The sequence below is a fragment of the Gordionus sp. m RMFG-2023 genome, chromosome 3, assembly GCF_954871325.1.
Source record: "Gordionus sp. m RMFG-2023 chromosome 3, tfGorSpeb1-WG-v2, whole genome shotgun sequence".
In the NCBI taxonomy this organism is placed as follows: domain Eukaryota; kingdom Metazoa; phylum Nematomorpha; class Gordioida; order Chordodea; family Parachordodidae; genus Gordionus; species Gordionus sp. m RMFG-2023.
Window position 1 is genome coordinate 25,095,884 of NC_088777.1, and position 144,179 is coordinate 25,240,062.

Here is a 144,179-nt window from a genome sequence, read left to right on the forward strand (position 1 = left end):
ATGGTAATTTTTATTTTTAAATCTATTATATTGATTCCTGTTATAATAAATGTCTGTATCACGAAAATAATTATTATTATAATCATTTTTATAAATTTGATAGTGAGAATTATTATTAAAAATTTTTTTTATATTTTTATACGACGTATTTCTATCCATATTTTTACCCTTCTATTATTTCTTACGTGTTTTAGAATTTAAAAAAAAACATAACATTGCAGAATCCTCTTTCATCCAGTTTGACCATGTTCCAATAGCAAAAGTAGCTGAAAAATCTCTGTAAAAGTAGTAAAAAAAAGTCGTTGCCAACATATTAAATTATAGAAGGCAGAAGATAATATAAAAAATGTTATATCTTTATTTTTTTTAAAATTCTTTATTATAAAAATATATCATCAAAACATTTTATCAAAACATATTATATCTTCAAAGTTAAAAAATTTACTAAATACATATCGCTTTAATTATATGTACAAAATTTTATTATAGGTAAAACAAAAATTAAATTATTTACAAGTAAGAAAAGAACAATATTTTAAGGTTATTTTCTTTACAAAATTTATATTCAAGTCAGAAAATAAAAAATAACCTTTAAAACATTTTTTGCAAAACTAAATTTGTAAGTTAAAAGAAAATGACTTTAATATAAAAATATAAAAGTTTTTTTATATTTAACACCATTCGATAATAGAATATGCACCCGTCGTTTTAAATAATATTGAGAAAAACAACACTTGTCTCTCCAAAAGGTGGACGCGGGCCATGAAATAACCCATGACACGATAGGTCACGACAGGTCACGACGTGAGTGCGAATAAAATTTAAATTATTAGGCGTAACTGGGCATGACGGACCTTCCGAAATTTTACCGGCCGTGATTGGGAGAGAATATAAATTTCCCGTGAATCACGGAAATTTCAATTTTAAAATTGTTTTTTATGAATATAAATTTGCAATTTTAAAATTATAAAATATATTTTTTAATTTAATTTGGTACTTTTTTAAAAAAAAAATTTTTTTACATAAAGAAACTTCCTTATTTTTTAAACAACATTTTTTCAAAAAATTATAATGTAATGAAATATAGAAAATCTCTCACCTCTTGTTTAGCAATGGAAATTTGGTAATAAATGTATTTAATTTAAATGTGTTTTATTTTCATTAACATTACTAAAATATTTTATCAATATTCAAAGAATGCCCTGATAATCTGAAAAAGAGGTTTATCTATGGAAACAAAGATTAGTAAAATTTTTTTAACCTTCTAAATATGAAATAATATTAATTAAAACCCTAAAAAACAAGACATCATTTAAATAAAAAATATATTATGCAGCTACTACATAGGCTTAATTCTAAATCTGAATTTAAGTCTTAAGTTTTTAATAGATGAAGAAAAGGTAGATATATATAAAAGACCTTAAAAATGCGAAATAATATAGAATTAGATGATATGCTTAAGTCAATGCCAACTATCATTTATAACTTTTCTCATTCATATTGCACCCATAAAAAGCTATATATTCTAAATAAAACATTTAGAGAATATCTAGATAATTCTGATGAAGAATCAACACCTACTGATGAAAGTTGTGTGGATGAACTTAAAAGATTTATTGTTCATAAAATAAATAACAATGAGAAGAATATTTTTTGGAAGCTGAAAAATTATTTTTCTTTTTTTGAGAAAATTAGCTAGTAAAATTTTATCAACCCCAGCTAGGTCGGATTTAGTGAAAGGTTGTTTTCTATAGTCAATCGCTTATTAAAGGAATAGCGAACACAATTGAAATAAAAAACATGGACATTCTTTTATAAAGATTGATATTCTTTATTTTTTCGAAATAAAAATTTTTATTTATAAATTGTAATATTTTGTGTTATTAATATGGAATTAGAGAAATAAAAACTATGGTAGAATAAATTTAAAAAAAGCATAAAATTATAGCAATGAAATTTTGAAAATTTAACACCGTGAATTTTAGGGCGTAATTATTTTTATTGGCATTATGAGTGGTCGGACCCTGAATAAAAAATAAGATACGCGGCCACCTCCACTTTCAAACATCTATACAATGTAGTAATGCTCCCCCTACATATTTATTCTGTGCGCCACCAGCAACACTTAAAGATCGTTATTGAAACATATCAAAATAGTTTCTTTCCTATTTATATTTCAACACTTCAAAACCAAAAGTCTTCTTGTGCCCATTTTCCCATTTTCTCACCTTTCTTTAATAATTTATACTAGTGCCACTATTTGGGCAAAGTCCTCTCCCAAGCCGGTAATAATAATGTACCATTACTAAAAACCCTACATTTCTACTTTATTATTTAGTTATAATAGACTCGCCTCTCTTCCTCTAAATCTGTGTTCTAAAAATGCATCACCATCACTTCTAACATACTCTTCGACCTCGCCCGCAACCCATTTTCTTTAATCAAACACCTCTTTCAATATCTGTTTATGTTTATGTCACTCCAGTAACCAACATATCATCCATATAATAAAATACCCCTTCCAACCCTTAAATAAGAAATCTCACTTGACACTAAAAAACTGGGGCTGATGTTAATCTATGAAACTATGCAACTCTTTCCGAGTTGGAATTGTTAAAAATTTTCATTTCTTCAGGCGTAGCCCCCAACTGCAATTAGGCATTTAAAATATATTCCTTGAAATAATGTTGTATCAAGTTCATAAAAATGATGAACGACGTTACTTTTATCTCTAACAAACTTCTAATGTGAATGTATTTCTTTTTTTGATGAACGCGTTCGTTTTTACGATATTTTTAAAAATTATTAAAATATTTTGGAAAGGGAGCTCAGTCTCATTTCCAAATTTCTAAAGATGGCTAAAAATAAAAAATATTAGATGAGAAGTTTATCTACCCCCCCCCCCCCCCCCAACCTCCCACCGCAATACGCCACTTATCATAAGACAAGTTAAAATATTTTCCAGCACTTTAAAATATATTATAAGACATGTTAAAATATATTATTAAAGTATAATTATGTTATTTAAATTAAATATACAAGTAATAAAACTATTAGTACTTATTTATTTTTGAAAATAATTTAATAAAGTTCTACCTCAGATATCTAATTTGATTTCCCAAAAAACATTAAAAAAATTAAAAATTTTACTTAAAGAGGAAAAATGTAATGTTATAATAAAGAATTTACCTGATTTCCAATAATTCATTTTAAGATATTTAATGAAAAAGAATAAATTTAAATAAATAATTAAACCTTGAAAATAAAATGTAATAAAATATAATTGTTGTGAAATGACATTTAAACTTTCTAAAAATAAAATTATATATAAAAATGTAATTACATTATTGATCAATAAAATATGAATAAAAATCTCGCCTCAAACCTAAACAAAACTGCCAAAATCATGTCAAGAATATTCACATGTCTAATAGCCATATAGTCTGATATGATAGGTTTTCGGTAATATTTTTTGATGGAATTTCAATCGAATTTATATCACAAAATAATTGAAAGGGATGAACGCGAATTTTTGCCATTTATTGATATAATAGATTCACGTTTATTATTAATAATTATATATATCATATTATATTATTAGATAACAAAGTTCTCACTAATTTTGTACTTTTGAAAAATTATGTATTAGATTTAGAATGTGATATAGGCAAACTTAAGGATGAGAATACTAAACTTCATTTATTTGCTACAAAAAATATGTACATAAACTTAATTATATTAAATATTAATTAAATTTAGATTTCAAAAAGTAGACAATTTAAATGATGATAATGAGAAAGTTGATGGAATTAAAAATGATTATATGTTATCACTCCACACAAAACTATTATTGTTGCAAGAAGAATTGACATATATGTTAAATTATAAAAGAGAGGTTACAGTTTGTATCTCATATTGTTTAATTTATTATACCTTGTATTTTAAGGAGGATAATTATTTAAGTTATTGAATTTCATATTAAGATAACTATTTTAATATTCATATTAAAGTGGTATAGAAAATCTGAAGTTTTTAGAAAATCTTTCAATAAATAATTTATAGCATATGATTTTTAATTTTGAAAGATTTGATTTTGTCAGAATTATATTTAAGCATGTATATAAAGTAACTATTAATTTTAGAAAATTTTTCATTAAATTTTACCTTAATTTTTTAAATATAGATTTATTATTTTAATTTTAAATGTTTACTATTCTAAATTACATGAAATTTAATGTGATTTAGCAAGAGATGCAATAATTGCTCCATTCAAGCTGACAAAAATGGCTTGGTCAAATTTATAGCCAAAAAAATTGGATCAGTTTTGGAGCATGAGCTGAAAAAAAAAATTGGCTCAACCTTGGATTGCCAGCTGAAAATTGGTTCAGCCTTGAACTCGAAATCTCTGTATTATCACTCAAAATTGAAACTTAATAAATAATTATACTTTTATATTATATTTGACTATTGATAAATAAGGATTGATATATTTAATTTATTTGGTCATAAAATTATAACCCAATTTGGTGCTCAGAATATACTTATAAAAACTTTCGCTCATTTCATAATTTATTAAAAATAAATAAAAATTATTATTCAATAAATATAAAAATTTATACCTTCCCTCAATTTTATTAAATAAAAATATTATAAATTCTCCTATTTTAATTTGTTCTATTTTTCTGTTTTGCTTTTGTTTTAAATTTCTATGGAAAATACTAATGTTGTTAAAGTAACTACCTTTTACCAAAAATGTAAGTTACAAATGTAACTGTAAGTAGTTATATTTTAAAAGTTACAAAAGTAACTGTAACTAGTTATATTTTTTGAAATGTAACTGCCAAAAGTAACTAGTTACTTTTAAAAATATATATGTATATATAAATCAAAATAATATATTCCAATAATTAATTTTATTTTAATATGTTTTTTTAAAATAATATAACTATTTATTAAAATTATAATACTATATCTATACTCTATGTAAAAATATATAATTAAAAGAAGAGATATAAAATAAAATAATGTATTGAGGTTTGGTCTGTGGGGCTTAATGACCCATGTATAGATATATATATTTGGATCAAAAAATTTGTTTAATATTCTTTATCGTGGGTATAAGCCCTTTTTGGATCACCTGTGATTAAACTTAACCTTTGCCCTATTGTTTTGAATAATTTTAGGGTTTGGGGTCCAAATGATTCACAGGTGTCTGTACCGGAACACTAAAATGATTATTAAGGTGGCTATATTTATTTGTTTTTGTATTTTCAGCTTTCATGATAGAGTTGAAATAAAAAGATTTGGCAAAATGATCTAGACATGTATAATTCCAAGCGAGGGGTATACCTTGGTTCCAAGGCACTACCGTCATTCCATCAGGGCTGAAGCCAGAGGGTTTCAGTGTAGAAGGAATATTTGCGAATTTCAAGATTCTATTGATAATCGAATTGTTTCACAAAACGAAGACCTTGAGTTTCACAAGGGACACATGATGTTGACGTTACGATTTCACAAAACGAAGACCTATAGCCAGGGATCCGAACCTGAACCGAACCTAAACCGCTAAAAAAATACTAGCCGAACCTGAAGCGAACCGCTATTATGTCTCTGAACCGGTTCGAGCCTTATGATTTTATGCTTATAAAACAATATGTAAGTTATTATTAATATATTGAAAAAATTTCAATTACATTCAAATTATTTTAAAGATTATCATCAATCACATTTGATTGGTAAGTGTCGGTCATATTTTTATAAACTTTAGTATATTGTCATTTTACAACATTTTTTTAAAATATTTTAAGCTTGTAAATTATAATGCTTAGAGAAAAATTAAATACAAAATATTATTATAAATGACACATCAAATCTGATATCATATTGGCAGTGCCGGCTACCCAAGTCAATGTAGAAAGATGCTTTTCAACAATTAAATTTAAACTATCTCCTTATAGTGTAATTTGTGAGAGACGAATTTTGAAAATATATTAATTGTGCGGCTTAATAAAAAAAATTGTAAAATAAATAAAATATTGTTCATATTAAAATTAATCATTGATAAATATTCTTATTTTTATATTTATAAATTAAATATTATTTTATAATGTGCAATTAATTAATAAAAATGAAGGTTTTATACATATGTTTTTTAAATTAATGATAAAATAAAAAAAAAATTTTCCCTATACATAATTCGAATGTAGGTTTGGATACAAAAGTGTTCAAACCGGTTCTTAGAGGTTGGAACCGTACCGATATTTTAATTTTTTACAAACCAAACCTGAACCTTGAACCGTTATTTATATCCGTACCTGAACCCGAACCGAACCTATATTCGTTTCAGTTTGGGTCCCTGCATAGCTATTCTTAGTTCTTCCTCGGTTAATAAACACGCCTAAATTAGAACTAGGTATTGTTTCTAACCATTCATAGCCAGGTTGGCATATGGCTGAGGCTGGTATTATTTGATCCAGCAAAAGAATCGTATTGTTATCATTCTGTATATTAATACTAGGGGTTGGGTTTAAGGGAAGAAAGAGTGATGGAGATTTTCTTTGAACATCTTTGAAGTGTAAGTATTCAACGCAATGCATGTATCAATGGTAAATTCCAGTCTCAGTCTTAAATTTAGATATGATCAGCTTGGAGAATCTTTGCTCCAGAGGTTTAATGCTGCCATATGATGTGGATTCGATAGTATCCAAGTCTCCAAGTGCGTATGGAAATTTAACAATTGGGGATAAAATGGTTGAAATTAAGGATATGGTGGAATGGATACATATACCACCTAGCTTTGATGAAAGGGCAGCTTGCATATTGAAGAGGGAAGAGAATTTGATATTTAAGATAGATTCGAGAGTATTTTTATAATGAACCTCAAGGTCTAATAATATTTCAAGGGACATGAAAATTGTTTGTGAACAAAAGGCATGTATAATTTTAGAAATGAATAAAAAATATTTAAATATATAAAAAGCCTGACGAGCAGGTAAATGTTTTAAATTATTTTTCATTCTATTGAATTTGACAATAAATACATCTCTAAAATGAAATATTTGCCCTCTCAGTTGCTGGTAATATTTATGGAATTTCATATAAATGTATTTTTTTTAAATTTTACTAAATTAGATCATAGAAGAACGACAAAGACTTAGATTATTTTAAATTAAATAATTTTTGAATAAACTACTAAATTAGTAATTACTTTCTAATAAGAAAATTTTTAGGCCCAGCCCGGATTTTTTAAAAATATATTATATTTATTTTTGAGTTTTATAGCTAATAATGGCGATTTCAAATATTTGGTTTTAAAATATACGGTCTGGCCCGGATATTTTAAAAAAAATTTAAGGTTCGGGTTGACTATTTAAAAAAAAATTAAGATACGTCCCGGCCTGTGTACCCTGGCTTAGGGCCAGGCCTGCAGGTCTCTAATAAATATATTCTATTTTCCGATTTTTTTTCGCTTTAAATATTTTTTTATATAAATAAATTGTTAATTTTTTCAAATAATTGTATATAATTATTATATCTTAATTTTTTTTATATTAAATAAATGCGTTCAGTAAATAAATAATGCGTTTATGAATGATGTATAAAGTAAATTATTATGTAACTAGTTACTTTTGAAATATAACGGTAACTAGTTATATTTCAAAGTAACTTTTAACAACACTAGAATATACCAACCCTTATAAACATATTTTTGCCTTTTTATAAATTGGTTCTAATTTTCTGTTTTGTTTTAAATTTCTATAGAAAATACCGTTACATATAAACATATTTTTTACATAATTTTTTTGAGAATTATAATTAATAAAAATTTACAATTACTTCCTTCTTTTTAATTTCATGTTCTTAAATTTGTTATGTTTTAATATTGGAAAATTAGCCCCATATCACATTAACTAATTTATATAAATTTTAAAATGATAAAAACAATCATAAATATTTGTTTTCGTTGACATATTTAAATTACAGTATAAATATGATTTGTTGTAAATCATTTGCATATTTGTAATAACTTTCTTAAAAAATTGTTTAATTTGCTGTTTTTTATTTTTAAATGTTATCAATATGTTATTTTTACAATAATTACAGAAAGTTAAACAATTTTATAAATAAGTCGTTACAAATATATGGAAATTGTATAACAATTCATATTCACACTGTATAAGATTTCAGTAGAAAAAGAATAAACATGTTATCATTAATAATTTTAAGTTGAAAAGGATGTAATGAAATAAAATTAACACCCCCATATGAATTTTATCTATTTAAACAAAAACGGAAAAAAAATTTATTTATCTTGGATGGGGAGGAAAAAAACATAATATTATATCAATTCCTTAATAAAAAATAAACATGATTTTTTATAATTTCTTTTTTAAAACGGAAGTTAAGCAAGATTTTAGAACATTTAGGGAGAAAAATTTGAATTTATAGTGATAGGATATTTTAATTAGCTTTTATTTGATACCCATTGATATATTGTGTTAGTAAAAATTTTCAAGCCTCCAAAGGCCAAGACCCTCTCACTTGGAATAATAATTATGATTATAATCAAAATATAATTAAATTTTCTTTTATTTTGAAACCCATATCAATATTTTGAGTTGATAAAAATATTCCTGACCCCTCAAGACCTAGATCTGCTCATTTAGAGTAATAATTATGACTACAATCAAAATCTAATTAAATAACCTTTTATTTGTCGCCCATATCAATAATTTGCGCTGAACCCTGGGTCTGTGCTTCGGGTTCCTGGAGCAGACCTGAGCACTGGGTCATAAATTTTACGACCAAGCAAATTAAAATCACTATACTCATCCTTATTTTTCATTAGTCAAATATAATATAAAAGTATAATTATTTATTAAGTTCCAATTTAGAATGATTACACAGCAAGCTTCAAGGCTAGCCGATTTTTTCTGTTTGAGCCAAGATGGAGCCGATTTTTAGGCTTACGCTCTAAGGTTGAGCCGGCTTTAGTGGAGTGATTTTGCATCACTAAGCAAGGCAATATTTAGAAAGACCATTATATTTTGGAATAATTCTTAGAGTTTTTATGTCATTTTTTAAAATATATTTACTTGGATGTAAATCCAGGGTTGCCAAACCTCCCAATTTTGTCATAAACCTCCCAAATTTTAATTCTTGCTTACGCCCAAATTTGCTGTCTATTAATTTACTTTCTCCTGTTTTTTTGTAAAATAAATGTAGGCCTTCTTGGGATTTCGTTATAAAATTCTAAAACATAAAATATTTGAAATAAAAACTCAGAGTAGATACTTAAAGTCAACGGTGTGGCCATGATTTATCCATAGGGGGGGGGAATTTTTTTTGGGGAGGGGGCTTTTGCTCCAAACCTCATTTTGTCCGATCTTTGACCAAGTCACTTGTAAAAAAATGTTATATTGTTGATTTTTCTATCTTATATTTATATCATCTACATTAAAGTTGGCTGAACAATTTGAAGTACTAATTCTAAAATATGCAAATGATTTGTTTTATAAGAGTCTGACTTTCACCAGTAAAGCCAGCATAAATAAAAAAATTATAGCAAACCTTACGATTAATAAACAGTTGAAAGCATTATTCTTAAAATTTTAAGTGCTCAATTTTAAATTAATTTAATCCATTTGATAGATAGAAGAGAAAAAATTGGCATTATGCTGGAATGGAAAATATAAAAACTATATATCTAGCATACTTCAATGATGAAGCGTCAAGTTAATACTAGGGAAGCAATTGAAAAATATTTTTTATTAGTCAAACCATTCATAAAATTAAGATTTATAAATAAGCGGAAATCTTCTTTGCTTTTGAGTTTTCAATTCGATTTTCGTCAAATGATTTTAATTGAATCATCAACTGCAAATGAACTGTTTTCTTCATGCCACTAAACTACATACAAAAATTATTCATATCCAAAAATCCTTTATCATTACACATTCCAAACAATTTTCCTTTGGGAATAATAGCCATGACTAACAATATAGAGAATTAGAAAATCAAAATTCTTTTCCAGTTAGCCACTCATATTTTTCTTATTTATTGTTTGAAAATTACAATGCATGTTTTTATTTCTTTTTTTCAAGTTTTATAAAATTGGTTTTGGTCTAAATTTCTTCACATCAAAATTTCTTGAGCTTAATTATATTTTAAAGTAATTTTTAATAATCAAATTGCAATTATTAGACATTTAAATTAATTAATTCTTTTAAAAAAGAAGGATTTTTTTTATTTAAAAAAGAAGAGATAAAAATATAATATAAAAAATTTTTCTTCCTCTTTTATTTAGTAAAAAAATAAGCAGTTTATTTTTTAAACGTAAAATTACACAATTCATTCGCATAATTTTCTCTTTATTTGTTAAAAAACTGGTGAATCAGATATTTTACTTTCGTTTGATGATGGATAAATCAGAAATTAACTTTTCGTCTACAATACTTTTATATTTTATAACCTAAAAATTTTAATTTGATTTTGCCTACCTTATTTTTTATTGTATATCTTATTGACGATTTATTATTTCCCTACAAAACCTGCATTAATAGAATATAAATTACCCTTTTATATATTAAAACTATAAGACCAAGGAGTTGATAAATAGCAGGGCTGCCAGATGGTTTAGTTTAGTAGGGACATCCCACTTGAGTCATTTTTATATTGTGTATACAGGGCAGCAATCCACTTTGCTTCGAGATATAAGGTATAAAAAAAATTCATACAATAATTCCCGTTGTACTTACACTGAAACAGGAGCTAGTTTCCATCCCATATTTTCATATTTATAAGAAAGTACACGAAACAAAATCATATTTTTTTTTTTATCTAAAAAGTATTATTTATATTAAATGATATATCAAAATATTTATAATCTTTAATTCAATAAGATGACTCAATAATGTGATGATAAATTTACTTAAATTGTAAAAATGTTTAAAGATGATTATATTATAGTGAATCTTTATTTTTTAGAATTATATATAAATAATCTTCAAGTTAAGGATAAAATAAAAAATAACGTGAGTGGTCTCTGGTACAGTTATTGTGGATGTTGAACATAAATTAGATAAATTTTTACATTATATAATTCTTCACTATATTATTAATATATATCGAATTTTTTCGCTATATTTGTTTGCCATTATTTTAGTGTACATTATTACTTTTGATGAGGTTTAATATTTTGTGAATTTGTTTTTTGAAATAGAAGCGCTAATACCATAACCATAAAGGCAAAGGTACTCGCTAGGAATTCTCTATTTTCCCTATCGGGCGCAAGCCTTGTCTTACCTATATTGAAGGAAATCGATTATAATCAAAGTCAACGATACCCGAAAGATGCCGAGATTTGATGATATCGTTGAAAATTCCATATAAGTTAGATGGAACGACCGAGCCCGATAAGGGCGCGCCAACTTTATATACAGAGTCACATACCAATAATACGATGGACATAGTTTCCTGTCCGAGGTCTTGGTAGGTAAACAATTCGGGATTTTAAGGCTTTGGGGACCATTGCACGTCGGCTAGTTATTTTTGGATGTCATAGTATTCAGTCATAAAACTAGGTTACATCTGATATTTATGATTCTGGGTTTCGACTGGTATCCGGTGAGGCGATGAGGAGAGTGATCATCATTGTTATTTTTGGATGTCATTTTTGCTGGTTGTTCAGAAGAGAAGATCAAGCCCCTAAGTTCCCTGATTGATGTTTTCTAAGCAGATTGGGAATACGATATTCTTCTTCGGACAGGTAAACTGATCCGGTCACGGAGTTTTCTCAGATCCTCGTTTTTGGCCCTGAAAAGGGAGTATGATTAAAGGTTAGTGAGATATGCGATAAATATTTACTCGGTAAAAATGTGTTAAATAGTGAATATTCAAGGATTAAAAATATATAGTAACTAACGATTAGATCAAAATAAAAATTTAACTCTCATTAGTGATTGGACAAATATAAGAAGATAATGCATTGGATATTGGTTAGCTCTAAAATGGGGGCATCAGGTATAGAAGATAATTTCTTTTCTTACCTTTTGAGGCGGACGATTTCTTGATGCCTTTCTTATGGTGTATGAAGTCTGTTATAGTGCGGGCTGCTGGGAATTTACGAAAGGGTTGATCTTCGGCACTTTTTATCTCTCCATTCAAGTACGCGGAGTAACAAGTGTCATAAGTCATGGCTGTAGAGAATATATCTACAATTTTTTATAATTTAAATTTAGGAATTTTGTTCTATCGCCATATCTAAATAATTTTGAATAAAGTACTCTGGAAAATTATATTTGCATTTTATATAAACTTCCTCCACTTATTTTCATTTTCTAAAATCATTCATGTCTGGAAAACCATAAATACGGGAACTTTATTTTCTCATTATTTTTTAATCATATTAAGGCTTAAGGCAATTTTTTTAAAAATCCAATTGTTTTCATTTAAATTTTTAACCCATTCTCTCTCCATATTCAAAAATTCTAATGCCTATATAATACTCATTTAATAACTTTAGAATATCCTAATTATAGCTGATATGACCAAAAAATTACGCGAAAAAGATGACTATTTGTTAATTAAAGAAGACGAGTAATTAAATTTTATATTGAAAATTACCCAAATTATTTTAGAACAAAAAATAAAGATTCAGATATATTGAAGCTAAAACAAAATAAATTTCAACTGAGTCAATCGTTAAAAGAGTTAGAAGCAACTAATCAGGTTATACATTGCATAATATATTATGAATAGTTAAAAATTTTTTATAACTTTCTTATTTCCTTTCACATGACGACTGTGCTGCAGCGTCCCCAGTTAAAATTTAAAAATATAAAAAATGGCTTAGGATTCTATTTTTCAAAGATAACATCCTATTTTTTAATAATTGTCACCCATTTAGAAAATTATATATTAACTAGTAGATAGCCCGTCAAAAATGACGGGGAATGAAAATCTTCTTACTTTATGTATGTTACCTGTTATTTGAAAATAATATCCAATTTTTATTCTTCTTACTCCCTCATCCATTCAGGCCAGGTTTAATCCATTAAAACCAAGTGCTATGGTTTGAGTAAAAATAAAAAAGCATTTACTTGATAATAACAATATTATTTGTTAAATATTACTGATTACTTACACCTAATATTTAATATTAAAAAAAATTCCCAGGCAAAGTCTAAAGCTATATTAATTATGAAAAATTCTCCCAAGTCCAATGAAAGATCATAATAATTTTGTTAGTTAAGAACTGAAATAAAGTATTTAAATAATCATAATGAATTTAAAATACAATCAAAATTCAGATTTTCATGGGCCTTGGTTTTTTGATCAGGTTAAGCCCAGGCCTGCAAAAAAAATTGTTTTGAGCCATGACCTATAATTAATAATAAAAAAATTCTCAAGCGTCCAAGCTTATAATAATTTTGAAAAATTTTCCCCAAGCCCAGCCCAATATAATTTATAAAAAAAATTTCCAAGCCCAGCCCAACCCATAATAATTTTATAAAAGAATTTTCTCAAACCTGGCCAACCGATATTAATTTAAATTTTTTTCCAAGCCTGGAGATAGGTAAATCTCTAAAAACCATATCTATTTTTTAGTCTATTTTAACCCAGCTCACCCCAACCAAGGCCAACCCATTAAGACTAAGAATGAATACTAATTTTTTGAATAAAAATATATTTAAATTAGATTTTACCTGAGGGCCATATAAATATTCTGTGTTAAATATTACACCTATGCCTAATATTAAAAAAATTCCCAAGCCAGGTCCTCGCACTTGGTTTTCTCAAACCAGCAAAAGACCATAATAATTTTGATAGTTGAGGACTGAAATAAAATATAATAAAAAGTCACAATGCATTTAAAAATACAATCAGAATATGAAAGTTGCATGGGCCTTGGTTGATCAGGCCTTGCCATGTCTTCAAAAGAAATTTTCAGGCCAATTTATAGCCCATATTTAAATTTAAAAATTTACATGAATCTTAGACTATAATAATTATAAAAAATGTTTCTCAAGCTATGTCCAAGTCCATATTAATGGTGAAAAATATTTTCTAAGCCCAGGAAAACCCAAATAATTTATTTTGATCCAGAAAAATAGGTCTGGTGTAAGGGGTTTATAAGAATTAAATGTGTCTAATTTCAAAATTATTATCAAATGAAGGGTAAATATCTGATTTACCTATGATTCTACTGGTGAGCTCCTGGTATTTATATGAAATTCATGAATACATATTAAAGTACCATTCTGAAAATATGTTCATCCTAATTTAAATTTTAAACAAACCAAATGATTTATTACTTATTTACAAAATATAAAATTAAATTTAAGAAATTGTTATTAAATTACAATAGAAAAAATAAAAAGATATGTCTAAGTTAACAACAATCATAGTTAAATTATATATAAGTAAAACAAAAAGTTTATACATTTAATCAAAAATGCTATAATAAGTTATGAATAACATACATTCTACAATTATGAAGTTATAAGTAAATGTATAAAATATTCCTATCTTATGAGGTTTTATGTTAAAAGTTACTTTTGAAACATAACTAGTTACAGTTACTAGTTACATTGGCAAATACATAACTAGTTACAGTTACTAGTTACATTTTTACAAAAGTAACTAGTTATTAGTTACAGTTAATTTCAAAAGTAACTTGTTACACTTTATACATCCTTCATATGCGTATTATTTATTTATTGAATGCATTTATTTAATATAAAAAAAATTAGGATAAACAAAGTATAATTAGTTATTTAAAATAATATACAATTTATTTATATAAAAAAATATCGCAAAATTGAATATTTACATCGAATATAAAAATATATATTTGCATTGAAAAAAAAAACATTTATTTTTCATAAAAATTAGAATCTATGTTTATTTGCTTTTAACAACAAATTAATTTCAAAGTTATTATCTAGGAGACGTGCTCGTTTATCTCCAAAAATGAGCTTACCTAGACTGAATAAGCGCTCTACGGGAGCACTTGATGTTAGAACAACATTATATTTAATAAAGAGTAATTTTAACTTTGGAAAATCGTTATATAAAGAAAAAATGTTGTTATTAGATTTGATAAAGTTTTCTATAAGTTCATTATCCAGAATATTTTAGCACTTTAGGTCAAAAAATCCAACTACATCAAGTGATGTTGGTTTTGAGCATGATTTATTCGTCTGGGATTCACTTTGAGGTATTAAGGTATTTATTAAATTTAAAATTTCCTCCTTTTTTGCTTTATTCCTTTCTTGCCTAATCCAAGGCCAGTCAGTTTTAAATAAAGGGTGAAGAATTGCAGCAATGATGTTGTCATTATCATAAAGATTATTAAATCTATAACATGATATTATTAATTTATAAATAATTATTTGATTTTAGTTACATTTTTTCAATACTAGCTAATATAGTATCCTTTAGAGGTTGACAATATTTTAATCCCTGCACATCTGCCATACATATAAGTATTTGTGTTATTGTTGGGAACAATCAAACATTTTCACAAAATTTTAAATTAATAAATTTAATTTAAAGAATAAATTTAATTTAAAATTAATTTATCACAACATATTAAAAATAAAATTAATTATTTGAATATATCTTTAAAAGTAACTAGTTACTTTTGGCAGTTACATTTCAAAATTTTTAACTAGTTACAGTTACTAGTTACAATTTTAAAAATATAACTAGTTACAGTTATTTTTTAGCCAAAATGTAACTAGTTACAGGTATATAAAAATTTATATTTATTTTGGGGTTATTCTAAAATTTTCCATTATTTTTTATAAAATATGTTAATGATATATTTAGTAAATTTATTTATGTTATTTATTTGTATTTGTAATTTATAATCTAAAAATTTATTCTTGCTAGATAAGTGTTTTATGTTACCAAAGTGTGCTTTGTCCCTTCCATATCTCTCTTATCTTTTCTGAAACCCCAATATAATGGTATAAAATTCTAAATTATACATAAATTCAAGAATTAAAATAGTATTTAAATAAATCTCTTATTACTATTGAATAGGTACTTGCCATTTAAAGTTCTACCTTATTCCTATTGAATTGGTACTTGATGCATTTAAAGTTCTATTTACCCCTAAATATTCAGAAATATGTATAATATTTGGTGTGTATTCAGTGCATTCAATACAGGCAAAATTTTAAAAATGTCAACTATTAATTAATTTATGAAAGTTGCATGGGACATGGTTTTTTGATCAGGCCTGGCTATGTCTGCAATTTTAGACCAATCTATAACCCATATTTAAAATTCAAAAATCTTAAAGCACCTCTATTTTAAATTTTATCCAATATGATTTCCATCACATTTTTAAATTTTGATATTTCTAATACATGCTCACAGTTAGTGTTTTTAATCGTCAAGTCTAGTCGACTTAACCGAAAACTGGAGTCAAGCTCGAGTTGTGAACTCAGGTCTATCAACTTGAGTCGACTAGAGGACAAATAGTTCTATGAACTTAGTCGACTAGAGGACGACTTAGTCGACTAGAGGACGATTACTTCTATGAACTTGAGTCGCCTACTAGAGGACGAATAGTTCTATGAATTTGACTCGTTGACTAGTGGACAATAGTTCCATGAACTTGAATACTAAAGGACGAAGATTTTAAATGAATTATTATTAATAAAACATTTGTTTTTTATTTTTAACTTTAGATTTCCAACTTGAGTCGTTATACGAAATATAATATACTAGAGTCGATTAGAAGACGAATAGTTCTATGAACTTGAGTCGTCGACCAGAGGACGAAGATTTGAAATTAGTTATTATTAATTAATAAAACATTTGTTGTTTTTTTTATTTTTTACTTTAGACTTCCAACTTGAGTCGTGATCGTTAACACGAGTTATATACTTATGCCGACTAGAGAACGAATAAATTATTGGGAATGGGGAAGATCGTGATTTAAAACAATTTAATTTAATATAGCGATACACTTTATACCAACAAGATGTTTATTATAAAAATCGTGAGGGGGGGGATACTGCTTAAAACCTATTCATACTGTGATTTATATTGCCGACTTTTTTTTTAGATGAACCAGAGCTATGTCAAGACAAACAACATTTGTTTTATTGTAGACCTTTTTATTATCGGGATAATTTTTTATCTCACGAAAATAATTTATGCCTGAAATTTTTTTTTCAATAATTAATATAATTTGAATTTATTTTTTGTTTCTTCGAAACACTCCCTTTTTCCTCTTTTTATAAATATATTATTTGTTTTCATGGTACTTTTAAAATAAGATTTGTATTTTATTTTATATTTTTATAATAAAGAAAGTAACATATTTTATTGTTTTATTATGTTATCATATAAAATAATTTTAAATATGATTGTGCAAAAAAAAATTATTAATAAAATATAAGAAATAAATAATTAAATATTATTATTAACCCCCCACACCTCAATAATAACCAATCCCCTCCCCTTGTTTCTTTCTCCCAAAATAAATCTATCTCTTTCAAAATAAATTTTCTTGTTTTTTTCACCATTAACAATATTTATTTAAAAAAAATTTTTTTTTATTTATAAATAAATTTTTGATATGTTCAAACGATTTATATTTTTTAATAAAAAAAGAATAGTAAATAAATCATATATTATAATTGCACATATACAGTAATAATATGATTTGTTATTGTTGTAACACATTTCCATAATGTGAAAAAACATTCTTATATAGTAGTTAAATAACTTTCCATAATTATTGTAAAAACATTTTGATAAAATTTTAAAAAAAATATTTTTGATATAATTTTTTAAAATATTTTTGATATAATTTTTTTTAATAATAAGAGTATTTTTACTTTAATGAAGATTAACGTCAAAGTTATGAATCGAATATAATTTTTTTATGTTTTGGACCCAAGTTCAAGTGGGAAAATGAGAATTTAAAAAAAAATTTTCTAAGATTTTTATTACAATAACATTATTTTAAATGCATTATAAATTTTTTTAAATTTTAATTAAAAACGCGTCTAATTTTTCTTCGTCTATATTAGCACAGCCTATTTTTTATAATTTTTTAATTTACTAAATGTTCTCTTGCAATTACCTCCTCAAATGACAAAATTAAAATGTATTCATATGTCAAAAATAAATTAATGTATGCATTTTGTGCATATTGTAACTTGTAATGATTTCATACACGCCTATTAAACACCTATTACATTTATTATCAAATCATATTGTGATATTCCATCTTCTTCATTTACCTCCTCACTTGTACATATGATATCATCATCCATTTCATTTAATTCTGCTATTAAATTTTGGAATATACTGGTAAATGAACACAATTCGTTATGTAATTTAACTCTCAATATATTTGCGAATTGTGCCAGTTTTTCCAAGGCATTTTCAGAAACCTTTACTATTTATTTCATTAAAATGCCTCATTTAAATTTTTTAACAGGTCCACTCGCACTTTTTAAAATCAAATCTTTCTACGGTACATATTCACTGAAATTTTAATTTGACATGTTTACAATATCTATTTTTACCCAATTGTTTTAAAAAAATTCAAAAATAATTTTGATAATTGTCATTATTCTATGGTACACCTTCACTGAATTTTAATTTAAAATGTTTACTATGTATATTTTTACCCATTTGCCTTAAAAATTCAAAAATAACGATTATGACAATTGTCACTTTTTTATGGTACATAATCACTATTTAAAAAATAACGATGACAAATGCCAGTGCATTAATAATAGTAAAGTTATAAATAACTTACCCTCCCATAGTTTTAATATCTACTAAATGTTATTATTATATTTATTTGAGTCAACACTAGAAGTTTTGGTCGAAAAAAATGATTAGGATAATGGGTGAGAAAAAAAGCAACCCAAACCTTAGATCGTCCTTTAAAAAACGACCCATATTTTGGATCGGATCGAATAAAACGACCAAAACTTTGGGTTGAAGTCGTAAAAAACGACCCGTTTGAGTCTGAGTCGAAAAACGACACAACTATTCGTCTTCTAGTCGATTTAAGTATATAACTCGTATAACGACTCAAGTTGGAAGTTTAAAGTTAAAGAAAAATGTTTTATAAATTAATAATGACTAATTTAAAATCTCCGTCCTTAATTCGACTCAAGTTCATAGAACTATTCATCCTCTAGTCGACTCAACTATATAATTTATATTTACGACTTAAGTTGGAAGTCTAAAGTAAAAAGTAAATAACAGAACAGATATCTTAATTAAAATAACTAATTTGAAATATTCGTCCTCTAGTCGACTCAAGTTGACAGCTCAAGTTAGAAATATTCGTGCTCTAGTCGGCTCAACTATATAATTTGTATTCACGACTCAAATTGGATGTCTAAAGTAATAAAAATGTAAATAACAGAACAAATATCTTAAATAATAATAACTAATTTAAAATATTCGTCCTCTAGTCAACTCAAATTGACGACTCAAGTTCATAGAACTATTCGTCCTCTAGTCGACTCAAGTTCATAGAACTATTCGTCCTCTAGTCGACTCAACTATATAATTATATTTGTATTCACGACTTATGAAAGTCTAAAAAAAGGTGTAAAATACAAAAAATATCTTAATTAATAATAATAAATCTGAAAATGAACTTGAGTTTAAGACTTGAGTTCATAACTCGAGTTCACGACTTGAGTTTGAGTTAGCCGACATATTCGACTAACAACTCAAGACTCTGAGTCCGAGTCGGATGAACTCGACTTTTTAACAACACTATACATTGTACCAATTTTACCTCTTTTACTCTTAAATTTTAATATTTATATAAAATTTATTAATAAGGTATATTTATTACCATACACACAAACTAAATAATTACCCTTCAACATCTATATAATTAATATTTTAAATTTAATTATATTCAAGTTGGTTATATAATTAATATTTTAAATTTATTTATATTCAAGTTGGTGTATGAGCATATGCCTTTGAAACGGGAGGCTCGAGTTCGATTCTCGTAGAGAGAAAAAAATTAACATTACACTATATAGTCTCCTTAAATTTAAAATACATTGGGGAGATACGAAATCGATCGTGTTTTGATTATGGAGATAAAATTAACATTACACTATATAGTCTCCTTAAATTTAAAATACATTAGGGAGATACGAAAACGATCGTGTTATGTTATGATTATGTAGATTATATATATTAGATTAAATTTCTTTCTCCTTTCTTCATATAGTAAAAACTATCAAAACGAACCGGCTTTACAAATCTTCGTGTTTTGGAATATATATACTATTGTTTGACCGAGGTTAGAATAGAATATTGTTTGAATGTGGAATAAATTTATAATTTTAATAATATTTTATAAATAATTTTAATTTAGGGTTTGTCCAAAATATTTATAAATTCGAAAATTTTAAAACTAATAAATAAACATTTTTTAATAAATAAAAATATTGCGTAAATATATTTGTTAAATTTTCATAACTTCATTATTAGGTTTTCTTTAGGTTTTATTAATTTTGAAATATTTGGGACACAACCTTACTTAAAAACCAAGTTGTAATAAATTAATAATAACATCGTAATATTGTACAACCGCTAAAAATAAGTCTAACATGAACTTGGCAGTCGTCAACCGACTTTTAACATGCCTTTATCACCACATTTTCCTCCTTACTTGAGTTAAGACGCTCATCGTAAGAGAGAGACCAATGTCATGAAAACACAAAACAAAAATTTTATTTTTAAGCGCGTTTCAGCTTTATTTATTTTAATAATATTTATTTATTTTCATTGTTATTTATTCATGACCTTATGAAAGTATATACGTGTCCATTAGGTATCAGTCTATAAATGGTTAAAGATTAGGTGTATACCGATACCACTTTTTGGAGGCCGATCCGATATTCAAGATATTGAATTGATATCGGCCGATAACCGATCCGATATCATATCTTCTGTAAAGATACCAATGGTTTTAATTTGTAATATACTTTTTATTAGTATAACATCTATAATTTAATTATACCATAACTTATGTCATTTAAATATATTATAATGATCAGTTATATTTTATATTCAATTCTATTGCCTAAAAGTATATAAAATATTTTTATTATAAATCACTTTTATATAATAAGTAACAACATTAATCTATATACATAATAATTAATAAACAAATATATTATGAAATTTAAATAAATATTTAAAATAATATTTAACATTAATATATCGAAGATTTCTTTTTTAGAAATATTAAAATTTCCAATTTATCAGAAATCAGCCTGCGGCGATGGTAACTTTCAATATCACCAGCTTCACTAAAAACAGATTCTGAAGAGATTATCGCACACTTTTACAGTGAAACGATACACATGTTTAAATATACTATAAAAGGGGGTAAACAAAATAAGATTTTATTTTTAATAGAATAAAGATTGAAATTAAATATGGACAAGCAATTAATTAAGAAGATTTATAGTTGATTAATCATTATAAAAAAAATGTGTTAAAATTTAATTCAAAATAAAAAATTAAAATACTTACATATTAATTATTTTTAATTTTTCTTAAATAATAAAAAAAAATGTTTAATATAGAATCTTTATTATCCAATAGTAATACTAATTTTTCCAATTTAAATGAAAACTCCCAATCTTCGTCGAGAATTCAAAGACCAAAAAGAATACACAAATATTGGAATAAAGAAAAATTAGATATATTTACCAAAATGTTATCAATGCCGGAAGAACAACAAATGTTTGATAAATTTTAAATATAATTTTTATGTATTAATTATTTTATCGAAATTATTATAAAAGTTTATAGTGTTATCATATTTTTATCGAAATAAATGGATATACAAAATAGATTACATTTAAGAAATTCTAAAATATTTTCAAATATTAAAAAGACTTTTTACAAAAAATGATTTAGAATTTTAAATGAAATTTAATCAAATATCTTACTTGAGCATTCTCAAAGAAAATAAGAAAAAAATTCATTTTTCATCACAAATTATATATATGTAACACATTTCTTTTTATAATGATTAATCAACTATTAATCTTCTTAATTAATTGCTTGTCCATATTTAATTTCAATCTTTATTCTATTAAAAATAAAATCTTATTTTGTTTACCCCCTTTTATAGTATATTTAAACATGTGTATCGTTTCACTGTATAAACAGAATGCGCAAAAAATAACAATATGGCAGAATGTTTATTAATTAATTATTATTATTAAAAAATTATGGATTTCGATTTTATTTATAAAAATAAATGATTTTAGATATAACTTTTTTAAAAATTTTATAACATTTTATTTTTGTTATAGACGCCATTTTATATCGGATCGGATCGTCAAATTTTATAATATTGGCCGATAACCGATATTTTAAAATGGGTGAAATATCGGTCCGACCCGATCCGATAAATAATATAGGTGCATCATCCCTACTAAAGATATTTTCTTTTTTCAATATAAATAAAAGTAAATAAAAATCTTCGAGACCAAAAAATATATTTTTTTATAAAATAAAAAATAAAGAATTTTTTTAACAAAGGAACGACAGGTTCAAGCTCTCATCTCAGAATTATAATAAAATACATGGAATTAAAAAGAAATTTTGGTCGACTAAAACGACTAATTTAGTCGACTAAAACGACTAATATTCAACTAAAAAGACTAATATAGTCAACTAAAACAACTAATTTAGTCGACTAAGTTGATCTATGTAGTCAGCATATAGGTAAAAATATATATTGTAATTAAGTTAAAATTTACGTGAAGGTTTACCATAGAAAAGTGACAATTGTCATAATCGTTATTTTTGAACTTTTTTGAATTTTTTTAAAGTAAATAGGTAAAAATATATATTGTAAAGATGTTAAAATAAAATTTCAGTGAAGATGTACCATTGAAAAGTGACAATTGTCAAAATCGTTATTTTTTTACTTTTTTGAATTTTTTCAAAGCAAATAGGTAAAAATATATATTGTAAAGATGTTAAAATATAATTTCAGTGAAGATGTACCATAGAAAAGTGACAATTGTCATAATCGTTATTTTTTAACTTTTTTGAATTTTTTTAAAGTAAATAGGCAAAAATATATATTGTAAAGATGTTAAAATAAAATTTCAGTGAAGATGTACCATAGAAAAGTGACAATTGTCATAATCGTTATTTTTTAACTTTTTTAATTTTTTTATAGTAAATAGGTAAAAATATATATTTGTAAAGATGTTAAAATAAAATTTCAGTGAAGATGTACCATAGAAAAGACACAATTGTCATAATCATTATTTTTGAACTTTTTTGAATTTTTTCAAAGCAAATAGGTAAAAATATATATTGTATAATGATGTTAAAATAAAATTTCAGTGAAGATTTACCATAGAAAAGTGACAATTGTCATAATCGTTATTTTTGAACTTTTTTGAATTTTTTCAAAGCAAATAGGTAAAAATATATATTGTATAAAAATGTTAAAATAAAATTTCAGTGAAGATTTACCATAGAAAAGTGACAATTGTCATAATCGTTATTTTTTAACTTTTTTGAATTTTTTTAAAGTAAATAGATAAAAATATTTATTTTAAAGATGTTAAAATAAAATTTCAATGTACCATAGAAAAGTGACAATTGTCATAATCGTTATTTTTTAACTTTTTTTAAAGTAAATAGGTAAAAATATATATTGTAAAGATGTTAAAATAAAATTTCAGTGAAGATGTACCATAGAAAAGTGACAATTGTCATAATCGTTATTTTTTAACTTTTTTAATTTTTTTTAAAGTAAATAGGTAAAAATATATATTGTAAAGATGTTAAAATAAAATTTCAGTGAAGATGTACCATAGAAAAGTGACAACTGTCATAATCGTTTTTTTTAACTTTTTTGAATTTTTTTAAAGTAAATAGGTAAAAATATATATTGTAAAGATGTTAAAATAATTTCAGTAAAGGTATACCATAGAAAAGTGACAATTGCCATAATCGTTATTTTTTAACTTTTAAAGTAAATAGGTAAAAATATATATTGTAAAGATGTTAAAATAAAATTTCAGTGAAGATGTACCATAGAAAAGTGATAATTGTCATAATCGTTATTTTTTAATTTTTTGGATTTTTTTAAAGTAAATAGGTAAAAATATATATTGTAAAGATGTTAAAATAAAATTTCAGTGAAGATGTACCATTGAAAAGTGACAATTGTCAAAATCGTTATTTTTTAACTTTTTTGAATTTTTTCAAAGCAAATAGGTAAAAATATATATTTTAAAGATGTTAAAATATAATTTCAGTGAAGATTTACCATAGAAAAGTGTCAATTGTCATAATCGTTATTTTTTAACTTTTTTGAATTTTTTTAAAGTAAATAGGCAAAAATATATATTGTAAAGATGTTAAAATAAAATTTCAGTGAAGATGTACCATAGAAAAGTGACAATTGTCATAATCGTTATTTTTTAACTTTTTTAATTTTTTTATAGTAAATAGGTAAAAATATATATTGTAAAGATGTTAAAATAAAATTTCAGTGAAGATGTACCATAGAAAAGTGTCAATTGTCATAATCGTTATTTTTTAACTTTTTTAATTTTTTTATAGTAAATAGGTAAAAATATATATTGTAAAGATGTTAAAATATAATTTCAGTGAAGATGTACCATAGAAAAGTGACAATTGTCATAATCGTTATTTTTTAACTTTTTTAATTTTTTTATAGTAAATAGGTAAAAATATATATTGTAAAGATGTTAAAATATAATTTCAGTGAAGATTTACCATAGAAAAGTGTCAATTGTCATAATCGTTATTTTTTAACTTTTTTGATTTTCTTTAAAGTAAATAGGCAAAAATATATATTGTAAAGATGTTAAAATAAAATTTCAGTGAAGATGTACCATAGAAAAGTGACAATTGTCATAATCGTTATTTTTTAACTTTTTTAATTTTTTTAAAGTAAATAGGTAAAAATATATATTGTAAAGATGTTAAAATAAAATTTCAGTGAAGATGTACCATTGAAAAGTGACAATTGTCAAAATCGTTATTTTTTAACTTTTTTGAATTTTTTCAAAGCAAATAGGTAAAAATATATATTGTAAAGATGTTAAAATAAAATTTCAGTGAAGATGTACCATTGAAAAGTGACAATTATCAAAATCGTTATTTTTTAACTTTTTTGAATTTTTTCAAAGCAAATAGGTAAAAATATATATTGTATAAAGATGTTAAAATAAAATTTCATAGAAAGGTGACAATTGTCATAATCGTTATTTTTTAACTTTTTTAATTTTTTTAAAGTAAATAGGTAAAAATATATATTGTAAAGATGTTAAAATAAAATTTCAGTGAAGATGTACCATTGAAAAGTGACAATTGTCAAAATCGTTATTTTTTAACTTTTTTGAATTTTTTCAAAGCAAATAGGTAAAAATATATATTGTAAAGATGTTAAAATAAAATTTCAGTGAAGATGTACCATTGAAAAGTGACAATTGTCAAAATCGTTATTTTTTAACTTTTTTGAATTTTTTCAAAGCAAATAGGTAAAAATATATATTGTATAAAGATGTTAAAATAAAATTTCAGTGAAGATTTACCATAGAAAAGTGACAATTGTCATAATCGTTATTTTTTAACTTTTTTAATTTTTTTAAAGTAAATAGGTAAAAATATATATTGTAAAGATGTTAAAATAAAATTTCAGTGAACATTTACCATAGAAAAATGACAATTGTCATAATATTTATTTTTCAACTTTTTTGCTGAAACGAGCTGACTTTAGCTTACGCCCGTTATTATTAACTGCTATAATTGACGTGATGGTTTCGCAAACCTCGCTTGCTCTAGATTGACAAATCAAGATTGAAATAATATCTAGATTTCATAAATACTCATAAAACTTATTCAATTTATAGAAGAGTTTATAAACTTTTCAATAAAATTTAAAATATATAAATTATTATATATTTTAATAAAAATTAAAATTCTGTCATGTAAAAATCTTTAATTTTCACAAAATTTTATTTCTAAATAAAAATTTTAGCAATCATTTATTAATGAAAACTATGTTAGGATAAAATTTTAACCTTCTGGTTTATTTAATTTTAAAATGAGATTAAATGGTTTTCCAAGCCCCGGGGTTTACCTAAATTAAGTCTCCCCTACACTATTTTATAGTTATGTAATTTAACTTCTAATATTTTGCAATTATATTGAATTCAATATAATTGCTATAAGAAGGTTATAATATTATAAAACAAAATATTCAAATAATAGCTTTGAATTAGTGATCTGCATCGGGCCTAATTTTTCAGGCCCGCCCGAAATATTTTTAAAAAAGTTTACCCCGGACGGAACGAAATTTTTTTTAAAAAAATTTACCGGCCCGGCTGGAATTAATTTAAATACAGAAATTGATTTATATAATTTCTCTAATTAAACGATATTTATTATAAGGTATCTAGTCTCTATAAATAAAATAAAATATTTTACATAAAAAATTAATCATAAAATTGATAAATTTATATTAAAAAATTTCTAAGACCCACCCGACCCGGCCCGAATTTTCTTAAAATATATTCGGCCCCACCCAGCCCAAATCCAATTTTTTTTTAAAAAACCCGGCAGGACCTTCCAAATGGTACCTCTAAAGGTCTCTGATTTAAATCATGATTTAAAATTTTACAATTACAATACTATTCTTAAAATTAATCTTTTTATTATATCAGTATATTCTAAAAATTAATATCTTTTCTTAGATTAAAATAAAAATACCACCCCCCCCTCCCCCGCCTTGGTAAAAAAAAAATTATTTAAAAAACAATGAATTTTATATCCAAAAAATAAAATTATTCCCCTTCCCTTTGGTGCCAGCTTGACGATAATTATAAGAATAAAAATATTTTAAGTTATTTATTTTTTTTATCTTGTAGAAAAATTATTATTAAAAATATAAACAATTAAATTAATATTAAAAAAATAAAAATTATAAAAAAAGAACAAAATAAATAAAATATAATATTATCCCGAAACTTTTTTTTTTATCAACACTTTTTTCATATGAACATTTTTAACTTATTTCTTCATTGTTTATTTTATTTTCTATCAAATTTACCTTTCTTATATTAAAGTTTCGAAAATGACTTGTGTAATCTTTATTTAATGTATATTTTATTTACATAATAAAAGATCAAAAAATATTTATTTTACTATATGTATTGCACATAATATAACGAAAAAATATATCTATATTATATAATAATCTAGTGTAATAATTTATTAAATTAATTGTTCAAAGGAATAGATCGGATTCCCTCTTCGATATATCGTATCGTATGTGAATAAAAAAGAAAGGAAAGAATAGGGGAGGGGGGGGGAGAATCAAAAAAAGGAAACAATATATTAATCTAAACATTTCATTTGGCGACGAATTTATTTTTCAAGTCATTTTTGACGATGACGAATTATTTAAAATAAAAAGATTAAAATTATACCATGCCTCTGAAGAAGATTGGAACATACTCAATTTCATATTCCAGAATTTGTCAAAGAAAAAGTTAATATTCAGGATTACCTATATAATATAGAACTCATTTTCAAGGTAAAAAATATTTTCGATGAAAATAAAAAAAAGGATCTTTTATTGGCCTATATAGGCACCGAAAATTTAATTAAAATTAAAAATTTTTATTTTACAAATATTTTAAATAATATAAATTATTTAACTTTAATAGAGAATCTTGAAAAAATTTTCAAGTCTCTAGCATTTTTCTTCATAGGAATAATTTTTTTACATTAAAAAGAAATAACGAAAGTATAATTGACTTTTCAATTAAATTAAAAAGCATTTGCGCTTTATGTAACTTTAAATCGCCGGTTGATGAACTCTTAAGGGATATTTTCATCTTAGGAGTAGGGTTACCCGAGCTTGACAAAGAACTTCGGTCAAAATATGCCGAAGGAAATATTACTTTTGAAGATACTGTGCGTCTAGCTATCGCGCTGTCTTCATTGGAGAAGGAAACCCTGACAGAAGTTAATAAAATAATTAAACATAAGCCTATGCAAGTTTCCAAAAATACTTATCCTAGGAATAATTATAACAACGTAAACAAATTCAATAATAATAATTATAATGCTAACAAATTCAACAATAATTTTTATAAACCAAGTTTTAAACCTAATTTCAGTCAAAAAAAAGTAATATGCTTTAGATGCGGAAAAGCAAACCACATAGCGAAAGAATGTAGAACGCATGCTATACAAATGATTTTACCACGGACACCTCGCCTGTCTTTTGCTAATAAAGCTACAATCGATGCGAAGATAAATGGACTGCAGCTTACTGGCTGTGAAATTGAAATTAATGAAATTAAGTAATAGGCTAGTAATAGCCTCAATTATTGTTATAGGGTTTGGGATATATAGAACGATACTGATTTTTCAAAACGCCAAAAAAATTCTCAAGGGGATTAATTGAGGGGAATAGGATGGAAGATATACTATATTTTGATAGTTTTCTGTTATTATAAGAGCTCGGTAAATCGGCGCATTATCCATTATTATTAGAGAATTCAACGGTAAAATGTATGATAATTCATCCAGGTAAGTTTTGAATTTTATTGATGTAAATCCCCCGTCTATAATCATGTATTTTTTGAAACCATTAATTCCTATGGTGCATAAAACCGATACGTTTTTCCCCTTTGAAGGAGGGAGTTTGACGGATGGCCTCTTAAGGTGCCCATCCATAGTGGGAAATGACGTGGGAATTGAAGCCTGTTTCATCTAAATAGAATATATTTTGAAATGGCACGTTCATCATATTTAGGCAATATTCTTAGCGAATTTCCAACCCTGTGTTATAACATACAAACTCGACAAGTATTAAATGAAAGGTAATTAATTAATACTCTAAATGGGTAGGTCTAGGTCTTGAGGGGTCAAAAATTTATAAAATTTATATACAATAGGTTTGCAATGGGCAGATTTAACCTGAAAGTTTACCTGCTTAGTGTTTTAAGATTTTTTTAATCCGCTCGCCCTCCTGAGATTTTCCTTAACAAAATTTATTTATCTACCCGCCTATTTTATTTATAACATCCAAACAATTTTAATTAAACTCTTTCAGGCCTCATGATTATTTAGGCCAGGAATAACAATTAAACATTAGTTGGTAATAATCATCTAGTAAGTATTAACGGTATTCTAAACATTAGCCATGAGCGTATACAACATTAACCTGTACTAAAATTGTATCTATGAATGATTGAGAAATAATTACCTACTTATAAATTAAATTTTCTTATATATTTTTATCTTTAATCTACAAATAATATTATAATTTTTTAATTATTTTACATAAATCATATTGATTAAAAGCAAATATATTGAATATAAAACACAGTAAAAATAATTTTACATAAACATAACAAAAGATTATTCGGGCAGTTTTTTTTATTAAGAAAGGGGCAGTAATATAAATCAAAATGTGTAGTTTTTTAATTAAATGGGCAGTAGAAAGAATATTTGGTTGGTATTTTAAATTTTTGGCCAGTTAATAAATAATAAATAATTTTCTAATTTTTATATTTACTTGGGCAGTTTTCATTTTTTGCACTAACTTTTAAAATGGATTTAATGAAACTAATTAATGAATATTTTTCATATTCATTTAATTACTATGAAGAACCTAGTAATAGGAAGGATGGAAAAATAAATATCAAAGATATTGCTAGTTTAAGGAAAAGAGTTTCAAAAATTCTTAAGTTCAGGAATATCTAAATAGTAATTCCTGTGGACAAGCGTATACAATTTACAGAAGAGGGTGAGAAAAAATACTTTAGATGTAATTTAGTATAAAAAATAAAAGAGAAAATGTGCTACAATCCTTTATAATTTTAATGATGATAATGTAACATACATTTCAATATCATACTCATGAACTTATAGAAACTAAAATTCTCAAAATATCTATAAATTAGTGATAGATACTTTATTTAAAATGGGTATCAGAATGTTTATGGAAAATTTACAAAAAAATTTAATATTCTTATTCTTCTCCGTTTTATGGCGATTTCCAGATTTACACAGGTAGGCCAGTTATCCCTCTGATTTTTCTCTTCCATTTTTGACGGTCCTGAGCATCAATATTTGTAAGATTCATACTTCTCATATCCATCGCTATCACATTTGTCCACGTCATCTTGGGCCTTCCTTTAGATCTTGATTCTCCTACTTCCATTAAGGTGCATCTCATTACCCATTCATCTTTTGTCATACGTTCCACATGCCCAAACCATCGTAGTCTATTTCGTTGCATTACCACTCCAATCATTTCTATATCCAATCTTGCTCGCAATTCCTTGTTAGTTTTTCTTTATCTCAGAGATACCCCACATATCCCTCTAATCATCCTCATCTCTGTTCTTTTTAATTTGGCTTCGTGAGTCGCTTTCATTGCCCTTTCGCTGCCATAAACTAAACAACTTCTCACATAGCTGTAACTTTCCCCTTTAACTTCAGAGAGACTTTTATATTTGTTAGAATAGACGACATCTCGTTGAACTTCTTCCATGTTATCTGACCCTTGCAACAACAGCAGAATCTACACCACCATCTGCATTTAGCATATCACCCAAATAACAAAACTTATCAACTTTTCCTAAGGTTAACCCATTGCCAATATCCAGACCACCATTTTCTACGTTATCATTATTATTATGTACCCCTTATGCACGTTCTACAATTAAAGGTCATTCTTGCTAACATCAGACTTCTCTTTTCGCGCTACATCTATTATGTACACATTTCTGGTATCTGGTGCATTGGATTGAATTTCTAACAACTCCTTTCCCACATACACCACAAGGCCACCCACCACAATCATCACCTTTGTCTTTGCTGCATTCATTTTCAGGCCCTTTGCTTCCATAGCCATCTTCCATTGACTAATTTTATCCCTCAATTCCCCTCACTGTTGATGAGGAGAGAGTAACTTAGAGTTGTTTTTGAAATTTTGGAAAGGCCCGTTTCGCCTAATAATTTAATTTTTATTCACACTCACGCCGTGACCCATCGTGTCACGCGTAATATCATGGACTGTGCCAACCTCTAGTAGGAATTATCATATTAACGCTTGCAGGTTTAACCTATTCTTTAGTAAAAATTTCTCCATCTGGGTTAATATTCTTATAAAGAACCGAAATTAATTAAAAACTTTGACTACAGGGAAATTAGTTAGCATTATAATTTCCAATTAATTTAAAACATAAAAATTTTTTATTCAATTGAACAAGAAAACAACTATGCCATAGAAAGTGAAAACGAAACAATATTTCATGAATTAATCAAAATATTAACAAATTTAATGTGCATTTATTTATGATTATATTTTGTAAATATACTATACCAAATAAAGTGATATTGCCAAAATAACCTATAATTGAATTTGTTCATTTAGACTTATTTGAATATCCCAAGTTGTTGCAGATTTTGATTAATAATATCTAAAAATGGTCTAACCTTCGCTAACTTAATAGTTTTATCGATATCAAAATTGTTGACCAGATGTAAATATCATTTTATTTTTTGAAAACGATTTCTAATTTTTTTTGGGATAAAATATGAACTTACATTGTAATCTTGACTAATAATGTGTCTAAAGCTGTTTTTAAATGAGAGAATTTCATACTGGCTATAAAAAAATATACATGAAATTTACACTTTTATTTACAAATGTTTTAAAAATGGAACATAAAAATAGATTTTACTGTATCTTCGGGAAACGAGGCTAATATTTTAAAGGTTATTATGATAATGATTTGTTAAGAATATATTTCTTCAATTAAAATTTTATCTAAATAATTTTTTTAAAAGTTTTCCCAAAAAAATTTATAAGATTTGCAAATTTTAAAAGCTTAAAAATTTAACAAAACTAGTTTAAAAAAATTTTTGTCTCTATTTTTAGAAAGAAAATAAATGGCGAGGCAGGCTACACCCTTAATTTATAATTCATAAAACAAAAAATTATCGTAGCTAAAGTTAATGTTCCAAATAACAAACATTGCTGATTAATGGGTATATTATAATCCTTCTCACTTGCCAACTTTGGGCATTTTATTTATTAAACCAAACATGATTATTTTATAATTATACCTCAAAAGCTACTATATGACGAGCAACAAGCCTTGCAACTTGCTTTTGAATCACTGCAACTTAAATACGAAAAATGTCAAGAGGAAAATAACGAACTCTTAGAAAGATGGTTAAAGCAAAAATCTAGAGATATTGACCGAATCAATTTGGAAAATGAGGCACATCGAAAGTTAACTTTAATCAATGTTCATTTTTTAAAATATGTTTAATTGTTGCTGAATTTATAATTAAACGAAAGAGTATAAAAAATTTAAAAAGTTTAGTTATAACTCATGATATACTGCCCTGCATATTTAAAAAAGAATCAGTTTTTTTGCCTATTCTTTCTATTTTAAAAAGATCAGGTCAGTGTCTGTCTGATAGATTTTATTTTACAATATGGATCTGTCTACATGGCTCTATCTAAAATCTCGCCATGGCTATATCAAATAATAAACAAAATAATTTGATTAAAATAAAATGTCAGTGATATTCAGGGGTGAGAACCCAAACTCATTTTAAATCCTTCCTTTTTTAAAATTTAGGGCCTAGGGTTCAAGAATGTCTTTTATTATTAAATTTTTTTAAAATTAAAGTTCAATGTTGTTAAAAGCTACTTTTAAAAGTAGCGCGCTATCGCTACAATTTTTTTTTAAAAAGTCGCGTGCTATTGCTACCGCTATTTTTTTAAAGAAAGTAGCAAAAGCTACTTTTTACGCTACTTTAGAATTTTTTTAAAAATATTACGTATTTCCACAAATAAAAAATATTGGTATAAAAATATCACTAAAATTTCAAATATATATAATTTATTTTTTATTGAATTTTAATAATAGTAACTTTCCAATCAATCACTTTTCGGCCGACCCCCTTCGATTTCGATAAAAAGTTGTAGGCTGGTTTTATATGTTCACATTAGCTTACAAACAAAATTTTAGCGCATTAGTAACTATTAGCGGAGATAATCGGGTTTAAAGGTCCAAAAAACGTCTTTATTTGTTTTTTATGTTAAATAACTAGTTTTTAATTTAAAACAAGATCAAATATTGAATCTAATATCAATAGCTAAGTTAATAATTGATAATTACGGCGAAAACATCAAAATTAATTTTTTTAAAAATATGGGTCATCTTATGGTCAGTAGAAAATTTGAAATTAATATTTCGAAATGAATATGATCTCCAATTTTAAAATTTTTAAAAAATATTATTCGTTTATTATTTTTTTAAATAATATCTTCAAAAATTATCGTGGCTGGATATTTATTTTAAAAATTATTGCGATTTTATACTTTTAAGAAAATAGATGGCGCTATATATAATGGTTTTAATATTTTAAAATTCATTATTTTTATTGATTAAAAATATTTTAATGTAAATATATCATACTAAATCGATTACAATGTGCATTATATATATTTATTTGTAATTCATATCATTAAATTTTTAAAATCCTCACAAATTTTGCCTAATTAAGATAGTTTATAAATTAATTAAATCTTACTTCATCTAAAGGAATACAAAGCCTTAGCTTGTGAGATTTCTTCAGGAGATAATATATTTGTTCGACCGATGGGAGTAGAAATATTGACCAGCGAGAGAATTGAGATTTGTGCAACACTAAAATATCATCTTTCAGAGGAAATATAAATGAGACTGAAGTCCACAAGGGTGTAAAAATCGGATTTTTACTTCTTCATTTGTATCATTTTTATCGATTATATATCCTAACCACCATTTATCATCATACACACATGTTAATATCCATTAATATTTTTAAATATAATTTTCTCATTTAAAAATGAAACTTGTTTTCACCATTTTGGATTTTCTTGCCATGTATGATTACGTTGAATTCCTCTTGAATTTTATTTACACTCCATCTTTGAGGCAAAATTGTAAGAATTTGATATTGTTGATTTTTTGATAATTTATCAAAGTTATCCTTTAATATAATAAGAATTTCCTCTTTCACTGGACTCGGAATCACATATTTCTAAAACCTTACTCTTTATTGCTTTTTCAATCTTTTGAATTTTATTTTATATTTTTTCTCCATCAAACGTTTTCTTATAATTAGTGATTCTCCAATATTGTGTAATGTTCATTAATCGATTCAAAGGCATCCTGATTATGGGTTATTCTCAAAATTCAAAGACTTTGATCTTAGAAATTTTTTAAAAAAAGATTTTATAGAGAATGCTTAAATTCATTTGATACCCAAAATTTTATAAAGTTAATTTTTTGTTATATTTATTGCTTAAAAATTTTTTCTAAATCTTCTAAAATTTTCTTTATCTCTGTTTATTTTAATAATTTAAGATTATGACAATTCCATAAAAGAATCTTAGGCCTCCTTAATAATTTTCCTGCACTCCTTTAATCCTGCTTTTTTATTCGTGTGCTAGTCGGATTTTTTAATTATTTTTAATTTACATTGAAATATTAAAAAAATTATTAAAATATTTTATCCTGCGAATATATCAGGGGAATGAGGTTTACAAAGTTATATAACCGAATTTTATGTTATATTATACTTGAGAATATTTTTAAGCAAAAAAAATAAATTTTATCATATTAAATCTTTTATATATAGCGCCATCTATTTTTTAAAAGTATAAAATCTTAATAATTTTTAAAATAAATATCCAGCCATGTTAATTGTCGAAGATATTATTAAAAAAATAGTAAACGAATAATATTTCTTAAAAAAATTGAAAATTGGAGATCATATTCATTTTGAAATATTAATTTCAAATTTTCAACTGACCATAAGATGACCCATATTTTAAAAAAAATTAATTTTAATGTTTTCGCCATAATTATCAATTATTAACTTAGCTATTGATATTAGTTTCAATATTTGATCATATTTAGTTTTAAATTAAAAACTAGTTATTTAACATCAGTAAAAAGCAAATAAAGACGTTTTTTGGACCTTTAACCCCGATTATCTCCGCAAATATAGTTGCTAATGCGCTAATATTTTGTTTGTAATCTAGTGTGAACACATATAACCAGCCTACAACTTTTATCAAAGTTGAAAGGTGTCGGCCGATAATCTTGATTTTTTTGCTCATTTGACATGGAGTGACCCTAGCCCCATGTCTTGAGTAAATCAGAAAGTATAAGTTTTGCCATTTTAAATAATCGTTCAACACTAGCACTTGAGGGCAATATGGTATTAAATTGAATATACATATTTTTTATAAGAAAAATATCAAAAATATTTATTTGAGTATTTTTAGACTTAAAAAAATGCTCTAGGATTTTCAATAGTATTATTATTTATTAAAATTTTTTTTGATCTAGCTAGGGTCAGTCTAAAATTATAATAGTAATAGTTAAAATAAAAATCAGGTAGGGAAGGAGTAACATAAATGGCCATGTTTGCCAACTGGCCAGGCCATCACCCTTTAACATTTTATCTATTAAACATATTTCTCTCAAAATTGAAATGTGAAAGAATTGAAATAAGTAATTAGCATGTTTTGATAAAATTTATACATGTTTGACATCCAGATAATAAAGATAATGATTTATAATTATCATGTAAATAGATTTTGTGATAAAATGAGATGTTAATATTATTTATTTTATGTTTTATAATATAATTGTTGAATAATATCTTATGGCCAATTGAAACATATCATGTTTAAAATGGGCCCGAAAATCATATTTCACATAAACACATCTAGCAATTTTATTTCAAAGATTAAGGATTGGGCTACACTCATTGATAATAAATTTGTTTGATATATTACTTCTAAATGTTTCCTCAAGTTGATGCTACTAGCTTTGTTTGGTGGTAAAACCTTCCTGCACATTTTACAACGAAATTTATACCCTGTGTTAATTTTTTTATTGAAATATAAATAGAATTCAGGAAAAGAAAATTCCCATATCAGCACCTTTTTCCAGAGAAATTAATTTGTCGGAGAAAATAAGAATTTAAATTTTATTTAGCTTTTATAATTTTAAGAAAAAAAATAATTATAGATGGCGCTATCATTAAAAATAATTATAATATATATATTTTTTTTATTGGGATACTATAAATATCTTTAGAGATAGTGCCGTTTATAATTTATTTATTTCTAAATAAAAATAAAAATAAAATAGAATGTAAATTTTAGGAATGCACCTATATTTTTTATCGGATCATCTTAAAATATTGGTTATATACAATATTATAAAATTTTCCTATCGATCCTATAAAATGGCGTCTTAATTTTAAAAAATTTATTCAAATTTCATAGTAAAATTTCCATACTTGCTTTAAATTTTTGGTTAAATATCGGGTTAGCCGTTTTTAAAAATCGAGCCGTTTAACAGCACTAGATGAAAGAATATAACTTTTTTGTGAAAAATAAGGAGAGATAAAAATACCCCCGAGCAAAGGCTATTTATCCCTGGGTAAGGCTCTCTCATTTAAAAAATTGAAAAAAGTAATAAATATATATTTTAAAATTTAAATCCACCATAAAACATATAAAGAGGAACAAAATGAAATATTTTGACAGTGCTTTTAATTTTAAGGTTTGCTTTTTAGGGCTCGACAAGACCCCGGTCTCCCCTAAGTTTTAGAAAACTCACTGGAAAGGAGACTGCCGATGAAGCGTATGTAGTTAGCTCTAAGGTATCATCCTCTATCCTAAGAAGAAGCCCTCCCGATGATCACCATAGAGTATGCAGATGCGAGATAGATAAGACAAGTTTACTAAAGGGAATTAAGGTTGTGGACATAATTGGAATAAAAAGAACCAAAGAAAAGGACAAGGTCACAAGGTAAAATAGTTTTATTAAATGCAGGGTGCATTAAAGTTAAGCATAAATAAATCTATATTTTAAAGCATCTAGATATTAGAAGATATCACGATAAACTCGCTTAAATAAATTTAAAAAATATAGAATATGATTTCTTGAATTGTATTGTATTGTTTCTAATTCTAATTATGATGATAAATTATTTTTATGCTGAATACTAAATATAAAAAAATTAATTTAAAATAACGGAAATTTCTGATATTATTAATAAATTTTATTAGTCCTTATTTTTGGCAGACTAAATCTAAACCTGGTGGTTCAGGAAATTTCTTACCTAACTTATACATATATGAAAACCTTGAAGGGCTGGTCCAAACTCCAGCATTCTAGCGATTGACCCTTTATTGATATATTTTAAAATGGCTCATTTTTCAAGCGTTGCAATTGAACATATGATATGATATAAATTATTGAGCGATGATTATTATAAAACGAGCGATTTTATTGTCTCTGTAGTTCTCATTAGAGTTTTGCGTAACCCGAACTGGTTGGTTTACATTTTCTATCGGGTTCTTTGACCACGTCCGGATGAAATTATTTTTACCCAACCCAACCCGTAAAATATTATACAAGTTATCTGACCCGTAATTATTTTTAGAAATAAGAATGACAAAAGATCCCCCACAATTATCAGTTTTATAAACATTTTCAAACCCTCAACCCTGTCCCTAAATATAATTTGCACAATTTTTCAAACCCGGCCCGAAAATCTTTTACGCTCGTAATGAATCGCGGGACCTGGAAAACAATTTCCTCTAAGAAAAAATATTTCCACAGAAAATAATTACTTAGAAAAAAATCCTTATTTTAGATCTTAGAGAATATTTCCTTTAGATTAACAAAATAGGAAAAAAAATTTCCATAAGTATTTCTCCGCAAAAAATTCCCCAAATTTAAGAAAATTAACAAAATAACCTGGAAAATATTTCCTTGCCCCCCAAAAATTGTTAACCAAAATTATAAACAATAAAAATTAGTTAATGTTAAACTGACCCTAATTTTTAAAATATTAATTAACCCTAAACTATATATGGCCATATCCTGAACCCAGTTTGGTAAAAAATAAGCAAATCAATTATAAAATAAACTAATACATAAGTATATCATACCTCTAACCTAAATTACTTGCTGGACCTAGTTTCTATGATATTAAGCAAAATATTATCATAAACTAACATTTAATTGTAATGACCCGATCCGGATTTTGAAATTTTTCTGATCGGACGGGATTTATAAAATACTTATTTATATTTATAAATTGATCTGATATTGATATTTTTAGAGCTTATTTGAGATTCACAGGCCATTGATTTATACCCTAAGACTTTAAAAAGAAGTAACATTAGCCCTCAATAGGATAATAGGATGCCAGAAATGATTCATATCAATTTTAAACTGAACTGGCCATATATTAATTCCGATGATGCTAAAGATCAACGTGAAAGACTCATGGTAAAGCTGAATAGCCTCGTATCAAACAAAGAAGCCCTAGTTAACAACAAAAACGAATTTCACTGATAATATTTTTAAAATAAAGGATAATAATATATTATTATTAAATCCTCTAGACGCGATTTTCAATTTTAAAAATACCCAAGTGAGTATTTTTGATAATTTTTCTTATATTAAAAATATGTATATAAAATTAAATATTGCCTTGCCCTCAAGTGCTAATGTTGAGAGATTAATTAGGCGAATTTTATACTTTCTGTCGTCGATCTAGTCTTGGGAATGATAGTATAGAAGTGGTTTTATTATTAAAATGCAACAAAATAAATAAAAAATGAAATTACCATAATTAGTTATTTTTATTACATAAATTATAGTCTTTTTACATAAATTTTATTGCTTTCGCTCTTTTTTCCCAATATTGACTTCGCAGTAAATATTTGATTCATTCGTTATATTGTATTCGTGATTTTGATTTCACGATAATTACTTCGCTAATAAAAGTTTCGCTGTTGTGTCTTTGCTCTAAATTCATGATATGTTGCGACAAAAGTTTCGCTATGAAATTAATTTGCTATAATAAAAATTCGCGAAGGTGTTTTATAATAAAAGTTTCGCTGTCTTAATGGTTTGTTAAATTTAAAACTATATTGAGTTGGAAAAAAAGTGTGATTTCATCTTACAAGATTTTTTATGCTCAAAAATTAGAAATGATTAACCTATATATAAAAAATCTTTAAATCTTTTATGAAAAGTATTTAATATTTTAGGTAAAATTTATCAAATTTTTCTTTAAAATAATCAGATTTATGCTAAAAAAATTTGTGAAGATCAAATAATGAAAATTTTATAAATAAGCTTTAAATTAATTTTTGACCAAGACATTACATTTTATAAATATTTTTAAATAAATCTGCGCTTCTTTGTCTTCATTGAAATAATAATATACAAAAATCATGTTAATATATTTTTTACACATTTTCTACAAAATAAAAATTAAAAAATAATAATTGTGACTATCATTTTTCTATATTTCATCTTCACTGGCATCATAATGTTGCAATTATATTTATAATATATATTTTTACTGCTTAATATAATTTTTGATAATTTAAAAAGAATTATTAGGGGAATTTTTTATGAATTATTTTAGCTTTTATATTTTAAAATTAAAAAAACGGAGAATTCCGGGGAATCATGTTTTGTTGCAATTATTTCTTAGATTATTTTTCTGTAGAAAGGAAAATTTTTTTCCGCTTCTTATTCGTTTTATACTTTTATTTTATCATACAAAACTGCAACGCTTAAATCAGCGATATAACAGTTGACGCTACCACAGTTAGGACGCAGCCTAAGATTCTCAATCTAAAGCGGTAAAAGTCACTCTCCTGTTAGATATAAAACGGATTTACAAAGATCAAACCATAAATCATAATGTAAAAGCCAAACTGTACATATTTGAGATAAAAAACACAAATATATATATGCATAACCCATTGGATTTTAAGAAGTCAATCATGTCAGCTTTTTAATTACAATATATGAAAAATGATGTACTCAGATATTTAAATAGAATGCTTAATTTAAGTATTAACGATGATGATTTACTATTGAAAAATAATTCAAGTGCACAGTGAAATTGAAGATGATGTAGATCAAAATTTGATTTACAAATGCAAAAAAATTATAGTGCTAGATGATGAGAATCAAAATTTTAATTAAATAAAATTTTGAAAATTTGGTAAGATATCATGTTTAAACTATCTAATTTAAAAAAAATGTAATTTTCAGGACTCTAATTTTTTTTTTCTTTTTAGCTTATAGTGGTAAGCTCCTTCACTTATCTATTATAATATTAATCTTGCTATCTATTTTTATCTTTGTATTTCTGATCGATTTCATTTGTATCGATCACCGGTGTATTTCGAGGCCAAAGTATCTTGAACTCCCACCGGTGTATCAAATCAGTATCGACCAGATATCTTACCTGAGTATTCCTAACTGAGTATTCCCAACACGGAGTTATCAAATCGACAGATATCCCAATCCTGATCTCCCAATATATTTGTATTTCTGATCGATTTCATTTGTATCGATCACCTGTGTATCACGAGGCCAAAGTATCTTGATCTCCCCCACCGGGGCATCAAATCAATATCGACCAGATATCCCACCTGAGTATTCCTCACACTGAATTATCAAATTGACAGATATCCCAATCTGATCTCTCCCACTGGTATCAATACCGATGGATCTCCCACCGGAGTATCGTTATCAATTCCATTGTAACTTGGTAGACAGACATTGAGCTTGAACGGCCCCCGAGGTCACCATCATCCTAGCGCTGGCCAGGAAATCGTTATCAACTGACCCACGAGTTCAGCTGGTCGTCTTTTTTGGTTTATTAGACAAGTATCCTAGCACCCGGCTGTCCAAGCCTCGGTGACCGGGGTGGCATTTCTCAGCTCAGAAATTTATCATATCATTTGTCTAAAGCCATACACCATCAAAGAAAAACCCGAAAATTCTCCTTCCCAGGATTGAACCTGGGACCTTCGGTTTACAAGCTGCACCACCCCGGCGATTTTCACGACTCTAATATGATTTATTATTATCTATTATTCTTAAATGCTATAATCAGTTTATCCTATATTAATACCATTGCTCATTACTAATAATAGTGCGCACAAACAAACGTTGCGTTGCAAAAACTAATACATTTCAAATGCATTTGTTTAAATTGCGCACATTTACGTTTTCCAATTGCGCCAATTTAAAGAAACGCAATTTGGTTTGCTTTTTTTGAAACTTTTTTCAATAATAATAGAGATTTTGATACGATAAAAAATAAATACTACTTCAAAAATGTAAGAAATCTTTAAAATATTATATATTTTTTGTTATGTTCTATCCCCCCTTATTTCTTTTATTTTTGTTTCTCCTTGTTTCTTTTGTTTTCCCATCTTCCTTTATTTTGTTATGAAATTAATATATTATACCTTATTTTTATATTGCACTTGAAACTGGTTCTTACCAGTTTCATGAATGATTATATCGCGATTAAATAACAACTTTTTTTTCCCCTTTTGTTTTAAAAATTATAAAGGTGGAAAACAAAACACCATTAATCATTAAATATTTTTTTTGTGTTTTAAATAGAATTTCTTTTTTTTGTTGTAATTTCACTTAATCGAATAAACTTTGAAACTTACGTTGTCCAAGTGATTCCATGACTAAATCGATAAAACCCGGCCCCCTGGATCCAGTCATTGACCATCCCGGACCCCCGATCACGGACTGTATTATTCCCATTCAGACTGGGGGACCCATCGGTCCAAACACAACATTTTTAAATATGAATTGATAGACATCGTACAAATGGTTGGAGTATATAAAATGGATCCTACAATTGCTGACAGACCTAAGAATGTTACTTCATCCCCAAGCCAAAAATTTGATGAAGAATTATTGAATCTTATAAATAGAAGCCATCTCCAAACATGTAAAATTTATAATTATCTTAAAAAGCTTATATTTTATCAAAATTATTTCTACTTTCAATGGAAGAAGAGCTAGATGGTTTTAGCATACATAACCAATACCTTTTTAAATCTGAAGTAATGAAAATCTTCTAATCCATCACAATGAATAATTACATACAACCAATAGAACAATCAATAGGAAATAGCCAAACTGCTCTTGAAATATTTAATAGCATTAATGAATAAATTATTTGTATATATATATATATATTATTTGTAAATATATATATATATTATTTGTAAATATATATATATATTATTTGTAAATATATATATATATTATTTGTAAATATATATGATTTTATTGTATTTATATTTTTATTCCTAATTAAAATTTTATTCTAATGTTCAAATTTGTTATTATATATCTTTTAATATTTAAAATAAATATTCATAAAGTTTTTATTTATTAAAATAGTGTACAAATTTATTAATAAAGAATTGAAAAATTAGATTTATTAAAATATATACTTAATTCTAATAAAAATATTATTTAAGTGCTTCTAATGATATAGAAATTATAATATCATTAATAAATAACTTCAGTTTTTTATTATATTTTTTGTCATATAAATTCTGGGATTTTAAATTATAAGGTGATCAGAATAAAGATTTCAAAATTTAAACACATTTCTATTTAATTATATAAATTATATAAATTTATTTATTAAACAATATTCTAAATAATAACAATAATCAATTACATATTTGATACAATTCATTATTTATAACAAACTCTTAAAATTCTTGATTCAATTGTTGATAAATTGTTTTGTCTGTCTCTGCCAATAGAGAATGGTCTATAGTGGTCAGATTGGGCATATTATCTTTTACATATAAAGAAAATATAAGGTACTAAAATGTTTGCTGTACCTGTGTCATCAACATCAGCACCTATTCCTTCATTGCTTATTATTATATTATGTAACAAATTTTCTATTTGTCTGTTAAGGCTAACAAAACTATTGTGAATCTATGTTTTTAACAAAAAAATTATGATCTACTATTGGGAGGACATTTTATATATGTTGTATTCATATTAAATCAACCAAAAAAAGTCCATTTTTAACCCGACCCCCTTTGATTTTTTTAAAAATTGTATGTTGGTAGTGTATACACTAACTAATAAAAATGTAAAATTTTACTTTTCAAATCGGCTTACTTCATGAGATATGGCCATCTTTAGAAACGCGAAAATTCCAAAATACAGTATATTTAATTTTAAATATCTCAAAAAGTAATTAAGCTGAAGGCATGATTTAAATTTTATTAAATAGCTTTAGAATAGCCCTTTAATATGATATAAAAATTATTTTATTAATAAAAAGTCTATTACCAAAAACCGGAAATAGCTATAAAATAAAAATTGCTCTTTTTTTTTCTTTCAAATTTTTTTTACAAATAGACATTATACTTCTTAATATTTGTGCAAAATTTTAGATTGGGGCCATTACTGGGCCAATAGTTATTACGCTTTAAATATAAATAGTATGGTTTAAATCCTAAATTATACCAAATATATAGTAATTTACGAAACAAATAAAAAGAAAATTCCTTTATGATCGGGCCGATTATATTTTTTTTATAAATGTTTCGGGCTGTGAGCCCACTAGTAGACATTATGTCATATTTAACATATAAGTTTAGCGATTTTATTTTAGAGAGAAAATAATTGTAAAAATATTTATAACTTTATTTAGCTAATTATTTATATTACATGAATATCAAATGGAAAATTAATATTGTTATAAACATATTAAATTAAATAATATCATACATTAAATTATCTAATGAATTAGAATAACGTTTGACTTTCATTTTTCCTTCCATTGGAATAAATGAATGATATTTTTGTGTCCCGGGAAATAGTTTGGCCTTTAAAAATCTATTTTCGAGATTGGTTTCCATTCTTAAATATTCAACATGTCATCCGGAATTATTCTACTTGGTTTTATGATATTTGGGTTTGACAAAACACCCTTTTCTTCAACTAATTGTTTAGCTGTCCGGGCCATAAAATTTATGGTTGAAAATTCCTTTTCAATTTTATCAAGAGTCCAAGATTTTGGTAAAACTGTTAAAATTTGTATTTTTTCATTGCGAGAATTTGTAGCAAATTTTTCTTTCAGTTGATTTATGATTTCGGCTTCATCTTTTTTTGCTTGATCCTCTAGATTTATTTTAAAAACTTTTTTAATTTTTCCCTGAATTTTCAAAAATTTATTTACAGGATATTTTTTTTCATTTTTTACTCCCCTAAAAATGGCAAAGTTTCATTTAAAGTTGAAATTGAAGTATTAAAATCTGTATAAGAGTCGGGATTATTGCATGGTTGATCAGGTTCAGAATCGGTAAAAGTTTCATTAATAGTTGAGGTAGAAGGTAAGTTAGAAATAGAAAGTAATGTGATCGGGATCGTAGAAGTAAAAGGTGAGATCAGATTTGTTGAATATTTTTTTAATTTTTTCCGGCAAGAGCTACAAATTTTTTGATTAATTGATAAGCTAGAATTCACTTCTATCATCCATTGTAAAACATTTCTAAGATCGTAACGTACTGAATGAGATTTTATTCTAAAGGGATTACAGCACTTTACTGGAATAGAAATAACTTTTCTAGACATTTAAATTTTTTTGGTAAGGAATAAAAGATAGCTATTAATTTTATATAATTATTTTAAATTAAAAATAAATTGGATAATGAATACCGATAATTTAATTTTCTTAGAAAAATGGCTTTATAAAATTAATCAATAAAATGATGGCTGTTGCTTTGGAATTGAATTTGATTTTTATGATAATTATTTTATTTGATAATTAATTATAAGTAGAAAATAATCTTTATGAAAATATATTTCTGACGATCACAAAGATAATTTTTTATCCGGCAAAGAAAATAATCTACATAATTCACTCATAGAATTTCCAGATCAAAAATCTCGAATTTAAGAAGAAATTTTTTTTTTGGGGGGGGGAGGGCGAATATAAATCTTAAGATGGGGTTCGGATTTCAGTTTTAATACTATTATACACAAATATTATCCCTTTTGTTAAAAAAATAATTACTCATTTCGTATAATATAGAATTTAAGCCATACTATTTATATTTAAAGCGTAATAACTATTGGCCCAGTAATGGTCCTAATCTAGGATTTTGTACAAATATTAAGATATATAATGTCTATTTGTTAAAAAATTTTGAAAGAAAAAAAAGGGCAATTTTTATTTTATAACCATTTCCGGTTTTCTATTTCTGGCTTTTGGTAATAAAATTATTATAAATATAATAAATTTTATATCATATAATAGGGCTATTCTAGAGTTATTTAATAAATAAATTATACCTTTAGCTTAATTACTTTTTGAGATATTTAAAATTAAATATGGTGTATTTTGAACTTTTCGCGTTTTTAAAGATGGCCATATCTCATGAAGTAAGCTGAGTTGAGAATTAAAATTTTATATTATTGCTAGTTAGTGTATATACTACCATCATGTAAATTTAAAAAAAAATCGTAGAGGGTCGGGTTAAATCTTCAATTGATTTGATATGGAATACAACATATATATGTTTCCCATCCAAGGCACCAATACAATTGGGGAAGCCTGAATGGATCAGGAACTCTTGGGAAATCTAAATAATTATATATTAAATTTAGAATATATAAATTTAATGACTCTTGGGAAATCTAAATAATTATTAAATTTAGAATATATAAATTTAATGTACTCTTCTGATTTAACTATGTATGCAACATAATTGTGAAAAAGACATACCAGTTATTAAATATCTTTTATGAATAAATATAGGATAATTAAGTGTAACATACTCAGAGAATCATTGGCGTACGCAGCGGGGGGGGGGCAGGGAGACAAATCCCCCCCCCCCCTCCCCAAAGCCAAAAAATGCAGATGGTGGATATATTTTTCAAAAATATTATTGTTTATATTAATTTATATTTGTTAATATTTATTCTTATCTCATATTAAATATATATTATATTACATTTATTATCACATTCATAAGTTATTTTATCAATTAATTTTGATTTCAAGTTTTCCGGCGTAATATTTACTTATTATTTTCAAATTTTTAGTGGCGTTATATTTATCTACCATTTTCAAATTTCTAGTCAAATAATAATTATTTCTGAAACTTCTGGTCCAACAGGGAAAAAGAAATTGCAACCTTGTCCAACGAGATAGAGCCTCTTCCATCAAGCACTAACAGCTATTAAGGAGTTAGAAGAGCCAATTATTTGCTATTACTGAAATATTACAATGGCCTGAAAGAAATATTTCCTCAGAAGCAAGAAAATTATTGGATTCAATGCTTATTTCAAATTTTATTTCTCATTAGAATGTATTATTTAATTATACAACTATTTTAAGTATTACTTTTCAAAAACATGACAATGATTTGATTAAGAAGATGAGAATAGCGGAGAGCATTTTATCAGAACTCAAGGAAATTAGGGCTAATGTTGATGAAGAATTTCATATTTTATATTATTGTTGAGTCAAAAGCAGAGCTATACGTGTTTAATATTTGTCTCCCTCGACAGCAAGGCAAGCTCATCGTTAAAACATTAATATAAGATCAGTAGAAGAGTTTATCTTAGATGCAGATACATTTATAACCCAAATAAATGAATTTTTAATATATCATGCAGCACTTACATCTGCAAATATTACTTCCATAAAAGCCTTCCCAACCTTTTTCAGATGGTGATAGAAAAAAAAAATTTGTTAGATTTTTATTATGAAGATGTTAAAGTATCTTATGATGCCTTACTAGCTGGATACTATGTTTATAAGATTAACTATGGTTGGTATAGTCCCAAAAAATGCTATGGATGCTCTGCATTATTTCAAACACATTTTAGATTAAATTCCCAATGTATTAAAAGGGTTTATAAACTCTTCCCATTAGTAAACTAATGAGATAACATTCTCTTTTTTAAGAAGAATAACAGAGGCCTGCAGAAGTACCATTTGCAGGGCACGGCCCGGATTTTTTTACGCTATTTTTAAAATTTTTTTTAGGCCGCTCGGCTTTTTTTTAAAATTTACAGGCTCGACCCGGCTTTTTTTTAAATAAAATTTTCAGGCCCGGCCTGGATTTTTTAAAAATAAATTATATTTATTTTTGATTTTTATAGCTAATAATAATGATTTCAAATATAGGCTGTTTTAAAAAATACAGCCCGGCTTGGGTGTTTTTTTAAAAAAAATTAGGTCCGGCCCGGGTGTTTTTTAAAAAATTTGGGTCCGGCCTTGGTATAATTAAAAAATATAAAATATTGTCCGGCCCAGGAGCCGGGCCTGCAGGTCTCTGAAAAACATACCAAGAAGTGCAACATGTGAAAGTAGATTGAAAGGTTTGGAATTTTTGAATATTCATAGGCATTTGACGACAAGCAAGGATGAGATAATTGAAAAATTAGCTCAATTCCAACGAAGATTGGATTTTACATTGTAAATATATAACATACAAAATACAATTATTCCTAAGAAACTTTTTGTGTAAAGGCTCAAAAAATTCAAATTTCTATTTTGGGTCATTTAAGTGATTCTTTACATATAATTTTTTTATAATTCACATTAATTTAAAATTGTGTATTAGGAATAGTTATTAGTCCTAATAAATTTATCCTTGATATTTTTAAAAAACAATAATATTTCTCAAAAAAATTTATTATCCCCCCCCCCTAGACCAAATTCCTGTGTACGCGCCTGCAGAGAATAATTGCCATATTTGAGATATTTTTCCTTCTTCTTTTATGTTTTGTCAATAAATATAATGCTAACATCTTTTCCCGATCCATACTAATAAAATCCATTTATTTACAAAATTATAAATAATTTAAAAACGTCTCAATTTAAACAAAGCAAGTGTTATGTTTGTACGCACTATAATGCGTTATTTTCAGAGTTGGGTAGGTTCTCCAGAAAAAAAATCTAGATACAGATACAGATTCTTTATAAAAAAATGAATCTTAGATACAGATACTAGTATCTTTTTCAAAATATCAAAAAGATACAAGATAAAAGATACTTGTATCTTTTACTAAATTAGAGTATCTTAAATACAAGATACTTTTAAATTATCATTACCAATTAAATTAGAATAGTTTATAAAATATAATTTTTATTATTTATTTGTGAAGAACATAGCATACACATATAAGAATGAATATTTCCAATAATTAATAAAATATTTTTTAATGAATTAATTATAATAACCAGGGATTTTAATATTAGTTTTTGCCCATTAATAGCTTAAACAGGGAAGGAAGAATAGTATATTTAAGGGGAGTTGAAAATTTGCAAATAAGAAAAAAAAATTAAATCAAATGATTTATTAGAATTTGCAGGTTATTTTCTGTGTTGTTTTAAATATAGCTTATATTCGGAGTATATGGCTAATTGGCATCTCTAAAAAAAATATACTAGTTTTATTTATTTATTATCTTTAATAAGTATTTATCATTACTTGTTTGTGATATTTATATATTTTTTAAATTAGTTTATTTTCTAATATGACTTATTAATTCTTGCGTTTTTAATATCATATATATAAATATCATTTAAATTTCTTTTCAAATTTTTTTTATATATTTCTTGTAAATCATTAATTATATATAAAAAATATGAAAATAATGTACAACATTATATTATAATTATAAAATACATAACAATTTCCTTTAATGCATTTCAAATTGATTAAATTTTGTAAATAAATACTGTAATGTAATTTTACTTATATCATAAATAAATAAAAGTAACTAATAAAGTTAAATTCTATCTTATTATAATTATTTTATTAAGAGCTTTTAAAATTATCTAATGTTATATATCAATTGTAAATATTTCCTCTAATAAGAACTTGCTAAAATAATTATATATAAAATATATTAGGGATGTGCCGAAATTTTTTATCGGATCGGGCCGATTTCACCCATTTTAAAATATAGGTTATCGGCCAATATTATAAAATTTGATATGATATAAAATAGCTTCTTTAACAAAAATAAAATGTTACAAAATTTTAGAGTTGTTAAAGGATACTTAAATGGATCTAGATACAGATACAGCTTCTAAAAAGTTATCTAGATACAGATACATTTTTTATTATACTCTTAGATAAAGTTTGAATAAACCTAAATTAGGATTCTATTGTGAAAATTCATGAAATGATCTAAAACATTTATTGACTCGATATCATATTTATCAAAATATAACTAAAATAATGATTTTTAGATAGTAATATAATATATGATTAATATAAATAATTATTATATATGATTAATAAAATAATATAATATATGATTAAATGATTATAAATAATTATTAGATTTCAGTAATAAAATAATTTCAAAATTTTGTTCATTAAAACATCCTCGTTTATCTGTAAAGACATTTTTAGCTATACTAAAATTTTTTTCAACAGGGGCGCTGGAAGGGATTATGGTGTTATATTTAATGAATAACATTTTTATATCAGGATATTGTTTAAAAATACTAAAATCTCGGCATTCATTTTAAAAAAAACTATTTAAAATTTGTTGATTATCAGAATTTAAATCATTAACAATCATATCTCCTGCTGTGGGATACTGAAAAATATCGGATATTAAATTATTGGTTTTTTTTTCACAGGTTAATTTGCACTCATTTGAAGACTTTGATAATTCCTCAACTAATCTTTGTATTAATTGTTTTTTTTTAAAAATTTTCATCCATTTGCAATCATGTCCAATCTAGTTTAAAAAAAGGATGAAGCATAGTTGCCAAAATATTTTCATCTTCAAAAATTATCCCAATAAACCTAGAATTATTAAATGCTGATTAATTTATTATTAATTTACCTATCTTCAATTCCTTTAAGTAAGGCATTTAAGAGTGGTAAACAAAATTTCAGGTTCATTTGTTTAAAATTTTTTAATTTAATAATGAGCTGGGAAATAGTTGCACAGTAATAAGCTGTGAACATATATTTACCTCCCTGCAGGATATAAAGTGAACTTGCTACCGGCTTCATTAGCTAATTTAAAATAATATTGTATATATAAATATAAATTTTATTTACTTACTAAACAATATTGATGAATAAAATCACATTCATTAGATAAAAATCGAGGTAGTTTTATTCCATCGCAAATCTTGTCTTAATAATTTCTGAGATTAATTGTAAAGCATTATAAGTGGAGTTCCATCTATATATTGGGACATATGAAATATCGGCCAATATTGTTTTTTATAATCTCAGCTGAATTTTGAGATTTATTTTGTCTCCATATATTTTGGCATTTAGACAATGTTGTGCTATATATCTAGAATAAAATATTAAAATTATAGTTTTACCCTCTGATATTGTTTACACTGCAAGGCTCTATTTGCATCTGTAGTGGCAACAAGATTCAATGTGTGACTGGCACAACATTGATGATTAGGTAAAATATATGATTCTGATATTTCAAAATCCTGAGCAGTGGTATAAAGACCTGATATTGATATTGGTGCAAATTTTCTTCATCTTCCAGATCATCAATGGATTCACTAATATTTTCAATTGGCTTGAAAACTCTATCATAAATAAGTAATATTATGTTTATATTTATAATAAAATAAACCTAAATAACTTGATAAAGTTTTTGGCATTATCAGTAATGGTCTTTGAGATTTTATTTTGTATGCAATAATCCTTTGCTATATCTTGTAAATTTTTTGCTATTTTATCATATGTATGACTACCAATATTTCTTTTACAAGCCAATGCTACATTTTTTCTTTCCAAACTTGTTGGATCTATATAATGTGCTGTGACTCCTATATATGAACAAAAAATTAACATTTCTTAAAACTGCTCAAATAATTTGTTTGTAATTAAATTATTATACAAATTAAATGTTAGCTATACCGGCGATAGGCACTCCAATAATCTGCTGTTGTGCATATTAACGATGGTTCTATTAGACTTTTAATGATTTCTTTCTTTTCATTCTCCCATCTTTGGGAAATTCTAGCAACAACTGTCTGTCTGCAAATTATATTTTTTTGTGGAGCTAATGTTCGGATAATTTTTATAAATGATGGATTTTCAACAACTGAAAATGGCTGTATGCTGTCAATAATAAAATCGGTTATTAAATCATCTAATATGGCTTGGGTTAAAATCTTAGGTCTCTTGGAAAATAAATCAATGGACGAAGAGCCTTAGATATTTTCTCCTTCCCCTTTTTTATTTGGATTAGGAGTGTTGGATCTTAAAATTTAAAATTGTAAACATATATTTAGTATCTATACCCTTAAATGCTTTACAATGTTACAAGTTGAGCTAATGCTAACAGAAATTTGTATATTTTTTGGTAAACATGGTAAACATTTTAATAACAGAGATTTGTTTTCTTTATTATGAGATGTTATTTTAAAATATGGTCTATAAATTAGCCATGGAATGTCGTCATTTTCGTCCTCAATGTTACTCTGAAAAATTAATATAATAAAATAAAATACCAATTCCATTGCTATTAAAAATGCCAAATTCCTTGAGATGGATTGTAATATAATATCAGAATTTGCTTGTTATTGATAACTCGGACATAATATTTAATTAATATTTATATATTCTTTCTTATATACAAGTTTTAATATTTTACATATATATATAATTTTTTAATATATATATATTAATATTAAGTTATATGCTTCTATGAAATAAAATAAATTTTACATTCAAGTATATTTATTTATAATATAAAAAAGCGTTAAATAAAAGTATATCAAAATGTATCTTAAAAAGTATCTAAAAACAGATACAGATACCTCTAAAATAATATCTAGATACAGATACTTTAATAAAAAATCTATCTAGATACAGATACTATATTTTTATATCTAGATACTTTAATAACTCTGTAAAATTTTAAAAAAAAGTTATATCTAAGAATTATTTTAATAAATAAAATCGAAATCCATTTTTATGTATATTGTTTTAATAATAATAATTAATTAATAAACATTCTGCCATATTGTTATTTTTTTGCGCATTCTGTTTATAAAAGTGTACGATATTCTCTTCAGAATCTGTTTTTAGTGAAGCTGGTGATATTGACAGTTACTATCGTCGCAAGCTGACCTCTGATAAATTGCAAATATTGGTATTTCTAAAAAGAAGCCTTCGATATATTAATGTTAAATACATAATATAAATGTTTTTGATTAATGCTATTACTTATTATTAGGGATGTACCGATATTTTATATCGGATCGGGCCAATATTTCGCCCATCTTAAAATATCGGTTATCGGCAAATATTATAAAATTTTCCGATCCGATATAAAATGGCGCTTTTAACAAAATTTAAAAAAGGTTATATCTAAAAAACCATTTATTTTTTATAAATAAAATCGAAATATATTTTTATGTTTAATTTTTTTAATAGTAATAATTAGTTAATAAACATTCTGCAATATATTAATTTTTTTCGCATTCTGTTTAAAAAAGTGTTCATTAATCTCTTCAGAATCTGTTTTTAGTGATGCTAGTGATATTAACAGTCCCCATCACCGCAGACCGATCTCTGATAAATTGGAAATTTTGGTATTTCTAAAAAGAAATCTTTGATATATTAATTTCAAATTTCATAATATATTTGTTTATTACTAATTATGTAAATAGATTAATGTTATTACTTATTATATAAATAATAGCAATTGAATTGAATATAAACTATAACTGATCATTATAATATATTTAAATGACATATGTTATGGTATAGTAAAATTATAGATGTTCTACTAATAAAAAGTATATTAAAAATTAAAACCGGTATCTTTACAGAATACAAAATTAGATATGATATCGGATCGGTTATCGGCCGATATCAATTTAATATCTGAAATATCGGATTGGATCGGATCGGCCTCCAAAAAGTGATATCGGTACACCCCTAAAAAATATATATCCAAAATGATTTTAATTTGATAATCAACCATCTTCTATAAAAAAATTTAATAACAATTATCTAAGAGGGACTTAAGTGTAGGTATTATTATGTTAATAATTATAAAATAAAAATAACAAAGTTTGTAGAGGAGTTTGTTGAACCTTTAATAACTTTTTTACTTGTGCAATTTTGACATACAGCTTGTACCTTTTTCTTTTTCACGTGAATTACTTTATAAAATTTTCCATCTAGAATTTTAAGATTGGGATTTGATTCAGGAGAACCTATCTCCATAATTTCATCTTAACTACTATGATTGATGAACATTCTACAAATTAAAAAATATTACATATAAAATATATCTTTCTCTTATTTAGTTTTGATGTTGTTATTTTTAATCTATCTATCTTTGTGACCTGTAAAATTCCAACTAATTTTGGTTATCAATATATTTAAAATATAGCGGGAAAAAATAAAGAAAATTGTAGTGATCAGTATAAGACAATTAACTTTTTATTTCCAATCATTTTATTTTTCTTTCTTTATTTAATTATCTTTTTTTAAAATCGCGGAAAAACATGAAAAAAACTATATAATAATTCAAACTATAATATCAAAATCTATAATATCAAAATCGCGAGCGAAAATATATAAAAAAAATCATCTCAAAAATCATTAATATGCTTTCTTTTCTTTCTTTTAACATACAAACATACAAAAAAAATCGATATATATTTCTTCGATTACAACATGTACCCCTTTCTAAGGATAAACTCCAAGGTACATGCTAAAAAAACTAAAATTTATCTATTATATACCAAAAAGAAAATATTTTACAACACTTTAACAAAAAAAATCATGGCGCCGCGTTAATGATTAAATCCTCTAAGGAGTCACTCATTTCTACCTCAGCTCCATTAACATTTTTTTAACCTCAAATTTCGAATTTTCTCCTCCATTTTGAATTTCTTTCCTTCCCAAATCTTGCATTGTCCCACATGTCATTCTTTCAATCTCTGCTGCCCGGTGGAATTTGAATAGCACACATCTTTCAGCGAATTCTTCCGCTTCCCTCGCTAATAACCTGCTTCGTCGAACACTCTCCGAGGCTGGCCCCCAGCCCAACGATTGACCCCTTGGTTGAACGTATACGAATTACTCGCTCCACTCGCACACTCTCGGGCCTTGTGTCCTCTTCCCCCACAATTGAAGCAATTTAAGTTGAGCCCCCTCATTCCTACTTGTCTTGATTGGATAGCTGCCGGACCTGTCGTAAAATTCGCTTGTAAAGGGGCTCTACCCTGCGAAGACGTAGGACCATTCGAGGTTGTCGGCGGAGCTCCTTCTCCAGTTTGTTACTCGATCCATGCATTGTGCCATTTATCGGCGAGTGGATTGGACATATCCAACGAATTAATTTGCAGCATTGTCCTATTTGTTTTGATGTAGTACGTTTCCATAGATTCCAGAATATACTTTTTTTTCGAATTTTTTTTTTTACCTCTTGTTTTTAACACAAAAAAAAATTTACAACACAATTTACATACAATGGATACTACACACTAATTTCTTTCTTTTTTTTTTCACTCAAATATCAATATAATACATATCATACTTGAGAATAACACAATTTTTTTTTTTTTACCATCAGAACATTTTACATATAACACATACTCAACTAGAACATAACACAATTTTCCCTTTTTTTAACAATCAAACATTTTACATATAACTTTACCAAATAGTTTACATACTACCCTACCAGTTGTTTTCTTTCTTTCCCTTTTAACCTCATTCCCCTCGTAAAAAAAAATTTCTATTTTACACACCACCTAAATCGTATTTAAACTTTTACAATTTCTTATTTTACCAATTTTTTCTAATTAATTATCTTTTTTTTTACTTTTTAACCATCACAAATTTCTATTTAAATTTTTACAATTCCTTATTTTACCAACTTCTATGATTAATTATCTCTTTTTGCTACCCTCAATTTTTATTTTTTTTTTACAAATTTATTGAATTCTTTATTCAATCAATAATTTCAAAAACATAACGTGTTTAATACACATAGCTAATTCTTTAGCGATCCTATGGGCAACTCCAAACATTTAATTTTTCTTCTGATTTTATTTCTTTTCTACAAACTCTCTATTTATATATACTTTTACATTCACGGTCCACAAATTAAGATTGGCTGCCCTACAAGAGTCCCAATTCTCCAAAAAAATTTTTTGTTTTTGTCTCCAAAAAAAATTTTTTTTTTTAAACTTTTATTCAATTTTTTCTACTTGATATATAAATTTCACACAAAAGCAAACATTTATATATATATATATATATATACGGCTATTCCTTTATACCCTTGCTCTTAAATGATTTCTATGTCTCGTGACCTCACTATGGTCTTCCAACCTAACTTTGAGTACTTTATTTCTCACAATCTCTATAACTATTCCTTTTCCCCATTTTTTATTTATTCCATACATCCGAACCCATACTAATTGATCAACCACAAATTTCAAAACAACATTATCTCCCATTTCTACATCCGTATCTACCGGTCTCAAACTATCCAAAAAGAAATTAATTTTTCTTCCCATCTTTTTCTCTGCTGGGAATTTGCCATCCTTTCCAATTGCACTATTGTAATATAACTGCGTTATCCACAATTCTCCTTTACTTTCTTTATTCTTTTTTAACCAATTTTTCACTATCGCTACCATCCGTTCAGCCTGCCCATTTGAACTAGGATGGTACGGTGGTGATATTATATGTCTCACATTCATCTTTACACAAAAATTTTTAAACAACACACTTATAAAGACCGGTCCTCCATCGGACACCATAATACTTGGAATACCAAATCTCGAAAACAATTTTTTGCAATGTCTTATTACTATTCCCGCTGTTAATCCATGTACTTCTTCAAACTCAATCCATTTTGAAAATGCATCTACGCTCAAAATAAACTTTTTTTCTTCCCATTCATAAAAATCCAAATGCAATCTTATCCAGGGTCCTTTAACTTTTGGCCAATTACTACCCTTTTCCTTCCGGGGCATATCGGACCAGGCATTGCAAATTTCACAACTTTTACCCAAATCATTAATTTCTTCATTCATCCCGGGCCACCATACATATTCTCTTCCCCATTGCTTCATTTTTTCTATTCCTTGATGCCCCCCATGTAACATATTCAAAACCCCTTCCCTTAATCGTCGTGGGACTATAACTCTATTTCCCCCTTTTTCTTTTTCACATGAATTACTTTATAAAATTTTCCATTTAGAATTTTAAGATTGGGATTTGATTCAGGAGAACCTATCTCCATAATTTCATCTTAACTACTATGATTGATAAACATTCTACAAATTAAAAAATATTACATATAAAATATATCTTTCTCTTATTTAGTTTTGGTGTTGTTATTTTTAATCTATCTATCTTTGTGACCTGTAAAATTCCAACTAATTTTGTATATCAATATATTTAAAATATAGCGGGAAAAAATAAAGAAAATAATACAAGATTTCATGAAGAAAATAAAGTTACATTGTGTGATATGTGAATGTTTTAACCATGAATATTAAAAAGAATCTGTATCTGTATCTTTTTAAAAAAAATGAAAAAGATACAAGATTTTTTTCAAAATAAAGGATCTTAGATACAGTACTAGTATCTTATTAAAAATGTCAATAAGATACTGAGTACAAGATACAAAAGGATCTTGTATCTTAGATACAAGTATTCGCGGTACTGCCAACTCTGGTTATTTTATGGTTAAAAATTATGCCAATTCGACCCAACCTAGCAATTTAACAATACTACTCGTTCCTTTTTAAAGCAACGCATGATATTTTTTTCCCCTTTTAATGGCGACATTTTCATTTGTTAATATACAACACTAGTTTAAAATAGTGGGGTTTGGTATTCCAAATCATTATAATATACGATTAAGTTTTTTCTAGCACTCCTAAACAAAAGGGAAATCAATCAGCAAATTCAAATTAGAAAAAAAATGAAATCAATATGCATGAAAGGAAATACAAATTAATAAAAATATTAGGAAATCAAAATTAATTATTTTATCCCCCCCCTACCTTTATTCTAATGACGATGCTTCTTCCTACCCTTATCAATTTCTGTATCTTGCATCATACTCCCCCCCCCCCTTCCCCTTATCCGTCTTAGATCTACCTAAGTATTTCAATGATCATAAAACGTTATGGAAAATATAAATATTTTTTTGCTATCTTATAATAGGGCATTATCATTTAAAAATAAAATTTTTTTATTATTAAAATACATTTTCCTTATTTTTTACACATTGATTATCATTAGGCAGGGTATAAAACAAATGAGCAAAGATCTTATCGAAGCAGCCATTGAAGGCAATGTTGATATGCAAGTTAAAGACCGGAAGTTTTAATTTTTTATATTTTTAAAGTTTAATTCTTTATTTAAAAATATTCAACCAATCTAAGAAATATAATATATGACGATTATATAAGATTAAGGTATATATTTAATGGACCTTGCTTGGGAATTTTTTCAATATTAAATAATAGGCATAGATGATCAGTATAATAAATAATATTGATATGGGTGGGGGGGGGGGTAAGTTGCAACCAGTGAAGACAGATTACGATCCAAATTAATTTTTCCCAAATTCAAAAGACAGGAAGGACGAATCATGTTCTATTATATTTAAATAATATTTATTTTATTATTTAAATTCAAACATTATTCATCTCAGCATCTTTTAACGGATGATTAACACAGTGCTGAGAGATCGGATAAAAATTTTAAAATACTATTAAAAAATATAAAAAACTGTTTAAAATAAAATTACCGATATATTTATAAAATAATCAAGGTATGACTAAATATTGAAGCTAAAAATTAATCATAATCAATCAAAATTTTATTATATTATCTTTTTCAAAAATAATTTTCAGAAACATTTTTTAATAGACAAAAATCAAATAATTTATTTTTACTTAATATTAGTGTAAAAAAATATATTCACTAGCTTATTACAACTCTAATTTTATTTTTCAATTTTAAGATTTAACAGATATATATTATATATATATCCATAAGAGGGCATTAAATCATAAATATTAAGCTGTAAATTCTAATAAATTAGTCATTTTAGTCTAATTTTTCCACTATAACTATTAGTTAGTCGATTAACATCACTAACGCCAACAATGCAGTCTTTCGGTTTCAAACTGTTATCGGTCAAATCACGATATTTTTAAAATATTTTTTGGGATAATATTTTACACGTAGTTATAGATATATAAAACAAATATTTTTCAATTGATATTACTAGAAAATTATTCAATCGAATATTTAGTAAGTGGTCGGTTTTGAGCGACATTCGGTCAAATCATAATATTTTCAAAATATTTTTTAGGATAATGCTTAACATCTAATTGTACACGTAAAAACCAATAAAGAATATTATTCGATAACGCCAGCAATGCAGTATTTAGTTGGGCCTCAAATCGATTTTCTGTCAAATCACAATATTTTTTTAATTTGCTAATGTTTTACACGTACTTATATAGAATATAAAGTAAAAATGAACATTTTCAATTGATATGACTAGCAAATTTAGTCAATTGAATATTTAGTAAGTGGTCGGTTTTAAGCTCGGCAATCTGGCAAATGAATATTTTTGGAATAATGCTTAACACGTAAACGTAAGCATATAAACGAAAGAAGAGATTTTGATCAATAACGCCAGCAATATGTGCCTTACAAGTTTTCTATTATTTTTCGATTCTAAACCTACTCATAAATTAAATGTCAAAGAAACCAATCTTTTTTTTTTAAATTTTAGGTTTTCCACATGTATTTACACCCAAATAAAGTAAAAAGCGCTAACCAATAATCATTCTGGTTTCCTAAGATGAGTTTTCATATTTATGCATTTAACGCCCTCTTATGGATATAATTTGTTAAATTTTAAAAATGGAAAATAAAATTTGCTTTGTAATAAGCTAGTAAATATTTTTTATTTCTATTAATATATACAATTATAAATTATTTGATATTTAATCTCAATTTTTTTTATTTTTCAAAAACGATTATATATATAACATATATTTATAAAATAATCATAGAATTTTTTTTTTTGAAATTTTTTTTCAATGCATTAATTTTTTATATGTTGTCATAACAAATAATTAATTTTTGTTAAAAGGTGAAATAAATAAATGTGAAAAATGTAGAAATATAATTTACGGGAAAGGATAGGGGGATAAAAAAGGAATCTAGGAATATGGAAGGTTATTCAATGGAAGAGATAAAACTTACATAGTTAGAGCGAATAATGGCGGTAGCAAGGCTTTGGCGTAAGAAGAGGGATTTCTTAGGCTGATAGGTTTTTTCGCGAATCCGTTTGCCTAATTCTTTGAAAAAACGTTGAGCTTTGCTACCGAAGGTGGTGAGAATGGAGCAGGCGATGGGTATGAATAAGAAATAGTTTATTTTTATTTATGTATAGTTTCATATTTCATCAATGATTTGTGAATTGTGAGCTATAATAACCATTGGCTATCTTTTATTTATTTATCTGTCATGTGATTGGCTTGGTTGAATTTTTTTTAAAATATTTTTTGTCTAATAATATTTTTATTATAGTAAACCATTGGGTTGTAAATTTTACACATTTGTTTCAAAATTTTTTTTGTTGAGAAAATTATCTGGCCATTTTTTGTAAAAAGATAAATAAAAATTATATGGACATGATAAAATTTAAATAAAGGCATGACAAATTGGGTAAAAAATCTTTATGGATTATAAAGATGCCGTGTAGATTTTTAGATACCTTTTTCAATTGTTTTACTTAGATTGTTTACTTTTAGATAAAATAAAAAATGCAAATTTAATTTAAGGGATGCTTATAAATTGAAAATCAAAGAAAAATTAGTAACAAATAAAATAAATGAAATCGATAGTAATGTAAATGATGACCTGCCATACTTGATAGAAATCAAGGAATATTTAAAAGAATCTTTTTATATAGAAAGTATAATAACATATTTTTTATATTAATTTAAATATTGCTTGGTTGGGCTATGATCGACCCATTTGTTTGGGTGATATCTGATTATTTTTCAAAATCAACAAAAGATTGGGTTTGTATGAAACCCACTATTTTATAAATGCTAATTTTATATTTGTGTTCTTTATTTAGACAACTCGAATAACATTGATGATATTGATATTATATCCCCAGTGAATCCACCTGAATATTGGAGAGTTAATGCTGTAAAATATCCAACTTTATCAACACTTGCAAGTAAATTTTTCGCTCCTCCAGCAACAAGTGTCCCGTGAGTTTGCCATCAGTACTTCAGGGGATATTGATAGTCCTCATCGTAGAATCCTATTGCCTGAAAATCTAGAGGCTCTTATAATTATTTTAAAAAATCTAATATATTATAATTTTTTATATTAAATATTACAATTTTATAAACCAATATAAAATGTTTATATTGTTATATTTATTTTATCATAATTTTTTTAAAATTATTGTTGAAATAAAAAAATTAAATTATGCATAATTCTTTTTTGCATAAAAAATATTGATTTCTTAATTACATTTGGTTCAAAGAGGGGTGGTGAAAAATCAATATAAATATCGGATCACTATCGGATCGGTTTTGAACCAATATCGGGTCGGATCGGTGAAAAATATGTGGATCGGCAAAGCCCTAGTACTAACCCTTCATTTCAAACCATAATCGCCACATTAATATATTTCGGTACTCATGCCCTATCCTTTTTTAAAGAGTTACGACAATGAATGTCAGCTAGGACCGAGGATCACAACAAGGATATTATACGTTAAAGAATGTTCTTGAACATTAAAGTAATTATCTTAGCTTTATATTGTCAATCAAAGAGACCCCATAAATGAGAATCCTATTCTTGAGGTAAGTTTTCGACATGGCAGCTGGGTAATAGACATTGACGAAGTCTTAATTTCAAGATAAATGAAAGGAAAAAAGGATACATCTTTCTGCTGATTGTCAACATAATTTCTTTTGACCCATTATACATCAGACGAGCACCAAATATTGAAGATCGCATAAATCAAAATTATACTCTATTATCATAACATTATACACTACTTAAATTACAACTTTATCAAAACTTATAATTTTCATTTTAACCATTATTATAATTACTAGCTATAACCCGTCAAGAATGAAGGGGTTGAAGGGTAATTAGTTAGTTTGTGTATATGGTACTAAATATGCTTTATATTAAAATTTAGGAGAAAAAGCGGTAAAATTGTTGCAATGTAACCCGTGAGCATTAAGGGTATTAGAAATATCAAAATTTAAATTTGTGATAGGAATCATTAGGGAAAAATTAAAAATAGAGATTCTTCAAAATTTTTGAATTTTAAATATATACTAGACATTGGCCTCAAAATTTTGTTTTGCAGACACAGCTAGGCCTGATCAAAAAACCACGTTCCATGCAACTTTCCCAAAATTTTGCCATTTATTTCTATTGTAATTTAATAATAATGCCTTAAATTTAATTTTATATTTAGAATAGAATTTAATTTGTGATAGAAATCATATTGAATAAAATTTAAAATAGAGATGCTTGGAAATTTTAATTTTAAATATGGAGTAGACATTGGCCTAAATTTTTTTTTGCAGACATAGACAGGCCTGATCAAAAAACCAAACCATGCAACTTTCATAAAATTTTGCCATTTATTTCTATTGTAATTTAATAACAATGTCTTAAATTTAATTTTATATTCCATTTATTTCTATTGTAATTTAATAACAATATCTTAAATTTAATTTAATATTTAGAATAAAATTTAAATTTGTGATAGAAATCATATTGAGTAAAATTTAAAATAGATATGCTTGAAAATTTTTTAATTTTAAATATGGACCAGACTTTGGCCTGAAATTTTTTTCCTCAAACCTGGCCAACCCATAATAATTTTGTAATTTTTTTCCAAGCCTGGAGATAGGTAAATCTCTGAAAACCATATTGTTAAGAAAATTTTCTCAAGCCCGCCAAAGACCATAATAATTTTGTTAGTTGAGAACTGAAATAAAATATATAAAAGTTAAAATTCATTTAAAAATAAAATCAGAATATGAAAGTTGCATAAGCTTGGTTTTTTAATCAGGCCTGGAGATTTCTGCAATAAAAAACTTTCAGGCCAATGTCTAGCCCATATTTAAAATTTAAAAATATTTAAGCATTTCTATTTTATATTTTACACAATATGATTTCTATCACAAATCTAAATTTTATTCTAAATATAAAATAAAATTTAAGACATTTTTATTAAATTGCAATAAAAATAAATGACAAAATTTTAAGAAAGTTGCATGGGACTTGGTTTTTTGATCAGGCCTGGCTATGTCTGCAAAAAAAAAATTTCAGGCCAATGTATAAACCACATTTAAAATTCAAAAATCTTAAAGCATCTCTATTTTAAATTTTATCCAATATGATTTCTATCACAAATTTAAATTTTGATATTTTAAATACATGCTCACGGTATACATTGCAACAATTTCACCTCTTTTTCTCCCTAAATTTTAATATTTATATAAAATTTATTATTAAAGTATATTAAGTACCATACACACAAACTAAATAATTACCCTTCAACCGCGTCAGCTAGCATGGTAATAAACGGCAGAATTTTAAAAATATCAACTATTAATTAATATATATAATTAATATTTTAAATTTAATTATATTCATGTTGATGCATGCTTAAAACATACGACTTTGAAACGGGAGGTTTGTGTTCGACTCTCGCAGAGTGTAAAAAAATAACATTACAATATATAGTCTCCTTAAATTTTAAATACATTAGGAAGATACCAAAACGATCATGTTATGATTATGTAGATTATATATATTAGATAACATTAAGATTATTGTAAGATTATTATTTGTGAGCCATAATTACCATTGGCTATCTTTTATTTATTTATCTGTCATAAGATTGATTAAATTTTATTTTTTTAAATATTTTTTGCTAAATGATATTTAATATCGAAAACCATTGGTTAAGTTTTACACATATTTTAGTTTTAAATGAATTTTTTAAATTTTAATATTACTTTTCAAAATAAATTTTTTTAATAGTGAGAATAAATGTTTAAAATATTTATTTGAAAATAATATTTTTCATTGGCGTGAACTCAAAACAAAATATGTTAAATCTGAGAGGTGCCAGCCCAGTTAATGGAAGATTACATAGCAACATATATTTATTTGAAGAGAGAATATATATATTTATTGAATATTTTAAAATTTTTTTAGAAGATATTCAGCATTTTTTAATATAAATATATAGAATATATATTTTGTTATACATTTTTATATTTTAAATTTGTAAAATCAATATTAAATAAAGAGTCAAGTATATAATAGTATTCTCAGATAATATGTCATTAGAAATAAAGTTTATAAGTAATGATATAAGTGCATTGAGAAAGAAACATATTTTAAAAAAATTTTATTTTATCTAAAAGTAAACAATCTAAGTAAAACAATTGAAAAAGGTATCTAAAAATCTACACGGCAGATTTTTTTACCCAATTTGCCATGCCTTTATTTAAATTTTATCATGTCCATATAATTTTATTTATCTTTTTACAAAAAATGGCCAGATAATTTTCTCAACAAAAAGAATTTTGAAACAAATGTGTAAAATTTACAACCCAATGGTTTACGATAATAAAAATATTAATCGACAAAAAATATTTAAAAAATAAATTCAACCAAGCCATTCATGACAGACAACAAGTGTCCCATCTGACAGGGGATATTGATAGTCCACATCGTAGAAGCCTATTGCCTGAAAATCTAGAGGCTCTTATATTTATTAAAAATAATCTAATATATTATAATTTTATATATTAAATATTACATCCCATCTGAGTCTGCCTTCAGTACGGCAGGGGATATTGATAGTCCTCATCGTAGAAGCCTATTGCCTGAAAATCTAGAGGCTCTTATATTTATTAAAAATAATCTAATATATTATAATTTTATATATTAAATATTACAATTTTATTAACCAACATAAAATGGATATATTATTATATTTATTTTATCTATTATAATATAATTTTTTTAAAATTATTGTTGAAATAAAAAAATTAAATTAAATGCATAATTTATTTGTATAAAAAATATTGATTTCTTAATTATATTTGGTTCATAGAGGGGTGGTGAAAAATCAATATCAGATCGGTATCAGATAGGTTTTGAACCAATATCGGAAAATATTGGATCAGATCGGTGAAAAATATGTGGATCGGCACACCCCTAGATTTTACCCGACATAATATTATGTAAGTCTCGAGATTTGGCAAATAGATGCCATGTATGATCAAATATTCAGGCTCACATAACTATATTTTTATAAAATCTTAATCGGGCCTTTTTTAATAATCTAACACAACATAGGAGATACCTAATGCTTATATTGCTTGTATTAGCCTTCTCTATGTGAAATCCAAAATATATTTTGAAGCTTGGCTAAAGTATTTTAAACACCACCCCCCCCCCCTCCACTCAAAATATATTCAATATATTACACTATAAACAAAAATTTAAAAAAAAAATAAGTAAATTTTTTTTAATAACGACTATAATTCAAAATTTTTATAAAAACATTGAAAAACCAAAATTATTTTAATAATAATATAACATAGCCATAGGCCTACAAATGTGTACCTACCAATAAAATAATTTAAGAGGCAAAACCCACATAATAGTGCCTTCCCCCTAGCAAAATCTAATACGACTAAGATTCTGTATCTGTCTGATTCATTTATCATTATTAACCATATAAAAAAGGCCCGCATACAGAATCAGATATTTAATCAAAATTTTAAATTAATAAGTTTAATTTAAAATTAATTTATTATATTATAACATATTAAAAATAAAATTAATTATTTGAATATAATATATGAGTATTTTAAAAAGTAACTAATTATTTTTAGCAGTTACATTCTAAAAATATTACTAGCTACAATTTTTCAAATGTAATTTGTTATAGTTATTTTTGCAAAAATATAACCATTATTTTAACAAAACTAATTATATATTTTATCAATATTATTTTAGGAATCTATCGAGTTTTGAAATTCTTACACCCATTTTATCATGTAGAAATCCATCTGTTCATTCAAAATCAATATTACCAAGCCACGTTTTTTATGAATCGGTAAATACTCTTTTTTTAAAATCTAAAAAAATTTTTTATGAGCAAATTAATGTTAATCTTAGTTTATATTTTCAGGACACCCCAAAATCAGAGTTCTTAAAGTAGTGCGCTACTTTTATAAAATACATTTTTAAGAATAGCGAAGTAAGTCTTAAAAATAGGATTTGTATAATAATTAATTTTTAAATTTATATTATAAATCTAATCTAGCTACCGATATCGAAAATATTTAGTTTTTATATTGTAAACACAGATAGTAAAATAATATTGATAAATACGAATGTACCGATTTTTTATGATGGTAAAATGGGTTCTACCTCATATTATTTCACTAACGAATCATATAAAAATTCAAATGAATAAAGCAATAAATCCTTCAAAAAATTATTTAATTTTTAATTGGATGTATGATGACCATCATTAAATATTTTTTATTTTTTTAAATTTAAATGCCCGGGTTTTTAAAATTTTACGAATATTTAGTTTTGGGAGGCCCTGTCTGATTATTTTATGTACGAATTTCTTCGCCCGACCTGTTATAAATTTTTTTCGGCGTAATTTTAAAAACTTGCCTGGGCTTAAGGATGGTGACTTTGCAGATTTTAGGCTATAGTAAAGCTTAGTTTACATTTAATAATCATATTTTTCCAAAAAAGTATTTCAGTGCGTATCTTATAAATAACAGATAATTTCATCATAACTTTTTATTTATATACTGCTGGCAATACATAAATTGAATAAGTTTTATTGTCAAATGTGAATTGACTGATTATGTGATTTGACTGTAACATATATGCAAAAGCTTAACTATCACAACTTCTTTTTATGATTAAAAATTATGCTTGTAGTCAGCGTAAACATGGGTAAAAATTTATATAAAATCGCTTCAAATACATTAGGAGCCATTTTTAAATTTTAACCAATAAAATTCCCTACTAATCACAAAAATAAAAAGTTAGTAACGCGCTACTTAAGTAAAAATAGAATTTGACGAATAAGTTTTACAACACTATCTTACCGGCAGGCACACCGATAGTCCAGATTGGTACATCTCTGATTTCAACTTATCCCCTTTACATTTTTTAGAATATCAGTTTTAATTTTTAAGTAGGGGAGACCAGGGCTAGTCGGCGCAAGGGGCTTGTCGGTTCAAAGGATTTTATTTTAAAACCAGTAACGATTAAGAATTGAAATTTTTTTATAAAGTAGAATTCTATAATATCCATATTTGGGGATGAAAATGATTTATAATATTTTAAATTTTTATCTTTTATGACATGTTTTGACTTAAAAATTACAATATTTTCACTTAATATTATTAGGTTGTATTTAAAAATTAAAAGTTTAAACATGACAAAATGGACATTATATGAAAGTTAAATATCTATTTTAATATTTGGGAAAGTTTCAGATTGATATCTAATGCTTAAATATATGTTAAGATCATATTAGTAATATTACCACCATTGAGCTTAGTTGAATCATTGCTTGTCGGGGCAATCAATAATTAATTTTTATAATATAATGGTACGTAAATATATCCGCAAAATTCAAAACAGAAATTTTTTTACTAAAGAGGACTATGAAGAAGCCATAAAACTGTATGGAAATGGTATCTCATCAAGAAAAGTTTCATCTAATACAGGTTAAAATATAATATTTTGTAAATGTAATATATAAAATGATAATTAATATATAAATTTATTAATGTAATTTTTCGACCTAAATAAATATCTTGCTAACTAAAATCTTCATTTATATATGAATTGTGATAATATAATATATATTATCATAGATATATTGTATATATAAATTTAAGCCTGATAATATGATTGATTATTTGCAAACAAATATTTTTATATATCTATTATAATTAACATATAATATGATTCAAATTATCACATTTTATTAAATATGAACATCTTACTATACAAATTTTAGCCTGTTAATAAGGTCAATGATTTAAAATGAATTATATCTAGCAAACAAATATTTTTATATATCTATTATAAATAACATATAATATGATTCAAATTATCACATTTTATTAAATATGAACATCTTACTATACAAATTTTAGCCTGTTAATAAGGTCAATGATTTAAAATGAATTATATCTAGCAAACAAATATTTTTATATATCTATTATAATTAACATATAATATGATTCAAATTATCACATTTTATTAAATATGAACATTTTACTTTACAAATTTTAGCCTGTTAATAAAGTCAATGATTTAAAATGAATTATATCTAGCAAACAAATATTTTTATATATCTATTATAATTAACATATAATATGATTCTAATTATCACATTTTATTAAATATGAACATTTTACTATACAAATTTTAGCCTGTTAATAAGGTCAATGATTTAAAATGAATTATATCTAGCAAACAAATATTTATATATATATATATCTATTATAATTGACAATATAATATGATTCAAATACATTTTATTGGATATGAACATTTTAGTTATCAGGATATGATTTTGGCCTGATAATAAGATCAAATGATGTTATATTTAAATATAGAATTAAATATATTTTGAATAAATTTATTATTTATTTTATTAGGTATACCTACAACAAATTTTTTGAGATATTATAAAAAATATAAAATGGCTGGCACTATGCCCAAGATAGGCCAAGATAATAAACAAAAAATTTTTGATATTGATGAAGAAAATAAAATTGTTGAATATCTTATTTCATGTAGTAAAACGTTTTATGGTTTATCTGTTAAAAAGGTATTTAAAAAAATTTAATATTATATTTATATATTATTAGATAAAGATTCAAGCATATTATCATGCTATTCAATTAAACAAAAAAATACCCAAATCATGGACAATTAATAAAATGGCCGGTGAAGAATGGTTTTCTTCATTTATGAGAAGAAATCCAAGATTATCTCTAAGATCGCCTGAGGCCACTAGTTTAGTTCGAGATGTTGGTTTTAATCAAGAGGCTGTTCAATATTTTTTTAATCTATATAAAGGAATACTGGATCAACATGAATTAAGACCTATGTCAATTTATAATATAGACGAAACAGGCCTGACAACTGTGCAAAACCCATCAAAAATTGTTGCGCAGAAGGGTCAGAAACAAGTTGGAGCCATCACTTCTGCAGAGCGAGGCACTTTATTAACAATGGCGCTGGCTGTTAACGCTTTAGGGAATTATATTCCCCCCATGTTTATTTTTCCACGTAAAAAATTTTATAATCATTTTATAAGAGACGGTCCTCAGGGATGTATTGGTGCCAACGGATCTGGATGGATGCAAGAAGATGAATTTCTTACTTTTTTATATCACATTGTTTATAATACCAGATGTAGCCAGAAATTTAAAATTTTGGATAATCACATATCCCATCAATCATATCAAGCTATTCAATATTGTATAGATAATGGTATTATATTTATGATATTCCCTCTATTATAAAGGATATTTTACCTTTGGCAGCCTCCTCTAAAAATATTCAAAAAGGATTTGAATCGTGTGGAATATACCCTTATAATGTATTTTTCGAGAGGAGGATTTTATTCCTTCATCAGACCACGATAGATCGTTTATATTCAGAGAAAGTCCTGGATATTCTCTTCCAAATTCTTCAATTATGTCTATTCCTAGCTCATCTGTTAATTCTCTTCCCAACACTTTTCCTTATATTCTTAGCCCCTCATTTAGTACTAACACCTATATTAATAATATTCCTATCCCTTCAAAGATTAATCTCCCAGGTCCATCATTTATCCAGGCAATCTCATCTCGTAAAGGAACAAGGAAAAAAAAGGCTGAGATCTTTTCCTCATCCCCTTTCAAGAGGGAAATTCTATTAAAAGAGAAGAACAAAAAATCAAAAAAAAACATTGTTAAAAAATTAATAAAAGATGTATGTATTATATGTAAATATATATGATTATTTTCCAATATATATTAATACTATAAATTATTTTAGTCGAATAATCTCGAATAATAGATAAAAAATTATTCGACGAATAATATATTTTCCTTATTCGAATTCGATTCGAATTTTCGAATCGAATAATTGTGTTATTCGTATTCGTAAAATACGAATCGAATATCGAATAACAAATAATTCGTTTTAGGTATAGTAGTATGTAAAAAATAAATAAAAAAACATTCTAAATTAGAAAAAAATTTTTTAATTCAAATTTAATAAATAAAAAATAGTAAAAAAATAAAAGAAAAGATGGAGGATAAATTTAAATTTTAATTTTGGTAAAGTAAAAATAAAAGAAAAATAAAAATGGAGGATAAAATTAAATAAAGTAAGAAAAAAAATGGAGGAGAAAAAATATAATAATTAGAGATAAAAGTAGAGGTGGGTGCGGGCCTACGGTGGTAATAAAAAAATATCACACCCATTCACGCTTAACACAAAAATTTCGACCCGCCCGCTCACGACAAGCAATATTTTGATTCACGCCCGAAAATTCACGGTGTTTTTAAATTTTTCAAAACTATTGCTATAATTTTACACTTTTTTAAATTCCTTCTATTTATTTCTCTAATTTCATAATCCATATTAATAACAAAAAATAAATACAATCTATAAATCGAAATTAATTTGGAAAAAGAAGAATGTCCATCTTTTTTTATTTTTGTGTACGCCTTTCCTCTAGTAAGAGATTGGCTACAGAAAATAACCTTTCACTAGAAGCCGAACTTGCAGCTGACAAAATTTTACTCGATAATTTTCTCAAAAAAGGAAATGAATATTCCTGCTTCCAAAACTTCAAAATATTGTCTTGTTATTTATCTTATATGAATCTCTTAAGTTCATCCTCCAGCTTTCATCGGTGATGTTGATGCTTCATCAGAATCATCTAGAAATATACAGTCTTTTATGAGTGTAGGATGAATTAGGAAAGTGATAGTTGGTATTGATCATTTAGAATATACGGTTTTTTATGAGTTTGGATAAGTTAGGAAAGTTATAAATGGTAGTTGGCATCGACTTATGCATATCATCTAATTTTATATCATTTAGCATTTTTAAGATTGTTTTATATATATCATTTTCTTCTTTTATTAAAAACAAGTCTTTTGAAATTCGGTAGAATTAAGCCTACTATAGTGGCTGCATAATAATCTTTTAAATGAAATCTTGTTCTGTATTTTAAGGTTTTGATTATTATTGTATCACGTTCAGAAGGTTAACAAAATTTTATTAATTTTTGTTTCCATAGACAAACTTCATTTATTGTGGGACGAGAATCTGCTCTCAGATTATCCGAGCATTCTTTAAATATTGATAAAAATTTATCTAACTCGCGTATGATGCTGATATCAATTGTGGCTAATCTATTTAATTCTTGCTTGCTAAACAAGTACACCTGTTTTTCAGAATATGATTTTAAGAAACTCTGTATCATGATATATACAGAGTTCCATATCGTTATTCTCGCTATTACATATTGTTTAAGGGTGTGGTTTAGTTTGCTATTAGCTGTGTTTGAAATATTGTACTATCTTTTTTATACCATTTATATTTAAGGCCATTTTAGTTAAACAATTGTCAAAAATATAATGCATAATATTATTTAGTATATGGCATATACATGCTAGCGTTTAGTCATCTTTGAATGCATTTATAATATTTGCTCCGTTATCACTCACAACTATACATTTATTTAAGTAATTTTCTACTTCTGTATATTCTCCTTAAATTGAATTGACTATACTTTTAATTTTGACGCTTTTTTCATCCATTTCCCTTGTGGCCAAAACAAATGTTTTTAATTAAAATCCTCAATGATAATATGTCCTATAATGGTTAAAAAACTTATTTTTATAGCCATCCGTCCATCAGTGATTATCGACAAGTAATTATTATTGATCATGCTTTTAATCTTAATTTTATTTCATGGTATATTTTTGGATTTATAGTATTCATGAGATTTTTCTAGCTCACAACTTTTTTATTTTGTTATCCAGTAACACCAACATTTATCTCTTGGCCTAGCTTGTAAAATTATTCACTTTCTGTTGCATTTAAAGATTGAAGATCTTTACAAATAAAATAAATCTGACTTTTCTGTAAAAAGTTTAAGCAAAATTTAGCATAAAGTCTCGCTATAAAAAACACCTAAACATAAAAAGAAAATAGAACTAACAAAATGATACCGGATGTTGTTTATAAAATGCGGAAGATTTTTAGTTTTTATAAATTATTCTTTTTTTAAAAAAAACTAAATTAAATAAGAAAATATATAATATTATTATAAAATTGCAAATTTATATTTATAAAAAACAATTTTAAAAATTAAAATTTCCGTGATTCACCGGAAATTTATGTTCACGCCTGATCACGCCCGCGGAAAATTTTGAGAAGGCCCGTCACGCCTTGGAATTTAAAATTTGTTCACACTCACACCGTGACACGATGGGTCACGCCTAATTTCACGGCCCGCGCCCACCTCTAGATAAAAGGTTATTAAAAAATAATATGTAATTTAATTTGGAAGAAGGTAAAATAAAGAGAGTAGTAAAATTTAAAATAAATATATGTATATAATTATTTTTCTTATTTGGATCCATGATCATAATGAATTTGTAGAATTTACATCATAGTGAAAATTATTTGGTTTAATATAAATTTATAATTTAACTTGTGTCAAAAATTTCCATTGTATCATATTTCCATTTAATCACATTTGTTTATAATTTAATTTATATCTAATGTAGTCATTTCTGTTTATATGATGTCCAAGTCTCAAATAAGCTTTTAATGTTTGATTGTTCATTGTTTGAGTTTATATTTAGATGGTCCATGTCTTTTTTTTGGTTTATCCATACAATTATTGGCTAGGATAAACGCACTTTTTTTCATTCTTTTTTTTGAATTTTTACCAATCAAAACCAAATAATCAGCTATGAAGCATCGCACACTTATATTAAGAATTGACTTTCACTAGAATAATTCAAATTAAAAATCATATGTTAAATTTATGATTTTTTACTCCACAGAAAAAATAAATAATATAAAATTTTTAAATTTAAAGTCATATATATCAATCAAAAAATAGAAATAATTATATTTTTTTCAGTTATATTTATTAACCTGACATAAATAAACATAATTAGTAACAAAAAAAATTGGATTTTAAAAAAAAATTACGTGATTACATAGGTGGGGTATATTTTACCCGGTATCCCGTCTTTACAGAGAATCTTTTATAGAGAATGCAAATATAGAGAAACTTTTATAGAGGAAACAATTGTAGAGAATGTCGTTTATAAAGAATATCGTTTATAGAGAATGATTTTATAGAGAATTTATTTTATAGAGAAACTTTTAAAGAGAAAACAATTATAGAGAATGTCGTTTATAGAGAATCTCATTTATAGAGAATGATTTTATAGAGAATATCGTTTATAGAGAATGATTTTATAGAGAATTTATTTTATAGAGAAACTTTTAAAGAGAAAACAATTATAGAGAATGTCGTTTATAGAGAATCTCATTTATAGAGAATGATTTTGTAGAGAATTTCGTTTATAGAGAATGATTTTATAGAGAATTTATTTTATAGAGAAACTTTTAAAGAGAAAACAATTATATAGAATGTCGTTTATAGAGAATGATTTTATAGAGAATATTTTACAGAGAATTGTTTTACAGAGAATTATTTTATAGAGAATATTTTACAGAGAATTGTTTTAGAGAGAATTATTTTATAGAGAAGGATTTTATAGAGAATAATTTTATAGAATTTTATAGAAAATGAATTAAGTATTATTTTAGAAATAAATTTTCTCAAAAAAAGCCAGATGCCGTCATATAAATTCTCGGAACCCTTGAATAGAAAAAGGGAAAAAATAATCATAAAAAAATTTATTCACGTTCCTGATTTGTATTGCTTATGAATAATTATGATAATATTTTTGAGTTTCCTCTTGTTATTTTTTTTAAAATACGCTGAACAATTAGAAGTAGTAATACTAAAATTATGAAAATGTTTCCTTCTTTATCAGTTTCTAATAGTGCTTTTCTTTAACTAGTAGAGTAGTCATTTAAAAAAAACTATTAGCAACAAAGCCAGCCTTACGCCAATTGTTTTAGAAAATTTTGTCAATATTTAGTTGCTTTGTGCATTATTTTAATCTGCTTGGCCCGGCCCCGATTTTTAAAAAATATATTATCTATTTTTAATTTGCCTAGATAATAATGGTGTTAAAATATTTGGTTTTAAAATATATGGCCCGGCTCGAATTTTTTAAAAAAAGCTTTTTTTGACCCGGCCCGTATATTTAAAAAAATTAAAATACGTCCCGGGTTTAAGGTCGGGCCTGTAGGTCTCTGATTTATAGTGCGCTTTTATAATTTCCATAATAACTGATTTTACCAATTCCGAAGAGAATCTACCATGGGAATTTCATACGATTGCGCCAAAATATTTTTGTATTTAATAATTTTATTTTGTTCTATTTTTTCATTTTAAATCATAAATTGAGCGCGTTTTTTATTAAATTTTATATCTGATTTTGCCAAAAATGCATTATGATATGTGTAGAATATACCCACCCTATAAATTTCAGAAGATCTTATATTAAACTTCTGAAGAAATTTTAATTTACATTAATCTGAAATTTATAAGTAGTGTTAGTAGCCTAAAAATCAGCTAAACATAATTTGGTTTAACCGAAAAATCGCCTAAAACTAATTAGACAAAATGTAGAGACTGGGAGCTAGGCAATCGCCCGTCAGCGTTACGCAACACTAAGCCTAGCCTTTATTAAAATTATTTTATATATTTATTATGTAACGATATATGACGGGCGATTAACCGACTCCTTAGCCGATGCCTAATTTTTGAATAATTAGTTTTCGCTATTTTAATGCTAAGCCTAATTATGCTTAGACGATATTTTAATCTAAAAACTTGGCTAACGTTTTGGAATTGCCTAAAATTAACCGATTGCGCAACATTAGGGGTGGGTATTCTACACTAATTCAGGTGCATTTCTGTCAAAATCAGATTTTTAAATTTAATAATACGCGCTCAATTAATGATTTTAAATGCAAATAATAACAAAAAATAAAACAATACCCATCAAACTATCGCCTTACCAATATTAAGTTTAGTTAAATGATCACTAGAGCACTGTCTAATATTCACAGGGTAAGCAGGGACAACCTGGGGGTGGTTGGATCAATTTCTGTTAAAATCGTCATAGGTCCGAAAATAATTGTATCTGAATTTACAAAATACAAAATGATAGTTCAAACCCTTACCTAAAAATTATACATCGACAAAATTTAAAATAATACACTTTTTTCTCTAAATTGATTTTAGTAAAATAAAAATTTCTTATTACAAGCCTAAACTCCTTAGGAGTGTAGAGAAAGGTGAATCAAAAAGTTTAAAATGTTTTTTATAGGTTTTTTGAACTTGTTAAACATTCCGAAGATCAGACTTTTAATATTTATAAGAAATTTTTTATTTACATATAGGAATTATATTTATTGATACCAATTTGTTTAAATATGGTTGGTTCACAGACAAACTTGTCATCATATGATTATAACAAGCTTTGTATCATGATATACACTGATTTCCATCACATTGTAATGTCTTTCTTTAAAAAATATCGAAACTTGATATTTGCAGCAGATTGCACAATATTTTACTAACTCTTTTACACTTAGAAGTTATTTCAAATACCTAATTATCAAAAGATTTTTCATCATATATTATAATACTACCCCCTTCTTCCCCCACTCTCCTCATTTCCTATAACACATCAAAATTAGAACAACGGAATTCCAAATACAAACTACCCATTTTAATTTCAATGCCAATCATGAGTTATAACCCCTTCCCCTGTGGTAAAAGGTCCTGTTTAACATTGTTTGAATGGTTAAGCGTCTTTTTATTATTGGTAGTCGGTCTATAGATCTGGTTATAAGCAAGTATAATTATCATTAATATTTAAATTTCTTCGTATCATTAGGGCTAATTATTTATTCAAACTTTTCTGTTGGGAGGAGGGGTGGATGTTTCAAAAAAATTTTCATGATTAAAGCAATATTTTTATTTTCCAGCATAGCATAAGGATTTTCATTATCTAAGCTTCCTGAGACAGTTATATATAAAGGCATAGAAAATGTAAAAAAGAGATATTTTCCACCTTTCGATTTTTTAGGTTTGTATCTACTCCTTGAAGTACAACTCACAAAGTAAATATTTCATTCCATTAAATTTTCTCATCTTCAGCGATGATATTAACGTCCAATCACTATTATCGCCACTCTAATAAAATTTATGACATTCATCAGATTAATAAAATATAGCAACTGAACTGAAATGGAAATATACTATAATTTGTGTTAAAAATAGCTAAGTTATTTTTAATAATATACGAGGCATGTTCAATTCATTCAATTTTAGCTCTACTTATATTTATTATATTTCTATATCTATTTTTATATAATTTTGTCTTTGATCACATAATTGGAAAAAAGACTCGTCAGGAAGCAAGAACTTAGCAAGAATCAATTAAGGAAATCAATAATCTATTTTTTTCCCAATTCCTAAGTCACAATAGTGGCAATTTCATCATCAGAGATTACACGAATTAAGTACTGAGATGGATAGTAATTCAATTCGACAATCTACCTATGATGCTGAATATTGTTTCATGTCTTGTTGTGATAAGCTTTGACCTTGTCTTTTTGATTAAACAATAAGAGAACTTTATATAAATTTATTATCAAAAAATGTTTATCAAGTCCATACTAAATCCCTCACTAATTAAAGCATGCTTTGTCAAAGAATAATATAAATCCGAGGTCTAATTATCTTTTTGGCTCAATGTTTTAAATAAAACTTTTTTTCTTAGTGCCTTGCAAATTTTATTTATTTCGGCGCTCCATCCAAAATCTTTATTTTTAGGAGCCTAGCCATAATTTTAAATTTTAGGCCTGAGCTTGTCCTGTCCCAAATTTAATTGAAAAATATACCTAAACGCATATTAAACAATCAATTAATATAAAAATTTAATTCCTTTACCCTAATCTTTAGAGAAATCTATTTTATTGCTTAGAATCTTTTTTATATTTTTTGAGTCAAAAAAATCAAAAACCTTAACCCTATTTAAAAAAAATATATTTTTAGACCCAAGCCCAACTTTAACTTAATTTCCAGGTTCAAGTAAGTCTGTCTAAAGGCCGATAAATATAAAATTGTAGTTTTCATCAAACTCCATTCCCGATATAGCAACTGATGTAATTCATTTGAGATAATGCATTCGCGGCAATGAATTCGCGATAATACATTTGCGATAATGCATTCGCTATAATATTTTCGCTGTATTATACTCGCTATAATGCATTCGCGATAATGCGTTCGCTATAATACATTCGCGATAATGCATTTGCGGTAATGCATTCGCTATGATATTTTATATAGAAACCTTCAATTTACGGTTTTGGTTTTTTAGGAAGGACAAAATTATGGTGCTTATAAATCAAAAATATTGGTTTCTCTATAAATATGTGGAACCCCAAATAGAGATCGGCACTTTTCGACACTCAATATATTAAAGCCATCGCATACATCTAAATGTGTACCATTAGAGATTAATGAATTCTTAGTTATCTATATTAAAAAGATATATGAATAAAATTTGTATAATAAAATAGAAAGAAAATTATATTTAGAAACGTGTTCCGAAACGCAGAACGAACGGGAATGTGACATATTTTTTACCCAAACAACTGGTTAAAACCTTTTCTTAATTAAAATTAAAATCAAGATTTTCGTCCGTCATATTATATCCATAAGGGTAAAGTTAAGAACCCTTCTATAGGCTAATTTAGGTAGCTGACATATAAATGCAATATATAAAAATTTTAAAGATGGTTGGTTCAGTTTAGATTCTCTTTAATAACGGTTAATACATATTTAACAAATCGTTTCAGGTTTGGTTTAGCTGAGTTAATAATCAAGCTAAACCTTGATATGAACTAAAAAGATTTTACAAAAAAACCATTGTTGAAACAAATAAAGTCATCGAAAAAATACAACAAATAAACTGAATTGTATTATTAAAATGTTAATTTTGATATATTTTTCAAATCCAGCATAAATTTTTTGAACTCTACAATTGTCCCATATATAATATTTCTCTATAAAATCAAGATCTAGAAAATAATTTTCCATAAAATAATTCTCTACAATGTAATTCTCTACAAAATGATTCTCTACAATGTAATTCTCTACAAAATAATTCTATATAAAAGTAATTCTCTTTAAAATCATTCTCTATAAACAACATTCTCTATAAAATCATTCTCTTTGAAGTCATTCTCTATCAAGGACCTTCTCTTTAAAATCATTCTCTATAATCGACATTCTCTATAAAACCATTCTCTATAAAACCATTCTCTATAAACGGCATTCTCTATAAAATTATTCTCTTTGAAGTCATTCTCTATAAAGGACATTCTCTATAAAATAATTCACTTTAAAATCATTCTCTATAAATTACATTCTCTATAAAACAATTCTCTATAAATGCATTCTCTATAATTGTTTTCTCTATAAATGTTTCTCTATAAAATACATTCTCTATAATGGTTTCTCTATAAAGATGTGGAACCATTTTACCCCAAGCTCAACAAATTGCATATATCACAAAAACTATCAAATATAAACTCATGAATTGGAAGTTTTATAATTTGTTATAAAATATTAAACTACTGAAAAAACCAGGTCGGAATATCTTCTAGGTTTTGTATTACATAGATTATAAAAGTTGTGGGATCATATTTACCCCACCTTTGTAGTGAAGGGTTAATATGGTTTGACTGAAAGTCTTCATTCTTGTTCTTGATTAGTATGACTTGGTCTGAGGGGGGGGGGGTGTAAAAAATAATTTTTTGATATGGGTATCAAATAAAATCTAATTTTCATTCTTGGCCTTGATGGGTGACTTGGTCTAAGGGGGGGGGGGTGTAAAAAATAATTTTTTTGGATATGGGTATCTAATAAAAGCTAATTTTAATATCATTTGACTGAAAGTCTTCATTCTTGGTCTTGATGGGTATGACTTGGTCTGGAGGGGGGGGGGTGTAAAAAATAATTTTTTTTGATATAGATATCAAATAAAAGCTAATTTAAATATCGTTTGACTGAAAGTCTTCTTTATTGGTCTTGATGGGTATTACTTGGTCGGGGGGGGGTGCAAATAATAATTTTATTTGATATGGGTATCAAAAAATCTAATTTTAATATCGTTTGACTAAAAGTCTTCATTCTTGGTCTTGATGGGTATGACTTGGTCTGGGATGGATGGAGGGGGGGGGGTAAATAAATGGTAATTAAAATATTTTTTTTATTGTAATAATAATAATCACTCATAGAGGGCGGCAGGCGCGTACGTAGGAATTTAATCTGGGGGGGGGGATAATAAATTGAGAAATATTATTGTTTTTTAAAAATATCAAGCATAAATTTATTAGGACTAATAACTATTCCTAAATCACAGTTTTAAATTAATGTGAATTATAAAAAAATTATATGTAAAGAATCACTTAAATGACCCAAAATAGAAATTTGAATTTTTTGAGCCTTTACACCAAAAGTTTCTTAGGAATAATTGCATTATGTATGTTATATATTTACAATGTAAAATCCAATCTTCGTTGTGCTAATTTTTCAATTATCTCATCCTCGCTTGTCGTCAAATACCTATGAATATTCAAAAGATCCAAACCTTTCAATCTACTTTCAGATGTTGTACTTCTTGGTATGTTTTTCAGAGACCTGCAGGCCCGGCCCCTGGGCCGGATAGTATTTTAATTTTTTTAAATATACCCGGGCCGGGCTCGAAATTTTTTAAAAAAAACACCCCGGCCGGACCTGAATTTTAAAAAAAAAACACCCAAGCCGGGCTGTATTTTTTAAAACAGCATATATTTGAAATCGTTATTATTAGCTATAAAAATCAAAAAAATATATAATTTATTTTAAAAAAATCCGGGCCAGGCCTGAAAATTTTATTTTAAAAAAAGCCGGGCCGAGCCTGTAAATTTAAATAAAAAGCCGAGCGGCCTAAAATTTTTTTTTAAAAAAGCCTAAAAATCTTTAAAAAAAATCCGGGCCGTGTCCTGCAAATGGCACTTCTGCAGGCCTCTGTTATTCTTCTTAAAAAAGAGAATGTTCTCTCATTTGTTTACTAATGGGAAGAGTTTATAAACCCTTTTAATACATTGGGAATTTAATCGATAATGTGTTTGAAATAATGCAGAGCATCCATACCATTTTTTGGGACTATATCAACCATAGTTAATCTTATAAACATAGTTATTCAGCTAGTAAGGCATCATAAGATACCTTAACATCTTCATAATAAAAATCTAACAAATATTTTTTTTTCTATCACCATCTGAAAAAGATTGGGAAGGCTTTTGTGGAAGTAATATTTGCAGATGTAAGTGCTGCATGATATATTAAAAATTCATTTATTTGGGTTATAAATGTATCTGCATCTAAGATATACTCTTCTACTGATCCTATATTAATATTTTAACGATGAGCTTGCCTTGCTAAAATTCGAGGGAGATAAATATTAAACACGTATAGCTCTGCTTTTCATTCAACAATAAAATATGAAATTCTTCATCAACATTAGCCCTAATTTCCTTGAGTTCTGATAAAATGCTCTCCGCTATTCTCATCTTCTTAATCAAATCAATGTTATGTTTTTGAAAAGTAATACTTAAAATAGTTGTATAATTAAATAATACATTCTAATGAGAAATAAAATTTGGAATAAGCATTGAATCCAATAATTTTCTTGCTTCTGAGGAAATATTTCTTCCAGGCCATTGTGATATTTCAGTAATAGCAAATAATTGGCTCTTCTAACTCCTTAATAGCTGTTAGTGCTTAATGGAAGAGGCTCTATCTCGTTGGACAAGGTTGCAATTTCTTTTTCCCTGTTGGACCAGTAGTTTCAGAAATAATTATTATTTGACTAGAAATTTGAAAATGGTAGATAAATATTACGCCACTAAAATTTTGAAAATAATAAGTAAATATTACGCCGGAAAACTTGAAATCGAAATTAATTGATAAAATAACTTATGAATGTGATAAGAAATGTAATAAAATATATATTTAATATGAGATACGAATAAATATTAACAAAAATAAATTAATATAAACAATAATATTTTTGAAAAATATAACCGGCATCTGCATTTTTTGGCTTTGGGGGGGGGATTTGTCCCCAGGTCCCCCCCCCCGCTGCTTACGCCAATGGAGGGCGGGTCTAGTTCTTGGAGGATAAGGAATATTTTTATCAACACAAAATATAGATATGGGTATCAAATAAAAGTTAATTTAAATATCTTTAGACTGAAAGCATTCATTTTTTTTTCTTGATGGGTATAACAGCCAGGCCCTCAACATATTAACAAAATATCTAGTTGGATAGAATTTACAAAAATAAAAGAGAATGAGGATAAAACAATTTTTAAAATCTTTTTTAGGTTTATCCTGAACTTGAAATATATAATTTGCAATGTCCTATATTTAGCGCGATATTCTATATCTATTTTTTTTAGTATCGATCTTTACGTGCTACATTTTTTTTAAAAGAGAGATAGCGGTAGCTCGTTGCTAAATAAATAGCAAAAATTATTATAATAATTTTATAATTAATTCTAAAATCATAATCTTTTTATTTTAAAATTTAAATTTACATTTAAAAATATGCATTGTAAATATATTTTTCAAAAAAATAAATATTTTATATGTCGACAGTAGAGATTGATAATGAAAATAATTTTGGTACAGATCATATCGACAAAGTAATATCCCTTGAAAATGATGATGATATGGAATTTCCTTTTCCTAAATTCTCAAAATATTTTAATCTCGATAAAAAAATTAACACAGGGTATAAATTTTTCTGTAAGATATGGCGGAGGTTTTATCATCAAACAAGACTAGTAGCTTCAACTTGAGAAAACATTTAAATGTAATATATCAAACAAAAATTAATATCAATGTATAGCTCAATACTTAATCTTTAAAAAAAAATTAGAGCTTCTATAATAGTTTTTGAGTTAGATGAGTTAATGTGAAAGTTGATTTTCTGGCCAGATCTAACCATGCTATATTTCAACTGGCCATAGGATAGTGAATTTTTATGGGTATCTAATAAATAGTAATTAAAAAATTTTTTGATTATATTAATTTCATCAGGCTAAACGGGCATCTTAAGATGTAATGAATATTATTATTAACGCAAAACATAAACATGGGTAATAAAAGTTAAATACATTTAGACCTCAATATTAAATACAAATATAAGCATAGGTTAAATATAGTCATTGATTTTTAAAAACTCATTGTAGCCTAATGATAAAATTATTTGCTAGCAACTTAATCTAATTTGTAATATTTTTATAAATCTCAAAATTTCGGCTATATTTGAAACCATTGATTCACAAATTTTAAAATGACATTATAAATTTTTCTTATTGCAGTTATAAATTATTACATTTCTTTATAAGCAAATCATCTCTATTATTATATTTTTTTCAAGCCATATAATCAATCAACTTATTTTATTGATTTTGATAATTAATTTAAAATATAATTTTGAACAATTATTTATTATTTACACAAATAATATTTAAGTGACATTTTGTGGAACAATTAATGCCATTTTTAAAACATTGCCATCTCTTATTGTTGCAACTTTTTTTGGCAATTACAAATTGATTTACAATTACCATAAGAAGATGCACTTCTTGATGCTGTTATTAAAGAGTAGAGATGGTCTTATTAGGAATGGTAAAATTGGTAAATTTTATTGATTTATGAACGTTCGTTTATAAAAATGGGGAATCAATTTTTCCCAAATTAGTTCCAACCCATAATTTCTCGCCTCCATTTGGATAATTTCGGCTTCAATATTTTAGGGGCATAGATTAGATCTATCATTTTTATTGGGATAAGTACGTGATCCCCAATGCAAAATTTTATTTTTTTAATTTTATTTGTAAGCATTCTCTTGCTTATTCCTATCTATCAAATATGCAATAAACGAAGGTAGTCTAGCTAAAATATTTTAGATGCTGTTGCCTATCGAGTTTGTAATATTTCTTTTCCATATTTTATTTGATATATCAAAGAAAATTATTTTTTACACCCCTTCCTCCACCCCCCACCCCACCAGACCAAGTCATACCTATCAAGACCAAGAATGAAGACTTTTAGTCAAACGATATTAAAATTGGCTTTTATTTGATACCCATATCAAAAATAATATTTTTACACCCCCACCCCTTCATTAACCATTCCCCCTCCAAACCAAGTAATACCCATCAAGACTTGTAAATATTTCTTTTTATTATAAAATGTGCTTTATTAATATTTACTTATAAAAATTTCAAGTAAATTAATCTCTTCTATATTTATAGTATATACTTAATAAATTATATAAAGTGCTATTTTATATTTAAATATTCAAATTTAATAGGTAATGATCATTTTATAAATTGTATCTTGTTTTTAAAATATCTCATTTAGCAAAAGACAATATATCTTTTTGATTTTTTTAATGCTACAAGGATCTATATAAGATCCTTTTTTGCAAAGAATCGTATCTCTATCTAGATTCTTTTTTTGAGGGCCTGCTTAACCCTGGCAATGCTTATGACTGAATATATCTGGTTAAATATTTTTATATCCTTTTCTTGCTGCAATTTTGCAAAAGGCTACCTCTTTGCAGGCAATTAATAATAGCATATTCGCGCATTTTATTTTCACGAAATTTGAAAACAACATTTATTTAATAAATTTCACTATACTTTTATTCTTAATATTATATATAATTTTCGATAAATGTGATATTAGAGATATCAGACAATCTCAAGTTATATTGAATTTATATAGATAAACTTAAAAATAAATTTAGAAAAGATAAGGACTTTCAGGAAATATCTATAAAATTTAATATTATAAATTAGATATTGATTTTTTAAATTATTAATATTTGAGATTAATATAAAAGACATATTTGTGAGATAAAAAAAAGGCTTGTTTCTAGTTTTAAAAGAAAATGGATTTTTTCTTGAACTAATGATGAATACCCTTATTTAAATTAAATTTTGAAGTGGGGGTGCTGATTTTATTAGAATAAAAAATATATTTTAATAAAAATTTACAGAGTAGACAAATGCTATCAAAAATTGAGTATAAAGGCAGTAAAATTAATTAAAAAATATAAATTTGTTATGCCAATTAAATCACAATTTTTTGCCTCCTGTTTCTACTCATTATCAATGTTAACTTAAATTATTAAAATATACATAATATTTTTTAAAAATCTATTTTACTAAATATTTGCTCATGATAAAATCTTGAATAGTAGTTATTAAAAGAATAAAATGTGTTTCAATAAAAAAACATGTTATTAAGACAAAAATAGAGTATATAGACACCATTTCACTTGGAAAATAAATCGCCCGATTGCCTGCGAAGACAAAGCATAAGAAAACGAAAAATAATCCATTTTTAGCTAATTATTCTTTCAAAAAAATTGATTTTTAAAAAAATTCATTACAAATGATTTAAATTTTGTGTTTTCTGTTCATTCTATTATCTATAATGTATAAAATAAAAAAGACCATAATTATATTTATATATATACAATCGTAAAATAATCAAAACGATGTAATATTAGATCGGATCGCTTTTTTAAAAAATATTAACCTGATCAAATTTTTTTAAAAGGTAAATATCAGCCTCGATCCTATATTTAATATTAACACAGCTCTAATATTTATATTTCCCACAATAATAGATCAATGCTCACGAGTCAGAGGTAACGTCACTTGCTATATATCCTTCATATTCAAATAATGGTAGAATTTTTGGAACAGGAGGGGCTGATCGCAAAATAAAATTATGGGAAATAGGAAATGGTATTAATTTAATTTATAATATTCATTTCTAATTTAATTTCTTTTTACTCATTATCAATTTTTATTATTAAAAATAAATTGAAGATGTATGTGAATGCAAATCCGAATTTTTAGGTTGTTCAGGTGGCATCACCTCCATTCAATTTGACTCAGAGGTTATTATTTTAACTTATTCTATCCGGTTTTCCAATTAGATACCAGAAAATTGGATTTTTTTTGGTCCTACCAAACCTAAAGCCCTCTGTTTAAAGTTTTTAGGCTATGATCGAGCCATGACCTGATTTTATATATATGATATTGGAAAATATATCTTAAATTCAAATTTAATATATTCTCTAATCTCTTAATTTTATGCATTCAAATTGTCAGCACTGAAACTGATAATTTAATGATATCTGAAAATGAAATACTTTCCATCTTCGATATTTATTCTTTCTTAAATTGTGATATGAAATCAGGAAAAAAAAGGAAGGAAATGATTTTTTCTAGCCATACTTTATTGATGATTGATCATGAGGGTCCCTGCATGTTTTTCTGATTTTAGAACATCTTTCATTTTTGATCAGACAAATTTTAATTTTTTTTCCAAACACACATCTTTTATACATTTATATGCTGTTTATATTATTTATTTGCACTCAAATAATTCTTTTATTTAAACCATTTCGAAAGAAATCTCCAGGAAATTGGGTATAAATTATTTCATATTAACCTCGGTGAAAAACATTACATAAGTCGGTCCGGAGCCCTGACCTGATTAAAAAAATTGACTGGGAACTTATTCAAAATATATTTTGGGCTGACCTGGACAATATTTGCAAATTATATTTTGGGCTGAGAGGTGTGGATTTATGGAAATAGAATTTGCAAATTTATTAATTTTTCTTCACAAAATATATTAAGGGCCTGTTTGAGAAACTTGTGTCGGTTTAAAACTATAATGGGGCCAAACATTAAAAATTTTTAAGGGCCGGGGCCTGCTGATTTCTAATCTTCATATCTATTCATTTTTTATTTTGATTTTATATAAAAAATTTATTTGAATATAATATGTTGATGATAATTAAAGCAACTTATGCGATTTTGTAAAAAATCTTACTTATTTTACAAAATTATGTACAACATTTATATTTATTTCTTCTTATAATATAATTACTCAATTTTCGGTTGAAATTAAGAGGATAAAAATCAGTGCTGGTCTGGTTACAGTGGCGTAACCAAGATTCATCAAAGGGGGAGGGGTTATAAAAAAATTCCTCCTATGAAATATTATTATTAGATAGTATTAATTTTCTTGTGGTTATTTTTTTCTTGCATTTTAAAATATGTAATCCCTTTATATCAATGCAAAAGTTGGCTGATCAATTGGATCGCGAATAAGCACTGTTTATATAATCAACGGAGACATCAACGCCACACTTCTTATAATCATGTTATTCTGGCATCTAGTGAATTGGATTGAATTTCTAGAGACACCTTTCCACATACACCACAAAGCCAGTTGCCGGATTTCTCCATCTTCAGATTATCCCCACCAATCATAACCTTTGTCTTTACTGCATTCATTTTTAGACCCTTTGCTTCCATAGCCTCTCAGGGATCCGAACCCGACAAAATTTTTGCCCGGGTTCGGTTCGGGGTATAAAAAAAAAGTGGGTTCTGTTCGGGTTCGGTTCAGGGAAATATTTTTGAACCAGGGTTCGGTTCAGAATTTTTGAATTGATAAAAAAAATTCTATATTTAAATCATAATAAAAAACTAGACATAAATTTAATATAAAAAATAAATTTTTTATTTTATTTATAGGCAAATATAGTTAAAAATACAAAGCATATAGTCATGTATCAATTTTAAAAATTTTATTTAGACGTATTAGCATAATATCTTCCAAGAGTTGTTCACTCATCCTCGATCTATGTGGTGAAAGAATGAATTTCAAATGTGAAAAAGATCTTTCAACGCTAACCTATGTTAAATGTATTTATATTTGAAAATATGATAAATTAACTTGGGTTGCAGGAACAGCAAATAAGATTTTAGATAAAATATATAATTCAGGGTGTTCCAGCTTAGCAGACTCCCAAAAATGCAAAATATTTTCCTTCTTATCTAATCTTTTATAATCGCTAAATCCAGTAATTATTGTTCCAATACTTTTCTCAGCAATCGTTGGCCCTCTTTTAAGTATTTTCTCCTGCCTTTCTTTAAGTTGTAGCAATTTCTCTAAATCATCTTCTTGTTCAATAACTTCATCGGAACTAATATCATCAGATAAAATCGGCGTTGTTAAGCTTTTAATTCGTCTCCATAAATTGACAAGATGCCTTTTCGCACAAATCTTATCATCATCACTAAGTAATACCTGTAATATTTAAGGATTTATATTGTTTATATTTAAATATTCCATAAAATAACAATTTTAATATAAATCTAAAATATTTAATTTACTAAGCTTTTAATTAACCTTGTATCTTGGGTCCAGGTATATGGCAGTTAAGAGAATTTCGTTCTTTATAAACCTTTCTTCTCTGTTCTTAAGACAAGAATATAGTAATTGAGCAAAATGGTTTGGATTTTTTTCCAGTTCGATGCAGCATCTTAACCGTGCTGCATAAAAATCTGTCAGTGTTAACTGTTCAGATTGGAATTGTTTGGTTGCGATTTTTAGCGGTTTTAAAATTTCAACAATCGTTATTATCTCTTTCCAATCTTCAGTCAATAAATAATCAGATTGCTCTGTAAAAAAATCTTCGATATTGGGTTTTAGTAAAATCAGCCTTTCTAACATATCATGGGTTGAATGCCATCTGTGGCAATCTAACACAGGCTTAGGGAGTTTCATATTTTTTAATAACTTTTGGTAAGTGGGATGTCTTAATTTTAAATTTAGGCTCCTAGCTTTTGCAATGGTTTCCACTATAGGTGATAATTTTGATTTGGAGTCACTTTATCACGCGACACTTTATCACGCGACACTTTATCATGCGACACTTTATCACGACGACACTTTATCACGACGACACTTTATCACGACGACACTTTATCATGACGACACTTTAGCACGACAACACTTTATCACGACTACACTTTATCACGACTACACTTTATCACGACTACACTTTATCACGACTACACTTTATCACGACGACACTTTATCACTCAGTCATTTGATAACGCGACACTTTATCACGCGACACTTTATCATGATATACTTAAAACTTAATTTAATATAAATGAAAAGTTAAATTTTGATAATATCTCATTTTTTGACTTTCATCATGATATACTTAAAACTTAATTTTATATATTTGAAAAAATTAAATTTTGATAATATCTCATTTTTTGACTTTTCCGTCTAAATTCCAATATTTAAATTAATTTTTTATGTTAACGCGACACTTTATCATGATATACTTAAAACTTAATTTAATATAATTGAAAAGTTAAATTTTGATAATATCTCATTTTTTGACTTTCATCATGATATACTTAAAACTTAATTTTATATATTTGAAAAAATTAAATTTTGATAATATCTCATTTTTTGACTTTTCCGTCTAAATTTCAATATTTAAATTAATTTTTTATGTTAACGCGACACTTTATCATGATATACTTAAAACTTAATTTAATATATTTGAAAAAATTAAATTTTGATAATATCTCATTTTTTGACTTTTCCGTCTAAATTCCAATATTTAAAAAATTTAAATTAATTTTTTTTATTGAGAAAAACTCATATTCTAATTTACATAAATATAATTTTTTTTAACTTAATTATCATCTTATATAGGGAAACAGTAGACAAGCAATAATTTTCTATTTATACTTTTTATTAATATATAAATTATTTATAATATATTTAATTGCACGAAATATGGGCAATAGCTTTTAAAAATATTAAAGAATCCGACAATCCGTAATTTGAAACACAAATCTGAATTCGTCTTTTTATATCTTCATATTTCTTTGATAAGTACGGTGTTGTTCCCATCACGACTTGAAGATATAGAGCGTTTTGTTTCTGCATATCTTTTTGTATCCCATCTAAAAATTTCCATAGTGTTGGATGAGAACATTGGTATAGGGATTGAATTCCATAGTGCCACCCTTCAACACAATTTGTTGTTCGGGCGACACCTTCTAACGTGGAATTGTGTTTATTCCATAGTCTTACATTATATAAAGGCGCTGCAAAGTTATTTCGTTGCCCTATAAATACTAAAAAAAATATTTTTTTACTGGGATTTCTACGTCCTCGGATATAGGTCTTCTCAAAGTAGGAAATTAGCTCAGATGAGCCATTCAATTCACCAAATATTTCTGCCAAAGTATCAAATGAGTTTCCAACACGTATTTGAGCATATCCCTGTAACATTCCGGATATAAGAAAGTGAGATCCTTAGGGATAGGAGGCAATATAATGGTAGAGATCGATTTTTTATGCCTTTGTAAGGATCGATAAAGGGCAGACTTATTTGGCATAACCATCAAGGTATTATTATCATAATTTAACAATGTTGTTGCATGGACCAAAGAAGGACTAGAATATTCACTTAATTTGGATTTCATTTCTGATATTGCTTTTCGGTCATAAGATTTTGAAATGTTACCCTCATGAGTATGATAAAGGGGACCTTTTAAGATATCATTCAATTTTGTTGTATTAAAAGAATGGCATTTTAGAGATTTATATTTGGCGCATCTCCAGCATATTGATTCATTTTTATTTGTCCTAAATTTAGTATATTCGTAATTTTGATATAAAAGGGTAGGTTTATTTTTCGATGTAAATCCTAATTCAAACAATATAATTTAATAAAAAAAATATTCTTTAATATATAATAATATAGAAAATTGAGGTATATATAGAAAAAAAAATATTATTATATTTATGGGTAAATACAAAACCTTAATTTGTAAAAATTATAAATCTTTGTGAAAAAACGATTAGCTTAAAAAATATCAATAGATAAACACATTAATTTAAGTGTGGTGTTCTATTGATTTATAGTTACTTATTAATTAAAAGTATAAATAGAAAATTATTGCTTATGTCTCCTGTTTCCCTATATAAGATGATAATTAAGTTAAAAAAAATTATATTTATGTAAATTAAAATATGAGTTTTTCTCAATAAAAAAAATTAATTTAAATTTTTTAAATATTGGAATTTAGACGGAAAAGTCAAAAAATGAGATATTATCAAAATTTAACTTTTCAAATATATAAAATTAAGTTTTAAGTATATCATGATTTTTTAAGTGTATTCTGGATATCCATAGTTGATATTGAATTGTATAAAACGATAGAATAAGTATAACAAAATACTATTTAAATTATTCAAAATTTCTTTATTTCTTATAATAATCTTTTTCTTTAAAACTTTGACAATTTTTTTTAATAATTTAATTATACAAAAATATATATTTTAAAAAAAATATATTATTATAATAATTATTATTTTTTTTACATTAAATAATAATAATTTTTTCCTTCAATCAGATGTCTACAATCCATCTGATTGACATTTGAGGCTTATATATATATATTTTATACATAATTAGAACAATGATGAAAGTCAAAAAATGAGATATTATCAAAATTTAACTTTTCAATTATAATAAATTAAGTTTTAAGTATATCATGATAAAATGTCTCGTGATAAAGTGTCGCGTTATCAAATGACTGAGTGATAAAGTGTCGTCGTGATAAAGTGTCGTCGTGATAAAGTGTCGTCGTGATAAAGTGTCGTCGTGATAAAGTGTCGTCGTGATAAAGTGTCGTCGTGATAAAGTGTCGTCGTGATAAAGTGTCGTCGTGATAAAGTGTCGCATGATAAAGTGTCGCATGATAAAGTGTCGCATGATAAAGTGTCGTGTGATAAAATGTCGCTAGGCGGATAATTTTATAGCATCTTGAAGTGCCAGCTGAAGTGTGTGAGCTGCACACCGTACACTATAAATCGGATAGGATATAATAGTTGATAAAAAAGTATTTTGTATATCATCAATATCATATTTATATACATTTACATCCATATTTTCCTCATCTGCTGATTCACTCCTTATATCATAATCAGTTTCAGGTTGCAGGAGCTTTATAGCTCTTAAAAAATTACAACCATTATCAGAAGTAATTGTGTATATTTGTTCAATATTAATTTTAAATTTTAGTAAAGTTTTTAATATATTCTCTTTTATATATTCTCTTGTACATCTCTCTTTCAGCTCTACAATTCCAAGAGTCCTCAAATTTATAATGGACTTTGATATAAATTGAATATTTACACCAAGAATTGACCTATCAAGTCGTTGAACTGCATCAACTTTTAAACTTATTAATTTTCCTTCTACCTCTCTCGATATTTTGTCTCTAATTGATTGGGCATAAATTTTCTTTGTTTATAACTAAATTGAGCCCAGATAGGAGTGGATTTATAATTCTTTGAAATCCCGAATCTTCAATAATTGATAAAGGCCGGCCATTTACAGTAACAAGTTCTAGTATAGAACTCATCAAATCACTAGATGATATATTTATACTTATATGCTTTTTTGGGAGGTTTCTATATTAATTTTAGGTTTTTTTGCCAATAACAATTCCTGATATTTGGTTTTTTCATTTAAATATTCATTGTTGTGATTTCTTTCCAGGTGGCTTTCTAAATTTGACAAGTGATTACCAGACATTTTTACTTTGCAATATGAACATATTGATTTTTTTTCTATTGTATTAAGGGTAAAATGCTTATCAAATATGACTTTATCTTTAAAATATGAACATATTGATTTTTTTTCTATTGTATTAAGGGTAAAATGCTTATCAAATATGACTTTATCTTTAATCTTAAATCTATAAAAAGAGAACAATTTTTTTAAATAGCAATGATTTCAGAATTAAAAAAGAGATATTTATAAATTTAATTTCATTTATAATATGCACTTCATTAATATCTTGTAAAAATTAATCTGAACCAAAAATAAATGATTAGCATATATAAATTTTAAAATCATTTTAATAAGTTCACAAAAACTGCCCTACATTTAACAATTTTTAAGTTAGATGTTTAGAATTTTTTAAATTAACAATATAATAATTTTTACTTTGATTTGTTAACCATTTTCTTCTAATTAATAATCTTTAAGAATAATAAGATAAAAATTTAAAAATAAATGGCGTAAATTAATTCAATTGTTTAAAATTTTTTAACACTTTAATAGGAATCGAGAATAAATTTAAAAATGGCATAAATGAATTAAGTTGTTTAAAATTTATTAACACTTCATTTAATTGGAAATTTGAAAATATAATATTTGTATTTACATATATTAATATATGATTTTAAATAATACACTGAACCCGGTTGAACCCGGGTTCAAATAAAATTCTTGGGTTCGGTTCGGGGTTTTGAAAATTTTATAAATGGGGTTCAGGTTCGGTTCGGGTTCAGAGTTTTTTTCTAAAAACCCGGGTTCACTTCTCCGGGTTCGGTTCGAATCCCTGCTTCCATCTACTAATTTTATCCCTCAATTTTTCCTCTCTGTTTGCCATTAATACAATCTATTGGTATCTCTCTTGCCATCACGTCCATTACTAATATAAATAATAATGGACTCAGCAATGATCATTTATGAAGTCTTACCTTCACTATCTCCATCATCCGTCCGTGCCACAGTTGTGCTTCCACATACATTGCCATCACTACCATAACCAACTATTCTTCCATATTTTCTCAAGGCCCATCTATTAACCTCGCGCGTCACCCTTTCAAATGCCTTCTCCAAATCAATAAACGCATAATACAGTATCTTTTCCTTTGCAAAATACTTTTGTATTTGTCTCACAACAAAAATTGTACCTGTCGTTTTTTTCCCCTGTGTAAAACCAAATTGCATTTCATCACTTTTCGTTTGTTCTCTTATCCGCTTCTCTAACAGCCTCTCAAATATCTTCATTGCATGTTCCAAGAGTTTAATAGCTCTGTAAGACCCGCAATCTAAAGGATCACCTTTTCCCTTGTAAACTGGGATAATACTACTTATTCTCGGGAATAGTTCTTTCTATGACAATTATATTGGTTAAATTCATTAACCATCAATCCCTAAGTCATCAGAACCTTTAAACATTTCTGATACCACTCTCTTTAAACCCGCTGCCTTCCCTTTTTTAATCTTTTTCTATGCTCTCTTAATTTTGTCCTTGCCAAATTTACACCCTGAACCTTCTATCTCTGCACAACCAACATCATTATCCCATTCATTCTCTTCTTTCAAAAGTCCTTCCATGTACATCCAGGTGTTTTTAATTCCACTACTATCAATTACCATTTTTCCTTCCATATTTTTCAGACACATCTAACATCTAGCACACCCTGCCCTTTTTTGCCATCCGGGCCACATTTCTCATTCTTTCCGCGTATTCCATATCTTTAGCAAACTCCTGCCTTTGTTCTTCTTGCGCCTTCGCTTTTAATTTATTGGCATTTCTCATCCCCACCTTGTAAATATCGTTATCACTATTTTTTAAAATATTATAACATCTCCGTTTCTCCTTCACTGCTTTCGCTCTCCTGATTCCACCATTATGTCTCATTATGTGAAGGCGGCACTTTTATCCGTCCACATAACTCCTCAGTTGTCCTCATCTTGACTTTCTTTATGGCTTCCCATTTGTCATTTACTTCAGATGCTTAATAAATATTAAAAAAATTTATTTTGGCAAAAATGGATATAATATAATATTATTTTTTATGGATAATAGGGTGTATATCTATTAGCTTCCTCGAATGATTTCGCCACACGTCTTTGGACTGTTGAAGATAAAAGATTAAGAGTTAGCCTATATATAATATATATGTATACACAATTTAATATCTCTTTGATGATAATAAACATCAAATTTAGATTTTTTATAAAATTCTTTTATTTAATTTTTTTTAAACCAAAATTATGAAAAATTATTTTTATACAAATATCATGCTAAAATTTAAGTTAAAATATAACACAAAACCTACGAATTTATTCAAATAAACGTTGTTTTTTTTTAAAAAAATAACTTAAATTTGATAGATTTGAATGCTTATACTACGACATAAATCGAGATAGTTTAGTATACCAAACCTTTATAAATACTTTCGAACCATTTCATAACGGTTTTTAAATCATATTTATTTATTTTAATGATTGGCATAATTCTGAGCAGGTATCTTATCATATAATTTTAAAACTAATATACATTGATATTTTAAATTTAAACCTAAAATGTATTCCAGTAAGATGTAAGAACACTTCTAAAATTTTTCCTAATGAAAATTTTAAAATGTTTAATTACTATTAAAATTGTTTTAATGATAATTATTTATTTTTTTCTACATGATAATGGAAATTCATCTGGTATATTTTTTATTTTTGAGATATTTCTATAACTTCCTTTTTGTTACCTTTTTTTCAATTAATTACAAACTTTAAATAATTTCCATATTATGATAAAATTTAAATTTTGACACTTTAAAAAATTTATTATTTTTACTAATAATTTCTTTGTATAAAACTTAGTCAAATTAATCACTTTTTAAATGATAAAATAATCTCAATTTTTTCATGTATAAAATATTGACAATATTTATGCTAATTTAATATCTAAAAATAATTTTCCCTGAGGTAGGTTTTGTAGGGTGAGGAATATTAATCTTTTTAATATAAAAAAAATCCAACTCACCATAACAATATTTAGATGGTTGACTTGTTTTTTTGTAAATTATTTGTAAGGTTTTAACAACAATTTCTTATGTTCCATTTTAAAAAAATAATATCTTTCTAATAGGAAGTTTGTCTTCTTCATATAATAATTTTTTAAAAGTTTAATTATGTCTATGATATTTCCTCTAATGTCTTTGGCAAACACAAATTAAATAATTTAGAATAAACCTCTAATCCAATATTCGCTAATAAAAATGATTTTTTATTTTCTATTTTTGCGATTTTAAATATGAATTCCATTTTTGATAAATAAACTTCCATATTGCACTCCTTTATATTATATTTCTCCATTTGAAACGACTGCGCCATTGTGATGAAATCAATTTTTATTATAAATTTAACAACTTTTTACCTTTTGTACCGCAGTATATATATATTTAACAAAACAAACAATTAATCGTCGTACACAATTAATAATATATATATTTAAAATTCATCATATATTTAATTGCCTTTGAGGCTAATTGTTTCTATTACAGATTTTATAATTGTTAAAAATTAAAGTCTATTGTTTTGTATTTATCCATAAATGTAATAATATTAGTGCTGAAAACGTTACTACAAAAAAGAAACGCGTTACCGTTACTCTTTACTTCTGAAAAAAGAACGCGTTACCGTTACTCCTTACCTTTTTAAAAAAGGAACACGCTTTACTGACTATTCAAAAAAGTAACGGGTTACTCGTTACTTAAAAAATTAAATGATATATACAAATAAAATATTTAATTTTTTCCTACAATATATAATATAAATAAAGTTTTACAAAAATAATATATATTATTTATAAGATACATCTTTTTATAGCAATTTTTTATTTATATTTAGGAACAATTGATTAACAAAATCTTGATCAGACAAACAAGAGCTATTAGTGCTCAAAACAGCTTTCGCGTGCTAAACACACGTTCAGTTGGCGCAGAGGATGGGAGAGTTGAATTATATTTAATAAATAAAATTTTTAATTCGGTGTTATTATAAATATTTGAAGAATTATCTTTATTTTGAAAAAGCTTAATAGATCGATCTTCTTTCATTTCCTCATTAAAATTTTTTTATCTTTATCAGAAAATATTCTGGTATGTGTCTTGGATAAAGGAATTAAGTCTGCTCATTTTTTAAATTTACCTTTATTTATAAAATCTTTTTTAATATAGCTTACATTTAATATATTTATTTATTGTGGCTTTCGTTCTCTTCGCTACACTGCACACGGTACGATTCCCAAACAATTTATTTTAAATGGAATAGTTATATTTCATATTTAAATAAATATATTATGCTAAGCTAACCTATCTCATATTTTACTTTTAATAAACCTTTTATCGATCCGTTGTCCCACCCCCTCCTTCATTATTATATAGGATTTACCTTGTAATATACAATAAATTTATTGAATTTAAAACAAATTAAACAATAACATAAAATTTATCGAATTTAAAAACATTTAATGGTAAATCTAAATATATTACCGCGAATATAAATGATTTATCTTCAAAAAAGATACTCCAGCAGTCATCCGCCAACATATTTATACGATTCTTGCCGTGTTAAAACTTTTCGAGATTTTCTATCTGTTGATGGAACCGGTCCCCCATTTCTTCTGACACAGCACCTAAGTTTTCAGGAAAAAAATCTTTATGGGAATGAAGAAAATGGATTTTGAGGGACATTCGGCATCCCATTTCCTTATAATTTGTTAATAGATCATTAATTTTCTCACGATAGTGGGCTGATTTATGATTGCCAAGGAACGATCTGCATATCCATTTAAAAGATTCCCATGCTTTTAATTCAATGAGTAACAATTCATCTTAAAAAAAAACTGTCATTCATGAGTTTTCTTATTTGGGGGCCCACTAAAATCCCCTCTTTTATTTTTGCTTGGGAAAGCTTGGGGAAAAAATTTCTAAGGTATATCGTGGGGCCCTCGGACAATTTCTTGATAAAATTTTTGATTAGTCCTAATTTTATGTGTAACGGAGGCAACATAATCTTATTTTTAAAAACAACAGGGATATTTACGCGATTTTTTTCAAGAACGTTAGGACGATCCTCCCATTCAGATACTGTATAATGTTTTAGAGTTTCTCTGGAATTCCAGAGACAAAGAAAACACGAATGCTTGGTGTAACCTAACTGAAGGCCCGTCAGGATTGCGATCATTTTGAGATCGCAGCATATCTTAAATTCGTAAATGGAATAATTTATTTTTGACAATAAATATTTCATATTTTCATATGATTCATTTAACTAGTTGGAATAGGCGATGGGAATTGATGGCTTATAATTTCCGTTATGAAGCAAAACTGCTTTCAAGCTGTTTTTGCTTGAATCGATGAACAAGCGCCATTCATCGGGCACCAATTCAATATTAAGTTGTAAAAAAAGTTGACCTAGATTGTTGGAATAGTATAAAAAAATTTTGTAAGAGAATAAATTTTTAAACGATGCTCCACAGAATCGGTATGAAGTTCGAACTCCATTTTTTAAAATTTTAAAATCATTAAGCCTTGAGACTAAAAATTCGGACTTTCTTTTTGAAAGTTGTAAATTTCTGGTTATGTCATTTAGTTGCTCTTGTGACATAAATGGCGAATCCTCTTCGGAATGATACTCAAGATCAATATTGTCATTGTCCTGGCAACGTAATTTTTCCAGCTGCGAACTATTAAAAAAAGGAACTGTTGTATGCGTATTATATTTTACCGGATAAACAACCGACGAAATTTCAGGATAACGAATTTTCTTCTTATTTTTTTTGTTAAACCCAAATGTACTAATCGAGCAAAAATAACAATCCCACGAATGATTTCTTGCTACGTGCCAAAATGCAGGTTTCGAATAAGGCAAATATGACCTTTTTCCATTTACCCATGAATTAAAAGAATTATAACATGTTTTACATATGTAATTAGGGGCAAATGGTTTATCCAAATTGCAGAGTGGAATATTGTAATAAATTTCATAAATCCTTTGAATGATTGGAGAAATTGGACATTTTTGTGCGTGCAATATATAGCCCGCACAGATGTAACAAAATTTAGAGACACACTTTAAACAAGGGGACCTCGGCATTAATTTTTTGTAGAATATTATACAAGGAGGGAATTTGAATAATATTTAAAATCCAATTTTTAAAAAAAATGAATGGAAGAAATTAAATGTTTATGAAAAATTAAGCGCGAAAAAAAATAATTCTCCTTTCTTCCTACTCGTTATTTTGCATTATTATTTATTGCCCATACTACGGGTTCAAGGTACTCCATTGGAAAATCATATTTTGATATAAATTGATTAAAAAAACAAATATTCTTAAAAAAAAGATAAATATTAATAAAAAATATGAAAAAATTACCAATTATTGCATTTTAAATGAATTTTGCTTCAAAAATGCTCAATTCAAAAAGAGTACAAATTAAAAAAGTGAGTACAGATATCTGATTTTGGTATAAATTGATCATAAATGCATAAAATATTACTAAATAAATACAACTAAAAAAGATAAATATTAGCTTAATTTTGCTTTAAAAATGCTTTATGCAGAGAAAATTCAATAAAAGTGTACAAATTAAAAAGTTCGAAAATATCTGTACCGACAGATTTTGGTTGAATATTCATGGCATAGAGTTCTTTTTAAAACATAATTAGAATTTGAGCATATTTGAAGCACAATTATATAAAATTTATCTTCTAAAGTTAATAATTTTGATAGTAATTTAAATTGAAAACTTAAGACCCCCAAAGCGAAATTCTTTACCATTTTTCTCAAAAACCGATCGATAAAAAATTATAAAAATTAGTAAATTTATAAAGAAATATAAGTTTAACACTATCATTAATTTTCAGGGATTTTTATTCGATACTTTTTAAAATATATCCGTATAAATACCTAAATTTTACCATTTTTGATATTTCGAAAAGTTGTCTTTATACGGTAATATTTTTAAAACTTGACGTGTAGGGAAAATTTGGAAAACGGATTCGAACTCAGCGTCAAATTCTGCACCAAAATTAGTTTTTATTTTCTTCTCGCATTTTTCTTGTCACACAGTGTAAGCGGCTTACAAAACCTGAAATTGTTTAAAGTCATTTTTTTAATATTATAATAGTTATGGTGGGAGTGAGATTTCCCAAATGCGTTTTTTCTTCGCTCTCTAAAATTGAAAGAGCTGTAGCAATTGGATCCATAACCTATAAAATCATATATATATCATATTTCTTAATTAGCACTAACCATACAATATTTATCCATGAACGGTTTGTCGTTATCTGAAAATCTCTATAATTCAGATTTATGACAAGATTCGTCAAATTTTCAATCCTCCTTAATGAGGCTACTATTAATTTCACGGTGTTATAAAAAAAGTTATATCTTGATATAACCAGTTTAATCAGATATCTCCCGCTGCACAGTTTGAAGATTGCTCATTTTTACTCCACAATAGCTTAAAATTAGAAAATACAATTTTAGAGATGGTTTTAAAAGGGAATCGTTTCATGGCTTTTCAATGTCAACACTTGCAATGAGATTTAAAGTGTGTGCTGAACAGGAATAATGCTTAGATAAGTTATACAACACTATCATTAGGATTTTGTTCTTCAAATAGATCAAATAATGGCAGAGGAGGAACTATTTCATCATCCGATTCCTCTTGTTCATATACTCTAATAAATTTTTAATAAATATATTATATTTTTTTTACTTGAAAGCTTTTATATAATTTCTAGCATTGTCTATAATGCATTTAGTCACTATATTTTGTATCTTATGTGGTAAAAAAAAATTCAGAAATTATTTTTGCTAGATAATCAAATGTGTATTTTATTTGGTATAGCCTTTTACAAGCTAAACTGTCTGAAATCCTCTCAAGAATGTATGAGTGTAGTATGCCATCATCCCTAAATAAGAACCTTTCTAAAAGACAATATTACCAATCTATAAATTATATATTTTATATACCGATGATAAGATGACAAAGAATCCATAGTTGTACAGACAATTTTTGGGATACACAATAAATCCACTAATTTCTTTGCCATGGTGTCATATGCTTTGTTAATTTTTAATACGAGGGTAGGCTTGGGCATCATATTTTTAGTTGGCTGCAATTTTTTGATAATATTAATAAATGCACTTTTTACAATTGAAAATATTTGTAATTCTTCAATTACAAAATTAAAAATTAATTCATCAACAGCTGATTGTGCTGTTTTTATCTTTGATGTAGATGTATTCTGCATCTCAATGAGTGTTATTACTATTCAAATGTTCAATAATCTTTTTAATTTTTGAGGAATATACAGTCTAAAATTTTTTAATTAAAATACTAATTATTGAATTTTATTAAAAATAACTTAGGTTTTTCAACAATTGAAAGATAAATTTTTTAAAAATTTAATCGCATTTTTTAATCCCTCACTAAGCTTATTGTCAAGGAAAACATTAAAAATTGAAATTATGATTGCGAAATATAATTTTTCAATTTCTTATCTTTTTCAAAATTCAGAATTATCATTTAAAAAGGAATCAGGAAATATATCTAGGTTCAGTTCTCTAAAACAATTTCATAGTTTTATTTATAATATATATTTATTTAAAAATATATATTTATTTAAACAAAACTTTAAATTTTTTAACAATTTGAAGTTAAACTAATAGCAATACTAAAACAAGTATCTTTTTTGTTAATCTTGGGTTTTTAATGTTGGTTTCCAGCCCTATACTATAATATAATTTAATAGCTTATATTTTAATTTGATGATTAAACTTTTCAAAATATTATGAAAGAATGCTTCTTTAATGGTTATTTTATCATACCCATAATTTAATATTCTATTATTAATGTAATTTTTAAAATAATATTATACTAATTCATCTTTTTACCTTCATATGCTTTTTTAAGTTTGAACTAGACATTGAGGTTGAAATATTTGCATTGGGACATAATTTACATTTACAAAGAAGACTTAACCATAATTTTCTTTATTGATGTAAAATATGGATGGGTTAAATTATCTATTCTTAAAATAAATTATAAAATAGAATAATAATATTATTATTAACATTTACTTTGAATTTGGATTGAATATTAATTAGATTAACATTCGACTGAAAATTTAACAACGAGAATTTAAAATAAAAATGAAGGAATGGTGGTTGATATGAATTAAAAACTCGGCTTATTTTTCTTTTTTTAATATTTTTTTAAGAAAAAATTTAAAGTAACGTTTTGCGTTACCGTTACTCACCTCTAGAATAAGGTAACGAATGGCATTCTTTTTCTTCAAAAAAGTAACGACATTACTTTTTTGACGTTACTTTACAGCACTAAATAACATATTTTTCTTTACATATAGCTCAATTTTCTATATTGTTATATATTAAAGAATATATTTTTATTAATTATAATGTTAGAATTTCGATATCAAAATTATGAATTTACGAAATTTACAACAAATTAAAATAAATTAATATGCTGGGGATACGCCAATAATAAATCTCAAAATAAGCCCCCTTGATCATACCCATCATTTCAAAATCTAATGCCAGATAAGCTATATCATAGTTGGAACTAAAATTAAGTTAATATTCTAGTCCCTCGTTGGTCCACATTAAATATGATATAATTCGATAGTTATGCCAAATAAGTCAGCCCTTTATCGATCATTACAGCGGCATAGAAAATAAATCTCACCTATTATATTGCCTTCAATCCCGACGGATCTCACAAATCAAATATTATCAAAATTTAACTTTTCAAATATATTAAATTCAGTTTTAAGTATATCATGATAAAATGTCGTGTGATAAGGTGTCACATGATAAAGTGTTGAGTTATCATTTGAGTGAGTGATGAAATGTCGTCCTGATAAAGTGTTATTATGATTGTCTTATGATAAAATGTCTCCAAACCATTATTTTATAGTGATTCATTCTTACGCATTATATACATTTATATTCTATCATTTCTTTATACTTATTTTATAGTCATTGGTCTTAATAAATTCTGAAACTTAAGATATTCATAAATAACACAGAATAATTATTTTAAAATTAATTACCCCCCTCCCTCCCCATAACAAATCCCTGTGTACGTATCTGAACTGTCTACCCTATAAAATTATATGTTGCTATGTTATGTTGCTTACTTTGTTATATAACACCAGTCTACTTATAAAATTTTATTCAGCTAAGTTATACTTTGTTATTTCTTATTCATGTTTTTGTTTTAAAATACAATAAAAATTTAACCTATTTTCTTTAATATTTGTTTTAAGTTTTTAAAATATTTTCGTCTAGTTTTTATTTCTGTTTTTTAGATTTTTTATCAGATTATTGTTAATTAATAAAATATATTATGATTAATTTTAAAAATTCCAATTATAAAAAACCATAAAGAAGGATAAGATTTTCCAAACCGAAATGAACTGATAATAAATTTGTACAAAAATGACCAAAATGAAATGAAACCGTTATACCTATCGGTTTGTCACATTGTTAGAAGTTTCACACTATGATTATAAAATTATTTTATTAAAGCACACACTAACTGGTCATAGTGGTAAAGTCCTTTCGGCCAAATTTTTGGAGGGTTCAACAAAAGTGGTATCGGGAAGTTATGATAGGACTATCAAAACATGGGATCTTAATAACAAAACATGTAAATTTTTATTGTCATAATTTATAGTATATCTATTTACTATATCTGATTATCTCGTGATTGATGTAATTTCTTAAAAATTATTATAATAAACATTTGGTTTAAATTAATTATTGAAATTATAGATTTGATTATAAATTTTTTTATTAGGCCCAAAATCCAAAATGGCCTAAGGCAGAGGAACACACGCCCTTTAATCAAACTGGGGAAAATTATTTAACTGTTGTATATTAATGGTTGACTTGTGTGATTTTTAAATTGTAGATTATTCTTATTTTTTGACCGTTTTAATAAACAGACCGGGCATCTTTTACTAAATTTGGTTCTTTGATATATTATTTGTATATCTTTAAAATTAAAACAGATATAATCATATTCTTACAATTTAAAGTTATGTTTCTCTCTTTTTATGTTTTATTTTCATTTGATTAAGATAAACAAAATAATTGTTTATCGAATTTGAGATGTCATACATAAGTAAAAAAATAAATTATTTTGAGCAAAAAATTCCAATACACGCGTTTCCGAATGTCACAGATAGTTAAAGTATGTCCATTATGGCGCGAATTATTAATAACTGAAATATCTCGCAGTTTATAATGAGAAGGAATATCGGCTTGAATGATTAATTTTTTCTTGCCTTATATATTTGTATCCGTTCACAAGAAAAAGAGTGGATTTTTAGCTTCTGAATCAACCATTACCTATCTTCTACAATGTGAGATAGAGATATGTCTAAGCCTAACCTGTTAGCAATTATATCTCAACTGCTTACTTATTTGTCAAAAGGTATTTATTTAACAAGCTAGTAAGCTTTTAATCATTCATCTGATTTATCTATTACTAATGACTAAGGTCTGTACACTGCTGTGCGTCATTGCTAAAGTAGATAATCGATGGAGCGCCACACGACAACAGCATCCAGTTTTTGTAAAGAGAGTTGATAAATTGCATCAATACTTTTGTTTAGCTTACAACTTATTGACTATATTCTCAAGTATCGATTTAAATTTATCTTCATATTTTTGAAGTATAAAAGGAAATAAGAGCTCCTGATCATCTAAAATAGAATAAAATTTTTGGAAATTTTTAATTAAATAAAACGCATGATGTGAAGGCAAGTGTTTAAATTCGAAAATAAATACAAAATTATTAGTATAAATTAATATATTAATTTATATTACTATAATTTTAGAATATATTGATTGATATTATAATTTTGGAGTATGGGAAATATTTCAAAGATCAACTAAATAAAATCAAAATCGGCAAGGCATTATGAGCTTTTGGTTCTAAAGTTTTATTTAGATGGTATAAACACTTAACTTTATGGAGTCATCAATGCGCTGGTTATAATTTTAGTCCCAAAGAAATTATATCAAAAGCAAGTGGGTTAAAATTAAACGCATTGTTTGATCAAAGAATGTTAGTTCATTTGAAAAGGTGTTTTCTGAAATCAAGTAAAAAATAATTTATCTATAAATGTAACAATATTAAAGATTGTTTCTCCAATCAATGACAAAAAGTATGGAAACTATTAACAACAAAAACAAATTTTTATTATAAAGGTGAAGTTTCAAGGTTATATTATACATTGATGGATAAATTACAGGATTTAAATATCACAATCGAAATATTTTCTCCAAATTCATCAACAGATACACTTTATAATCAAACCTCATTAGAGATATTTAATGAAATTATTTCCTAAATTATTTTATTTTGAAATTTTCGTAAATCTATTTTTATAAAATAAAGTTTTCTTATATTCTAGTGTCCATTTTTATTAAAATGTAAATTTTTTCATAGACAATTTAAAAAATAATTAATCAATAATATTTTTATTTTTTTATATTTTTTTTTCCGGTCATGGATTACATTATTTGAATATTTACTGATATGATATGTTGTAATTAAATGTAGTAGCAAATAATTAATTTTTTTTTAAATTTTCACAAATTTTTCTTTTACAAATTATAATTAAAAATATATTAAAAAATAAATAAGCATATATTAAAAATGAATTAAAAAATATATATATAAAAGAACTGAGAAAAAAAAATTTATAAAAAAAGGATTCAAATCACCCTAGAGAAGAGTGAATGCTTAAAAAATTGGACCGGCAGATTTCCAGGAAAATCTGCTGACGAAGGTAAAATCCTTCATTGGGGTCCCTGAGATCTGCCTCATTTTTTTCCTATGGTTAGCATCACTTCCGAACATGCCTAGGGTATTGGTAACGATTGAGATAAACACAGTGTTGGTGAGGTAAGCTTCAATAAAAAAAAATAAGATACTCTCTTTTGTTATATTTTTTGTAAATTATATATAAATAAGCACACTATTCAAATTATATTTAGCATAACAAGATATATAATTTTAATCATTTATTTTATTCAAATATCAAGATTAATATAAATTTTTATATAATGTAAAATAAACCAATAAATATATATATTTATAGATGTGTATATAATTTAAAAAAAAAAAAATATCATTTATAAATTTAAGAAGTTCTTGAATAAATTTCTGATATTTCTTGCTTCATTAGATGATAAATTATTATCCCTGCTAAAAGAGATGTTATATCTATAGAATATAATTTTTTAAAACAAAATATTAATACTTTCTCATAAACATCAGGTATTCCCTTAATGATATTTTGATGTTGCGTAGATGACATATAGTCTTGACTATTATCTCATCATGAGCTATGTCAATTCCATAGATCTATTAAGAAGCTCCAATTTATTAACAATACCTCCAAAACTTATTATATTTACACGTTCATGTGATAACTCCTATTATATTTTCTTTTCTCTAACGATAAATTATTTTTGGGATAAGACAATGGAAAAACATCATCTGCTACCATGGCATATCTTTAATAGATCCTGGAAATGGTATTAGGATAAGGTGAGTCAAGTGTATGGTTCAGAATTTCTATATATTAATTTTACTATTATTATAATGGAATATTATATATATTATTGAAAATAAATATCAGTAAATGATTATATAGAATGAACATAATATAACCTCTATACAGGAGCTATTTCTAAAACCATCACTTTGCTTCCCATATAAATTTTCTATTGTAATTTCTTAGAGCTAACAACACAATAGAGAATCTATGCTTATAACTGAGATGCTGAGCAGAGAATCACTAAGCTATGCAGGATTTGGATATCCTTGTACTAAATGCCTTCCAGATATAAGATACCTTTTATTTAAATAATTTTATTTTAAATTGAATTGAATTATTTTACCTTAAGGTAAACAAACAATCTATCCTCTCATTAATCTGCTTGTTGCAGTTTATCACTTTAAGATTGATATCATCATAGATTAGGCTCAGAATATAGGAGAAAGTTGTTCACCGCATCCTTGTATAGCTAAAGAAGAGATGTTCTCCTTTTAAAATAATATATTTCAAGAATAAATAACTTTGGATAAATATTTTAGAGGTTTTCCCTCCCTTCTTGATAGATTTGTTGTTCGCCCTTTTTTAATAAATACAAAAAGGATAATAATTGTTAATTTTCCCCAAAATTCTCCATTTTATTTAAAAAAAATAAATCACCTTCAATTTAAACAGTGGATGCGTTACGTTTTTTAAAATTAAAAACGTACTCCAAACGCATACGCTCAATATGTTCGTTCGCACTATAATAGTATAACACCCTGGCCATATCTGCAAAATTTTCTATAAAAAGTAGTAATTGTTTTGTTTATTGGCTCTTGTGCTTTTTTCACCTACTCAATATTTTTTGATGTTATGATACCATTAATTATGTCCTAAGTACTCTACATTTATTTTGAAAAATTTACATTTTTCTACCTTTAACCTGATGCCATTTTTCGCAAAACATTTTAGTACTTTTATAAAATTTATTTTATGTTGTCTATTTTTTCTTGTTACTATAATGTCATCTAAATAACAAGCTACTCCTTAACCTTTAATAAACTATCGAAACCCATTGAAATATTGCAGGGTAGGACGATATACCAAATGGTAACCTAATATACTTAAATAATTATCAATGTATATTAATTACCAGATATTTTTATAATTCCTCCTCTTTCATTTTGGAATTCAAATAGGTTCAATAATGAAAATTTTTCTTCTTTTTCCAAACTAGCTAATAATCTTAGATTCGTGGTATTGGGTACAAATTAATATTGATTTATAGTTCTTTTAATCACTAAATATTCGAAACATCTTATTTTTCTTTTGAATAATCACTATGGGTGAAATATAAAGAGAATGATTAATTTTTTCTATTACTCCTATTTGTAACAGTCTGTCTAACTTTTCAACTTTTTTTTAGGGCACACGGGTTTTACATAAATTTGGTTCATATGTATTTGAAGTCTCTAAAACATCCCAATTCTTTCTAAAGAATCGAGGAAATTCATTTTATATGTTAATGTTATATATTTGCTTTTTGTTACAGTCATCTTTAATAATTTCATTAACCATTTTCTTCCAAGTAGATTTTTCTTTTGTAATTATGACAGGTAGTTCTAACGTTCGTCCTACATATAATAATTTTACTCTAGTATGGCTACTATTGGTATATTTGAACCTGTATAGATTTTGAGTTTTAGCATCTAAATTTTATTCTAAGCCGATAAATTGGATTTTCCAATCTGTTTTCTTACCTCGTTGTCATTTATTTTTATATCTACCATAAATTCTGCATTATAACCGTTTATTGCTTTATCAATAAAATTAGCTGATTTTTTAATACATACCCGAGCAATGTGGCCGATTCTGATGTATTTGTAATTGTAGTAATACTTTATATTTTAATTGTCTTTTATTTATAATTTTATATTATCTGTTTTTATATTGTTTTACGGCTATAAATAAAATATTTAAATTATCGTTAAATGTAAAAGTTAATAATGGAAGATATATATATAACTTCCTTGTTAAATAATTAAACATACTATATAAATGATATTATTTTACAAAATTTAACCGTTGTTTGATTTAATAAAGATACTTCTGATATTCATAATTCTGAGCTAATTCCTACATGATAGAGAATAAGGGCACCAGCTTTTTGCCAGCTAGCGTGAAAGTAGTTCCGTATAATTTTTGCCCTCGCATTATATGGTACTTAAGACTTTATCTTTGGTATGCTACTAAAGATGAAGTGCCGCTTATTAAAGGAAAAATTGATGATTAGACTCGACTTGAAAAGAATGCTCATATATTCCTGCGCTCGCATGGGATTTTAAAGAAGAAGAGCTGCTTATTTTTAAAAAAATAGATTTTTTTGTTCAATTCGATTCCAAATCCCTTCATATATAACAATTGTTAGTATAATTGTATTATGGTAAGTTTTAAAAATATTTAAATTATCGTTAAATGTAAAAGCTAATATAATGGGAGATTTATATATTAACTTTCTTGTTAAATAATTAAACACTATATGAATGATATTATTTTATACCATTAGAGATATAATTTTTTTTTTCAAAATCAGGTTATAGAAATTTTATCGTTGATTTAATCTAGATAATCCTGATATTCTTAATTCTGAACTAATTCCTAGAGTAATATTTTGCATTCTTGAATGGCTAATTCTATTATCTATGATTTCTCTCTCATGAATGGCATGGATTTATTTTTTTGTGTTTGTTATTTGTATTACTGTTATAATTACTATATTGTTTTGACTGTATTATTATCATTAACGTTTTTTTATTATTTATATTATTATGTTCATTTTCTAATTGATCGATTGTAATTTCATCTCTTTGTATATATTTAGTAGCTGTTTTTAAGGCGGTAGCTATTTGAATGGCTTTATAAATATCTAAATGGATAATAATCTTTATAATCTTTTGGAAGTTTTTAGTCCAAATATATATTTATCCCTTAATGCGGTATTCAAGTAATCTCTAAAATCACATGCCATGGCTAACTTTCGTAGGTTCTCTATCTAGTCTATTCATCTTTCAACATTTTTTTGTTTATATTAGTAAAAGCTATATCTTTCTATAATTATATTGAGTTAGTTGTGAAAATATTTTATTATAATATGTATTTTTATTGCTTCGTTGTTTCCCAGACTATCAAGCGTACATAAGTTTACTAGTATTTTATACATAGCCTATTTTTCACTTTTATGAAGATATTAAAAATTGTTATATTTTAAATATCTTCAGAGTTGTTAACGCTCCTTTTTAAAAGTAGCTAACTCCCGCTCTAAGTAATGGAGTGCCACATAGCCGCTCCTTGATTTTCATTTTTTGAAAGTACACCAAACAATTTTTTTTATCAAAATTTTTTTATTTATATTAAATGATATTTCAAAATATTTATAATCTTTTATTAGCTTTTAAATTAATAAATTTTCTAAATTTGAATCTAAAATCCGCGCCTCTTCCCTTTAAATTTTTTTTAGCAATACTAAACAGGAACACTAGAGGAAAGCGGGGTATTATATTTTATAAAAATATTTTTTAATTCAATAAATTTATCAAAAATAGTAATTTTGATATCATTATTTAAAAATATTTGTCCAATATATTTTCTTCCTGATGATCAATTTCATGGAATTTAAAAAAAAATCTTCCAAATCATATGCAGGGTTCCCGTGAACTAGCAACTATTTTTGCATCAGGAATTTGTTTTCTTAAAAAATTAATTAATTTGTATTTTAGTTTCATTGTTTATGCATTTTTTATCCATTCCCAATTTAATTTGAATGCTGGATGGATAATAGCAGTAATGATGCAATGATATTTTCATCATTATAAACATTTGAAAATCTGCAATATAGCCATTTAAATAAATAATTTATTTTTTATTATAAACCTTTTATTAATAACGCTTATAAGAGACTCTACAAGAGGTTGAAAAAACTCTAAATCTGTTAAGTCATTTATTTTTGAAGTAAGTTTAGAAATTGATGTTAAGAAACTTATCTACATGAAGCTCCCCTTAAAGGATTTTAGGGCTTTTGCCAAAGGCTCCATAACCTAAAATTTATTTCAATAAGATAACGATTATATTAATATTTACTTGGCTATATTCTTTAATAAATTTACGTTCTTGAGAGTTATAAAGTAAAAGCCCATGATTTGTTTTTCATTTTAAAAACCATTTTTTATCATATATCTATAAAATGAATATTAATATGACTTACAAGATTTTCCAAGAAATTTTCAATATAAAAAAAAAGAAAAACTTGATGTTTAATATTTTAAATGATTAGATGAAAAATCAATATAAAATTTCAACATTTAAATGCATTAAATAAAATAAAATTTCATTTTTATTGAATTTTAATTAACAAATAAATAGATTAATTAATATTTAAAAAATAATTTAATTTATACATTAAATTTAACAGAGCATAGGAGCTAGCTCCCGCTCCTGATTTTTAACCAGGTTTTTTGTAAAAATGTAGCGGCGCTACAGGAGCCGCTCCTTAACAACATATTATTAATCTATGTAAATTAAATTTGACTCTTAATGATTTCAGTGGCTGCCATTTTGATATTTACCTTAATTGTAAGTAGGAAAATATTATTATTTTTTTTAAAATCTCGACTTGAATTTGTAATTAAAAAAAAACTATTTATTATTTTAAATAAAATCTTTCTTAAATATCAGATAAAAATATAAGGTTAATTATCTTAAATACATAACAGATTTAGTTAATAATTAAAATTATAAAGAAAATTTTTAACGCAAATATATAATTGGTAATCTAAAAAGTCATAATTAAACAGCAAATTTTCTATATATTCAACAATCCATTTTCGAATCGGATGCTTTATTACTTTCCAATAATAAAAAGAAATGAACATAAAGGAAGATATTACACAAAGAGCGTGTGTAATTCTTACATCTAGTGTTGTTAAATGACTAATTTTAGTCGACTAAAACTCTACTCAAGTCTAAGTCGAAAAATTGACTTTTAATCCAATTATCCATATTAGTCAACTAATTGTCGACCAATTTAGTTGACTATTTAATTGTGGCATTCTTTTATATGACCCGTTTTGGTTATTATTAATATGACAAATTCTGAAAAAAAAAATTTTGATTTTTTATTCCTTTGTGGGTATAAAAATAAATTTTTTAAAAAATCAAAATAAAACATATATTGTGCCTAGTTTCTTAAAAATAAATATATTCTACCAAAAATAAATATATTAGCGTTAATCGACTATTTTGGTCATTCGACTTTTTGGTTGGGTTACTCGACCACGACTTTTAATCATGGTCGGGAGAGGTCGGACGTACTCTACTAATTAAATACACTACTTATAACGGTACTTAATTGTACGTTTAATGAGATAAAATTTGTATAATTATTTTAAATAAATTACTAAATAAAATCTTGTAATTACCAACAAAAAACCTCAACTCGACCTCGTTTCTATTTGGAATTCGACTTATGACATGCTTGTGAATTTAGACGAAAATTAGGCATTTAATATTCTGATATTTTATTGGAAGATAGTCAGGTGTAATTTATAAATGAATTTGTGAATGGTTTTACACCTTCATATATGCGCACCAAAAAGTTGCAATAAGGGCGAAAATTTATAAAAAATCAAAATGGATTCGCTACGATTTTTTATTTGGAATTCTTAGGTGTGAGAGTTTTAACCAGGGATCCAAACCTAACCTGAGCCGAAACGTTAAGCTGCTAAAATTGATATTTTTTATCGAACTTAAACCGCTAAAATAATTTCTAGCCGAACCTGAACCGAACCGCTAAAATGTCTCTGAACCGGTTCGAGCCTCATGATTTTATGCCTATAAAATAATGTGTAAGTTATTACTAGTATATTGCAAAAATTTTAATTATATTCGAATTGTTTTAAAGATTATTATCAATCACATTTGATTGTTAAGTGTCAGTCATAATTTTTATAAACTCCATTTTATAGTATTTTTTAAATATTTTAAGATTATAAATTATAATGCCTAGAGAAAATAAATCCAATATATAAATTATTTATATATAGTATTATAAATGACACATCAAAATGTAATATTACTGATTGTTAAATAAATATGAAAGGCCATCATAATTCTTTAGCGTCACAAAAAAAACCACCATCTAGAATTTGATAAAATTAACAAAATATCACAACAAAAGCCTAATAAAATAAAAAAGTTTAAGATATCATCAAGTCAACAGACGATAGAAGAAGCATTAAAGGAACAAACAATATCAATAAAACTAAATAAAAAAATAATAATCGAAGATTGTAATGAGTTGGTCACTTTTAATGGCAGACCATTCAAATTAATCGATGATAGCGGTTTTAAAAAAATTCTTGATCCATAGAAGCCGTGGGTAAAATTAAGATTCTCAAAATATTTAATCTAATGTTGCAGAATAAGTTTTAAGTATTTGGTAAAATTTAATCAAAGAAATAAATATTATAGTTAATTATTCTAAAGAACCTAGGTTAAATAAAACTGAATATTTTAAACGAAATCAGAGTAATCGATTCCCAGAATTATGTAAATTGTTTGATATCATACTGACAGTGTCAGCTACCCAAGTGAGTGTGGAAAGATGTTTTTTTCAACAATTAAATTTATGCTATCTCTTTATAGATTTAATTTGAGTGAGACAAATCATGAAAATATATTAATTGTGCCTCCTAATAAAAAAAATTTAAGTAAATAAAGTTAAATATTGTTCATATTAAAATTAATCATTGATATTTATTTTTATGATTTATAATTTAAATATTATTTTATATCTGCAATTAATAAAAATGAAGGTTTGTATGTTTTTTATTTTGTTTTTTATTTTAATGATAAAATAAAAAAATATACCCCCCTCCCTATACATAATTCGAATGTAGATTTGAATACAAAAATGTTCAAACCGGTTTTTAGAAGTTCGAACCGAACCGATATATTTATTTTTTACGAACCGAATCTGAACCTTGAACCGTTATTTTTATCCGAACCTGAACCGAACCTATATTTGTTTCGGTTTGAATCCCTGGTTTTAACAATTATTACATGATAACGATTTTATCGGCTCTTTTTATGGATTCAGGAATTTTTGAGATTTCCACTTTAATCAGTATCGCAGAGAGTACGACTCGTTGGCATAGTGCCTCTGAGTGAACAATAGCGTTTATATTAGTGTCAAAGAAACATTACTCAATCAATAAATATTTCAAGCCTCTATATTTTGGATACAGATAGGAGAAATAGTTGATTCTATTTATGTTATATTTTTGGCGGAAAATCAGGGTATTTAAATCACCTAAAACAAAGATTTCATAACTTTGCTAGTATTTCGTAATAAACCTAAGGGATAAATATAATATGACGCGGGCTTAAATTTACTTTTGAATTAACGGGAAAAATATATTATACTAAGGAGGATAGGGGAGGGGGGGGGGTATGTAAGAAAGTGGAAGGGTAAAATAATATAAGTAGAAGCGGCGAGAACAATTACACTTTAATATGATCAAAAAAATAATTAACCCAAAGTAGCAAATGCACTAATCTCGTCAGAAAAAAATAATGCTAATCTAAACGTTACTGTTCACTTTAATGCGCTCTACCAACTAATCTTATTCTTTGTGAAACATATAGAGAGAAAGATTTTAGTGAAGCGAACTGGTATTTAGTTTTTATTTTAGAATTCAATGAACAAATTTAAATTATATCAATTAATCAGTTGAAAAATCATATAACTGAGGGTTTAATATTCATTTTCTGCTCATATTTTTAATTTCCCTGAAATAATTTAACAAAATACAGTCAAAATTATTAAAAGTAACAATAATTAAAAATTCAGAGGTGAAATATTGAAAAATAAATCCCTATCGGCTCAAAAAATTCCGGGCCGAACTTCAAAGTTTAATTTTTTTTTTAAATATATAATAAATTTACCCGATCCAATGTATAAATTCTTCAATCGAAAGAGTGCTGATTACAATTCACAATTTTGGACTAATAAATGTCAAAGAAAGAAAGATTTCTAAATTTATAATAAAGTTTTTTTTATTATGCAATTAATAAATCGTGACAGCGAGAATAATCCAAGTGGATAATATTATAATTTTATAACTTTTTTGTAATTAAATTTAGTCAGCTTAATCTATGTTTGAAATTAGGGATCCAAACCGAACCTGAACTAAATCATTAAACAGCTAAAAACCGGTATTTTTTATCGAACATATACCGCTAAAAAATTTCTAGCCGAACCTAAACCGAACCGCTAAAATGCCTCTGAACCGGTTAGAGTAATAAGTTATTACAAGTATATTGTAAAATTTTTAATTATATTCGAATTGTTTTAAAAATTATTATCAATCACATTTGATTGATAAGTGTCAGTCTTAATTTTTATAAACTTTAGTATATTGCTATTTTACAATTTTTTCAAAATATTTTAAGCTTATAAATTATAATGCCTAGAGAAAAATTAAATCCAATATATAAATTATTTACATATATAGTATAAATGGCACTCCTAATTTTTCCAGCCCGTCCCGGCCCGAAATTTTTTTTAAAAAGTTTTGCCTGTCCCCGATTTTTTTTGAAAAAATTTACCGGCCCGGCCCGAATTTATTTAAATATAGAAATTAATTTTTATAATTACTCAAAATAAACGATATATCTTATATGTCGTCTAGTTTCTATAAATAAAATTAAATATTTTTATTTTACATAAAAAATTCAACATAAAGATAATTAAAAATATTTTAACAAATTTCTAAGGCCCGACTCGACCCTGCCCGAATTTTCTTAAAATATTAGGCCTGACCCAGACCGAACCCGATTTTTTTCGGGCCGGGCCTACTTTTGCAGATCTTTAAATGACACATCAAATCTGATATCATACTGGCAGTGCCGGCTACCCAAGTTATTGTGGAAAGATGTTTTTCAACAATTAAATTTATATTATCTACTTATAATGTAATTTGTGAGACGAATTTTGAAAAATAAAAAAAATTTAAGTAAATGTTCATATTAAAATTAATCATTGATATTTATTTGTTATATTTTTAAATTATATATTATTTTATGTGAAATTAATAAAAATGAAGGTTTTATTATTTTTTATTTTAATTATGAAATTAAAAAAAATATTCTTGTATATACATAATTCGAATGTAGATTTGAATATAAAAGTGTTCAAAGCGGTTTTTAAACGTTTGTTTGAACCGAATCGATAATTTTATTTTTTACGAACAGAACCTGAACCTTGAACCATTATTTTTATCCGAACCGATATTCGTTTCGGTTAGGATCTCTGATTGAAATATGCTTATTTTTGCTATTATTAACTTTATAAAAACAAGGCATCAAAACTTTATTTGCAGGATCAAGTTGTAACGATTTAGTAGTTGTAGAAAAAGGAGGGAATTGCATTATTAGTGGTCACATAGATAAGAAAGTTCGAATTTGGGATGTGAGGATTAATACATCATCTATTAGCAATAGTACTCCCGTGTTTGAAATATCTTTAGCTGATAAAATCACCTCGGTGGATTTGAATAATGGTATGTTTTTTTTACATGCTAACTTTCAAAAAATGGTGGGTATTTTACACATATTGAAATTAATTTCCATCAAACCTTTCGAAAACAGAGAGGGCGAGGAAATTGGATTTAAAATAATAAAATAAATTGTGGAAAAAGATTAAATATGAAATAAAAAATAAATTAAACGGGAAAAATTTAAATAAATCATGTCAAATACCTTTTTTGATCGTAGATATGGAAATAAACTATTGTCATAAGATTAAAATCTTTCAAAACAATTTTTGATATTTCAAAAAGGAGATATTGAATAAAAATGGGAATTCCATTAAAGGAATAACCAATTTTTAAATTTGTGGAATCAATAATGTCAAAAATAATGAACTTGGAATGGATTAGTTTGCAGGCTAGGAAGATAAACCTTTTAAAAAATCTTAATTGACTAGGTTGTGCTTACTTTTAATTAGCTTTATCTTTATAAAGTACTATAAGATAAATAACTAATTCAAGTATAATCATATAACTTGTAGTTTATGTTGATCACTTTATAGGATTTTACATGAAATAATTATAATCACTTATAAATTTTTCAATGTTTAGTAAATATATTAATTTTCAGATCAAACAAATATACTAGTTAGTTGTAGAGATGACATCCTAAAGATTTTTGACATACGATTCAATAATTTTGAAAGCAAATTTGGATCGAATTTTGACAATGATGAAAATAGATCCATAACGTAATATTATAATTTCTTATTTATTTGTCAGAGTCCTGCAGAGCTCTCAAACCCGGGCTATTGTAATGTTGTAGATATCCTCAGTGAAATATTGCAATTCCATCTACCACGGATATTTCTCATATTAAATAGAGTTTAGACAGTTACTATTATAATTTGTTGCTATGATTTAAAAAATTATCCATATGCCCTCCCACTCTTTTATGGGCCTAGGCTCGCTTTTAAGGCAGAATATCTCCCAATTTATTTTTATATGTTATATTTGGAATGGATATTATCTAGACAATTTATATTTCGAAATAAATGATGACAAAATCAAGGTATTCAATATTATCATAATCACGATTTTATTGCTCGTAGAGGATTTTGTTTTTTTATTTTATATATGTTATTCATCAGGATAATTTCATCGAGAAATTTTTGTCGCAAGTATTAGTATCAATTTTTGCATATATAAAATAAATCATTTTCGTAATAGAGGATCCTCATTATTTTTATTTTTCAAAATAGTTTAATGAAATTGAAAATTTTTCTCCTCGATTATGAAGAAAAAAAATTATTGTGAATTTTATTATCGGGCTGAGAAAAAATAATTTTACAAACCTCTTCTAGATCTTATTTTGCAGGACTCTGTTATATTTAAGAAAAAGTTAATTGCACTTAATTTTTAACATAGCAATTTGAAAGCGGATGGATTTCACATTTCTTTTGATTGGACCCGCTCCTGCTTTAGTTCAGACAATACTATGGTCAGTTGTGGAAATTTTGATGGATCAATTTACATCTGGCACTGTTACAATGGAAATCACTTTAAAATCAATTCTGATAACAAGTAGTAACAGTTGGTTCGGAATTATTTTTAAATCTATACTTTTAAATTATAAATTTTGAATATTATCCTAAGATATATTTTTATTATAATCAGCGCCGTGCCGAGACTTTTGACGTCCATGGGTAGACCAATTTGGCGACCCAATTTATCTAAGCTTATTTGAAAATTTTTTCTAATCTGAAAACAGAGTTGTTAAAGGATCGAATCAAAAGATCGCCGATCCTGGATTCGATCCTAAATTTGTCAATTTTCCCGGATTTTTGATCCTAACTTAAATTGATCGGGATCGAGATCATTTTTTTAAATTTTCCATCCCGTTCCTTTTAAAAATTAATTTTTACTTATAAAAAGCAATAAATAAAATAAAAATTTTGAAAATTAAATTATATTTTTTTTATCACATTTTATCCACTTTCATTCCACCATATTTATATTTCAACAATTTCCTATATTTTATCTAGAACGAGATTTAGAGCCTACAAGTTTTATTTATTTTATATTATATATATAATATAAATAAATTCTAGGTTTTAATAATTTCTTACATTATAGATTTAGAAGATAATACATCTATTATTGATGTGACATCAGATATAAGTGAATGAGAATCTTTTACCATTTCATAATTTGTGTAAGTATTTTACTTTATATGAAATGGTTGGAAGTAATTCTCTTTATGTAAGAACAAAATATCTTCTTCAAAGATTAGTAAACCTCAAAAGGAATTTAGAAATAATTCTTTTAAAAATAGAGCTAATATTATTTATTTGTGAAGATCATAACAAAATGCATATAAGAATTATTTACAATAATTAATTAAATATCTATTGATGTGTTAATAAGGGCTAAATTTTGCAGATACCTGATTTATATCAATGAACACTTATTTAATAATAAATTAATTATTTCCTTCATTGTATGATGGCAGTAACATATTGGCAGCAATAATTCACCCAAAATTTAAGCTAAATTGGCCTTATATTAATCTGCCACAAAATCTATTGGTAAAAGAAAGGTTAAATGCCTATTTGGAAATATGCAGGATCAACCACATGCAGATGCTTCAAATGAATGTAAGGATGAAATAGATTATTTTTTGTAAAAAATTCTTCACAAAATGCTCGTCCCATTAATATTTATATTTTATTCAAATGATTATTCAATGAATATTATAATACTTATGTTAATTTAAAAAATATATTTATTGAATATAACACACCTTTGCCATTAAGCGCTCCTGTGGAGCGCTTATTTAGCAAAGCTAAACATTTGAAAGACGTGGATGTTTAATGATAATAACTTGGAAAAAATTTTATAATTAAAGGCTAATTTTAATTATAAATAAATATATTCTAATTATATTATATTATTCAATTACAATAAATTTATACCATATTTAATTTATATTTATATTAGTTAATTTTGCATTGATCAGAAATTTCATTTAGAAATTTAAATAAGAAAAGGATCGTGATCGCGATCCTTTTAAAAAAAAGATCGATCCTGAATTTCGATCCTCATTTTTGAAAATATCGTGATCGGGATTCGATCTTTTTAAAAAGATCGATTAACAAGCCTGTCTGAAAATAAAAACTATGCATGTAATATGGTAAAATTTATTATGAGTAACGAATATTAAAAATTAATATTGCATGACCATGTATATAATCACAGCTTTATATAATCATTAAAAAATAGATGTTTAAACATTTATCCTCATCATTATATTTGCTAAAGAGGATATTAAGTCAGTACAATCTAACAACGATGCAATGCCATTTTCGATTTAAAATAGGGATATTTTTCTTACTACATGCAGGATCTTAAGTAAGTCTTGATTAGTTTTAACTTTCAGAATCTGCTTTCAATCTATACCACGACATTTGGAATGATTAAAATAACCCTCAAAACAATAGATATATTTGGCAGGGATTCCTATTAGTGTAAATATAGCCCAAGATTTCTAGAGGACATTTATGTTCTCTTACACAATATATTTATTAAAATTTTAATTCAGGTAATATATCAGACAAATTAATATCGTTTTCCAACGAATCCTCACCCGTTAATAAAATATTTAACCTATAAATATATTTTAGCTCCATTTCAGTCGAATTTACCAATATTGGTATATCGAATAAAAACCCAAAGTCATCCTTGAAAGGTAACTGTTTAAACGTTCTTTCAAAGAAATCTTCGCTTGATCGAGTAATACGTTAAAAAATTTAATTATATCGATGTGTTCATTATCGATATCGATTATTTCTGCAATTTCAGATGTGGCGCATGATGTACCTTCCTTTATTTTAAGTGTTTTAATAGAGTCCCTTTTTGAAAATTAATAAATTCAGCTTCTTTCTTTTTCGTTTCTCAGCACCTATATTAAATTTATTTCCCTGTTCTTCATTTTAATGGCCTATGAAATAAAAGATCATGGTACTTTCTAACAATTCAGTTCACTAAAACAGTATTTTTATTAATCTAGTTTATCATTTTTTGCTCTGAAACTAGTATATAATATATATTAAATTACACATCTAATGGTCAAATCTATTAAAATAACTCAATTTAGATAAGATCAATTTAAAGTATAAACACCCATAAAGATTATGTATTAAATGAAAACTATGTGTAAACATTCTATTATCTATTTCAAAATTCAGATTTAAAAATTAATAAAATATAGGTCTATCTAATTTTTATAAATCATTATATTTTTACCCTTAATTTACATATGGCCTTACAAAATTAATTATATTTCAACTAGATCTTTAATTTGGGGTTTTATAGAATATGATCATTTTATTTTTGACTATTTTAGTCGTTAAGGTTAATTTCTTTAAAAATATTAATTGCATTTTTTCAGAAAATCAAACAAGTAACAAAATTTGGTGGCCCTTAAAATCATCAAATTTCGGCAACGGTACGGGCCTGATTGTAATTTATAAATTTTAAATGTTATTTTATGCATAATTAATTTATAATATCTTGTTTTTTAGCACAAACGCCCCAACAATGTGCACTAAATGGAGCTTATTTGGAAATTTTTTTATAACATGCGATTACAAAAAAAGAATAACTGTTTGGTCATGATAATTTAAATAATATATGAAATATATTTGATAGTTCATTTTATTATAATTTTGTATTATTATATTCATTATAAACTATTTATTAAGTAAAATATAATAAAATTTTATTTATCAATCATAAGATTTTCATTGTTTTTTTTATGATGGCGTTGCTCCCTTAAAAACTCTTTTGCTTTTGCTTGTTCAATTAAACTAAATTTATTTACTATTGGCTTAACTTTAAATATACTATCCAATAATCTAAAGTCATTCTTTAAATCAATATTCATGCCTTGAAAAGTTGTGAGAGGCATATCTTCATCTAAAATAATTAAATTATCATTTTGTATATATTGTGAGTTTCCTCTTTTTTTAATAAGACTAGGTCTCAATTTGGGGCTTCTCCTAGCTCTATTAAATATTTTTAATTCAGGACGTGTCATTGCATTTGATCTAATAGGCGATATATTCAGCATATCATACTAGCATTAAAATATAATATAATTAGTTTTAAAAATTTGTAAAATACCTTTTGAGTGTCAATTTTTTTTATAGAGAATTCAGCTGCAGTTGCCATTTCAGACTTAGAAATACTCTCATCTTCCAGTATAATCAAATCTGATCTATCTATAGATAAAATAGGTGTCTTAATATTAACACTATCTTCATAGTCCGAAAAGTTTGGTAGTTCAATTATTTTATCCTTTTCTTGTTTTTCTAACTGGGATGCTTCTTTCACTATCCTTAAAAATGGTTCTTTCTTACGATTATAATTTAAAGGCGTTGATATAATATTGTTATCAGTGGAATTGGTAAGAATTCTTTTTAAATATGGGTATAATAAAAGTAAATGTTTAAAATGTTCTTTTTCTTCAGGATTTTTCCACCACCCATAAATTGCATAATGAATGCTCCATAAAAAGGGATATCTTACATATTTATTTAACATAACATATTAATTATAATTTATTACTTTTTTGGATTTTTGATTAAAGCTGTTATCGCTAGCAATAAGAGTACCATCATAACTATCACAACTAATAATATTATGATTCCATATTCAGAATTTGTTATTTGTGACGCGAGAACCTTATCTCTTAGAGAAGCGTTCCTATAACTAACACCGAAAGCATGTGGTATATTTACTCTACCATTAATATGATGTATCAAACATAAATATATCCCTTCGTGATTAGCGGTATTTGGAAGAAGGCTTAATCTAGAAACATGGGGCCAATTTAGAATCTGTTTAAAAAAATATATATAATTAAAATGAATTCTATATTTCTTAGTTATTTATTCAACCAAAATATAAATGTATAAAGTACTAATAATTTGACTTGAGGTTTATTGTTTAAAGTAAAGTTTTGATTGAACTCGAATTATTTAAATAGTTGAAAATCTTCTGCCAAAAATATTATATTTAAAAATTATATTTAAAAATTTTATTTTTTAAACTATTTATAAACCTATTTTAAAATATTACATTATCAAAAAGAAAAGTATCATTGTTATTTTGTGCAAATCATATTATCCCTTTCTCTTACGAGTGAGGCATACTAGTGGATATTCATAGTCTTTCTTTACGAATTGATGTATTTAGTCTAGTTGCTGAGAGCAATGAAAGAAGTGACGTTAAATAAATATCAATACACATCTCACATACAATAACGCTTTTAAGGTATCGAAGTATGAAATGAAAATGTTGCGATTTTCAATTTTACTATGGGTATCGACTTAGTGTTGTTAAACGGCTCGTTTTGAGCCGATTTTTAAAAACGGCTAACTCAATATTTTATCCAGAAATTTATTACATAAGCCTAAAGATTTTTCCCATAGATGGTACAGAAGTTTGGACGTCTATTAGCGAAATTTTAAAACTTAGGCAATAATTTTGTGGCTAAAATTTTAAATAAGCCGTTTTTAAAATCGAGCCTTTTAACAATACTATATCAAACTGATAAGGATAACGGGTTAGTTTTATTACAATTCTTAATTGAAAGATTGTTCTAGTTCCAATTCGGTTATTCTGAGAAAATTTATATCGATTCATTTCAGTTTGATATTCAATTCTATCTGTTTATTACGCTTTTTACATATTTAAATTTTTTTAAATTATTCATAATTTATTTGGTTCCACGTCAATTCGGCGCGGCGACAATTCGGAGCAACGACAATCAGCGCGTATCTAATACAGCTGCAATTTATTATAAATTTATTAGTATAAAAAAAGGATGATTAAAGAAGTCATTTTTAATGTTAGTCCGATTAATTATTTCTTTGTATTTTTTTACAAAAATCTCAATTTAATTACTATATGTGTAATATCAATAAAAAATTTAGTAATATCAAAAAAAATTAACCAATATTTATGCCGATTTCTTTGGTGGACCAATTTACCATATTATAAGGTATGTTGATTAGTAGTCAATATTATGTAACCCTAAAGAATTCGCGCATAGAAGAATGAAAGAAAAAGAAAGGTTTGGACCTCTTTCTCTAATCTTACATATTATTTTGGCTAAAATCATAATTGACCGTTTTTAAAAATAAGCCCAAATCGGGCTGACGAATTAATGCGCAATTTTTTTATTTATTTATATTATAGGTATTGAAATTATAAATATACTAATCGAAAATAAAATTATAAATTTCCAGTGTCATTAAATATGAGAAATTTGACATTTCAATTATCATAGATAAAAAATATAAGTGGCTTATCATGACCTTGACTTAAAAAATCAAAAAAAGAAACTAAAAAGATTTTGTCCGACTAGATTCATTGAAAACAAAAGTCGGTGAAACTCTTTATTGAACTATATGATGTTGTATTTGCAGCACTGGAATTATATATATCAAGCAAGGAAAAAAAATCAGCAGATGCTGAAAATCTTTTGAAGGCTAATTACGCCACAATTTTTAATATCTACTCATTGTGTTTATTTTTTATTTAATTATACATATGATTTAGCAAAATGCTACAAAAAATTGATTGGGATTTAAGGGAGGTTATGAATAGAGCAAAGGATATTGTTGAAATATTAACAAATATTAGATAGAATGTGGATAAGAATTTCAAGAATTATGAGAAAGTAAAGGAGATTGCTAATATTTTTGTGATTGAAATTTTTAAACATAGAGTAGTTTCTAGACATTCCAATTGCTCAAATATTGATGCATCTACGATTGAGGATTTTTATAAAATAAACATTTTTATTCATCTTATTGATACATTTTTATTTAAATTATAGGAAAGATTTATTAGTCATTTTTTTATTTTTAGAAGCATTTTTTTTCTTTTGCCGGTTGAGTCTAAACTGTTGATTACGCTTGAATCACGAGAGGATATTTGGAAAATCTCAATATAGTAGGCTCATATGATATGTTACTTTGTGATATCTGATTTTCGCAGGATAGAGTATTCTTTGAGACCAAAAACTCTGCAGACCCTTTCCATGTGCAATTGCATTTTAGGTTCCCAATATCAAAACATGATTAATTATTTTAGTTACATTACCAATTAGAACCTGCACTAATGAAGGCTCTTTTTCAACTTTTAAAAGATTAAAAACCTATTAAAAAATACTACCGGTGAAAAATCTTTGGCTTAGCCCTTTTAAAAATTTATAAGGAGATTATTCTATATAAATATTTGATTCTAGATGAATTAGAAAAATCTCAGATAAAAGTAGACCTCTCATTTAAATTCAAATGTTAAACGACCGATTTAAGTCATTTTTAAAAACTTAGCCAAAATAATATGTATACCCTATAATGTGATAAATTGTCCACCAAAGAAATCGGCATAAATATTGGTTGTTAATTTTTTTTGATTTTTTATTGATATTATACATATAAATAAAATTGAGATTTTTGTAAAAAAAATACAAAGAAATAATTAATCGGACTAACATTCAAAATGACTTCTATTTAATCATCCTTTTTTTTATACTAATAAATTGCAGCTGTATAAGATACGCGTTGAATTGTCGTTGGCCGAATTGTCGTCGCGCTGAATTGACGCTGCACCGAATTGACGTGATGCCAATTTATTTTACTAAATGATCAATAATAATATGATAAAAAAAATGTTATAAAAACTTAGAAATAGAAATGAAACAAAAATATTATGAAAATGTAGAAATAGAAATGAAATAAAAATATTTTTAAAACAATAAAATAAATTGAAAAAAATTATATAATTATTTTATTTTATTGTAAAATTTAAATGATATGTAACATAGCCGCATTCATTTGTTGAATTTTTTTTAAAAAAATACAGTTCTGTTACTGTTTGGAAAATTATAATGGTTTATTTCGGTTTCCCAATGCGGTTCGACACCCTTCTTTTAATGATTATACAACTTTTACCTTCATTTTATTTATAAATTATGTTTAAGAATCATCTTAACTCATTTTTTATTTTCACTAACACATTAAACACTTATACTTTGATTTTCCCGGGTTGATAAGGTAACATAACATTTTATACCACCCAGGAACTTCTACACCCTTCTCCCTTACAAGACAATGCCAATATTACCCTTTTTTAAATTTTGCTCCTTACTTCCCTCTAATTTTATTTACCCCCACCCTACTAAATCAAAATTAGTCATTTAAATAACGATACCTTCTTCAGAGGTACCTACTTCATATCAAAATTATTTATTCAAATGGTTATACCAATAAATACCTATAAGATACCATAGCCACCCTCCTCCCCCATGGGAGAAGTCTTTAACAGGGATATTCATTTATATAAGGATATTATCGCAATAACTCATCGACGAAAGGTAAAAAGAGAATAAAAATTTTGTTGTTTATTTGATTAAACAACAATTGGAAGCTAAGCTAATATTCCCAAATGTTGTAAATGATAAATTTTTAACTATCAAAATTATATTTTAGCCAAGTCAGTTAGAAGAAGACTGTTTTCCATTTTCACGTGTCTAGTGTTAATTGATTGTTGTGTAAAGCCCAGACCCGGGGTTTGGGTCTAAAAATCGACTAAACCAGCTTTGAGCACGAACCCCTACCAAAGACCTGGGGTTCAGGTGAATAATATTCAAAATAATTCAAACAAAAAATTTTTACCAAAAATATATAAATAGCAAAATACAATGGCATTTTCTGAGGTTCAATAGTAATGCCCTGCAAGCATTTCAGCTTAGGGTTTTAATTTTATTTAATCGGGACCACCTAGGGCTTAGAAGTACGAAAAAAATAGGATATAAATGAATTATTATGTTGGTTAGCCGAGCGATTATTTCCAGCAATACCATCCTAGTTCATTAGATACGAATTTTCTTGCCGGATTTGTTAATTTGATTTTTTTGACAAGTTTATTTGATAACATTAGTTCCTAAATTCGGCTAGAGTGAGCTTGAATAAGATATTTAGAATACTTTGGGATCGTTTTTATTTAGGGGAGGAGGGCGGGGGGGTGTAGTTATAAACAAGCCTCTTTTTGTCCTGCCTTTTCTGAAGTCAAAATATATAAAACTTTCAATTAACACTTTTTATAAAGTTTGTGTAATTGCTCTATTGGGTAATGGCTAAATACATGCTAACTCGGTTCAATCTTCAGACACTTGACAAAGAATATCCGTTAACATCGAGGCGTTTTAATTTATACAAATTTCTTCCAAATTTGAGCCTCTATCTTTTTAAAAAAAACTCCAAAAACCAGAGTTATAGTTTTAGTCCTTAGTCAAGCCGATTTTTAACCGGCTAAAAATATATTTAGTTTGAAGTAGTTTAAAATTAAAATTGTCTTAAATTAAAATAGGGTTATAAATTTTTTTAAAAAATAAGGTTTTTCTTTAAAAGTAAATGTGTTATTTATATTAATTATTTTTGTAAACAAAATATTTTTATCTGAATGAATGGGTTTTAGTTTTAATTTATTACAGTGAAACGATACACATGTTTAAATATACTATAAAAGGGGGTAAACAAAATAAGTTTTTATTTTTAATAGAATAAAGATTGAAATTAAATATGGACAAGCAATTAATTAAGAAGATTAATAGTGGATTAATCATTATAAAAAGAAATGTGTTACATATATATAATTTGTGATGAAAAATGAATTTTTTTTTTTATTTTCTTTGAGAATGCTCAAGTAAGATATTTGATTAAATTTCATTTAAAATTCTAAATCATTTTTTGTAAAAAGTCTTTTTAATATTTGAAAATATTTTAGAATTTCTTAAATGTAATCTATTTTGTATATCCATTTATTTCGATAAAAATATGATAACACTATAAACTTTTATAATAATTTCGATAAAATAATTAATACATAAAAAATATAATTATAATTTATCAAAATATTCCATTGTTCCACGAATTTGATGTTGGTACCTTTTTAGAAATTAAAAGTTAATATTATAATTATTAATACAAATCGATTATAAAGATTACCTAATTAATCAGTTGCCCGCGATAACCCAACTCCAAATAGCTTTGCATGTGATTGTAAAAGTTAGTGAAATCATAAGGAATAAATCCGTGTAAGAGTTGAATAATATTCCTAACAATTTCATCTCTTGAATTAGGTCGGGGATTGATTGCTCTAAATTTATTTTTCAAAACTCCAAAAAATTTTCAATGGGATTTAACTGAGGTGAATAAGGTGGTAGGTATTCAATCCTACCTTTATAAGAATCGATAAGATGGCTTCTATGGATAGATGCATTATCCATTACAATGATTGCATCTGGTGGTAGGATACTAATAAGCTCCGTCATAGAATCACGGAATAATAGCCCATTATAAGCTCCGTCTATTATTTTATAATGAATTACCCCTCCAATTCCGATTGTACAAATGATACTTACATTTTTACCCTTAGAGGATGGGATTTTTATTATTGGACGGACATTGTATGGCGCCCAGGCGTAGATTGGTACAACATGCAAATTTATTCCAGTCTCATCTAAGAAATATAAATTTTCTCTTGGGATATTTAAGATCTTTGCACAATAAATTTGACGAATATTAATAGCCCCGGGAGTATTTCTTCTATCAGGCTCCTTGCCAGCCCTTTTTTTAGACCAACCAATATTTTTAATATATTTACTAATTGTGGTTTTTGTTTTTGGACTACCAGGAGGTAACTTTTCTATTATCTCCTGAATAGTCAAAGTGTTATTATCCATTAATAGGCTTATGATACTTCTTTCAATAATGGAAGAATCTTTCTTTTTACTTCCTCTTTTTTGAATATTATATTCCTTTAAAGGATCTCCATTTATTTCTGGGAATGTATCCCGTCTAAATTTGTGAACAGATGCAGTAGACATTTCGACATATTGCGATGTCTTTTATTTTCATTTGTTGTTTTTCCGGCATTGATAACATTTTGGTAACTATATCTAATTTTTCTTTATTCCAATATTTGTGTATTCTTTTTGGTCTTTGAATTCTCGACGAAGATTGGGAGTTTTCATTTAAATTGGAAAAATTAGTATTACTATTGGATAATAAAGATTCTATATTAAACATTTTTTTTTATTATTTAAGAAAAATTAAAAATAATTAATATGTAAGTATTTTAATTTTTTATTTTGAATTAAATTTTAACACATTTTTTTTATAATGATTATAATCAACTATATTAATTTTCTTAATTAATTGCTTGTCCATATTTAATTTCAATCTTTATTCTATTAAAAATTAAATCTTATTTTGTTTACCCCCTTTTATAGTATATTTAAACATGTGTATCGTTTCACTGTAATCAACATAATTTAAATCATCACATTCACAACACTGAAAAATAATAATTAATAAACTTAACTTCAAAAATATTTAAAAAAACGGAAATTTTGTTTTTGATAATATTGTGAAAGTTAAATTTAATTAAAAAAATTTTAAAAAATTTTCTATATAAATAATTTAAAAAATATAACATGCGTTTTTTTATATTTTTGAAGTTGTTTATTAATTATTATTTTTTTAGTTATTTATTAAAAAAAAAAATATTTTTTTATAAAACTTATGAATTTTATTTTACATTCAAATAATGTTTAAATTTAGGTTAATAGATTCTATATTTAATTATAAATATGTAAATAAGAAAATACAATTAACATAAAAAGTTAATATACTATGAACAGAGTTGTTAGCGCTCCTTTTTAAAAGTAGCTAGCTCCTGCTACCTTCTCAAAAGTATCTAGCTCCCGCTCCCGCTACTATATTTTTAAAAGCAGCTAGCTCCCTCTCCAAGTAATGGAACGCCACTCCAACCACTCCTTTGATTCTCATTTTTTTAGAAGGTACGAGAAACAAAATCTTATTTTTTATCAAAAGGTTTATTTATATTAAATTATCTATCAAAATATTTATAATCTTTTATTAGCCTATAAAAGTAATAAATTTTCTAAATTAGAATCTAAAAATCCATGCTTCTCCCCTATGACCTGTTTTGCAAGACTAAATAAGCCCTCCACAGGAGCACTAGAGGGAAACGAGGTATTGTATTTTATAGAGATATTTTTTAATTCAGGTATAAAAAAGTAGGTTGTACAAGTAATGAAAAAATAAATATTAAAATATATTTTAAAAAGCATCATATCTAACAACCCAGGCTCAACTATAATGAATTGACCAAAAATAATTATAACCATTTAAGAAAAAATTATTCCAAAATAAAAAAATCTAGTTATTTTGTATTTAAAAGAAAGATTTTTTACTTTTAAATGCTTTTTTAAATTGAAGCTGCTCGTTTTGAAAATGAAGTACTTTTACTTAACCACAAAAGGCATTTTGCCTTTAAATTTGTTTGATCATTTGGATCAACATCTTTTAGAAGTTTAAAATATTTTTGTATGATGGAAATTCGATTGTTTCTTCTATGATCTCTCCATAATATCTAAAACTATTTTTTATTATATATCTATAAAATGAATATTAATATGACTTACAAGATTTTCCAAAAAATTTTCAATATAGCAATGAAAAACTTGATGTTTAATATTTAAAATGATTATATGAAAAACCAATATAAAATTCGGCTCAACATTTATTAATGGTTAAATTTAAATAAAATAAAATTTCATTTTTATTGAATTTTAATTAACAAACATTAATATTTAAAAAATAATTTAATTTATACCTTAAATTTAAAGGAGCGGTGGAGCGACGCTCCTCCACTCCTCATTTTTTGAAAAAATGTAGCGGTTTAGCTCAGCTCCTTTAACAACTCTGACTATGAATTAGAAAAAAAAATTAATCATAATAACAAAAAGACAATATTGAGCATAAATAATGTAATTATGTAAAATACAAAATAAATAAAAGTGAAAGTGAAACCAGCCTAATTATTTAAAATCCTCTTTTTCTAATCATCGGGAGAGATCGAATTGATAAAACAAACATGTCTTAAGAATAACTATTGCGATTCTCTGCCTTAAGTAAAAGCCTTCTCGAGGTTCTCCAGAATTTTCTTGATTAGGGGGCCAACGTCTTTAAAAAACATTTTAGCCAAATCACCATATGTTGTTAAAGTGGAGCAGATGATTGATACAAATATATAATTAGAAGAATCACCATCTTAAAATTTTGAGCTCTGTTCACAGCATCCTTGTTAAAATTAAGGGAGGGGGGGGGGTCGTTTCCAAACAAGAAAAATCCTATATTAGAAACTTTCCTTGTGACCATGGAATTCGTGTAACTCTATCAGAACGCCTACTATCGGGAAAGAGACCAGAAGGCTTCAATGAGATAGGAAAACCAGCTTACTTAAGTGTAAGAGATATGATTTGATTGAACCTCGAGTGCCGAGTTTGCTTACCGGGATACGATTACAATGTAAAGGATGAAGTGCCATATTGTCATCATCAGTATGACATTTGCTGCATTTATATGGTAATGAAAAAGGAAAAATGGGAAGGTTATTTTTATAGGATGAAAGGATATAGTTTGTAAAAGCTGGGAAAGGTTTTATGAATTGTGAAATTATTACTTTTCTGTGAATGTTATTGTAAGCATTTCTAAAGTCGATTTTAACAAGGTATTGAGCTATTGTAGCATTCTGAGCATAAATACGAGTTATATGTGCAGCCGCTTCACGCTCTGAGATCCTTCCAATACCTAATTGAAGAGGAAGAAGTATGTTAGAAACTTGTGCAGAAATCCTACTAGCTATAAGCTTGGAACATAATCTCCTATATATAGCACCAACGGCAATAGGCCTAATATCACCATTCTTTTTTCTCAGGGCGACTAGTTTGACTAAAAAAAGAGGGCCCTTGCGAAATCTGGGATCTCACCATTAATGACCTTGTTGCATAATAGAATTATTTTATCCAATAAAGAGGTTTGACTGTCGAGGATGGGAGTAGTTAAATCTTGAAGAAATAAAGGTTTGATACTTACAAACCCAGGAGCCGCGTCCTTCTGAAAAGATCACTGATTTAAATACTTCTTCCGAAGTGAAAATCGGAGAAGGGTTGAAAATCGGAGAAGGGTGTATTCATGATTTCATAAATCATTATAGCTTCCAGTGTCTCGGGATGTTTGTCTAGTAGTCTTTGGTATGACACTGCGTCCACTGGAGCAAGTGTGTCAAAGGAGCTACATAGTCTGAGAGCACCATTAATGTCCAAATTGTTTATTTTGTTATCGATTATTTTACTATATTATTAAAAATAATTTCCGTTTTTTTTAGATTATTGAAGCTTAGTTTTTTATTTTCGATTAAATTAAAAATAAAATCTATTCAGATAAAAATATTATGTTTATAAAAATAATTAAAATAACACATTTACTTTTAAAAACTTGAAAGAAAATGTTGAGAAAAATTATTTTTTAAAAAATATATTTTAATTAAACTTATAATGATTCTATTTTAATTTAAGACAATTTTAATTTTAAACTATTTCAAACCAAATATATTTTTAATAGGTTAAAAAATCGGCTAGACCAAGTGTTTTAGCCTAAATCTATCACTCTGGCTTAGTGTTGCGTAATCGGCTAATTTTAGCCGACTAAAAACGGCTTAGCCGAGATTTTAGGTTGAAAAATCGGCTAAGCCTAATTAGGTATAGCCTAAAAATCGGCTAAACCTAATTAGGCTAAGCCTAAAAATGGGCTAAACCTAATTAGGCTAAGCCTAAAAATCGGCTAAGCCTAAAAATGGGCTAAGCCTAAAAATTGGCTAAAATAAATTAGTCAAAATTCTGCATCGATGCTTACTTAGCATTAATTATTATTTATTTATTTTAGTAAAATAATTTATTTTATTTATATTTAATGTAAATATTTTATTATTATCAACAAATAAACATGATATGATTTAATATTTTTTATTTATATTATTATATTTTGAAATGAAAATAAATTTATTTATTTGATGTTTTTTTAATAAAAAAAAATAATATGCTGCTATATTGTAAAAATGTAATATTCTTTAAATATAATTTATTAGTGATTTTCACAATCTTCTTTGTAAATTCATCTTTTATTGAGGAATTATATTGTAAATTTTATTAGATAAATAAACAATCTTTTAGGTGAAATCTTTTATCATTTTTTTAAAATTATCTATTTATTATTAAATGAGGTGGATTTTATGAAACTTTTTTGATGTTATTTTATATGATCTTTTTAAGGATAATATTTTAATGTGACAATTGTCATAATCGTTCTTTTATAAGTTATTTGAATTTTTCTGAAGAAAGTATGTTAAAATAAGTATTAATAACATGTGTAAATACAAATTTAGTGAAGATGTACCAATGAAAAGTGACAATTGTCATAATCATTATTTTTAAAGTTTTTCGATTTTTTTTGACGAAAATATGTTAAAATAAGAATTAATAACATGTGTAAATATAAATTTAGTGAAGATGTACCAATGAAAAGTGACAATTGTCATAATGGTTAATTTTAAAGTTTTTTGAATTTTTTTGACGAAAATTTGTTAAAATAAGTATTAATAACATGTGTAAATATAAATTTAGTGAAGATGTACCATAGAAAAGTGACAATTGTCATAATCGTTATTTTTAAAGTTTTTCGAATTTTTTTGACGAAAATATGTTAAAATAAGAATTAATAACATGTGTAAATATAAATTTAGTGAAGATGTACCAATGAAAAGTGACAATTGTCATAATGGTTAATTTTAAAGTTTTTTGAATTTTTTTGACGAAAATTTGTTAAAATAAGTATTAATAACATGTGTAAATATAAATTTAGTGAAGATGTACCATAGAAAAGTGACAATTGTCATAATCGTTATTTTTAAAGTTTTTCGAATTTTTTTGACGAAAATATGTTAAAATAAGTATTAATAACATGTGTAAATATAAATTTAGTGAAGATGTACCATAGAAAAGTGACAATTGTCATAATCGTTATTTTTAAAGTTTTTTAAATTTTTTTGACCAAAATATGTTAAAATAAGTATTAATAACATGTGTAAATATAAATTTAGTGAAGATGTACCATAGAAAAGTGACAATTGACATAATCGTTATTTTTAAAGTTTTTTGAATTTTTTTGACGAAAATATGTTAAAATAAGTATTAATAACATGTGTAAATATAAATTTAGTGAAGATGTACCAATGAAAAGTGAAAATTGTCATAATCGCTATTTTTAAAGTTTTTTGAATTTTTTTGACGAAAATATGTTAAAATAAGTATTAATAACATGTGTAAATATAAATTTAGTAAAGATAGTGACATTTGTCATAATCGTTAATTTTAAAGTTTTTTGATTTTTTTTGAAGAAAATATGTTAAAATAAGTATTAATAACATGTGTAAATATAAATTTAGTGAAGATGTACCAATGAAAAGTGACATTTGTCATAATTGTTATTTTTAAAGTTTTTTGAATTTTTTTGAAGAAAATATGTTAAAATAAATATTAAAAACATGTTTAAATAAAAATTTAGTGAAGATGTACTATAGAAAAGTGACAATTGTCATAATCGTTATCTTTAAAGTTTTTTGAATTTTTTTGACGAAAATATGTTAAAATAAGTATTAATAACATGTGTAAATATAAATTTAGTGAAGATGTACCAATGAAAAAGGACAATTGTCATAATCGTTATTTTTAAAATTTTTTGAATTTTATTGACAAAGATATTTTAGAATAAGTATTGATAACATGTTTAAATAAAAATTTAGTGAAGATGTACTCTAGATAAGCGACAATTGTCATAATCGTTATTTTTAAAGTTTTTTGATTTTTTTTGACGAAAATAGTTAACTTGCATCGATATTGATTTTAAAATAGAAAAAAAAGTTTACCCAAATTTTAAACAAAATTGTCTGATGAAAATTGGTAAAAAAAATAATAATTTCTAACTTAGGATTAGATATTATGATATAAATTTTGCATATTAATTTCTGACCCGATGAACAAATGTAATAAAATGCCAATTTGCTCCTGTTTTTGGGGAAGAATCTATTATTACCATATGTGTTTCTATGGCATATACTCAGGCAATTTTAATTTTACAATCTATATTTTTACCCATTTACATCAAAGAAATTTTAAAAATAACGATTATGACAATTGTCACTTTTCTATAGTACATCTTCACTAAATTTTTATTTAAACATGTTATTATTTTGTCAACAAAAATCAAAAAATTTAAAAAATAATGATTATGACAATTGTAGCTTATCTAGAGTACATCTTCACTAAATTTATATTTACACATGTTATTAATACTTATTTTAACATATTTTCGTCAAAAAAATTCTAAAAACTTTAAAAATAACGATTATGACAATTGTCACTTTTCATTGTCTTCACTAAATTTATATTTACACATGTTATTAATACTTATTTTAACATATTTTCGTCAAAAAATTCAAAAAACTTTAAAAATAACCATTATGACAATGTCAATTTTCTATGGTACATCTTCACTAAATTTTATTTAAACATGTTATCAATACTTCTTTTAACATATTTTCTTTTAAAAAATTCAAAAAACTTATAAAATAACGATTATGACAATTGTCACTTTTCTATGGTACATCTTCACTAAATTTATATTTACACATGTTATTAATACTTATTTTAACAAATTTTCTTCAAAAAAATTCCAAAAACTTATAAAATAACGATTATGATAATTGTCACTTTTCTATGGTACATCTTCACTAAATTTTTATTTAAACATGTTTTTACTACTTATTTTAACATATTTTTTTCAAAAAAATTTAAAAAACTTATAAAATAACGATTATGACAAATGTCACTTTTCATTGGTACATCTTCACTAAATTTATATTTACACATGTTATTAATACTTATTTTAACCTATTTTCTTCAAAACAATTCAAAAAACGTATAAAATAACGATTATGACAATTGTCACTTTTCTATGGTACATCTTCACTAAATTTTTATTTAAACATGTTTTTAATACTTATTTTAACATATTTTCTTCAAAAAAATTCAAAAAACGTATAAAATAACGATTATGACAATTGTCACTTTTCTATGCTACATCTTCACTAAATTTTTATTTAAACATGTTTTTAATACTTACATATTTTCTTCAAAAAAATTCAAAAAACTTTAAAAATAACGATTATGACAATTGTCAATTTTCTATGGTACATCTTCACTAAATTTTTATTTAAACATGTTATTAATACTTATTTTAACATATTGTCGTCAAAAAAAATCAAAAATCTTTAAAAATAGCGATTATGACAATTGTCACTTTTCTTTGGTACATCTTCACTAAATTTATATTTACACATGTTATTAATACTTATTTTAACCTATTTTCTTCAAAAAACTTATAAAATAACGATTATGACAATTGTCACATTAAAATATTATCCTTAAAAAGATCATATAAAATCATCAAAAAAGTTTCATAAAATCCACCTCATTTAATAAAAATAGATAATTTTAAAAAAATGATAAAAAAATTATAAAAGATTTCACCTAAAAGATTGTTTATTTATCTAATAAAATTTACAATATAATTCCTCAATAAAAGATGTATTTATAAAGAAGATTGTGAAAATCACTAATAAATTATATTAAAAAGAATATTACAATTTTACAATATAGCAGCATATTATTTTTTTTATTAATATAACATCAAATAAATAAATTTATTTTCATTTCAAAATATAATAATATAAATAAAAAATATTAAATCATATCATGTTTATTTGTTGATAATAATAAAATATTTACATTAAATATAAATAAAATAAATTATTTTACTAAAATAAATAAATAATAATTAATACTAAGCATCGATGCAGAATTTTGACTAATTTAATTGCAGATTTATATAGGCTTAGCCGATTTTTAGGCTTAACCTAATTAGGCTTAGCCGATTTTTAGGCTTAGCCTTATTAGGCTTAGGCGTAGTTTTTAGCCGATTACGCAACACTACTCTGGCTTATTGGAGTTATTCTTAAAAAGATAGAGGCTCAAATTTGGAAGAAATTAATATAAATTAAAACGCCTCAATGTTAACGGATTTTCTTCGGCAAGCGCCTGAAGATAGAGCCGAGTTAGCTTGTATTTAGCCATTACCCAATTATAGCAATTACACAAACTTTATAAAAAGTGTTAATTGAAGGTTTTATATATTTTGACTTCAGAAAAGGCAGGACAATTGTTTATAATTACCCCCCCCCCCTCCCCTAAATAAAAACGATCCCAAAGTATTCTAAACATCCTATTCAAGCTCAATCTTGCCGAATTTAGGAACTAATGTTATCAAATATACTTGTCCAAGATACAGTTCTGAAATTAGAAAAAAAATCAATACGCGTTTAAAAAATAAAATTAACAAATCCGGCTAAAAAGTTCGGATCTAATTCTGAACTAGGATGGTATAACCTCAGAAATGCCATTGCATTTTGCTATTTATATAATCTTGGTAAATATATTTTAATTGAACTATTTGGAATAACATTATTCATCTGAATTCCAGGTTCGTGCTCAGAGCAGTCCTGAGCACAAAATTAAGTCAATTTTACGATCAAGCAAATTAACAACACTTCACGTGCCCCTTTGTGAGGTTCATGAAGCTGGTGGAGCTACTTTCTAAAACTTATGCCAATATATAGTCTTAATTGATCCTAATTAATCATCAAACCAGAAATTACGGAATTGAAGGCTAGTGAGTTATGAGAAAATTGGAAAATTTTGAAGCTGGCATAATAACTTGAGTATTAATTATCGAAACTTATAACATTTTTTAGGCCGTTAATAGATCTTTAAACCGGACACTGAAGGTGGAATTAATTGTTAGTGAGTTATGAGCAAATTAAAAAAAAGTTGATATTTAGAAAATATTGAAAGATAATAAATCAATGAATTCAGTATTTAATAAACCTAAAGGCTGCTTAGATTATTTAATTTCGTCATCTGTCAAAAAATCATTTTTTTGTTGCAAATATTATCATGGCAAAAGTAACATTTTAAACAAAATTTTTATAACATTGAATTCAGAATTAAATGATATAAAATGCTTGGATGTACTTTTTTTTCATTATTAGTTCTAAAAATAAAAATTTCGCAAATACTCTCATGGCAACATTTTAATCAAAATTTTATATTTAATTATATCATTGAATTTAGAAATAAAAAACTAATCTAAATATTATTAGATGTATTCTTTCATCACTGGTTCAAAAATCATTCTTTTGTCGTAAATACTACCATATCAAAAGGGCTACAAAATTTTATTGTATCATTTAATTCATAATTAAATTGAATTCTAAATATGCATAAATGTATTTTTTCGTCATCGGTTCAAATAAGTGTCGCAAATAACTATTGAAAAGGCTAACGTTTTAAAATAATTTTTGGAATCGACGACGAAAAAGAATATATCTAAGCATATTTTGTTATTAAATTCTGAATTCATTGATATAAATAACCTTAAATTTTACTTTAATAATTATTTTAGTTAAAACTTAAAGAATTGAAACCCCCCTAAATTATCAAAGAATAAAAATATAATTTTCAAAATTTTCATTTTTTGAATTAAAATCATAGCCAAATTAAATCTATTTAAAAATTTAATTTAACAAAATAATTTATTATAAAATTAAAACCACTAAATTATAGAATAAAAAGTTTTTTGAAAAGATTTTAAAATTTCCAATAGCCTTTTTACTTCAAGACCTTTTTTAGCATTAAGATTTTACTAAGCTTATCCCTTGATTTTAGATGTTTGATCCATTTATTAAATTTTACATTCTTGAATAAGCGATAGCCAATTTAGCAGAGCATGGTTGCACGGCATAGGCGCAAATAGGATTTTGTTAGAGAGGGGGCAATATTAGATTAGTTTTTTCCCCATGCATTTTATTGAAAGTTTGTAAGTCCATATTTTGCAAGCATTTGATTGTTATATTTTAAAGAATAATTTTTCGCTTGTTTTTTAAATAAAAATATTTTTTCTATAAATTTTGAATTATAGTCATTATTTTAAAAATTTACTAACTTCTGTTTATTTTTCTTTCAATTTATTGTTTATAATGATATATTTTAAGTAGAAAGTGGTAGGGGTTTGTTGACTTAAAATTATATTTACGAGAACACTTTTCCAGATATAAAATAACAGAGCTAAGAATATAAATTTTTATCTGACTAATTTTTTATTTTTTACATCGTTAAAAATTTTCATAAAACCAAAATACCCCCTACCCTTTTAAGATTCTAAAAAGAAAGCTGCATCACCCCGTCCCCTACCTCATTATAATTTTAAGTATATTAAAAAAAATATAATAATATAAATCAGGATTTAACAAAAATATTCAAATTTCTATTAATTTTTCACTAATTATTTTGTAATTTGGGGAAAATTTGTTAAATAATCCTGCTTAGCAAGCATACTCAAAAAAATTCTTCATTTTAAAATTTTTTATTTTTTTTATCATCAGATATCCAAAATCTTCATTGATTTTGAATAGTTTTCACCCTGATTTAAACTATATTGAAGATATATAGTAGAAAATAAAATAATAGCTAGACAAGCTGTTCTTTGGTCTCATTCAAATTTCAATAAAACTAGGAAAATAATTTACAAGATCGTTCACTAGCTCATAAATAATATGTTTGAAGAGGTTATTAGAAATATAGTGGATGGAAGAAATAATATTATGAAATTTTGCAATTTATAAATGATTATTTTAAACAATTAACATATGATATGCATGACTTTTATTATTCATATATCGTATAACTGATCACATGTTCTTTAGTTGCCCCACTTCGATTAAAAAAATAACTCTGATCTAAAATTATTTTACTCATTCACATAATATTTAATAAACATTATAAAAAAAATTTAAACAAAAACTACAGTTTATAAATACCTTAAAACAAATCCATAGGGATTTTCAATCTTAATTTTAAATCATTTAGTAAGGGTGATTTTATTTTTGAAACATCTGATTTGACTGTAAATGTATTCTAACATTTGTAGAGTATCTGCCTTATGAATTTCAAACAATTTGTCAAAAAATTTTGAAATATTTAATTTACGTGGAAAATTTAGATTAATTAATATAAATTAAGAATCATTCAAAGGTTCATGGCAAATGTACCTGAAATTCATAGCATGGGTACTATATGCATGCTGAAATACACTTCCAATCAATTTAGATTTCTCAAATATAAATATCGGCCTTGGTAGAGGATTTATTAAAAAATCCCCATGAATTTCTTATTCCATTACGACTTATATATGTCGTATTGAGATATGGAATCATGAATTCGGAATTCCAACGTGGGGATTCGAGATCTTGAATCCCCACGTTTTATTCGGAATCTTTTTTATTTATATATATTTTTTAAAAATTTGCCGTCTGGCTGGCACCATATAATTAAAAGGTTAAAATAAGGGATTTAAAAAGAAAGTTTTTAAAAAGTAAAAAGGCATATAATGAATGAAAAGGGATAAGGTTAAGACATTTTTGTTTTTGTAAATTTATATAAAATATTAAATATTTTCACTTGAATATACATTTTAGAAAAATATGAATTATAAAATTTTTTTATTTATAGCAACAATTCTTCAATGCTATATGACGTTTCGTTGAACATTTAAGGTTGTTCTTGAAACACTCGCACCTTTTATTCATGCAACCCATTTTGCAATTTCATAATGATGTTTTCCCATAGTTTGTGACATTCCGGGAAGCTCCTAAATTGTTTTAGCAGTTTAATAAAAAATTAATATATTTTATATACATGAATTAATTTGAGGAGTATATGTGGTTACTATAAAAACAGCTCTAATTACCTATGATTGATATATCATTGTTGGGAACTTCAAAATTATTTAATTTTATAGTTTTATATAGACTAGAGGCAATAAAAGGTGCTGAAATTCTTCCAGCACAAGTTTCTACCCATATTTTATTTTGTTCAATTTTTAATACTTTCCCTTCTAAATTTTTAAGATAGATATTAGTTCTATCTGTCCTATGGATAGGTAATAACATGTGATCACCTAAAATAAAATTATTTTTTTCAATTATTTCAGAATAAATTATTTTTGACGCCCACGATCATTTAAATATGAAATAAAAGAAGGAGCCCTTTTCAAAATATTAGAAATACTATTCCCAATATTATTGGTAGCACAACTATTTTTTCATGTAAATTTATGGCCAATATTTTTTGAACAAGGACTATTAGTAATATTATGAACAATTTGAAAGCGCGAATCTTTGTTTGAAACCTTTGTTAGTAGCAATGTATATAGCGTTCACATATTTTTCCCCATTGGTAAACAATAAAAAAGTGACGGCTTATCTGTGAATATATATTTAAATATTTTTATTTAATATCCCCTCTTTGCCTAATTGTTAAAAAAATCTACATTTCCTTCGGTAGATTTGTATTTGGGTGTCTTATGATTCTAAATAATTATATACTATATCTCTTTTGGGTAAAAATTATAAGTATCTATTTTGGGTAAAAAAACAAAAATAAATTTTCAAAATTTAATAATTTATAAATTTCATAAAAAAAATCCTACCCTACGATTCTTATAAAAATAAATTTTCTTCAAAATGTAATAATTTAAAATCTATGAAAAAAATCCCGCCCAATACGATTACTAATTCATATTAAATTTAAATTTATTGATAATTTAAATCAATTATTTTATTCCTAAAAATTTAGATGGGAAGTTATTAAAAATTGAACAAAATAAAATATGGGTAGGAACGTGTGCTGGAAGAATTTCAGCACCATTTATTGCCTCTAGTCTATATAAAACTATAAAATTAAATAATTTTGAAGTTCCCAACAAAGATATATCAATCATAGGTAATCTAAACTATTTTTATCCATTGTTTTTTCTCTTTAGCTTTCACCTTTTCTGGTGGTAAGCTCCTTCAATATCTCTCTCCACTTATGTTATTCATACTATCTCGTTTATCTAATTTATACTTCTTAATATTGGCTCTAACTTTATGGCCCCATTGTAGTTTAGGCCTTCCTCTTTTACGTTTACCCATCAATTCCAAACTTTCAACCTTATTTCCTATGTAGTTCATAGGCCTTCTAATTCTATGTCCATACCACCTAAGTCTGTTTACCATTATTTTAAATGGGCACTACCTTTAAACTTCCTAGTATTCTTGTACTTCTCACCTTATCCTTTCTTGTTACCCCAGCAATCATCCTCAGCATTCTCATCTCCATAGTTTGTAGACTTCTCTCGTCTGATTCTTTAGTTGGTCATGTTTACTAACTATATAGAATAGTTGGTTGCACTATGGAACTGTAATTTTTCCCTTCAATTTCTGTGGGATTCTTTTGTCAAAGAGCAGTCCAGATAAACATCTCCACTTTAACCACCCTTGATTAATTTTACTCTTTATCTCTTTCTCTATTGTGCCGTTTGTTTGTATAATGGAGCCCAAATACTTGCAGCTTTCAATTGTCGATATCTGCCATTTATTTATATCAATGCTCTCTGTTTCATCTCCTCCTATCACCATATACTCCGTCTTTTCTCTATTTACTTTTAGTCCGTGCTTTTCTAGGATATTTATCCAGCTCACTAATCTTTCTTTTACTTCATCTTTGGATTCGGCAAGTATCACAATATCATCTGCAAATATCATATTCTACAGGACTGTTTGTGGTATATAACTGTACTAATACATCTATTACTGTTATGAAGAGAAGTGGACTGAGAGCCGACCCTTGATGAACTCCTTCGGCTATGTGAAGCCTGTTGAAGTATCAGTTGTGCTACGGGCCATTGTTGAATGGCCCATATACATATCCTGTATTATTCTTATATATTTTTCAGGAACCTTTTTGTAGCTTAGCGCCCACCATATAAGTTTTCTTGGGATTCTATCGAAGGCCTTTAGATCGAGAAAAACCATGTATAGCTTTTTGTTCTTTTCCATGTATTTTTCACTCATTTGCCTAATTCCAAACTGAGTCTCTCCTATTTCGATTATTTCTCTTAACCTTTTTTCTATTATTTTTTCGTAGAGTTTAAGACAGTGTGACATTAGTTTTATGCCTCTGTAATTTTGACAATTGTGTGGATCTTGAAGATAGGAACTAGATAGCTCTGCCTCCATTTTTGAGGGATCTCTTCATTTTCCAGTATTTTATTGTACAGATTTGTGAGGAGATGTATTCCATCATCTCCTAGTGCTTTAAGACTTTCTATTGGAATATCATCTGGACCCTTAACTTTGTTGTTTTTCATATGCTTGAGGCATGTGATTATTACTTGTTCTGTTATTGGTTGTACAAGGTTTTGACATGGGGAGTGTTCATCTAGATGTAGTATGTGGGAATTAAAGTTGAGAAGCTCCTTAAAATATTCTTTCCATCTATTCATTATTTCTTTTTCCTTTATTATCAATTTCCATCTTTATTTTTAATTACTTTCAGAGCTCCGTTTATATTCCTAGAATTCTTTTCTCGCTGTTTGGCTAATCTGTATATTTTATTTTGCCCTTCTTTGGTATGTAGGTCATCGTATGCCATAACTTTAGCCCTAGCCACCGCCTTTGTAGCTATTCTCTTGGATTTTTTGTAATTTGTCTTGTCATCTGGGTTTTTGGATTTGTACCATATTTTATATAGGGCTCTTTTCTCTTTTATAGTGGTTTGTACATCTTTATAGTTCTTTGCATGATTTGTTGCCTCCCTTTGTCAAGCCTAATGTCGATTTGGCAGTGTCTATTAGTTTGGATAAAAGGTCTGTCCACATTTTTTCACTGACTTGTGAGGAATCTATTGTTTTAATGTTTGCATTGATTGCAAAGGCATCTGTTTTTAATCTACCCCATTTGATGCATTGTTCAAGTTTTGTCTTGTTTTGAATGGATTTATTTGTGATGTGTAAATCCATGACTAGTAGCTTGTGTTGCGCGGCAATATCTTCTCCTGGGATGACTTTGCAGTCTATTACATCTTTTAATCATCTGCAAGAGATAGTAATCTATCTGGGTTTTCCTTGTACCACTTTCATATGTTATAGTAAGCGTTGGTTAAGGCAAGGTCAAAGGCTTGCGCAAATTTCAGTACATGCTCTCCTTCATCATTTCTTTCTCCATATCCAAAACCACCATGATGCCTTTTGTATCTATCTCTTGCTTTTCCCACATGCGCATTTATGTTACCATTTATTATAACTAGGTCATCCTTAGGGATATCCATTACAGTTTCATCAAAGATAGCTCTAAATCTTTTTTTCTTCCTTACAACCCGTTGAACAGCATATACTGAAAGGATGTGTAGTATTGATTGACCAATGCAGAGGTTTATCTTCATTAGTTATCAGAGATCCTGCTGATTTCTACTACTGAGGAGGTTAGATCTTAACTGAGGATGATACTGACACCGTTCCTATTGCTAACAATTCCATTATAATACAATTTATACCCATCTCCAATCATTAAAGTCTTCTGACCTTTCCATTTCGTCTCTTGTGCACACTATATTAACTTGTTCAACATTGATGCCAATTCTCTCGTCTTACCTTTAAGTGTACCAATATTCAAACTTGCTAACCTTGTCTTCTTTGCTTTGACCTTTATTTTTCTTTTCGCAGGATAAAGGTCTACATCCTGCGCGTCGCTTGGAGGGAACGTCCTAGCTTTCATTTTCATATTTTCATTTGTGCCCTTCATTTTTGTTTATTGGACAAGTATCCTTAGCACCCGGCTGTCCAAGCCTGTCGGTGACCGGGGTCTCATCTCTAAGCTTTGAAATTCATTTTACCATATGTCTTTATACATCAGTCATCGAAGAAAAATCCGAAAATTTTTACGTTCCTTACCAGGATCGAACCTGGGACCTTCTGTTTCCAAGCCTACATCATAACCCACTAAGCCACCCTTAGGAGTGTCCCAGAATGTCACAAACTATGGGAAAACATCGTTATGCAATTGCAAAATGGGTTACATGAATAAAAGGTGCATGTGTTTCAAGAACAACCTTAAAATGTTCAACGAAATGTCATATAGCTTTGAAAAATTGTTGCAATAAATAATTTTTTTTTAAATTCAAATTTTTTTAAAATATATTATCATGTGAAAATATTTAATATTTTACAAAAATTTACAAAAACAAAATGTCTTAACCTTATCCCTTTTCATTCATTATATGCCTTAATTTTATACTATTTACTTTTATAAACATTCTCTTTTTAAATCCCTTATTTTGGCATTTTAATTATATGGTGCCAGCCAGACGGCAGAAAGAAAAAGCAATTATATTATTTGTTTTTCCCAATAAGCAACTAAATTTGTATTACATGGGGATTCGGAAAAGATTCCGATAGATCTCGAATCCCAACTTTGGGATTCCGAATCCCACATGATTCATATATATAGACTAAAATATATCATAATTTTATATAAATTAAAAATATTATTTATATATTATTTATAATATTTATTTAAATAATAATATTTTATAATATAATTGAATTAAACACTAACATATTAAAGTGCACAACCCGAACCAATCCGAACATGCTGTTTTAAGTCCACATTGCATTGAGTTCATTTAAACAAAGTAGGGCTAACTTAGGCTTCAATTCGTTCAACTTTTTTTATGAACAGTCTATGCATATCATAAATCTGTATTTATGGGGATATTTCATTTTAGTTAATTTGGGATTAATTTATGCAATATGTATATTTTTACATTATTTTCGTATATAATATGACTATTCATATTTAAATGGCATCCATCCTTTAACCAAATCGTATTTATATCATTAATATCGTCCTTCTTATCAATTAAATTATTTATAGAAGCTTTGTAATCACAAGTTAGTCGTATTTCTTCATCATAAAATGCTAATATTTCCATATAATGATCTATTTAAAAAATAAAATATTTAAAATTGAATTTTTTAATAAAATTTAAATCATAAGATATTTCGATTATAATCAGATAGTTATTCACATTTGACTCTTTATATTCTAACATTTCATATTAGATCTGATGGAATATTTTATGTAATAATTTTGTAATCATATTCATTTTTATTAATTGAAATTCTATTTATTAAATCTCTATAAAAAATCAATAAAATAAACAAATTAATATAGATTATCTTTATATAAAAGGTATAAATAATGACAATATATATTAACATAACCATAAGGGTATCTATGTTTTTTAAGTAATGTGGGGAGGGGGGGGGAGTAACTTTTGGGTATTTTTCCTCACACATTTTATTGAATAGCTTTAGGTATACTATTTTTAAAATAATTTTAGTCATTGGCTTAAGTTAGAGAATGTTTAAGTCTAAAATTAATTAGAATTTCTAAAAAATTTAAATGAATTTAAAGTGGTAAAACATTTATTAGCACTTATTAACACAACAAAAAAGGCAATTTAGTTTTTTTTAAATAGTTTTTGAGAGCACCCTATTAAAAAACCAAATAAAATACAGTGGCGCACTTCTTTTTTTCTAAAGTTTTGCATTGTATTTTTTTTAAAAATTTTAACGGAGAGAGAAGGATGAGGAGAGGGAAAGTATATGGGAATCAGATTTTATTTTAAATACCAAACTTTGTAAATTTTTAATGTGAAAGGCTAATTCTGCCCCTCTTCTCCCCCCCCCCCCCCGTATGATATAGACGGTCTATTCTAATATTCCATTTTACCGCCATTATTTTAACCAATATCTAAAATTTTAAGTACTGGCTGTTTTTTGATTGGTGTGAATTGCTTATTTTAAAAATAAATTTCAATATCACATTTATTTTTTATAAATCATTTGCTTTTTTTTGCATATTAAAATATTTAATGATTTTTATTTTTTATAGCTATTATAATAATCATCATAATTCTGATTCTTAGATTTGTGTTATGTTGTAAAGTGTGGAAATTTAAAGAAAAAAAATATTTAAAAGTGTGAAACAAAATCTATTCTCAAAATTCTATAATTCATAGCTTCTTAACAG

The 144,179-nt window shown here is 26.0% G+C and overlaps 4 protein-coding genes and 1 long non-coding RNA gene across 9 annotated transcripts; 2 read left to right on the forward strand and 3 right to left on the reverse strand.

Moving 5' to 3' along the window:
• The first annotated feature begins 3,425 nt into the window (after positions 1 to 3,425).
• On the forward strand, positions 3,426 to 118,798 carry LOC135927629 (autophagy-related protein 16-1-like). 5 transcript variants are annotated; one of them, XM_065463743.1, is made up of 16 exons: positions 3,426 to 3,560; positions 3,602 to 3,719; positions 3,760 to 3,895; positions 12,524 to 12,597; positions 12,639 to 12,729; positions 32,193 to 32,353; positions 57,275 to 57,355; positions 65,090 to 65,189; positions 84,061 to 84,181; positions 84,266 to 84,336; positions 92,945 to 93,016; positions 101,483 to 101,603; positions 113,925 to 114,125; positions 114,724 to 114,844; positions 115,521 to 115,676; positions 118,676 to 118,798. In XM_065463743.1, the coding sequence occupies exons 1-16, from the start codon at positions 3,476 to 3,478 to the stop codon at positions 118,767 to 118,769; spliced, it is 1,803 nt and encodes a 600-aa protein (XP_065319815.1). In that variant the 5' UTR covers positions 3,426 to 3,475; the 3' UTR covers positions 118,770 to 118,798. The 5 variants fall into 5 exon arrangements, with proteins under 5 accessions (XP_065319815.1, XP_065319817.1, XP_065319818.1 ...); XM_065463745.1 differs by having other exon boundaries at positions 115,521 to 115,689; positions 118,676 to 118,730; XM_065463746.1 differs by lacking the exon at positions 113,925 to 114,125.
• LOC135927631 (uncharacterized) lies at positions 50,651 to 51,385 on the reverse strand. Its single transcript, XR_010572129.1, has 3 exons — positions 51,289 to 51,385; positions 50,903 to 51,247; positions 50,651 to 50,811 (listed from the first exon to the last, which is right to left on the reverse strand). It is a non-coding gene; the product is annotated as an uncharacterized LOC135927631 (long non-coding RNA).
• On the forward strand, positions 66,777 to 68,587 carry LOC135927630 (uncharacterized). The gene is made up of 4 exons (XM_065463748.1): positions 66,777 to 66,834; positions 67,777 to 67,949; positions 67,990 to 68,151; positions 68,201 to 68,587. Exons 2-4 carry the CDS (start codon positions 67,821 to 67,823, stop codon positions 68,222 to 68,224), a joined length of 315 nt encoding a protein of 104 aa, XP_065319820.1. The 5' UTR covers positions 66,777 to 66,834; positions 67,777 to 67,820; the 3' UTR covers positions 68,225 to 68,587.
• LOC135925827 (uncharacterized) lies at positions 85,993 to 87,023 on the reverse strand. The gene is made up of 3 exons (XM_065461344.1): positions 86,646 to 87,023; positions 86,190 to 86,543; positions 85,993 to 86,147 (listed from the first exon to the last, which is right to left on the reverse strand). The coding sequence occupies exons 1-3, from the start codon at positions 87,021 to 87,023 to the stop codon at positions 86,019 to 86,021; spliced, it is 861 nt and encodes a 286-aa protein (XP_065317416.1). The 3' UTR covers positions 85,993 to 86,018.
• A 22,074-nt stretch (positions 118,799 to 140,872) lies between the features above and the next one.
• On the reverse strand, positions 140,873 to 141,887 carry LOC135926827 (uncharacterized). The gene is made up of 2 exons (XM_065462757.1): positions 141,737 to 141,887; positions 140,873 to 141,159 (listed from the first exon to the last, which is right to left on the reverse strand). The coding sequence occupies exons 1-2, from the start codon at positions 141,885 to 141,887 to the stop codon at positions 140,873 to 140,875; spliced, it is 438 nt and encodes a 145-aa protein (XP_065318829.1).
• Positions 141,888 to 144,179: the final 2,292 nt, after the last annotated feature.

Bases quoted from the DNA above. Each gene is read 5' to 3' on its own strand.
- LOC135927629 (XM_065463743.1), top strand. From the start codon at position 3,476: ATGGAATTTCAATCGAATTTATATCACAAAATAATTGAAAGGGATGAA. The intron at 65,190-84,060 runs GTAAATACTCTT...CCACAATAATAG, and splicing joins GCCACGTTTTTTATGAATCG to ATCAATGCTCACGAGTCAGA. The intron at 115,677-118,675 runs GTAGTAACAGTT...CTTGTTTTTTAG, and splicing joins AAAATCAATTCTGATAACAA to CACAAACGCCCCAACAATGT.
- LOC135927630 (XM_065463748.1), top strand. From the start codon at position 67,821: ATGGCTGGCACTATGCCCAAGATAGGCCAAGATAATAAACAAAAAATT. The intron at 67,950-67,989 runs GTATTTAAAAAA...ATATATTATTAG, and splicing joins ATGGTTTATCTGTTAAAAAG to ATAAAGATTCAAGCATATTA. The intron at 68,152-68,200 runs GTTGGTTTTAAT...ATCTATATAAAG, and splicing joins CCACTAGTTTAGTTCGAGAT to GAATACTGGATCAACATGAA.
- LOC135925827 (XM_065461344.1), bottom strand. From the start codon at position 87,023: ATGAAACTCCCTAAGCCTGTGTTAGATTGCCACAGATGGCATTCAACC. The intron at 86,544-86,645 runs GTTAATTAAAAG...TAAATATTACAG, and splicing joins ACCTGGACCCAAGATACAAG to GTATTACTTAGTGATGATGA. The intron at 86,148-86,189 runs GTTAATTTATCA...CATTTAACATAG, and splicing joins TTGCTGTTCCTGCAACCCAA to GTTAGCGTTGAAAGATCTTT.
- LOC135926827 (XM_065462757.1), bottom strand. From the start codon at position 141,887: ATGAAGGGCACAAATGAAAATATGAAAATGAAAGCTAGGACGTTCCCT. The intron at 141,160-141,736 runs GTAAGACGAGAG...AAGATGTAATAG, and splicing joins GAATATTGGTACACTTAAAG to ACTGCAAAGTCATCCCAGGA.